The sequence below is a fragment of the Magnolia sinica genome, chromosome 12 (assembly GCF_029962835.1).
Source record: "Magnolia sinica isolate HGM2019 chromosome 12, MsV1, whole genome shotgun sequence".
NCBI lineage: Eukaryota > Viridiplantae > Streptophyta > Magnoliopsida > Magnoliales > Magnoliaceae > Magnolia > Magnolia sinica.
This window is the reverse complement of record NC_080584.1, coordinates 79,091,298-79,235,476: the sequence shown is the minus strand read 5'-3', so window position 1 is coordinate 79,235,476 and position 144,179 is coordinate 79,091,298. Positions and strand designations below refer to the sequence as shown.

Sequence of the window (144,179 nt, the reverse complement as noted above, 5' to 3'; positions counted from 1 at the left end):
GAGTACAAGCTGCCTAAGATTGCTCAACTTGGAGAGCGAGGATGGTAGAGATTTCAGATTAGAATCACCACTCAAGTCGAGAACTCGTAGCCACTGCATACACTCGAAGCTTTCATCTGGGATTTCCGTCAAAGAGCCGCATTTTATTAACATGAGTTGGTGGAGCTTGAACAGCTTGGAGAGTGAGGAAGGCAGTGATCTGATGTTCATTTTATCGAGGCAGAGAAATCGAAGGTTGGTCATGTGTTGAAAGCACTCCTCTGATATTGACATGAAAGCAGAAGATTCTGAAAGTTCAAGGAACTCGAGTTTGTGCAGAGATTGTAAGGAAGCAGGAAGAGATTGTACATAATTGCACGATTGTATTCGTAGAAGTCTGAGATTGTGTAAGCAGGAGATGGACGGGGGCAGATATTTGTTAACTAGGCCATAAAGCATAAGGACTCGAAGTTCCTGCATTTGCTCAAAGAAGGGGTCTGGAATGACGATTTTGAGATTATGAAGAAGTGGAGAAAACAATCCAAACTTCAAAGTAGAGAGTTTGGAGCATTTAGGAGGAGTGTAAGGAAGGAATGTGTCTTTTTTCAATAACCATACATTCATCCTATGAATTTCTTCCCACTCTCTGTTCTCTCTCGGTATTGATGCTTTAGTCCAGAATCTTCCATGAGTTGATGCGCTTTTTAGAGATTGAGATGCCATGCGAACCTGATGGGGAAGTCGCCACTTATCTCTGCCTTCGTCACTCCTTTCTACCATGAAATGGACCTCAAGTTCTTTCAATAGAGCCTCGACATTCTTCTGCTCAAGCACCAAATTCTCATATTCTTCCGTACTACCTCTACCAATGAATCCCTCGGCAATCCAATACCTTGTCAGCCATTCTACACAGCAGCCCTCTTTGCCGAATAACAAGAGGTAGAAGAAGCAGTCGAGGACCGTGTCGGGAGAAAAACATCCCTCAACACTGCGAGAATGGGCTACATCGATGGCCTCTTCGCGTAACACATCTGCCGACAATTCCTCCAGCTTAATGGTCACATTACTGATTATGGCACTGCGTTCCGAAAAGCCTATGAAAACGATCTTGGAATCATACGTCGTTGAGCTACCGAAGGGAACTCCCAAGAACTTCATCTCGGTGGACTCGACCACATATCCTATCATCAGCAAGAACCTTCGCCCTCTTAGTGATTTATAGATTTTATGTGAAACTTCTGAGAACTTGATCATATCTATTTTCCCTTCGTCGTCAGTAATACTGGCGTCTTTCAACCCTAACTGGGACGCGATTTCCATTATCATATCACGATGAATTAAATCCCTTCGCAATACCTTTACAGGTATCTGTAAATGGAAGAGATGGGATTCTTTTGCTTTTCGAGCTGCATATTCGACGATACTCCATCCACCTATGCCATAAAACCCTGAGACACCAATGACTCCGATGCTTGGATTTTCAAAGCAATCCAAGAGCCTTTCACCTGCACGTTTAACATCAGCTGGAAAGTTCTCCAGCTGTCTCTCGAATGTTGTTACATCACTTCCTCCTTGAGTAGCCATGCGTATTCTCCCCTCTGAAAAAATGCCATGGATTAATTGTAATATGTTTCTTTTAACAGAAGTTACTAACAAGTTTTCTAAATCCATCGCATGGAGGATAACCAATGAATGCGGATCGTCTGTATTTTGAAGGCACAGGAAAATGGACGCGGGTTTCCTGCGAAAGGCTTTCGCAGGAGTTAAGTGGGGCCCACCGTGATGTTTAGTAGAAATCCATCCCCTCCATCCATTTTTCGAGATCAATTTAGGACATGGGACCAAAATTGGGGTGGATCCAAAACTGAGTGTGCCAGGTTTTAGTAACCACCGTTCAAATATTCATGCGGCCATAAAAGCTTTCGTATCATGCTACCCTTTTTGTGATTTCACTTCATCTCAGTGGGAATGACCTTATAAACGGTTTTGATGGAAAATAAATATCAAGGTGGAGCCTAGAAAGGTTTCAATGGTAGGAAACTCTTTCCCCAATTTTCCATCCAGCGTGGTATACTTGAGCTTTAGATCCACCTCATTTTTTGTCACATATCCTAAAATGTTCTCACAAAATGGATAGACGGAATGGATTTCTCCACATCACGGTGGGCCCCACCTAGCATCGTAGCATATGGGAAAGGCTATGGCAGGAAACCCGCGTCCCAGGAAAATTCAGTGCCGTAGCATATGGGAAAGGCTATGGCAGGATACGCGGGATTTCTCTCTCCGAAACGTGTGTAGTTTTTTTTGGGCCATGCGATGATTGATGTTTTAAATCCACACAATCCATAGATTTGTATAGAACATTCTAAGCCATGAACTCAAAAATGAGGCGCATCCAAAGTGGAACACACCACATGAAGAGAAAATACTCGTAACGGCGGAAACTTCATTTTTGCGCTAGCAACAGGTTATGACATGGGATCCAACAATCGAGCTGAGGCACGGTGGATGATTGAGGGCCTCGCCCTCAACGTGTACGGAGATACCAAAGAATTGTGGTAGAAAGCGACTCTAAACGAATGGTCCACGTGGCAGTTAAGGGGCTCTGTTGCTCCCCACAGTTGTAATTGTGGTATGGGAGTGCTAGTCTCAAGATTCTCCTTCAGAGAGGCGAGGTAATAATCCACTATACGGCCAGAGAGGCAAATGGAGTGGCTGACTCCTTGGTAAAATTGAGAAGCGGCTGGCAGGAGACCGCCATAATCAGCTCCCTATCTAAAGTCCCTCCCCAAATCCGAGAAGAAATCTTCTTCGATAAGGTGGGGCTTGGGAATATCAGGAAATCCTAACTAGCGGGATTTAAGCGTTCAGTATTTATGTAGCATGTATATGATAGGCGTGGTAGCGTTTTGTGCCTTTCCTGCCTGAAAATTTCTCATGTTAAGTATTCATCCGACGTGAATAAATATATTTATTTAAAAAAAAAAAGAAGCTTGACTATAGCTTTTTGTGGCCCAAAGAAGTTTTCATCAGTACGACCTCCAATTCCTACTGTTTCCATATGGTATGGACTACTTGAGCCTTCCATCCGCCTAGTTTTTTTTTTTTTTTTATTCATTTTTTTGGTAAATGGTACGGAAAAAGGGATAGACTAGCGGATTTTGGTAAAATGTTTTTTGTTTCATTTTTTTTTTTTTTTTTCTGGTACGACCGTCTATCTATGTTTCCATACCATTTTTGGTAAAATATGTTTTGTTTCATTTTCTTTTTTTTGGTACGATCGTCTATGTTTCCGTACCATTTTTGGTAAAATGGTATGGAAAAAGAGATAAGACTAGCGGATTTTGGTAAAATGTTTTTTGTTTGATTTTTTTTTTTCTTTTTTCTTTAAGTATGACTGTCTATCTATGTTTCCGTACCATTTTTGGTAAAATGTGTTTTGTTTCATTTTTTTTGGTACGACCATCTATGTTTCCATACCATTTTTGGTACAATGTGTTTTGTTCATTTATTTTTTTTTTTGGTACGACCGTCTATCTATGTTTCCATACCATTTTTGGTAACATGGTAAAAATGTTTCCATATCATTTTTGGTAAAATGTTTTTTATTTATTTATTTATTTTTTTCTTTCTTTTTTGGTAAAATGATATGGAAAAATAGATAGACTTTGTGGATCTGATATATATACATCATGATGGGTCCAGGGAAGTCCCACATATAAGCATTTCCGGTTTTCTTCTATCCACCTGAAATGTGCTGCACTCTGCGAGCGGATTAGGTGAGGCTAGCGGATTAGGTGAGACCTAGCCTCACCTAAGACGGTGCAGCACTTTCCATAGGGCCCACCTTGATGTGTGTATTCCATATGGATCCTGTCCGTCCATTTTTTCCATATCATTTTAATGCATTATCCAAAAGAAAAATGAAGCAAATCTAATGACTCCATCTAACAAGATACAGTAGATTTCTACCTGGCAAATATGGATGGCTAGCTACATAACCTGATAATTTTTCCAAATAATTTATAGCATAAGCTAAAAATGAGTTACATCTAAAGCTCAAGTGGGTCACACCGCATAAAGCAGCTGGGATTGAACAAATTATCATTGAAACTTTTCTAGGCTCAACCGCGAGGCTTAGTTTCTATCGAACCTATTCATAAGATCACACATACTCGAAGTTAAAATAGAAATATAAATTTGATTGGACCTTTCAGTGACTCTAAAAAGTTTTCAACGGTAGCATCAATTCTTATTTTTCAGTAGCGTGATCCACTTTAGCTTTAGACTTATCTTATTTCTGGGCTCGTATTCTAAAATGACCTGAAAAAATGGATGGACAATATGAATTTAAGAAATACATAATCATAGGTCTCACATAAATTTCACATGTCAAGAAATTTCGTTGCTTGCCGTGTGGTGCAACACATTGCAGGCCAAGAAACCAAAAAACCTAAAGTGTTGACATGTTGAATTTCCATGGCCCCATCATGATTTATGAATCAGATCTATACCCGCACATTCATTTTTCCATACCATTTCAATGAATGAGGCAAAAAATGAGGCAGACCCAAGTCTCAAGTGAGCCACACTATAGAACCAGTGGGAATTGGACATCTATTGTTGGAAACTTCTTAGGACCATAGAAGGCTCTGATCAAGTGGATATTTGTGTTTTCCGTTCATCCAGGTATCTGTGACCTTAACAAGAGATTTGATGGCAAATAAACCTTACATTAGACCCTAGGAAGGTTTCAATGGTAGTGGTTCAATAAAAATGATGTGGACCAATGAAAAGCGATGGCACTGGAATTTCTTATGCCTTCCACCCATATGAGCTACACTCACTTTTAAAATGTAAGTCATCCATTGCATGGATTGACCTGGCCAATCACAGAAGCAGATTGCGGCCTGCCCCCGCATGGATGATAATCCATCCAGGCAAGGCTCCATGGGGCCGACAATGATGTATAGGTTTTATCTATGCCCTCTGTCCATTATTTAGATCATTTCATAATATGATCCAAAAAAATGAGACAAATCCAAGGCTCAAGTGGACTACACATAGGGGATTGAATACCCACCATTAAAAACTTCTTCTGAGTGGCAAAAGTTTTGGATCAATCTGATATTTGTGTTTGCCCTTCATCTAGGTTAATATGACCTTATGAATTAGTTGGATGGCAAATAGACATCACTGTGGCCCCTAACAAGGTTTCAACGGTGAGTTTCATTATCACTGTTGCTTCTTATGGTGCGGTTGAGCATTGGACCTACCTAATTTCTAGACTTGTAATCTAAAATGATCATTAAAAAATGGGTGAATGGCGTGGATAAAATCCACATATCATGATGGGCCTCACATAGACCCCTTCCTAAGCGCATTAAGCAAAATTCACTTCCATACAACACCCTCCTACATAGGGTTGTACATGAGCCAAGCTAGCTCGAAAAGCTCGCTCAACTTGGCTTGATCTAACTTGGCTTGACTTGGCTTGAACAACAACTCAAGGCGAGCCAAGCTTCATATGACCCAACTCATTTTAAAAACGAGCCGAGTTCGAATATAGTGGAGCTTAATTCGACTTGACTCGACCTCAGCTCAGCTCGACTTGAATATGATATATATATATATATATATATATATATATATATATATATATATATATATATATATATATATATATATATATATATATATATAGGGAAAAGGTACTATGCGCTCGACCTCACGATAAGGTCCCGTGAGGTCGAGCTGTGTGGGCCCCACCGTGATGCGTGTCGACCATCAACACCGTGCATTTGATGGGTCCCCTCTAAATTATGGGATATGCCAAAAATTAGTCGTATATGGAACACAAGTGGAACATACCATCTAAAATCATGTGAAGACACCGTTAAAACATATAAATGCACTTGGTGGGGCCCACCTGAGTTTTGAATGCTGCTGAAACTTGGTCTGAACCCTCATCCAAGTGGAACACACATAATGGATGGGCTGGATTTGCAAACCACATCTCGGTGGGCCCAAAAAATGATTATGAATGTTTTAATGGTGCACGGCCCCTCCCCACTTCTGTATGTGGTGTGGCCCATACAAGTCACAGATTGACTTGATTTTTGAGACCTAGGCCCACGATGGAATGGTGCATCTGACTGATGGGGTAGATGTTCGAAACGCATCACGGTGGGGCCCACACAGCTCGACCTCATGGGAGCTTATTGTGAGGTCAAGCGTATAGTACCTTTTCCCATATATATATATATATATATATATATATATATATATATATATATATATATATATATATATATATATATATATATTTGATTTGGTTTTAATCACACCATCAAAGTGGGGTTTAGTTGGGTCGGGTGGCTGGGTTGAGTTAGGTGCGGGTTGGATCGGGCTATTAGGTTGAGTTAGGTGCAGGTCGGGTGTTGGGCTGGGTCGGATTGGGAGCAAGCTCGACTCGACTCAAGCTAAGCTCACCTTGACTCGATCTACTAGCTCAGTTCGAGCTCAACTCGAAAGGTTTGGCAAACAAGCAAAGCTATAATGGTACGAAAGCAAGGACGAGTCAAACCAAGCTTAGCCCACCTCGAGTACTTGACTCGGCTCGACGTACATCCCTACTTCTACGTATCCACTTGATAGATATCTCTACTATGTGGGAGAGGATTAGGTGGGGCCCCAGCTCACCCAAGACAGTGCAACCCTTATCATGTGACCCACCTTGATTTAGGTATTCTATATCTATGTAGTTTACATGTTTTTCCAAACCCTTTTAGGGCATGAGCTAAAAAATGAAGCAGATCCAAACCTTATGTGGATCATACTATATAAAATAAAATAAAATAAAGTAGTGATTGACCACTTAAAACTTATTATGCACCTCCGAAGCCTTGGATAAAGCTGATATTTTTCCCCTCATTCAGGTTTACATGACCTTATCAATGGATTGCATGACATATAAATGTTACTGAAACGTTTCAGTTGACCCTAGGAGGTTGTACATTTTTAATAGTGAGGTATTCAATCACCATTCTTTCCTATGGTATGGACCAGATATACCTGAGATCTCGATCTGCTTCATTTGGGGCTTCATGCACTAAAATGATCCAGTAAAGCGCGTGTGTGTGTGCACGCATGTATATATATATATATATATATATATATATATATATATATATATATATATGTAAGTGCCACATTGTCTAGGGTGAGGCCAGGCTGCACCCAATCTGCTTCCCTACCATATTTCAGTTCTTTTAGCCCTATGGTACCAGATGACTAAAGTGTTACAGGCGAAGTGGATTGGGTGTGGACCATGGTGGTGTATTGATGTGGCAAAGTTATGTGGGATTCACCATGATATATGTGCTGTATCTCCATATCGCATTCAAATTTTTTTTATATCATCCAGCATGAATCAAAAAAAAAAAAAAAAAAATCAAGATCAAGTGCACCGCACCATAGAAAGCAGTAGAGACAATGACGTTCACTGTTGAAAACTTACTAAGGCCCACCATGATGTTTTATTTGCCATCCAACCTGTTTAAGATAGGTTTGGGATCCATTAGAGAGTCTTAAGTGGGCCCTTGTAGCATTTGGGTTTTGGGCTTGTACATGGATATGATAGGCGGTCCCTGGGTCTGTTTCCCAGCCCAAGATCGCCTGAACTCTGTCTCCCTTTATTCTGGATATATATACAATCCTTCTCTTTATAATAATAATAATAATAATAATAATAATAAGTTACATGGACCAGGTTAAAGGTAAAACACAAATATCAGCTTGATCCAAACGTCCATGGCCCCCAAGAAGTTTTCAATAATAGGCATTCAATCCCCACTGCTTCCTGTGGTATGGTCCACTTGAGCTTTGGATTTGCCTCACCTTTGTTTTTTCGTAAGCTAAAATGATCTTACAAAATGGATGCAGTGTGGATATAACATGTACACATTGGGGGGTCCTTCACGCCTTGGTGGTAGACCTACGGGAGTTTTAACACCAGTTCATGGATTCGAGTACCCATTGGGGTGATCAAAACCCACCATGGTGTGAGTACGTGGCTGTGAGTAGGTGAGCCAAAAAAAAAACACATACACCATGGTGTGATCCATAAAAGTTTTCCTTGTCAACGTACCACAGAGGTGACAATCAACGGCCCTAGCCAAAGTTCCATATTTGTTGCCCTGTTCAGATCAGCTCCCCACACTGAGCGGATTAGGTGAGACCCTATCCTCACCCAAGACGGTGTGGCTCGTACCGTAGGTCCAACTTGATGTATGTATTCTGTATTAGGGTCATTCATCCATTTTTCTATGTCATTGTAGTATAATATCCCAAAAATGAAGTAGATCTAATTCTCAGGTGGACCATACTTTAGAAAACAGTGTTGATTGAATGCCCAACCATTAAAAACCTCTTAGATTGTACTTCAATGTTTCTGAATGGATAACGTCGCATAAGCCTAGTTGAAGAGAAGAAATAAATATCAGAAAACTTTCGCGGCCTATTAACACTCCACTGTTTCCTATAGTACGGTCCACCTGACTATTGGATCTGCTTCATTTTTAGGACAAAGCCCTAAAATGATCCGGAAAAAATGATAGATGGCGTGGATACAGAATACATACATCAAGGTGGGCCCGACGGTTAGGCCACACTATCTTGGGAGTCCAGGGTCTCACCTCATCTACTCCCACGGTTTTCATAGAACCTGGGACCAATCTAGCAACTACCATTCACGGTCTCATTCTCACTGTCATATGGCTCACGTGTGATGATCTGGGTCAAATATTATGCAGTGTACCAAAGGTTGTTACAGTAGTACACTCATGAAGTGAGCCATAAATATGCATTAGGTTTTTAAAAGATGCATTGTCAACAAAGCCAGCAATGGAAATGCTTGGGTGAGGTAATTCCTTTTGGTCGTCAACGTGCGTTATGTTATAAAATCTGGTAATGCTTTTATGCTTTTTAGGGTTGTATAGAGATGGAGGGTTAAGGTATCGTGAAGGTTCTGGTCCCATGCGAAGATTTTATACCACCATATTTCAAGTCAATTAGATAATTTGCCAAGTTCTAATAGAGAAGGCTGTAAAGTGTACAATTTTTGGTGTTTTGTTTCTATTATGATTAGTCTTTGTTTAAGCTTTGGTCATTGCGGTCCTTGTCCACCTATATATATATATATATATATATATATATATATATAAAACATGCGCCAGTTTTCCACGTTAGTGTAAGATCCAAGCTGTCCATCAGTTGGCTCCCTCTGCGTGATTGATGTGTCACAAATCCATCGACATATCATGGGGTCCAGGTATTGAAAACACCTACAGGGCTTAGAAAAATTATTTTGCAGCCACTGATTTGGCCAACCTGATAATTAGACAAGGACTTTTGGTCCAACGCATTGAAATTGTGGGAAGCCAACCCGACAATGGATCTGGGGTTCAAATCCTTGCCTCAGTCATAGACTGTCGGGAGTTTCAACACAAAGTCTTGGGTTTGAGTTCCCACAGGTGATGAAATCCCACTACAGTGTGATTGCGGGGTGTGCGTGTAACAAAAAAAGGACAACGACTCTAAAATCGTGCCCATGGGCCACTTTGGCAGATGCAGTGGCATGTCGATGGGATGCCTTAATACACAATTGTGAGCTCAGCAAGGAAAAAGCTCTAGGTTTTTAGTCCCGAGAATGTTATTTAGAAGCAGGACTGCTTTGCAACAACGAAGATCAACAGGAAGAAAATTAAGAGAAACATCAGAGGTGTCGGAAAGGGAAGAACATACCAGGAAATCAAGTCTTTTCTTGGCCCTTAGAAAAGAAGACTTAGAGTAAGCAAATGCAAAACAAAAGTTTGCAAAGATGAAAATGCAATATTATCTTATGTTTAAATGGCCAGGGGAAGCAAGCTATATATGGATAGAATGCCACCGAGCATGGCACCTAAGTTGTGAGATCCAAGCTATCCATAAGGTGGGTCCCATTTTCTTTAAATGCCCTAAGACAAGAAGCAGGCTGGTAAAAAAAAAAAAAAAGCAGGTCAAAATATTAGAAACCGAAACTGTTTAGAAAAAGAGTCCAGCTACTTTGCTTGCCTTAAGCAGAGATTTCATGCTTGTTACACTGTCATTGATACATCAGTGATGATGTAAATTACAGACACATACGTAAATGTTTATTTAGCCAGTGGAAACTCCACGTTAAACACAGTACTATATTTGACTGAACACCCAAACATCCACATGACTGTCATGTCGCACAACAATTTGTGCCCAAGGCTAAAAATTAGGCATATATATGATTCAGTTGGGCTACAACAAGGGAAACAATTTAGAAGAATTTGTTCGGTACAATATTTCCAATTATAAGGTTTCACTTAAATCACGGATGTAGGGGGTTTTGCTACCGTTTTTTGGGTAATGAGCCAAAAAAAGGAGCAGATATAAATCTCGGGTAGATCACATTAGTAGAAATAATGGGGGTGATTCCACGTCTACCATTGAAAACTTCGTGGGGCCCATAAAGTTTTGGATCACGCTGATATTGGTGTTATTTTCCCTTCATCCAACCTGTGTGACCAAATCAATAGGTTGGATTGAATATAAACATTACATTGCAACTTAGTAATTAGTTTGTAATGTTGGGTGTTCAGTCACTAATGTTTCCTATGTTGTGGTTCACTTGACATTTAGATCTGTCTCATTTTTGGGCTTATGCCCTAAAATGAGCAAGCAAAATGGATGGACAACATAGATAAAACACATACATCATGGTAGGCTAATAGGGCTTTATTAGCACTGAGGTATTCAGACGATCAGCATGCATTCCTCATCCATTACGTCACAATTTAGGTGGAGGGGTGGTGGTGTACCTTGGGTGGGCCCACCATCATATATTTGAACATCCAATCTAACCATTAGGTGAGTGGCTCAACCTTAGTAGGCATAAGCTTGAGAAACCAGGCACATCTGTCATTTAATTGGACCTCATTATTAGAAACAATGTGTACGTGCGGTGATACCAACCCTCCAAACCATATCTCTTGGTGTAACCTACCTAAATCAAGACTGGGTTTGATTTTTGGGCTCCAGGCCTAAATTATTATGTGGCGTCTAATGGTTCACGTGAATTTCAAATAATCATTATAGTAAGTCTCTTAAAAAATCAACGGTGCACATCTTTCTTCCAACTATTTCATCTAGTGTCATCAACCTAAACCATGGGTCAGCCTAATCTTTTAGCCCTAGGCCTAACATGGAACCACACATGTAACAATTTGTGGATTTCACATAAACATCATGGTGGGCCTATAAAAAATAAAGGCGGACATGTTTCATCATGTACTCTTGGCTCAAAGACTTAGATTTGAGTGTGGATAGTTCGGTTACGCTATGGCTCATAGGAGAGCATCACGGGTAGAGCTGTACACGATTTGAACCAAATCGAGCTTGTCATAGCTCTGCTGGGCTCAGGTAGTAGCTAACCGCAGCTTGAACTCGGCTCAGCTCTATCCTCGAGCTTGACTGGCCATCTCGGCTCAGTTCAGTAAGCAGCTCGGTCCAATTCAAGCCGAGTTCGAGCTTGTAAGACATTTTCTTAAACACATATAATGCATTTTTAATCTCTCACATAATACAAAATAATAGCAACACTTTACAAGTATTTCATCAAACACTCAGTGAGTAGAATAAAAAACAAGATATGAGGTCAGTCCTATAGTGTACAGTTTTTTTTTAGTAATTATTTGTTTCATATCCATTCCTTCCTCGCCACCAGCCAATTCTACGAAGAATGTATGCATCTGAAATAACACTTCGTTGAGTCATTTCATCAAACACTTGGTGAGCAACATCAAGATAAAAATAACTAAGTCACTAAGCTGATTCAATCCAAATTGACTTGAGTTGAAGTTCAAGCTGAGTCAAGTCGAGCTTGGGAAAACTAGCTCTCAACTCCGTCTGAATCCAATTTTGAGCCGACGTGAGTCAAGCTTTTCCAAGTCGAGTCGAGTGAGTTGACTAAGCTAACTCAACTCGTGTACAAGTCTAGTCATAGGGAGCACTACACTTTATGCATGTCTTTGTGTGTGAAAATCTCACATGGGAATACATTCTCATGGGACCTCGAGAAGACTTTTTGACAAGTAATATAGGCACTAAATTCAAATTAGAATGGTCGACTAGATGAATCACCTCATGAAACTCACGGGGTCCAAAAGTTAGCCCGATCTAAAATTTTAGTGGATTGTAGCAAAGTGAGAGGGAATTCCCTTCCTTGATTTGCCTCACAATTTGCTATAGCCAATGAGATTTTTGAATCGGGCTAACTTTTGGGCCCTCAAGGTTTCATGAGGTGACTTATCTAGTGGATTGTTTGGATTATATACCCACATCATGTGTCAAAAAGTGGTCATGAGGCCTCATGAGAACTGGTTCAATGTGAGCATTTCTTGCCATCCAACTAAAATGAGCTAGATGGTTTTTTTGTTAGGTCCAAAAATGGTATGCTTGGTCCCAATTTCTAAATAGATCTTAAAAATTGGATCTGGCCCATTTAAACCCAACTAGGTGCATCTGGTATAATTACAGGTTCACGTAATTGTTGACAACCCTAACTCATGATAGTACCAACATTCCCTTTATTTGTTTGGTAATTGAAGCAAGGAAGGACGTTGAGGTCGAGCACCGTCTTCCTCAGGAGGATAACTACTCTGAATCCACGGAGCTTCTCTGGACTCCTCAGAGAGATGCCTTGAATCCACGAGGAAAGATAGAAACTAGAAGTAATTCTAAAAATTTGAAATAAATTGCTTGATAATTGTCTGATCTGTATGTGTCCCTGTTACACTATTAATATAGAAAAAAATTAAAATTTTTAATTACCAAAAATAGTAAAATTATAACTCTAATAAATATCCTAATTCTAATAAAACTCTTTAAAGTCTAATTTATAAAAATAAAAATTCTAAACAAACTTTTGCTAGAAGAGTCCTAACATGATTACAAGATATTTCCAAAAAAGAAGAAAATCTAAAACTCTAAAAATAAGAAAATATTAAAAAATTAGAATGACTAAAAATAATGATGTTTCCTTAAGTTTTCATTTTTGAGCTGAAAGTGCATGTTTTCTAATGAAATGGAAAGACGCTCGGTTCACCTCAAATGACATGTTTCAGTAAAGATTGATAGCTTATGAACCTCATAATAATACCCGGATCAAAAGTTATGGCTAATTCACATTTCACTCCAACCATGATAGGAATGGATCTGTGTCATGTCCTATATCAGACCCCTCCACTTGAAAAAAAAAAATAAAAATTGTCTTCAAGTTTCCCAAATGATTTCACTCATGATACTCAAATAATTTATGACGCTGTTGTTTATTAGCATTTTCCTTATACTTTATATTAGGCTCTTAAGTTGACATGATACATGTACTCATGCCCTCATTGACTTGACTAGTATAGATCAGTTCCTTCATTTATGCTTGTAAGATCTCATATTCTTTTTAATAATGTGGAAAATTAAACAGACTAATTATCCTTGAGACAAGATCAATGCGATTTTGTATATCTCATATGGAGAAAAATCATTAGGGAGTTCATGGAACCCAATCACCTTGAACTCCTGTAATACTAGTTTTAAATCTACTGAGATGTTCGCAAGTTCTATATATTTTTCTTTTTCAATTAATGCATCTACATCTCCCATCTCCTTAGATTATTTAACAAAATCTTGTTTGTTTATAAGAGATCGTCCTTTCATTTTAAAAGTCTTGGGTTGGTTCTCTATATCCATAAGGCTCACATGTCCGCCACTGACAAATCAAGCAGCCTATCGCGATTCCGTTTCGATAAGGTCGTCTCTCACCGACAAATAATAAAATTTTTCTGCATAACCCCTTACTGATCAGTTATCCTGCTTAGAATTTTGATTTTGTTAGAATAGTACTTGATTGTAATCTCTTTAGAGGAATCGGATGCAAGCAACCGCTTCATCCGCGACCACATGTGGATTGACGCCTTCATCTATCTTGTTTGCTCGAGTTGAAGTTGTTTCCACCAAACCAAAGCTCCGTCCTTTAACTTGTAGTCACAAGTTTAACTTTCTTCTCTTCAACAATGTCTATATAGTCGAAGAAACGTTTGACTTCATCAGGTCAATGTGGACAGTTATTGTATCTCTTCTTAACCGTCAATATATCAGCCATAAATTGAAAGGTTAGATTCTCTGATTGAGGAGCATTTCCTGGGCATCCAACTCCCCCAACTGGCTCTTAAATCCACCCCGAAGAATATATAATGCAAAAACAAGGCAGGTAGAAACAGAATATGTCTACACTGAGGAAAAACATGAACAGCAATCGATCTGATCCAAAGCACAAATTCTACCGAACGAGAGCGGTTGATCTGATTTTACTTAGATACCATACGAACGGACACACCGCCAACTATACATTGGTCAGACTGTAAATTGGCAGTCCTGCTGGATGGATGGAGGGAAAAACAAATAAAAATAAAATGCAACAAATAAAGAAAAAGAGAAAGGTAAAAAGAAAAGAAAAAGAGATCCGTCATTTGCTTTCTCTTTATAAGAGGAAGGACATTACGTTGGCTGAAAAAGAAAGGAAATCGGATGCCTTACTTTGCAAAGGGCCATCTGCTGGCTGCTGTAGAGGGCTTCCATAAGATAGGTACGGTGCCCGAATGTCGGTCCCGTCCATGTATAGTTCTCTTCTTTTGAATGAATGATATGATTTTGAAGAGAAAAAAAAAAGATGCCGTACTTTGCATGAGCTGAAGAAAGAACGTAAAACGTTGTAGGAGAAGATTATTCTTATCTTAGGAATGTAACAATCCAGATGGATGCCCAAAGCCACAGTACACATTGCACGAATGTTTCTAAGCCAAGATATTCACATCGTGTCCCAGCTTTTTAGTCAGGGGTCTGGACTCTAAATATATTAATCTACAATCCTAACCACATGTTAATATTGAATTTTGAATATATATTTTTTCCAATGGGAGCGCATCATCTAAATTTGATAGATGAAATACTAATATATCCACACAATGAAATTCGCATGAACAAAAAGACAAATATATATATATATATATATATATATATATATATATATATATATATGGGAAAAGGTACTATGCGCTTGACCTCACGAGTCTGTCCCATGATGATGTAGAGCGGGCCATGGACAGTTACATGGCCAAGATGGATCAGAAAAGGCCCGGTCGTCGAAAGAAGTGATCCAGACCATCGAACCTTAAATCGGGCGTATCTTGCAATCCGGAATGAGTTATCTGACGTAAAATATATGATTTGGGGGTAGAACGAGCTACTAAAGCCAACCAACCCTGCTATGCCGGGTTGTGCAGCCCGAAATTGTAAAAAACCACTGGATCGACGGTCGTTTCCCCGTTTTAATTTCGTTTTTACTATAAATAGTAAGTTTTAGTTTGATTATAACTCTTAATCCGTCGGGCTTTAGGGGTTGAACCCAACATGAAAAGAGCTTAGAATAATTAGGAGAATAGTTTGGTGAAGCCAAATAGGACACTTACTATTTTTGGCCGAAAACCTTGCGCACTAGTAGACATCACGACTGTCTATAAATAGTAAGTTTACTATTTATAGTAAGTCGCGGATTCTAGGAGTTTGAGTTGTAGTTTAATTCTAATTTCTTTCCCATTGCTTGGTACCCCTATTTAAAGGGTTGTGAACTTGTTTTTATTCATCAATTAATCAATTTCGAATTTCGTAGAATTTATTTCTATTTTCTTCTTTCTTTCCTCGTGAATTCGAGAAGTCTCTGTGAGGAGTCCAGAGAAGCTCCGTGGATTCGGATTAGTTATCCTCATCACGTTCATCCCTGCGTCACATGAGATCGAGCTGTGTGGGCCCCACCGTGATGCGTTTCGAACATCTACGCCATCAATCAGATGTACCATTCCATCGTGGGCCTAGGCCTCAAAAATCAAGTCAATCGGTGACTTGTGTGGGCCACACCACATACAGAAGTGGGGAGGGGCCGTGCGCCATTAAAACATTCATAATCATTTTTTGGGCCCACCAAGATGTGGTTTGCAAATCCAGCCCATCCATTATGTGTGTCCCACTTGGATGAGGGTTCAGACCAAGTTTCAGTAGCATTCAAAACTCAGGTGGGCCCCACCAAGTGATTTTATATGTTTTAACGGTGTTTTCACATGATTTTAGATGGTATAGCCCACTTGAGTTCCGTATACGGCTGATTTTTGGGATATCCCATAATTTAGAGGGGACCCATCAAATGCACGGTGTTGATGGTGGACACGCATCACGGTGGGGCCCACACAGCTCGACCTCACGGTAACTTATTGTGAGGTTGAGCGCATAGTACCTTTTCCCTATATATATATATATATATATATATATATATATATATATATATATATAAACGATGCGGATTTCCTGTGAAAGCCTTTCATGTGCTAGAAACCTTGGTGGGTCCCACCATAATATTTTTGAGAAATCTACCCCGTCCATTTGTTTTTCCTTATCATTTCAGGGCATTATCCCAAAACTGAGATAGATCCAAATCTCAAGTGGACCACACCACAGGAAGCAGCTGTGATAATGATTCTCACTGTTAAATATTTTTTAGGGCCCACCGTGATATTTATTTGACATCCAACCTATAAATTAGGTTATACGGACTTGGATGATGGGGAAAAAAAAAGACAAATATCAGCTTGATCTAAAAATTTGGTAGCACTTAGAAGTTTTTAATGGTGAGAGTTCAATCAACACTGTGTGGCCCACTTGAGATTTTGATCTACCTTAGGTTTGGGTTCATACCATAATATTATTTTTAAAAATGTATGGACAACATGGATTTATCATTAACATCTTGGTGGGACCCACCTAGTATCACAACGGAAGAATTTTATGTGAAAAATCTTCGGCCGCATGGATAAAGAGGTGTGCGAGAGAAGGAAACTTACTCTTGCAAGCTCGTGCTAAAAGCATCTTCATCCAGACCATTTGCCTTATCCGACGGTTGATAGGAAGGTTTGTACATAATGACGTGCGAACCGGTACGTAGCTGAGCGTTCTCTCTCTCTCTCTCTCTCTCTCTCTCTCTCTCTCTCTCTCTCTCTCTCTCTCTCTCTATATATATATATATATATATATATATATATATATATATATATATATATATATAGATGATCCTAATGCTCATCCGAGGTCACAATCCAACACATGCTGGGCAAGGAGGGTGTGGCTTCAATAGATCCCTAACTGTAGGACCAATGGAGATATTCCTTACATCTACAGTCGATCTATTTTGACAGCTCATTTTAGGGCATGATCCAAAAACTGAAGCATGTCCATATCTGATGTACAGAGGGTCACGGACAGTTACATGGCCAAGATGGATCAGAAAAGGCCCGATTGACTACAGAAGTGATCCGGACCGTCAGACCTTAAATCAGGCATACCTTGCAATCTAGAATGAGTTATCAGATGTAAAATATAAGATTTTGGGGTAGAACGAGCTACTTTAGCCAACCAACCCTGTTATGCCGGGTTGCCCAAGCCGGATTTGCAAAATACCACTAGATCGACGGTCATTTTCCTCTTTTAATTTCATTTTTACTATAAATAATAAGTTTTAGTTTGATTATAACTCCTCATCCGTTGGGCTTTAGGAGTTGCATCCAACATGAAAAGACTTAGAAAAAATAGGAGAACGGCTTGGTGAAGCCAAATAGGACACTTACTATTTTTGCCTGAAAACCTTGCGCACTAGTAGACATCACGACCGTCTATAAATAGTAAGTTTACTATTTATAGTAAGTCGCAAATTCTAGGAGTTTTAGTTGTAGTTTGATTCTGATTTCCTTTCCATTGCTTGGTACCCCTATTTAAAGGGTTGTGAACTCATTTTTATTCATTCATCAATCAATTTCAAATTTATTAGAATTTATTTCTATTTTCCCGCTTTCTTTCCTCGTGGATTCGAGAAGTCTCTGTAAGGAGTCCGGAGAAGTTCCATGGATTCAGAATAGTTATATTCTTGAGGAAGATAGTGCTTGACCTCACGTCCTTCCCTGCGTCAGTTTGGTATCAAAGCGAGGTTTTTCCTTGGATCGATGGCTTCTAACGACAGGTCGGGCAACAATCTCATGAGAGGTGCTCCAGGGAATTTACCTTTAACGGCGGCAGCTTTCAAAGCAGCGCATCGAGAGAATCGAAAAGTTATGCAAGGGCTGTAAGCTTCCATTGACCGCATGGCTGATCTCGGCGAAAACCCTTGGGCAACTCCGTGTTTCTGGTGGTAATCCTCCACCCCCAATTGCTAAAACTCGTAATCACCCTGATTGCACGATAGTACTGGCAGTGCATCCAAAGGTCATTCCTAATGAAGGGGATCCAACAAGGAAGAGATCGACGACATAATCTTCAAACATCCCACATAAGGCAACGATCGAGTAGATCGAACGGATCGGGAATTCAAGATGCGGGTTGATATTCCTAGCTTCAATGACCAACTACACATTGAGGATTTTCTCGATTGGCTTTCTAAAGTTGAGTGATTCTTCGATTATATGTACATCCTTGAAGCAAATAAGGTCAAGTTTGTGGCTTACAAGTTGAAAGGCAGAGCTTTAACTTAGTGGGAACAACTGCAACTCGCACGAACTAGGCAGATGAAAGCACCAATCCGCACATGACAGCGGATGAAGCAACTACTACGTACTCGATTCCTCCCTAGCAATTACGATTAGGTATTATTCCAACAATACTAAAATTGTTGACAAGGTAGTTAGTCAGTGAAAGAATACATAGAAGAATTTTACCGCCTAGCGACGCTTAACGATTTGGTCGAGACTGAATTGCGGCAAGTCACCCGATTCAAAGGTAGATTGTGTATGGCAATCCAGGATTGGGTCCAAATGCAGTCCATTTGGATGATGAATGATGTAATCAAGTTGGCTACCCGAGCGGAAGCACAACTTGAATTTCCTAACTTACGGACCTAACCACCACAAGGGTCGTTACGGTAGGTCCACCCCACAGAGTTCCACAGTCCAAGGGGAAGGAGCCCGTAGGATCACGCACTTAACCTTCTACGTCTAAGAGCCGAGATCAGAGAAGTGGGCAAGCTGGACCCCAAAAGGGCGTATTGACTGCTATTGGTCTAAGTAGAATTTCGAACCTCTATGCTCGGCAAATGCCTGACAACTACTATCGTTGTGGCCAATTGGGTCACCTATCAAATACTTGCCCCCAGCGAAAAGTGGCAAACTCGCCATCAATGATGGTAGTGCTGATAATGCCTATGAAGATCCAGATGTTGAAGAACAAGAGCATACCACCGACGATGAGGCAAATGAGTCAGGTTGGGTTCTGCAAAATCGCGGCGAGTCGCTCATTGTGAGGGGGTTATTATATGTGTTAAGAAAAGAAGTGCATCCACAATGGTATAACATCTTCCAAACTATGCGTATGATGAATCGAAAGGTTTGCGATATGATCATTGACAGTGGGAGCAACGAAAACATCGTCTCTAAGGTCATGATGGAAAAATTACAATTGAAAACAGAGCATTATACCTTCCCATATATAATCAGTTGGATCAAGAAGGTCAACGAAACAAAGGTAACTGAACGGTGCACCATATCCTTTTCAATTAACAAACATTATAAGGATGAAGTAGTATGCGATATGGTTGACATGGAAGCATATCACATACTAAGTTGACCCTGACAATCTGACTATGACACAACTCATAAAGAGCGAGATAATATATATATCTTCGTCAAGGATGACCGGAAGACCATATTAGCCCCTATGGATCTAGAGGGACCACTTGAAACTTCTAAAGTGGAGGGTCGTTTTCTCTTAACCATATGGGACTTCGTGGAAGAATCCAAAGAAACAGGACAGGCTTATACATTAATTGTAAAAGAGGAGGAACTCGAGCTTAGCATCATCCCTAAAAGATTAAGGCACTTGTTACATGAATTCAAAGAAATTTGGCCTAATAATCTTCCCAATTGGTTACCCTTCATGTGAGATATTCACCACCATATCAACTTTGTCCCTCGGTCCAGTTTACCCAATCGTTCTTACTATCGGATGAGTTCGAATGAGTGCTAGATTTCGCAGAAACTGATCCGTTAGGGTCTTATTCGAGAAAGCATGAGTCCATGTGCCGTATGAGCTCTATTAATTCCAAAGAAAGATGGGAGTTGGCGTATATGTGTCGACAGTTGGGCCATCAACAAAATCACCATAAAATACAAATTTTTCATACCACAGATGGACGATATGTTAGACATGCTTGAAAGCGTGAAATTATTCTCTAAGTTGGATCTGAGGAGCAACTACCATTAAATTCGAATATGGCCGGGTGATGAGTGGCAGACGGCCTTTAAGACTAAAGAAGGATTGTACGAATTTATGGTCATGCCCTTCGATCTTTCGAATATGCTTAGCACATTCATGAGATTGATGAACCAAGTTCTAAAACCTTTCATTGGGCGGTTCATTGTGGTTTATTTTGATAATATTTTGATAAATAGTCAAGACAAAACCACCTATATGGAACGCCTCAAGAAGGTCGTTCAAGTGCTCATTGAAAATAGACTATATCTCAATTTTAAAAAGTGAAACTTCATGACTGATAGCTTGTTGTTTATGTCAACATCCACAGGCATTTGAGTGGATGAGGAGAAGGTGAAGGTAATCAGAGAGTGGTTGATTATTACAAATATTCACGAAGTATGAAGTTTTCATGAACTAGCGACATTCTATTGTCGGTTTATGAAAATTTTCAGTACCATTGTGTCACAAATCACAGATTGCATGAAGAAATGGCAGTTTTAGTGGACTGAAGAAGCCGACAGGAGCTTTGCCGAAATGAAGCGTAGGTTATTCATGACCCCGATTCTTGTACTTTCCAACTTTGACAAACTGTTTGAAGTTGAATGTGATGCCTCATATGCCGAGATTAGGGGAGTTTTGTCTCAAGAAGGTAGGCCAGTAGCCTTCTACAGTGAGAAACTTAGAGATGCACACAAGAAAAGGTCTATATACGAGATCAAGTTGTACACAGTGGTCCATGCACTGTGACATTGGCGACATTATTTGATTCAAAGGGAATTCATACTTTACACAGACCATCAAGCTCTCAAATTCATTAATAGCCAAGCTAACATTAACCATGTGCATGCTAGATAGATCTCGTTTTTATAAGAATTTATGTTCGTCTTAAAACATAAGTCTGGGCAATAGAACAAAGTAGTAGATGCAATGAGTCACCGTGCAACTTTGTTACTCACTATGAGCAATGAGGTTGTCGAGTTCGAGCACCTCAAGGACATATATGCCGACAACGATGACTTCAAAGACGCATGGGTTATATGCCAAGAAGGTCACCTCGATGACTTACATATGCTAGATGGGTTCCTTTTCAAGGGGAACCGACTGTGCATCCCCAAAAGTTTGTTAAGGGAATAGATAATCCAAGAGCTACATGGAGGTAACCTTAGTGGACACATTGGGCAAGACAAGACGCAAACTCTTATGTAAAAGCGGTATTACTGGCCGCAATTGGTACGTGATGTGGGAAAAGCAGTCCAACATTGTTATATTTGTCAGATCTCCAACGGGTAATCTCATAATACGGACCTCTACACTCCGTTACCTGTGCCTAACGACCCTTTGGAGGATTTATCTATGGATTTCGTGCTTGGTCTCCCACGAACATAACGCGACATGGATTCAGTGTTCGTAGATCATTTGTCCAAGATGATGCACTTTATTACATGCAAGAAGACTCTTAATGCAACACACGTGGCGAATCTATTCTTCAGAGAAGTTGTGCGGCTACACGGGGTTCCCAAGACTACTACTTCTGATCGTGACACGAAGTTCATTAGCTACTTTTGGCGAACTTTGTGGACTTGATTCGATATACGACTTCAGTTCAGCAGCGCCTACCACCCATAGATTGACGAGAAGACCAAGGTTGTGAATCGCACGTTGGGAAACCTCTTTCGATGTATTTCAGAAGAAAAACCGAAGCAGTGGGATTTAGCCTTGTCTCAAGCGGAGTTTGCATTCAACAACATGGTAAACAGCTTAACAAGAAAATCCTCATTCTAGGTTATTTATAGACGAGTACCTCGCCAGGCACTTAACTTAGTCCCTCTGCCCAAGCTCCCTATAATGAGCATTGCAGCAGAACATATGACAGATAGGATCATGGGCATTCATACGGAGGTACAGACCAAGCTACATGCCTCGAACGAAAAGTACAATGAGCAAGCGGACAAGCATCGGCGATAAAAAGTATTCAAGGTGGGTGACAAAGTAATAGTTCATCATCGCAAAGAAAGATTTTCGACCGGAACGTACAACAAGTTGAAAAATAAGAAGATTGGACGGGTACCAATCATCCGAAAGATCAATGACAACGCTTACGTTGTTGATCTTTCGGATGATATGGTGATCTCAGGGACTTTCAACGTCGCAAACCTGACCGAGTATCACGAACCAGAGCAAGACGAGAACTCGAGGATGAGTTCTTTTGAAGTCGAGGAGACTGATGTAGAGAGGATCGCGGATAGTTACATAGCCAAGATGGATTAGAAAAGGCCGGGTCGACGAAAAAAGTGATTCGAACCGTTGGACTTTAAATCGGGCGTATCTCGCAATCTGAACTGATTTATCAGACGTAAAATATATGATTTTGGGGTAAAACGAGCTACTTTAGCCAACCAACCCCACTAAGCCGAGTTACCCAAGCCAGATTTATGAAATACCACCAGATCAACGGTCGTTTTCCTATTTTAATTCCATTTTTACTATAAATAGTAAGTTTTAGTTTAATTATAACTCTTCATCAGTTGGGCTTTAGGAGTTGCGTCCAACGTGAAAAGAGCTTAGAAAAATTAGGAGAACGAGTTGGTGAAGCCAAATGGGACACTTACTATTTTTGGCCAAAAACCTTTCGCACTAGTAGACATCTCGACGGTCTATAAATAGTAAGTTTACTATTTATAGTAAGTCGTGAATTCTAGGAATTTTAGTTGTACTTTGATTCTGATTTCTTTCTCATTGCTTGGTACCCCTATTTAAAGGGTTGTGAACTCGTTTTTATTCATTTATCAATCAATTTTGAATTTATTACAATTTATTTCTATTTTCCTGCTATCTTTCCTCGTAGATTTGAGAAGTCTTTGTGAGGAGTCTAGTGAAGTTCGATGGATTCGGAATAGTTATCATTCTTGAAGAAGACAGTGCTCGACCTCACGTCCTTCCCTGCATCAATATCTAAAGTGGACCACACCACAACAAGTGGTGATTGAATACCCAACAATAAAAAATTGTTGGGTGCCACCAGAATGTTTATTTGCCACATCCAATCTGTTGATAAGGCCACAAAGACCCGGATCAAGGGAAAATAAGAATATCAGCTTGATCCAAAACTTTTGTGGCCCATAAGAAGTTTCTAATGGTCCAATCACCAACGTTTCATGTGGTGTGGTGCACCTTAGATTTGGATCTGCTTCATTTTTGGGATAATACCCTAAAATGAGCCATTAAAATGGATGGACAAGGTGAATGTAAGGCACAAACATCAAGGTCGGCCAAAAACACAGGGATCCACCGACCTCGGTGAAGCCGTGCCCCAGCTAGCAAAACCACTCATCTGGTGATGAACATTCACAGAAATGCCAGATCCCAAGCACATGCCAAACCATGCTACGGATGCCTCTACAAGAGGAGAGGCGTACTGATGAAAAATCTTGCTACTTAGAATCAGCTCATGTTCCTGAAAATTACAGGCCATTCACAGGAAAAGGACAAAAATAAATAAATAAATAAAGAGTCTAATAGACGAACGTTGGGGCCCATGAGAAAATCTTCTTCTAGGACCATAACCCATCTAAGGGTGGAGCCCATAATTTGACCGTCTTAGGTTAGGAACATGCATGTAACTTGTATTATTGCTGGTTGGAAGAAAAGTATCAAAGAGACTATTTTCTTAAAGAAAGTTAGGCCCGGTCACTAATCATGTGGCCCACGAAGAGTCTTGAACAAGTTTTTCCAAACCCTTTCCCTTTTCTAAACATTCGTCTTGCCCCCTTGTTGTCTCAGGACAACCGAATGGAGCCCACCTGATTAGCAGCTTGGATCTAATGCTCATGTACCAGCTATCTATAACTAGCTTCCGGCTCTCGCTACCTGAATCACGCAAGGGTCCAAGGCCTTTTGCCAACAACTTTTAACGTGTAACTTGTTTAGCCCCATTATGATATATGTCTTAGATCCACACTGTCCTTCTGGTCTGGATTTGACATATAGATCATGATGGGGCCAACAAAAGTTTCACACATCAATACTTTCATTTTCTTCTCTCCATAGAATGTGTTGTACGGCACACCAAGCAAGAAAATTCCTTGAAGTTTGAAATTTTTATGGCCCCACAATGATGCATTTCTTAGATCTACATTGCCCATTCATTTTTTTCAGATTAGTATGAGATATGAGCCTAAAAATATGGCAGATCTAAATCTCAAGTGGACCACATCAGAGGAAACATAGGAATTGATGCCTATCATTGAAAATTGCTTGGGGCCACAAAATACTCCAATCAATCTGATATTTGTATTTTCCCTTCATTCAGGTCTATACGACCTTATGAACAGTTGCCGGCAGTCTCAAATTTAGAGTTTCCACTTTGACGGGCCTTCTACCATGTTTTGTCTTATGGGAAATCTAGATCAGCAAAAATTTGTCGCGGTTTGAAGGTCGCTTGATGTCGTCGCCGTCCATCATATCCAAAGTCTCCAACTGGCTGAGAAAGATTGGGCGGTCTGTTATGAATGAAGAAAGGCCATCATTCGCAGCCACTCTCCTCAATCAATCCCTGCACATTAAGGGCCCATCCCTTGTCCCAAGAGCTGCCCCCCTGTTTGTGAGGTGGAGTAAGCCACCTGTGGGTTGGCTTAAATTAAACATAGATAGTTCGGCTAGAAATAATCCAGGTGAAGGAGGTGGAGGTGGGGTCTGTAGGGACCACATTGGTAAAATGGTTTTTGCTTTTTGCAGGAATTATGGCACAGTTTCAAACACGGTGGCAGAAGCGCAGGCAATGAATGATGGCATTAACGTTTGTTTTAGATTGGGATTGGCCAATGTCATAGTCGAGTCAGACTCCAAAGTTGTCATCCAAGCGGCAGAGAATCAGCTCCCAGCCTGTCCTTGGAAAATCTGGTACCTGATGGGAAAAATTCTTGCCAAAAGGTATTCCCTAAATCTTCTTTTCATGCACATCTTTCGGGAAGGTAATGCCGTGGCGGATGCCTTAGCCAGTCTGGCAAGTGAGGGATGCCTAGACAGAACCTTCATGAATTCTTTAGATCTCCCTAAATACATCAGAGGCGCTCTTGTTCTGGATAACTCTAGCCTTGGATCTCTGAGAAGGCCTTAGTTCGGCCTCTTTCGAAGACGAACTCAGTGTGTTTTGTGTAGAGCTGGGCAAGATCCAACCCAAACTGACGGATCTGACTTTTTAGAACTAATTGAATCCGATCCGACCTAAACCGAAAGCCAAGATCGGGTCGGATCGAGTAAACCCACTCAGATCCGATTGCATATTGAGTTGAGTTCCAGTTAGTAGCCAATCCAATCTTATATATATATATATATATATATATATATATATATATATATATATATATATATATATCCTAACGCTCACCTGACGGCTTTGAGTTTACTCTATTTTTCTTTTTCTTTTTTCTTTTTTTGTCTTTCTTTCTTTCTTTCTTTTCTTTTCTTCTTCTTCTTCATCTTTTTTTTTTTTTTTTTTTTTTAAATATTCTAGTTGCAGCTTTAGTAGATCCCTAACTTTAGGACCAATGGTAATATATTTGCATATTATCTATAGTTGATTTATTTTGACAGCTCATTTTAAGGCATGATCCCAAAAATGATGCATGTCCATATCTAAAGTGGACCACACCACAACAAGTGGTGATTGAATACCCAACAATAAAAAAAATTTAGGTGCCACCAAAATATTTATTTGCCATCCAACCTGTTGATAAGGCCACAAAGACCTAGATCAAGGGAAAATACAAATATCAGCTTGATCCAAAACTTTTGTGGCCCACAAGAAATTTCTAATGGTCAATCACCAATGTTTCATGTGGTGTGGTGGGCCTTAGATTTAGATCTTCTTCATTTTGGGATAATGCCCTAGAATGAGCTATTAAAATGGATGGATGATGTGGATGTAAGGCAAATACATCAGGGTCGGCCGAAAACCTTGGCGAAGCCGTGCCCCAGCTAGCGAAATCGGCACTCATCTGGTGATGAACATTCACAGAAATGCCAGATCCTAAGCGCATGCCAAACCATGATGCTACAGATGCCTCTACAAGAGGAGGTGATGAAAAATCTTGCTAGAATCAGCTCCTGTTCCTGAAAATTCCGGGCCATTCACATGAAAAGGTCAAAAAAAAAAAAAGAAAAAAAAAAAAGAGTCCACTAGACGAATCATTGGGCCTATGAGAAATTCTTGTTCTAGGACAATAACCCATCTAAGGGTGGGGCCCATAATTTGAACGTCTTGAATTAGGAACATGCATGTAACCTGTATTATTGCTGGTAGGAAGAAAAGTATCAAAGAGACTCTTTTCTTAAAGAAAGTCAGGCCCGGTCACTTATCATGTGGCCCACATGTTATTAAAGAAGAGTCTTGGACAAGTTTTAACCCTTCCCCTTTTCTTAACATTCGTCTTGTCCCCTTGTTGTCTCAGGGCACAACTGAGTGGAGCCCACCTGATTAGCAGCTTGGATCTAATGCTAATGTACCAGCTATCTATAACTAGCTTCCGTCTCTCTCGCTACCTGAATCACTTAAGAGTCCAAGCCTTTTGCCAACAACTTTTACCGTGTAACTTATGTAGCCCCATTATGATATATGTCTTAGATCCACACTGTCCTTGTGGACTGGATTTTACACATAGATCATGATGGGGCCAACAAAAGTTTCACACATCAATACTTTCATTTTCTTATCTCCACATAATGTGTTGTACGGCACACCAAGCAAGAAAAATTCCTTGAAGTGTGAAATTTTTATGGCCCCACGATGATGCATTTCTTAGATCCACATTGGCCGTTCATTTTATTTTTTTTTTTCAGATTAGCCTAAGATATGAGCCTAAAAATATGGCAGATCTAAATCTCAAGTGGACCACATCAGAGGAAACATAGGAATTGATGCCTACCATTGAAAACTGCTTGGGCCACAAAATACTCCAATCAAGCTGATATTTGTATTTTACCTTCATTCAGGTCTATGCGACCTTATGAACAGTTTAGATGGCAAATAAATCTCACGGTTGGCCTTAGGAAGGTTTCACTAGTAGTTTGTTCAATCCCCATGCTTTCAGTGGTGTAGTCCACTTGACATTTGGATGTGCCTCTTTTTTGGGTTCATGATCTACAATGATCTCAAAAAATTGATGAACAGTGTGGATCTAACACATTAATCATAATGAGGCCTAACACAAATCATAGTGACACCAAGATAAGATCCACAAGTCAAAAGTTGTGTTTTTCAACATGCAATCTCTTTGGAAGACGAACTCAGTGTGTTTTATGTATTTTATGTAGAGCTGGGCAAGATCCGACCTGATCCGACGGATCTAACACGTTTGAACTGATCGGATCCGACCCGCCTTGACATGGCGAAACTGATGGATGGAATGAATCATCCACATGTAGACCCCACCAATCCATATATATATATATATATATATATATATATAAATATATATATATATATATATATATATATATATATATATATCAGATGGGCCACACCAACGGCCACAATTACATTAATATGGGTATAGCTTCAGTAGATCCCTAACTGCAGGACCAGGGGTGATATATTTGCCTTACATCTACGGTCGATCTGTTTTGACAGCTCATTTTAGGGCATGATCCCAAAAATGAAGCATGTCCATATCTAAAGTGGACCACACCACAGCAAGTGGTGATTATATACCCAGCAATAAAAAATTGTTAGGCGCCACCCAAATATTTATTTGCCATCCAACCTGTTGATAAGGCCACAAAGACCTGGATCAAGGGAAAATACAAATATCAGCTTGATCCAAAAGTTTTTTGGCCCACAAGAAATTTCTAATGGTTAATCACCAATGTTTCATGTGGTGTGGTGCGCCTTAGATTTAGATCTTCTTCATTTTGGGGATAATGCCCTAAAATGAGCTATTAAAATGGATGGACGATGTGGATGTAAGGCACATACATCAAGGTTGGCCGAAAAGACAGGGATCCACCGACCTCGGCGAAGCCTAGCCCCAGCTAGCAAAACCGGCACTCATCTGGTGATGAACATTCACAGAAATGCCAGATCCTAAGTGCATGCCAAACCATGATGCTACAGATGCCTCTACAAGAGGAGAGGCGTAGTGATGATAGAATCAGCTCCTATTCCTGAAATTTCCGGGCCATTCACAGGAAAAGGTCAAAAGAAGAAAAAGAAAAAGAAAAAGAGTCCACTAGACGAATCGTTGGGGCCCATGAGAAATTAGTGTTCTAGGACCATAACCCATCTAAGGATGGAGCCCATAATTTGAACGTCTTGGATTAGGAGCATGCATGTAACTTGTATTATTGCCGGTAGGAAGAAAAGTATCAAAGTGAATCTTTTCTTAAAGAAAGTCAGGCCCGGTCACTTATCATGTGGTCCACATGTTGTTAAAGAAGAGTCTTGGGCAAGTTCTCCTAAACACTTTCCCTTTTCTTAACATTAGGCCTGTCCCCTTGTTCTCTCAGGACACAACTGAGTGGAGCCCACCTGATTAACAGCTTGGATCTAACGCTCATGTACCAGACTTATAACTAGCTTCCGTCTCTCACTACCTGAATCACTAAGAGTCCAAGGCCTTTTGCCAACAACATTAATCTCTAGGTACGCTCTTCCCTTTCCAGAGCTTCTCATTTCTGGCTTCTTTTTTTTCTTCTTGTTCGTATTTGCTTAATTTCTTAGGACTAATAACCTAAATCTGTTTTTGATAAGTTCAAAAGCGTGTGCAAGGCAAACCAACATGCATGACGATTGCAGGAACCTCCCGTTAGTCGTTTCCCACTGTGTGGAATGTGGATGCCTGGATTAGGCTACTTATCAGGTGGGACACGATTAATGAATGGTTAGTTGGATTTATATGGTAGATCAGTTCAATGGTGGCACCCACCTGATGGATGGCTTGGATGCTGGACCCATGTAACGCATTGCACGCGTGCTTTCAACATATTCAAATAAAAACGGTTGCGGTTTGCGCTGTAGATATCCAGCCGCCAGCCATCATATACCGTTGATGCTATAAATGGTTAATGAATCATATTTTTCAAAATGACAAAACTGGTCTCATTGTCTCTATTCGATCAAGCCATTTCCTCATTCGTTCTCAATCCTCATCCTCATTTCCTCTGAATCTGTAAAAACATCAACCTAGTTCTCCTCTTCTCTGGTGTGTGTGTGTGTGTGTATACACACACTCTATCCTGTTCTCTCAGTTCCCTCGAGTAAGAAAGATTCATAGGCCGTAGGTGGACCGCACCAAACGAAAATGAGATAATGACACGCACCGTTAGATAACTCCTAGAGTCTACCCCAAGATTCACACATGTCGATAAGGCCATAGAGACCAGGACAGAGAAGACACAATATCAACGCTAGTAAAGAGATTGTCTGTCAGCAAGGCACAGGAAAATTCTGTATCATGGCTTCTCATCAGTTCATGTCATCGCCATGGCACCAGCTCACAAAATAAACCGGTTTTTCCTCAGCTTTTAACGTGTAACTTATGTGGCCCCACCATGATTTATTTCTTAGATCCACATTGTCCATTGGTTCTGGATCTGACACATAAATCATGATGTGGCCCACAAAAGTTTCACACATGAACACTTTCATTTTCTTCTCTCCATAGAATGTGTTGTACCGGACACTAAGAAACCAAATTTATTGAAGTGTGAAATTTCCATTGCCCCACAATGATGCATTTCTTAGATCCACATTGCCCATCCATTTTTTCAGATCAGTCTAAGATATGAACCTAAAAATATGGTAGATCCAAATATCAAGTGGACCACATCAAGGGACCACATCAGAGGAAACAATAGGAATTGATACCTACCATTGAAAACTGCATGGGGCCACAAAAGAGTCCAGTCAAGCTGATATTTGTGTTTTCTCTTCATTTAGCTCTATGTGACCTTACGAACAGTTTAGATGGCAAATAAATCTTACGGTTGGCCCCAGGAAGATTTCACCAGTAGTTTGTTCAATCCCCATGCTTTCTGTGGTGTGGTCCACTTGACATTTGGATGTGCCTCGTTTTTAGGCCCATGATCTACAATGATCTGGAAAATTTGATGAACACCGTGGATCCAGCACGTTAATCATTATGAGGTCCAACACAAATCATAGTGAGACCATGACAATATCCATACGTCAAAAGTTGTGTTTTGCTTCAGGCAATCTCTTTAAAAGAGAGACTCCAGTGTGTAGTGTGTTGTGTGAGCTGGTGTGACGGGCAATGACATCGACGAATGAAAAGCCACGACGCAAGAAATCCTGTAACGCAAACGATCCGCGAGCGCGACTTGATTGGGACCGAACAAGCAATTTGCGAACGACCTTGAACTTGATGGTAGGGCCACCTCAATATATGAAATGTATATCCGTGCGGTCCATCTATTTTTTCAGCTTATTTTAGAGTTTAATCTAAAAAGTGAAGAATATAGAAATAGCAGGTGGACCACATCATAGGAAACAGTAGTTGTTGGTAGCTGACCATTAAAAATTTGCTAAGGTCTACCGTAATTACTTTTTACCATTGAAATCTTCCTAGGGCTCACCGTGATGTCCATTTTCCATCCAACCTGATCATAAGGTCACATGGACCTATGTGAAGGGGAAACATAAATATCAGCTTAATCAATGGCTGTCGTATTTTCAGAGATAAGAGAGACTCATAGGCATGGCTGGAAGAGATGTTTCTGTTGTCCGAAAAGGAGAAGAGGCTATCACAGGGCCAGAGAACTTCCCCGCTGAAGTAGAGCGTGCCGGGGAAGAGCTCTTGCAATGCTTGAGGAATCCGAAGATCAGAGTCATTTGTGTCAGGGGGTTTAAAGGTATTGGAAGATGGAGGATCGTGGAGTATGCAGCTCGAAAGTTGAAGGGATCTGATCTCTTCGACGTGCAGATAATGGTGAAGCTACCGAAAGAGGATTGGAGTCCTCGGAACGTGCAGAGGGAAATTGCAAAGCACTTGGTGATAAAGGAAGGTGACGATGAAGACGATGATCTTAAAAAGGATGTACAGATGGAAGTCTCGTTTGAAATCGATAAATCGCTCAAGGGACAGAGGTTCTTCTTAATACTAGGAGATGCGACCCGACGCATTTATTTAGACGATGTGGGGGTTCCAAATATTAGAAATACAAAGACGGTTTCATATGACTCAAAGGTTGTATACGTTAGCTCCGACAGGTTGGAATCGGAGGAGACCATTGAATTTCAAGACTTGTCCATAGATGTGTTACTGGAGGAGGCTGTCGCTGTCGCTTCTTCTCCCACCATCGCTGCCTGTTTCACTCCCCATCTTGTCCTTGAATGCTTCTTCTACCTCCTATTATTCCCAAGGAAGGTTCGAATAATATCATCCTTTGCCAGGGTTGAAGTGGGACTGCTGACAAGGCATTTGACGCAGGGATGAACATGACGAGGATAACTACTCCGAATCATGAACGTGACGAGGATAACTACTCCGAATCCACGGAGCTTCTCTGGACTCCTCACAGAGACTTCTCGAATCCACGAGGAAAGAAAGCAGAAAATAGAAATAAATTCTAATAAATTCGAAATTGATTAACTGATAAATAAAAACGAGTTCACAACCTTTTAAATAAGGGTACCAAGCAATGGGAAAGAAATTAGAATCAAACTACAACTCAAACTCCTAGAATCTGCGACTTACTATAAATAGTAAACTTACTATTTATAGACGGTCGTGACGTCTAATAGTGCGCAAGGTTTTCGGCCAAAAATAGTAAGTGTCCTATTTGGCTTCACCAAACCGTTCTCCTAATTATTCTAAGCTCTTTTCACATTGGGCGCAACTCCTAAAGCCTAATGGATGGAGGGTTATAATCAAACTAAAACTTACTATTTATAGTAAAAACAAAATTAAAACAGGGAAACGACCGTCGATCCAGGGGTTTTTCACAATTCTGGACTGCATAACCCGACATCGCGGGGTTGGTTGGCTTCAGTAGCTCATTCTACCCCAAAATCATATATTTTACGTCAGATAACTCATTCCGGATTGCAAGATACGCCCGATTTAAGGTTCGATGGTCTGGATCACTTCTGTCGTCGACCGGGCCTTTTCTGATCCATCTTGGCCATGTAACTGTCCGCGACCCGCTCTATATCAATCTCCTCCACTTCAAAAGAACTCGTCCTTGAGTTCTCGTCATGTTCTGATTCATGATACTCGGTTAGGTCCGCGACATTGAAAGTCCGTGAGATTGCCATGTCATTTGGGAGATCAACAACATAAGCGTTGTCATTGATCTTTTGGATAATTGGTACCGGTCCAATCTTCTTATTTTTTAACTTGTTGTACGTCCCGGTCTGAAATCTCTCTTTGCGCAGATGGACCATAACGTGGTCGCCCACCTCGAACACTTTTTGTCGCCGATGCTTGTCCGCTTGTTCCTTGTACTTCTCGTTCGAGGTATGTAGCTTGGTCTGCACTTCTGCATGGATGCCCATGATCTTGTCTGTCATATGTTCTGCTGCAATGCTCGTGCCTAGGTGTTTGGGCAGAGGGACCAAGTCAAGTGTGTGGCGAGGCACTTGTCCATAGATAATCTGGAACGGTGATCTCCCTGTCGACCGGTTCACCATATAGTTGAATGCAAACTCTGCTTGAGATAAGGCCAAATCCCACTGCTTCGGTTTTTCTTCTGAAATACAGCGAAGGAGGTTTCCCAACGTGCGATTCACAAATTCGGTCTACCCATCAGTCTGTGGGTGGTAAACACTGCTGAATTGAAGTCGTGTATCGAATCGATTCCATAAAGTCTGCCAAAAGTGGCTAATGAACTTCGTGTCACGATAGGAAGTAATGGTCTTGGGGACCCCGTGTAGCCGTACGACCTCCCTGAAAAATAGATTCGCCACGTGTGTTGTATCGAGGGTCTTCTTGCATGGGATAAAGTGCGCCATCTTAGAGAAACGATCTACCACCACGAACACCGAATCCATGCCGCATTGTGTTCATGGGAGACCAAGCACGAAGTCCATTGATAAATCCTCCCAAGGACCGTTAGGCATAGGTAACGGGGTGTAGAGGCCCGTATTCTGAGATTGCCCCTTGGAGGTCTGACAAACATGGCAACGTTGTACGGATTTTCCTACATCGCCTACTAATTGCGGCCAGTAATACCGCTCTTCCACAAGAGCTCGCGTCTTGTCTCGCCCTAGGTGTCCACCGAGGCCACCTCCATATAGCTCCTAAATAATCTGCTCCCTCAGAGAACTTTGGGGGATGCACAATCGATTCCCTTTGAAGAGAAAATCGTCTTGTATATGAAGGTCACTGGGGTGACCTTTTTGGCACTTCATCCAAGAATCTTTGAAGTCCTCATCCTCGGCATACAGCTCCTTGAGACAGTTGAAGCCGACCATCTCGTTGTTCATCGTAACAAGTAGTGATGCACGACGGCTAAGTGCATCAGCCACCTTGTTCTGCTACCCTGACTTGTGCTTCAGAACAAACGTGAATTCCTGTAAAAATGCAACCCATCTAGCATGCACACGATTCACGTTAGTCTGACTATTAATAAACTTTAATGCTTTATGGTCAGTGTACAAAACAAACTCTCTTTGAATCAGATAATGCCGCCAATGTCGCAGTGCTTGAATAACTGCGTACAACTCAAGCTTATAAGTCGACCACTTCTTTCAGGCTTCGCTGAGCTTCTCGCTGTAGAAGGCTACCAGCCTGCCTTCCTGTAACAATACTCCTCCCATTCCAACGTATGAAGCATCACACTTAACCTCAAACAATTTGTCGAAATTAGGAAGTACCAAAACCGGTGTTGTAAACAAACGATGCTTGATCTCATGAAAGCTCTTGTCATCTTTATCGGTCCACTGGAACAGTCCTTTTTTCATGCAATCTGTTATAGGCGTGGCTATGGTACTAAAAGCTTGCACAAATCGACGATGGAAAGTCGCCAACCCATGAAAACTTCTCACCTCATGAATGTTTGTCGAGATCGGCCATTCCTTAATAGCTCGCACCTTTTCATCGTCAACACAAATGCATGTAGACGTTATAACAAATCCTAGAAACAACAGGCTGTCAATTAAAAAACTACACTTCTTCAAGTTGATGTACAACTTGTTAATTTGTAGGACCTGCAGCACCTGTTTAAGATGCTGTCTATGTTCTGCCTCATCCTGGCTATATATCAATATGTCATCAAAATATACTACCACAAATCGGCCAGTGAACGGTTTTAGAACTTGATTCATCAAACGCATAAAAGTACTTGGTGCGTTCGATAGGCCGAAGGGCATGACCAGCCACTCATATAGCCCTTCCTTGGTCTTGAATGCCGTTTTCCACTCATCGCCGGGTCGAATACGAATCTGATGGTACCCGCTCCTTAGATCTAGTTTAGAGAACACCTTGGCCCCTTCTAACATATCGAGCATGTCGTCCAACCGTGGTATTGGGAACTGATATTTGATGGTAATTTTGTTGATTATCTCGCTGTCGACACACATGCGCCAGCTTCCATCTCTTTTTGGCATTAATAAGCTGGTACGGCACATGGGCTAATGCTCTCTCTCAAGAGACACTTACGGATCAATTCCTCCACTTGCCCCTCAAGTATCTCACTCCTTCGGATTCATCCGATAATGAGGGCGGTTGGGCAGGCTAGCTCCAGGGACAAGGTCTATGTGATGTTGGATGTCCCTCATGGGGGGTAATCCATCAGGTAAATCCTCGGGGCAGACTTCTTTGAATTCATTTAGCAACAGTCTTAAACTTAAAGGGATGTTTGAGGGTTTCTCTTCCTTGTCCTTCACCACTACAGCGTATACCTCGCCGGTTTCCTTGGATTCCTCCATAAAATCCTGAATGGTTAAGAGGGAACTCTCCTCCACTTTAGAGGCTTCAGGGTGATTCTCTGGTGCCATAAGGGCAATGATTATTTTTCGACTATCCTTGACGAATACGTAAACATTATCTCGTCCCCTATGGGTCGCATCACGGTCCGACTGCCAAGGTCGACCGTGTAACATATGACAAGCTTCCTATCAACCACGTCACAAAGTATTTAATCCTTATAATTTTTGCCAATTGAAAACGAGATAGTGCATTGTTCAGATACATTGGTCTCATTCACCGTTTTTATCCAGCCGATTGAGTACGGGGAAAGATGTTTCATCGTTGGTAGCCGCAACTTGTCCACCATCACTCTTGAGACGATGTTCTCACTACTACCACTGTCTATGATCACATTACAGACCTTTCCATTGACGGTGCACCGAGTACGAAATATATTGTGTCTTGTGGATGTAATTCCTTTCGTGGGGCATATAGTAATCGCCTCACAACTAGAAATTTTCCACGATCCTCGCCTATCATTTCATCGCCACCAGCTATTTCTTCAGTGATTTGTTCATGTTCATCAAAGCGATGGTCTTCTTCTACGGCCTCATCTTCAGTGCCCCCTCCGTTTATAGTCAAGTGTGTTGCGGGACGTTGAGGACAAGTGTTTGATAAGTGGCTTGGTTGACCACAGCGGTAACAATTGTTCGACCTTTGCCGAGCATAATAATTTAGAATCCTACTCGGATCCGCTGTTGTGGGTGCTGCACGTTAAGGTCTGGATGAGCCACTCCCCATATCACGGTTTGCGGTTGTAGGAAGTTGAGGTACTAGGTCTTTTCCTCGTGGCAGCACTGAATCCTGCGTGGGACCCGTCATGGGGGATCGAGTTGAAGGATATGGACGAGCAGGAGCTCTTGCAAGTTGTGTTTCTGCCCTACCCGCCAATTGAACTGCTTCATCCACGGTCCTGACTGGCTACATCTGAACTCGGTCCTAAATTGTCTGTTGCAAACCACCTATAAATCGTGCCACCTTCTGTACTCAGATTCTGACAGATCGTTTCGTGTAGTCAGCCATTGGAATTCTTCAGTGTAATCTGTGACTGTTCGATTTCTTTGTCTACAATTTTGATATTGCTGGAATAATATCTGCTCATAATCACTGGGGAGAAATTGAGATCGAAGAAGACGTCTCATCCGTGGCCATGATGAGATGGGCGCCTTGTTCTGGCAGGCTCGTGAGAGTTGTAATTGTTCCTACCATGCAGAAGCACTAGATTTTAATTTAAACGCTACCAATTTTACCCTTTTATGATCTGACACGTCCATGTAATCAAAATATCTCTGTACTTCGGCTAGCTAATCGAGAAAATCTTCTATACGCAATAAACCGTTAAAACTAGGAAATTCAGCCTTACCTCAATAGTCTCTTTCAGCATGATCTAGATGATCACCTTCATGGATTGGTCGTCAAGCAAAACCCTCATTAAGGTCCTCGTCGCTAGAACTTGAATCATCTGGTGTAGCCCTACGGTTTGCCACTGGTAGCGCTCTTCGAAAATCAGTGTTGCGTCGTACAGCAACCATAGGTGGTGGAGCCACCATGGGAGGAGGATCAACCAAAGGTGGTGGAGCACCGCCTAGGGCCTGGGGCGAGAGTAGCGCATCCGCAAGACGGTCGAGAGTTGCCTGCAACCCTTGCATGGTCAACTGACTCTCCCGGTGAAAAGCTTCCATTCTTTCCGAAAGATAACAGATCCCTGGATCACCGTCCACAAGATTTTGATTTATACCTTCATTGTTTTCCATCAGCCCGAAGGGAATCCTCACTTTGATACCAATTGACGCAAGGATGAACGTGATGAGGATAACTACTTCAAATCCACGGAGCTTCTCTGGACTCCTCATAGAGACTTCTCGAATCCACGAGGAAAGAAAGCAGAAAATAGAAATAAACTCTAATAAATTCGAAATTGGTTAATTGATGAATAAAAATGAGTTCACAACCCTTTAAATAGGGGTACCAAGCAATGGGAAAGAAATTAGAATCAAACTACAACTCAAACTCCTAGAATCCGCGACTTACTATAAATAGTAAACTTACTATTTATAGACGGTCGTGACGTCTACTAGTGCGCAAGGTTTTCGGCCAAAAATAGTAAGTGTCCTATTTGGCTTCACCAAACCGTTCTCCTAATTATTCTAAGCTCTTTTCACGTTGGGCACAACTCCTGAAGCCTGACGGATGGAGAGTTATAATCAAACTAAAACTTACTATTCATAGTAAAAATAAAATTAAAATAGGGAAACGACCGTCGATCCAAGGGTTTTTCGCAATTCCGGGCTGCGCAACCTGGCGTAGCAGGGTTGGTTGGCTTCAGTAGCTCGTTCTACCCCAAAATCATATATTTTACGTCAGATAACTCATTCCGGATTGCAAGATATGCCCGATTTAAGGTTCGATAGTCTGGATCACTTCTGTCGTCGACCGGGCCTTTTCTGATCCATCTTGGCCATATAACTGTCCGCGACCCGCTCTACATCAGCATTTCATTGCAGAGGGAATTATGGTTATCAGAGAGGTATTTGAAGAAGAAGAGGATTTGACGACATTAGAGAAAAAGGTGGATACTCTGCTTATAGAGCTCATGGCTCGTTCCATGGTACAGCAAGTGGATGCTGATATGGTCATGTCGAGTAACAGAATAGCTTCAACTCATGGCAAATTCTGGATCCATGATTATTCCCTACCGACAGAGAACATTGGCGAGTGGGAAGAAATTCAGAGGATGGCGATATGGTATCTAGGACGGAGTGATCACCTACCTCTTACTCTTAAATTCCCCAAACTCTCCACTCTACTGCTCGAAGGAACCAATAGTCGTCCTACCCTTCCAAACAACTTCGTCTTCGAGCAAATGCAAGGCCTTCGGGTCCTCGTCCTCTCTAGGTTAGAAATCAGATTTCTGCCCCTCTCCATCTCCTCCTTGCACAATTTCAGATTCTTGTCTATTTATAGATGTGAAGTTTTAGAGCCTGAGTCTCTCCTCTCTTCCTTGCAAGCTTTGGACAAACTCGAGTTCCTTCAATTTGAACGTACTCCTCTGAAATCGATACCAGATGAGTGCCTTCAGCACAAGAACAACCTTCGATCTCTCCATCTCTCTAACACAGAGACCAGATCTCTTCCTTCCTCTTTTCCACAGCTGCACAACCTCCAACAACTCTCAATAACAAGTTCCTCATCTCTAACGGAAATTGCAGACGCTTTGTTTGAGCGTTTGTCACGGCTTCGGGTTCTCAACTTAGCTGGTGATAACAATCTAAAATCTCTACCATCTTCTCTCTCCAAACTGGTCAATCTTTGGTAACTCATATTAACAGGATGTTTTTCCTTGAAGATTGAGTTGCTGCCTCATCTACGAAATTTCTCCAAACTTGAGGTGCTTGACATTGGCTTTTGTGACTCCATCGAAGACATAGAAGAGGTTTCTTCTTCTATTGGGGCGGTCTTGCCAAACCTCCGAAGGCTTGACATATCTGAAATTTATGTCATTAAGCAAGTCATCCTAAAAGGTTGCAGAAGCTTAGAATCCTTACGCTGTTGGAAGTCCAAGCCAAAACCAGTGCATCTTCCCTGTCCGTTAGATTCTCAAAGCGTTGGAGGAAGCTTCCAGCAACCTGTTGCTTTCCTCCATGCGACTGTTCGGTTGATGATGCAAGATATTTTAATATTTTATTTTGGTTTTTTTTACTGTAGTAAAGACCATGCCCCTGTAATTTAAAAGGGCATTTGTGTCTTTTCACATTGGCGGGAAAAGTCTATGTTAGGAAGCTCTTAGAGTCCGTTCGTAACCAAGTTAGAGAGCTTGTAAGCTACAGTAAAAAAAAAAAAAAAAAGAATAAAAAAAAGAAGAAAGTTTCTTCTTCTTTCACGTGTCCAGTGAGTTAGATTCTTAGGCTTTTGTAAAGCCGGTAAAGTTCTGGCTAATACTGCCATCAAACCGGTATCAGAGCTAGTTCTTCTCGGATTCAAGGCTAGCGGTTTCAGCATTCACAATCTCTAGCTCTCTAGATAGCAACAAGGTGTTCTTGTTCATTTTATCAAGTGATTTCGTAGCAAGACTGTTTCAAGGTTCGTTCGGGCTTCTTTCTCTGTTGCAATCTGTTTCTTTGATGCATGCAGGCCTTTCTTCGAAGAAGTGACTGCCTTTCTTTCTCCGAAATCATGAGCGGCAATCTCGGTTTTTTTTTAGATCTCCAACAGCTCCCTTATAGGTATCAGTGATTGGAGGAAGTCTGTAGGAAGTCTGTTGTCTCATCTCAGTCAGAATCAGGATGAGCTTTTTCTATCCCAGTTAAGAGTCCTGTTAGGTGCATTCTTCTTGTGTTTTTTTTAAAAGAAAAATCTGTTCGAAACAAAAATCGGATTTCAGCATTTTTGTCAGCAAAAATCAGATTTCAAAAAAAAAAAAAAAATTAAAAAAAAAAAAAAATCAGATTTCAAAAGTTTTTCTAGCTAAAAAATCTTTTTTCTATTTCATCTCTCTCTCCCTTCATTTAAAAAATAATAATAATACTAATAATAAATTAAAAAAAATTTTAAAAAAAATCAGTCATTCCTTCTTAAAAAATAGAAAAGATGGCCAACACAATCCAGCCGCAAGTTCCTAAGTTGTTAAAGGACAACTATGAAATATGGTGCATCCAAATGAAGGCGTTGTTCGAGTCGCAAAAACTATGTGAGATCGTCACTGATGGGAATGTAGAACCCACTATGGAGGAAGAAGCTACCTTCACCAATGAAGAAAAGACTGCTCTCAAAAATCAAAGGAAGAAAGACAACAAAGCTTTGTTCCTCCTCTATCAAGGGTTGGATGAATCAACCTATAAAAAGATTGCCGAAGCAACATCAAGCAAGCAAGCTTGAGATACTCTTGGCACCATCTTCAAGGGTGTTGATCGAGTGAAGCGGGTTCGCCTTCAAATACTAAGAGTCGAGTTCGAAGCGGCGCACATGAAAGAAGGTGAAAGTATCTCTGATTACTTCTTACACCTAATTATTATTATTAACAATTTAAAAAGAAATGGTGAAAAAGTTGAAGACATACGTGTCATTGAAAAGACACTGCGATCTCTCACAACCAAGTTTGAGCACATGGTTGTGGCGATTGAAGAATCAAAGGAGCTTGAAAAACTGTCCATTGAAGAACTAATAGGATTGTTGCAAGTCCATGAGCAACGAATGCAAAAGAATGCTGGTTCAACGCTTGAACATGCCTTAGAGTTTAAGTTGACTCTAAAAGAATAAAAGAATGGCCATACACAACAAGGCGGCCATGATACTAGCAATCATGCAAGAGGCAGAGGGCATAGATATCATTTAAGCCATCAACAAAATCAACAAAAGTTTACCAGTTTCTGTGGAAAAGGAAATGGTAAAGACTGATTCATACGTGGTCGTGGAAACACAAAGAACGTTCAATGCCACAATTGCAAGAAATTTGGCCATTATGCCTCTGAGTGTTGGAGTAAAGTGGATTAAGATGATCCAACTATGCTGAAGCATCACATCATGAACAAGAAGACTCTACACTTCTCCTCGCACAAGAAAAAGCATCCGAACGGCCAGATGTGTAGTATCTCGACATGGGTGCAAGCAACACATGAGTAGCAACAAAGAACTGTTCGTGGAACTCAAAGAAGGAGTTCGTGGCGATGTGAGTTTTGGCGACTCATCAAAGGTACCCGTAATAGGCAAAGGAAAAGTTAAAATCTATCAGAAGAATGGTGAGCCAAATTACATATCTAATGTGTATTACGTACCAAACATGAAAAATAATATCCTCAGTATTGGCCAACTCCTTGAGAAGGGGTATGTCATACACATGGATAACTATTCTCTCTCTATAAGAGATGCTCATAGGAGACTTATGGCTTAAAGTCTAAATGGCGAAGAATCGCTTGTTTCCGCTCCATATTAACACAAAGGCTGAGAAGTGTTTCTATGGACTTGTGAAGAATGCTTCACGGAGATGGCATTTTCGCTTTAGGCATCTCCATTTCAGTGGTCTCAAACTCTTATCCGCATCAAGCATGGTGCATGACTTGCCGGCTATTGAAGCTTCAAAACATGTGTATGAGGCGTGCACACTCAGCAAGCAACAAAAGAACTCCTTCCTAAGTGGAGTGTCCAGAAGAGCAAAAGAACCACTTTAGTTGGTTCACACTGATAGTTGCAGACCACTTGAAACACCTTTTCTTGGAGGTAATAAATGCTTTATTACCTTCATTGATGATTTCAGCAGAAAACTTTGGGTGTATTACATTAAAAAAAAATCTTCAGCTTTCACTATCCTTAAAATGTTCAAAGCTCGTGTCGAAGTTAAAAGTGATCACAAAATTAAAGTACTCAGATTTGACAGAGGTGGAGAGTACACCTCAGATGTATTTCGAGATTTTTATAGGAAATAAAGCATCAAGTAACAATACATTACAGCCTACACGCCACAACAAAATGAAATTTCGGAATAGAAGAACTGCACCATCCTCGACATGATGTGGACCATGCTGAAGGTGAAAGGCATGCTAAAAAGCTTCTAGGCAGAGGCAGTTGCATGTATTGCCTACCTGCTCAATCGGTGTCCAACCAAGAGCATCAGAAACATGACACCACATGAGGCATGGAGTGGCTACAAACCGAGCATGGCGCACCCAAGGATCTTTGGGTGTGTCGCCTACACTCAAGTTCCAGAAGTAAGAAGAAGGAAGCTTGATGATCGTAGCGAAAAATGGATCTTTATCGGCTACAGTGAAGCATCTAAAGCCTACAAGCTCTACAATCCACTAACCAATAAAGTAGCGGTGAGTAGAGATGTGGTTTTTAGTGAAGAAGAAGCTTGGAAATGGAACGATGAAGAATCGACCAAAGATATTCTAGTCTAAACAAAAGAACGTGAAGAAAGGCATGACCGTCAAGAATGAATGCCCACAACACCTTCTTCGGCCACATCATCAGTTCACAGAAATCCAGGAGTACATTCCATCACTCCTGAAAGCATTCCATCAAGTCAAAATTCGGTCAGCTCGTGCTCACCCATGACACCTATAAAAATGAAAAGCTTAAGCGACATCTATGAGCAAACTGAAGAGGTTAATCTTTTCTGTCTGTATGCAGATCATGAGTCTCTGACGTTTCAGGAAGCCATAAAAGAAGAATGTTGGAGAATCGCCATGAAAGAAGAAATTTATGCCAATGAGAAAAATAACACATGGGAGCTGACTAAGCTTCCTAATGACCAGAAAACTATTGGCATCAAATGGGTGTACAAGATCAAGCGAAATGCTGATGGTGAGATCAATCGCTACAAGGCAAGGCTCGTAGCAAAGGGCTACAAACAGAAGTACAGGGTGGACTATGAAGAAGTCTTCACTCCTGTTGTTCGCCTTGACACTGTGAGGATGATTATATCCCTTGCAGCCCATCACAGGTGGATGATCTACCAACTGAAGTGAAATCTGCATTCCTGAATAAAATTCTGAAAGAAGAGATCTATGTTGACCAATTTAAAGGCTTTGTTATGCAAAGCGAGGAACACGAGGTGTATCGACTAAAGAAAGTCCTTTATAGGTTGAAGCAAGCTCTACGTGCTTGGAATGCACACATCGACAACTATCTTTAAAAGAACGGCTTCGCCTAATGTCCATATGAGCATGCAATTTACATTAAGAAGAATGCTCATGGTGATATGCTTATAGCATGCCTATATGTAGATGATTTGTTGTTTACAGGAAACAGCCGACCGATGTTTGATGAATTCAAGAATGCCATGTTTAAGGAGTTCGAGATGATCGACGGAGGTCTAATGTCCTTTTTTCTGGGCATTGAAGTAAAGCAACAATATGGTGACATCTATATATCTCAGAAGAAGTATGTCAAGGAATTGCTTGAAAAGTTCAAGATGGCTAATTGTAATGCCGTAAGCACGCCTGTAGCAACGGGCTTAAAATTAACAAAGGACGGAGAAGGAAGAAGCGTTAACTTAACTATGTTCAAGAGTCTGATTGGAAGCCTAAGGTACCTCACAATCACAAGGCCGGATATCGTCTATAGTGTTGGGCTTCTAAGTAGGTACATGGAAGCACCAAAAGAATCACACTGGCTATCCGCAAAAAAGAATCCTTAGATACGTCAAAGGAACAATGGAATTCGGTATATTTTATCCATACAATGATGAAGCAATACTGTATGGATACTCAGACAGTGATTGGGGAGATGACCAAGATGAAAGAAAAGACACCACTAGCTATGTATTCTATCTCGGAACGACTGCTTTCACATGGAATTCGAAGAAGCAGAGTGTAGTCGCCTTATCCACATGTGAAGCAGAGTACGTGGCAGCATCATCCACTGTCTGTGAGGAAATTTGGCCGAGAAACCTACTAAAGGAGCTGAAGCATCCGCAAGAAGGATCCACAGTTATATATGTGGATAACAAGTCGGCAATCGAACTAGCCAAAAATCCAGTGCAGCATGGAAGAAGCAAATACATTGCTACCCGATATTATTTTCTAAGAGATCACATGAAGCAGAAAATGATAAAATTAGAGTATTGTCATACTACAGAATAGGTAGCAGATATTTTCACAAAGGTATTACTGACAGATACATTTAAACGACTAAGAACGATGCTCAGAATGAAGCCGGTTTTGGTTTGAAAGGGAGTGTTGGAAGTCCTAACCAAAACCAGTGCATCTTCCCTGTCCATTAGATTCTCAAAGCGTTGGAGGAAGCTTCTAGCAACCTGTTGCTTTCCTCCATGCGACTGTTCAGTTCTTGTTGCAAGATATTTTAATATTTTATTTTGATTTTTGTTACTGTAGTAAATACCATGCCCCTATAGTGTAATTTAAAAGGGCATTTGTGTCTTTTCACATCGGTGGGAAAAGTCTATATAAGGAAGCTCTTAGAGTCCGTTTGTAACCAAATCAGAGAGCTTGTAAGCTACAGTAAAAGAAAAAAAAAAAAGAAAAAGAAGAAGAAGAAGAAAAGTTTCTTCTTCTTTCACGTGTCCAGTGAGTTAGGGCCTGTTTGTTAACACTGAATTTTTGCATTTAACGCGGAATTTTGAAATATTCCGTGTTTAGTGGTGTTTGTTAATGCGTCGTTAACGCGGAAGAAGGAAAGCGCCAAGTGGTATTTCACTGAATTCTTTCCGTGATAGGAGTATGGCTTAATGGTGAATGTGGAATGCGCTCCGTGAATTTTTTATTAAAGAAATTTTTTTATTTATAAAATTATCCCCTTTTAAGCTAATACGGCAATGGTTTCTCTTTAAATTGTTCGCGCATTACAAAACCAACTTTCAACCTCTGAAATTTCTTTATACCCAACCATGATTTATATGTTTAATCCACACTGTCTATCAACTTTTTCATATCATTTAAAGTGTGAGCCAAAAAAAGAGACAGGTCCAAGGATTAACTGGACCACAAGGTGGGGATTGAACGTCCACCATTAAAAACTTCTTAGGAGTTGGAGAAGTTTCGGATCAAGTTGATATTTGTGATTTCACTTCATCCACATCTACATGACCTAATGAATAGGTTGATTGGTAAAAATAAAAAATAAAAAATCATAGTGGCCCTTAAAGGTTTCAATGATGGATGTCATTATCACTGTAGCATCCTTTGGGGTGGTTCACTGGAGTTGTGGACCTGCTTAATCTTTAGTATTATATATTAAAATAATATGAGAAAAATGAAGAACGGCTTAGATAAAATACTTACATCATGGTGGGCCCCACAGAGCCTGCCCCGACGGTCATCCGACCGGGCACGGTAGGACGCAGTCTGCGTTGGAAGTGGATGGGTGAGGATGGGATTGCCATTGAAGTGACGTCACCAAGTTCTGTGGGCCCCACCATAATGTATGCTTTGTATCCATGCCATCCGTCCATTTAGAGAGATCATTTTAGTATAAGATCTAAAGAATGAATTACATCCAAAGATCCAGTGGACCCCACTATACAAAACAGTGGAGAGAGTGACGCCACCATTAAAAACTTCTAAAGGCCACAAAAGTTTTCGATCAAGCTGATGTTTGTGTTTTCCCTTCTTTAATGCTTTTTAAACTTTTGAATAGGTTGGATTTCGAAAAAACATTATGGTGGACCTTAAGAAGGTTTCAACGGTGGACATCAATCTTCCCATTGTTTTCTGTGGTGGGGTCCACTAAAGCTTTGGATCTCCCTCATTCTCAGGGTCATGAATTAAAATAATATCTCCAAATGAATGGACGTTGTGGATACAACACATACATCATAGTGGGGTCCACAAAACTTGGTGACGCAGCTTCAGTAGCGAGTCTCGTCGGTATCTAATCCGTGCCCATCTACACCAGCTATATAGCTGGATACGGAAACGGATTTGCTACTCCCCTGCCACCATCCCGGTTGGTGGTGGTCGGTGCTATGTGGCACCCATGATGCATGTGTTTCATCCATTCCATTCATCTATTTTTACGTTTCTCATTTTATGTCTTTATCTCAAAAATAAGAGGGATATAAATCTCAGGTGGACCACACCACAGGAAAACAATAGTGATTGGATATCCACCATTAAAATCCTCCTAGGCCCCACTGTACTGTTTATTTAACATCCAATATGTTGATTAGGTCATACATTCCCAGATGACGTAAAATAAAAATAAAAATCAGCTTGATCCAAAACTTTTATGGCCCCCAGAAGGTTTTCAATGGGCAAAGCTTATTCAACATTGTTTCCTATAATGTGGTCCACTTGAGATTGGGATATACCTCATTTTTTGTCTCATATATAACATGATCTGGAAAAATATATGGACAGCATGGATGAAACACATACATCATGGTGAGGCCCATAGAGCACTGACCATCAGCCATTAGCATGGATGAAACACTTACATCATGGTGGGGCCCATAGAGCACTGACCATCAGCCATTGGCGGGTGGCAGCGAGACTAGCCAAGAGGTTTTCCGTGTGGTACACCGGGCGCGGATTGGATGGACGCGGATTTCCTGGGAAAGCGAAGTTCCTGCGCAATGATGCTGGGTGGGGCCCACCACCATGTTTTTAGGAAATATATTCCATTCATTTGTTTTGCAAGCTAATTTTAGTACAAGCGACAAAAAATGAGGTGGATCCAAGACTCGAGTGGGCCACACGAGAGGAAACAGTAGCTATATAACGTTGATGATCATTGAGCTCTAAGTTGCACGAACGGTTTAAAGGAGATCAAAGTTGGCGGGAAATCTGCATCAAGTGTAAAACATTTCCAAACAGGAGATGGGGGCAAATGTGTCAAATTAACATATTTCAGACATTTCATATGTTTGTTAACAAATAGATTATTTCAAATTCAGTACTTAATTTTCAAACTTCAGCTATAATTATCAAACAAGTTTTTTGACTTCGGATTTCAGATTCACGCTTCAGATTTCAGATTCAGCTTCAGATTTCAGATTTAGGCTTTAGACTTCAGATTTAACAAACGGGGCCTTAGATTGGTAGGCTTTGTAAAGCCAAGTTCTGGCTAATACTGCCATCATACGCTTGTCTAATCTTACAAGACTTGATGTGCTTGATCTTTCAGGCACTCAACTCCAACAGTTGCCTGAAGGTATCAGCACAGCATCTCATTTAAGGCGTCTGGACATGCTCCACATGAATCGCATTAGTAAGATCGACTGGGATGACTTGAGTACTGAGCTGAAAGAGTTCAACTTGAATCACTGTGGAACCTCTATTTTACCAAAGGATGATGAAAATCCTAGAGACAAAGGTGGGCCTCAAATGAGGATAAGTAATTACAAGCTTTTACAGTCCTTAAAACCATCTTCACAATTTTTGAGAGCAAAATGCTTCTCTCGATTCCCTATCCGCATCTCTCCTTACCTAGAAGAAGAGGAAAAGGTATCCATCTCCATGGGAGGAAGTCCATATACAAGGACATCAATTTGAAGGCCCAAAAATGTAATTTACCTCTTCCTTCAGGCCATTTCGACAGGCATCTGGATATACAAGGAGGTGAGAGATGCACAAATGATATTCAGGGGGTTCTCAGTCGTACAGAATTACTCACATTGTGGGACAATGCCTTCATCCGTGATCATGGCGATGTTGAAATGCATGAACTGAGAGAATGTCAACTGAAGAGCTGCGAGCAGATGGAGATATTCTTTGGTGGTAAGAATCAATGTTTTGAATGCTTGGAGAAAATATGGATATCTGATCTTGCAAGCATGAGGAGAGTATGTGATGGCATGGGTTGGATCATAAGCCTCCCACTCCTGAAGCACATATATCTGGAGCACTGTCTGAGACTCGTCAATTTCGCATCCTCAGGTGTAAGCTTGTTGAGCTTGGAAAAGCTGGAGATCAGATTTTGCAATAGAATAGAGTCACTGTTTCAAGGGGATGTAGTTGTGGGCCGCTCTCTCCAACGGCTGCACACAGTGCATCTGTGGGAGCTACCGAAGCTGGAGAGAATTTGCAGCAGCAGGTATTTGCCGGCATTGAAGAAGCTAACAGTGAGGGGATATGGGAAGCTGAAGGAGCTTCCGCTTCGAGCCGGCCCCAACAATGATATAAGGGGTGGTGGTGGTGTTCAGGTGGGAGGTGAAATGGCATGGTGGGAGAATCTCAGGTGGGAAGATGAGAGTATCAAACACGACATCCACTTCATAGAGTGGCGTCCTCTTACAAGGCGCTGAAGTTTCTCAATCTTTATTTGGTGGTGTAATGGACGGTCTCGATTGTCCCTGTATTTGGAATTTTTCTTTTCTTTTTTCTTTTTTTGTGTGCGCGTGCCTGCTTGGTTTTCCTTCTTTTTGTGTGTGAATGTGTGTATTTAGTTGGCCCACAGAGATGATGGATTGGATGATTTGATTGCTGGTGACGGTATTAATATGTACCTTCTACTAATCTTGGTAGTTCACAATATGATTGTCTTCGTTTACGAATAAAAACATCATGGGCTTACTAGATAAGTGGGCTAACCTGATTTCTTTTGCCTGAGCATGTGATGAATGGCCATGATATTAGATAGATGCCATTGTAGCTCGTGTTGCTTCTTTGGCTCTCTCCTCTTTCAATGTCTTTACCTAGCCTTCAGTTAAACAACTAAATTAGTGTTTGATACCAATCAGACTTAAATTAGCCAAATTTCATGGCCCCAGTCTAAACATGGGAAAGAAGAGTATCTCATCATGCATGTGAAGCGGTTCCATCGGCATCATTGAAAGACACGCCCAAGTTTAACTAAGCAAGTCACGCAAGTGCTTTCCTTAAGACACCGTACACAGAGAAATAAATGAGGAAAAATCTACATAGACTGTCATAACATAAACGGCCTGATTTTTAAAATGAGGTTCTTCAGGGAACACGGGCTTGTTTTATGCATTTTATATCGGAAACTGATTGGCAACTCCCCTGCCACCAGCCAATGGCTGATGGTCGGTGCTCTGTGGGCCCCACCATGATGTATGTGTTTCATCCATGCCGTCCATCAATTTTTTTGATCACTTTATGGTAAAGGACAAAATATGAGCTATATCCCAATCTCAAGTGGACCACATTACAGGAAACAGTGTTGAATGAGCATCAACCATTAAGAACCTTTTGCCGGGCGCAAAAGTTTTGGATCAACTTGATATTTGTTTCTTCCCTTCATTTGAGCCTATATGACCTAATCAATAGATTGGATATCTAATTACTATTGTTTTCGTATAGTGTGATTCATCGGAGCTATATATCGCTCTCATTTTTAGGTCGAGCCCTAAAATGATATTTAAAAATAGATAAACGGAATGGATGAAACACATACATATATGGGGCCACAAAGCACCGACCATCAGCCAACGGGCTGGTGGCGGGGGAGTAGCCAGTCCGTTTCCAGTCAATTGGAAGAAAATCGAAAAAGCAAAAAGAAACAGAAACAAAAACAAAACCCAAAAAACAAAAAGCAAAAATGAGGTGCCCCCGGTCACTGTTTGTAACACATCATCTCTCCATGATTTGGGCAGTTTGGATTGAATTACCTACATGCCACGTGTACAGTGGCCATCGGAAGGGATTAGCTGTGCCACTGTTGTCGGAAGCTGTGTGGGGCCACAGAGATGCCCATGGCAAATCCACTCCGTCCATCAATTTTGCAATACCAAAATAGTACAGGATTCTAATAATCAAGAAGATCCAAAACTCAGGTATGCCACACAAAACAAGACACTGGGAATGGAAACTTCCACCGTTGAAACCTTCCTAGAGCTGACCATAATGTTTATATGCCATCCTGATAGAAAACTTCTGTCGCTCCCCACAAAGCTTCCAATGACAGAGGTTCAATCCATGTCATTTGGTTTGGTATGGCCCACATGAGCTTTGGATCCGTCTGATTTTTAGACTGTCTTCTTAGTATTGCAAAACTGATGAATGGAATGGAAGCACGCTGTGACCCTGTAGATCTTCCAACGAGAGTGGCATAGAGATATTCCCGTGCCCCTGGTAATCTGTTTCCGTGATAAGCGTATCATTCTCTATCCTAAGCACCAACTCTCAAAAAGCGGAAGAAGATACGCAGAGCACTCTGCTTTCGCTTTTTTACTACCGGGGACCACAGTTCCACAATCTAGACCGTTGATTTTATATGACACCCTGTAAATGAGCTTTGACCTAAAGCAATGACACATTGCTTTCCTTTTGCTATAAAAATCATGGAGAGAAGATTACGGCTGTGAGTATGTATATAGATTATTATACATGCGTAGGGATTATTATACTCTTTCAGAGTATCCATCTTCTAAAGTGACGTTCTTTTGCCTTATCTCACACAAACGCCGTGTCTGTTTTTCTGTCGGTCAGTGAAAAGAAAAGAGAGCCACTTTTGACCGATAATCAGGTACGCAGATTTGATAGGCCATCAACGGGCTGGACTTGAAGTTGGCTTCGGTTCAAATTTAACTGTTTGGGCTAGGCCTGATGGGCTGAGCCTATTCAAAATTTTAATTTCGCTTGGCCCCAGCTTTGCTCATGGACAGTTCGAGGATTAGTCCCTGAATTTCATGTAAACATTATAGTGGGCGTATAAAAAAAATAAAGGTGGACATGATTCGTCATGCACCCTTGACTCAAAGACTTTAGATTCGAGTGTGGGTAGTTTCCTTACCCTACAGTTCATAGGAGCATCTCAGAGAGCTAGCACTACTCTTTATGCATGTGTGAGTGTGTGAAAAGCTCACATGGGAGCACATTCTTATAGGACCTCGTGAGTACTTTTTGACAAGTGATATAGGCACACAATCAGAATGGTCCATGTGATGAATCACATCATGAAAGTCACAGGTTCAAAAGTTTAGTGGACCATAGCAAAGTGAGACGAAATTCCCTTCCCTGATTTACCTCTCACTTTGCTATGGCCCATGAGATTTTTAGATTGAGCTAACTTTTGGGCCCCAAAGGTTTATCGAGGTGACTTATCTAATGGAAATATGGACTAATATATACCCATATCATGTGTCAAAAAGTGTTCATGAGGTCCTATGAGAATGGGTTCAATGTTAGCATTTCTTGCACTCCAACTGAAACCAGCTAGATGGTTTTTTTTAGCTAGGTCCAAAATTGATACGCTTGATCCCATCCGAATTTCTCAACGGGTCTTAAAATTTTGGATCTTGCCTGTTTTAACCCAACTAGGTCCATCTGGTATATTTGCAGGTCCAAGTAACGGTTGACAGCCCTAACTCATGATAGCACCAACATTCCCTTTATTTTTTCTGGTAGTGTAGATTCAGTACATAACATTTTACATGGTTTTTAAATAACAACTGTAACCATGTAAAGGATAAAATAATTATATATTTAAGCCCTTAACTCTCTTTCTAGTCGGATTAGATGATTTGTGTATCCATGGATCTGGGTCCAATTGAAAACCTCAATTGGAACGAAAGTGGAAAGGAGCTACAAGATCATGGACTCGAGTAACATGCATGGATGCCTAGGATGTCATGTCTCTATTGCACCCTGGCACAAATAGTAAGGTGTACAGCGGATTGCGTCTTACCCTGCCAGGAGGTCCTGGTTGGGTCTCTCTGGGCCACCGTGATGTATATGTATTTTATCTACACCTTCCGTCCATTTTAACATAATCGTTTTAAGGCATGAATCGGAAATGGAGGCAGATCCAAGCATCATGTGTGCCACACCACAGCAGCAGTGGTGATAATGATGCCATTGTTGAAACCTTTTCAGGATCCATTGTTATGTTTATTTGCCATTAAACCTGATGATTCGGGCTCAAAGACATAGATGAAGGGAAAACACAAATGATCATCTTGATCCAGAACTCTTGCAGCCCTTTAAAAGTTTTTAATGGTGTGCATTCAATCGCCACTGTTTCCTGTGGTGAACGTGAGATTTGGATTTGCCTCTTTTTTAGGTTCATGTTTTAAAAAAAAAAGTTGAAAAATGGATAGACGGTGTAGATAAGTGACCCCACAGATGTCAGTGTACATTGCTGCGTTATTCTCTGGCGTGAGTGATGTCTAGCTTTCTTTGATACAATTAGATGGACCACCACTTACCATTCAATTAGTGCATAAGTACAATTGTAACACCTTGTACTTTTAATCCTCAGGTATTACTGACCGTCGATGTTCAAATTTAGAATAAATTTGATCATTTGACCAATTAAAATCTATGAAATAGACAAAATTTATTGGTGTGGCCTACCTAAACTTTAGAGTTCAGTCTGATCCCTGGTCAGATGTCTTAATTGCATTTTAGAAACAAGTGGTCGGAATGGATTTCACAAGGGATAATCGTGGGCCCTACTTTTATATGACCAGTACACCAATAACTTTGCACTCACTATGCACCGGATCATAATTCCAGTCAAATTGGGCCAAATGACGAAGGTTTCTTCATTCTTTTTTTCTTTTTTTTTTCGTTCTCTTGAGCGTCAGTCCCAATAGGTTAAATCCACCGTGAAGAATATATAATGCAAAAACAAGGCATAAAGAAACAGAACGCATCTCCACCATAGAAAAACATGAATAACAATCCATTTGATCCAAAGCAATATTTCCACCAAATGAATGGTTCATCGGATTTTTCTAAGATATCATAAAAACGGATACAGAGCTAACAATGCGTTGGTCGGACTGTAAATTATCAGGCCATCTAAACTCCTGGAAAAAAAAGTGCAAAAAGAATAAAGAATAAAGAAGAAGAATAATAAGCTCCCGTCCCTTGCTTTCCTTTGCTTTCCCTTTATCAGATAGGAAGGACGCTGCTTTAGCAGAGAAAGAAAAGAAATCAGATGCCTTACTTGGGATGAGATGAAGAGAGAATAATATGTTGCATGAGATTATAACCATCCAAATGAATGGACAAAGTTCCTAGGCCAAAACATTCACATCATGGCCCAGCTTTTTAGTCAGTTGCTAGAACTCTAAATATATTAATCTACAATCCTAACCTGAAGGTAGTAGATATTTTAGATAGAGATATTTGTATGAACAAAAGGATAGATATATACAGATTTTTAGAAATTGCATGTCACTTACTCACGTGATCCCTTTATAAGGATAGAAATTGCATGTCACTATGCAGTGTTTAAAAAAAAAAATTTAAAAAAAAAAAAAAAATGACTGAAAGGAGGGAGCACATAGCCTATATCAATATATGATAAAATAATCAAATACACCCTCCAAAGGGGATGGTGACTTGACCCGTCCATCCACTTAATTTGCTAGATCATTTTAGAGCATGAGCCCGAAAATGAAGCATATCCATATCTGAAGTGGATCATTTCATATGGAGTAGTGATGATTGACCTTTAAAAGCTCTTATGGGCAACATAAGTTTTGGATCAGGCTAATATTTCTTTTTGCCCATTCATCTAGGTTTGTGTGACCTCATCAGACAATTTGGATGGAAAATAAACATTATGGTGGGCCTAGGAAGTTTTTAATGGTAGAGAATTCAATCACAACTATTTCCTATAGTATGCTCCACGTGAGATTTGGATTTACTTTATCTTTTGGCCATGCCCTAAAATGATAGGGAAAAACAGATAAATGTAATGGATATAGAATAGATATATTAAGGTGAGCCCCATAGTAAAGGCCCCACCTTGTTCCGAGAGGTGGGGGCCACGTTTACTTGACTGAAAACTTCTGGCCATTTACAGGAAAAAATAAAAGGTACTCAAATGGGCCATAAGGTACACAAGAAAATCTTGCTATGGAACTAGTACCCATCTAAAAGTGGGGCCCATTATTTGGACGTCTTGAATTGCAAACATGTATGCAACGTACCCTATGGCTGGTAGCAATAAAAACATCAAAGAGACTCTTTTCTTAAAGAAAGGGGCGGTGCTCATCAGGTGGACCCCATGTTATTAAAGAAGAGTCCTGGACAAGTTTTTTTTTTTTTTTTTTGCTTTTGCTTTTTCTTTTTCTTTTTTCTTTTTAAACCTTTCCCATTCTACATGCCCGGTTTTCATCTTTGGACAGTTCTGAGTGGGGCCACCTGATGGACAGCTTGGATCTCAAGCTCATGTGCTAGCCAGCTATATATAACTAGCTTCCGTCTTGCTATCTGAATCACTAGACTCCAAGGCCCTTTGCCAACAAGCCTAAGCTCTGGGTAAGCTCTTTCCCTTTCTTAGGTTTCCCATTTTTCTCAATTTTTTCATTCTTATTCGTCTTTGCTTCCAACTAACATTGTCAGGATCAATAATCTCAAACTGTTTTTGCTATGGTCAAAAGCATGTTTACGGCAAACCCATGTGCATGACGATTGCTGGAGCTTCACATTAATTGTTTTCCCACTGTGTAGAATGTGGATGCCCTGGCCAGGCTAATTATCAGGTGAGCCAAGATTAATGAAACAAATGAACAGTGAGAAAATCAGTTTCTAGTATATCTTGGCAACATAATCTGCTGACCAGCTGGATTTCTATGGTGGCAGCAACCTGATGGATGGTTTGGATCCTGCACCCATGTGACACAATGAGACATGAAGTGGTGTATAAAAGTGCTGCTTTTATACTAGCATGGCTTAGAAAATCATCATAGGCTGTTTGAAAATTTCATTCCCAGTACACACACACACACGGAAACGCTCACCTGCCAACCAGTTCGTACCTACTACATACGAACTTTTTTGAGAACCCATCATACGTGATGTGGATCCAAAATCTGAACCGTTCATGTGAAGCAGAACCTCGTGAAACCCCCTGGGACTAAGTTTTACTTTGATCTAAAACTTTGATCGGCCATGAAAAATTAAAATAATTTCCTCCCTTGATTTGTATTTCTCTTTGCTATGGCCCACTAGAATTTTAGAGCAGGGTGAAAATTTGTCACAGGACGTTTCATGGGATTCCGCATCACATGGACCGTTCAGATTAGACACCCATGACACGTGTGCAAAGGTGGGCACATGCGTAGGTGCGCAGGGGAGCACGACTCTATATATATATATATATATATATATATATATATATATATATATATATATATATATATATATATATATATATATATATATAAAAGCTCTCATAGGACAAAATTAAAGGAACCAACTTCCTCCAAGGTGACTGACTAGCTGTGATATGGACCAGCATCACCCTGAAGGAAATGGTTGCATCCCATATGTTAGCCAGAAACAGCCTGATAAGGGGCTATAAAATGACATATAGGTGTTGAATGATACAATACCCAGTACAGCCACTTTAATCCTTGTTTATATCATCTGTGAACATTTTTGTATAGCGCTAAATATTATAATGTGATATAAAGATATTTTCGTATAGCTCTAATTAAATATTATAATGTGATATATAGAAATGATGAGGTGGCTAAGAGTACGGGTTCTTTACCATGCATATATTCACATTTGAGCTCACAGACAGTAACATGTATGAGTATCCCCGATACTAGTGACCATACTCAGAAAAATATTGCCATCAAAATAAAATTTGGAAAAAATGTTCAATTTTCAATGAGAAGTTAGGATATGTTAGAAGGCACATGTTTACATACATAAAAATCAAAATATTGCAAAAATAATTATACATGATAAGTTCTGATTTTATATAAGTGTAACCACATTTTGTAAAAAACAAAATTGGTATAAAATAAATATTTAAAATTTGCGGTCAATTAATAGATTGGCTAACACCCATTAATATATAAAATTTCCATATTAATTAAGAGTAAGAATATATATTTTTCATTATAAAATTAAAAAAAGGTTTTTCATTTTTGGCTTAAGTGTTAATTTTTCACCAGAAATACATATGATCAATGCATGAAAATCATAAGTAGGTATGATTTTTTCTTGTTAAAAATTGGCAAAAAAAATAATTGTTTTTTATGATTTTTCATTAGGTTTGAGTTCCAGCCTGTCTTCCTTTCAAATCAAGTTTTCTCTCAAATTCAAACTTCGATTCATTAGAAATTGAAAGTAAATGAAATCACTAAATAAATAATTTAAAAAGAAAAGAAAAGGACAATGGACTATTTTAGCTTTTGAAATTTTTTATTCTTTTTGTCAATTTTCACCTATTTACAAATGTTTTCCTAGCATCTTGAATATTAACGCTAGCATCGGAGATATTATTGATGGCATCATTGATATCAGAAAACTTTCATAACACATTCTTTTCTAAATATTGTTGATATCCACATTATCATGAAGTATCACTAATATTATAAAAATATTGGTAATATTTGAAAATTTATACGCGTGAAATGGCTTCAGCATTGCTGACTTAGTGATATTGATAATGTCAATTATAATATTAATAGTAGCATCCGCATTCCTGCATATATGAACCGTCCATTTAGTCAGTTCACCTTTCTTTCCTTATTATCCAAAATTAAAGTAATTGAATTGTCTTAAACATCCAGCACCTATCTTCTACAAATGATCTTGTCCATCTATTTTGGATGCAACCAAGCATTGATGGGGACGGTGGAGTGGACCTAACAAATTGTTCAGATAGGTGATGTGGATGCTTACGAGTCCGAATGCAACAATGCCAATGGCAATGATTCAATACCTCGTAGGCCCTAACCCACTAGATCATTCTATAATATTCTACAGAACTGAGAAGGTTTTTGGCCCAATTGGTTGGACTGCAAGTTATGGTCCAACTTGCTAAGTGCATGTGTCTAATCCTTCTGATGGGTTGATCATACCACCACGGTTACCCCGGTGAAAATATCAACATATTCTACTCATCGAATGGGCCACACCATAGAAAACAATATCTAACCAATTGAAAAATATAAGTATGATGCTCATGGTGTGGCCAACTTTTCTTTTTTTAGGTTAGCTTGTCAGCACACACCCACTGTCATTACACACTGCACTGAGCCACCCCCACTGGGGATTGCTACCAAGACCTCAGGAGGTGGTAAAATGAGGTATCTCCACTCAGTCTACCAAATGAGCTATGGGTGTTGGTGTGGCCAACTTTTAGATGGGTTATATGTTGTACACGCTTAATAAGTTGGAAGTTGTCTTTAGGGTAGACCGCGACTCAAAACATTCTGTAATTAGGAAATGATTTGTTGAACTATTCTCAATCCTTTTAAGGACTTGTTTACAACAAAAATTTTTGTTCCACGAAGCATGTAAAATACCCAACTTTGTGAGTCCACCTTGCTGGTAAATCGTCCTCTGCTATCGATTGAAAACCCTTTTTTGATATGTAAATAAAAAGATCAACTAGATTAAAAAAAAAAAAAAAAAAAATTTAAATTCTAATGGACTGCAATAATGGAAAGAATATAAAATTAGATATTGGGGAGCTGGGGAAGCACACAAAGACGAATAAAGCAAAGCACTACCAAGCGCAAAACCAAGTCAAAATACAAACAATCCAAATTTTAAGTAGACAAATCCTTTTGAGAAAAAATTACGGCACAAAACGACGAGTAATGCACTGTGAAAGCAAAAATAAGATAGAGTATTACTGATTCAAAGAAACCTCAAATCTACCTCATAAGCCCAAGCTATGCCCTTAGAACCCTTTGTAATGAAGTAGAAAGCCTAGGACTACTCTTCTACTTCCCAAATTCCGATTACACCCGATATGTATAGTATCGCATAGTATCACAATCGGAATAGGAAACAAATCCCGCACTTACGCAATTTTGCATTGGCGCTCGATAGCATTGATAATCTGTTGATGGCATCGAACACTTTTAATGTCATCGAGTAAAACACCAAAATGTTTCATTGATAAAACATAAATTTTCTAAATTTTTCATATGGCATCAAGTGGTCTGTCGATGGCATTGACAGACCCTGTTGTTTATAAATTTAAGACATCAACAATAAATTACTCTTCAAACCTCTAAAATTATGTGGTGTGGCCTGCCTAAGTTTTGGTCCAGGCTAATTTTTATATCTTCATGTCATCCCTATGTGAGTTACACTAGATTAACAGTTTTGAAGAGAGATAACACCATGGTGACCCTATACAAACATCTATGAGTAGCATCCCAATGGAATTGTTCCCTGTGCTGTTGCCTGCATATGTTGTGGATATGGCTAATTATTTTGCCTATAAAGTGCTTGGGTGTTTTATGTCTATTGCAAAATAAGTGTTGTTGAGGGTTCCTGTTCCAATTTTCACACAAGTTACTGTTCCTGAGCTCCCATGGCATCGGTTATGCGATGAAGTTTCGAATCTCTCAATTGAAACTCTAGGGCATGCCTGTGCATAACACGGTGGGCCAACATTATGTTTAAGGAATCCATCCGTCCATTAGGCAAGGTACCCACTATTTGCTTTGATCCCAATAATCAGCCAATTCAAAACTCGGGTTGGCCACACCATAGGGACAGTGGAAAATCATGCGAAGACCCATTAATTCCATATGGGCTGACCACCTGAATTTTATAAATAACATGATTTTTGGAAGTCTCTTCATACTTATGACATGCATTAGATGGATGGAATAGATGACATATAAATACTATAGTAGGTCTCACACAAAACTAATGGTGAGTATTCCAATTCCAACTGTTACCACAAATAGCCTACCTGAGCTTTGGAACGGCCTATTTTTGGATTCCCTGGAGACCGTTAGGTAGCTCACTTGATGGACGGGATGGATCCCATCCATGTTCCACCCATTTAGAGCTCTTAGGCAGGCTCCATTATACTCATATGAATTATGCTGGCAGGGTTCCTGGATTCCCTATTGTCTTTTATTCAATGGAATTTTATTTAAGAAAAAAAAAAAAAACTACTTAAGTAATATAGAATTTATATTCTTTTACCCTTTTCAAAAACTTTTTTCGATGAGCTACTCATTAATGTAACTATTTATATTACCAACAGCTTTTACTCTATTTTCTTTAGATTTCTCAACGACTGGCATGCAAGCAAATGAGATGAAGCTTAGATAGGCCACAATGTTTATGTACAATCCACTCCGGCCACCAGGTACTTTACCCTATGTTAGGCTTTTGACCAAAAGTCAGCCAAGGGTAATGTTCACCCTCCAAATTATTTTCCTTAGTGTAATGGACCCGAATCATAGATGGGCCTGATTATTGGGTCTCAAGCCTAAATTTTAATATGGCATATAGTGGTTGGAGTGGATTTCAAATAATCAATACAGTGGGCTTTATAAAAGTTAGGGGTAGACATTTCTCTCCCACCTATTTCCTTTGGTGTAGGTCAACTTGACAGTTGAGAGAAGGATCAACCAAATAGTTGAAGTGGATTTCAAATAAACATCATGATAGAGATTACCTGAGCCCCCAAACCAGCTGGTTGCACTGCAGGTGTTAAAGGTGTTAAGAAAGTAATGGAACGTAGTGGGATGATAATTACGTGCATGGTTTTGCAATAGGTACCCGATGCAAATTCTATAATAATGCTGTCGATCGGGATTGTTCCTTTCATTTGTCTTTTGCGAGGGATGCTATAAAAAAAAAATAAAAAAAAATAATCTATATTAACTAGGTACTTTTTGTTAAAATTCCTTTTATTGAAAGAGGCTTGTTCGACTACATCCGAGGCATTTTGCAATATGATATGTTGGACTCCGTCCATTGGAATTTGGTTCTTTTTTATGATCCAAATAGTTCATGTGGTAAGGATTCTCTTGGACAGCGAATTTCTAGAAAATCTATAAGAGTGACTGTTTTAGCCATTAGATTATATAAAGATTAGTAACTGTTCATTCTCAATTCAAAAGAGCCACATTTTAAGTTGTTGAAGTGATCCAATTTCAGCAATGTTATTTGATTTTTTATACCCCCAAAACAGGTGAGAATAATTATATAAACGGTTTGGATCATCCAAAGATCATTCAGATTCAAAGGCTAACCCCGACATATCATTCAATGTATTGAATAGAGCTAGGCAGAATCTGATCCGATTCGATGGATCTGACCTGATTCGATCCGAACCGAACTGATGGCCAGGATTGGTCGGACCGAGTAGGCCCACTCAGATCCGACCGTACATCGAGTCGCGTTCGGATCAATGGCCAATCCAGTCCGAGATCCGATCCGTACACTATTCATTTAACACTGTTTCCTCTAATGTTAGCCACTTGAGATTGGGATATAGCTCATTTTTGGTTTAATACCATAAATGATCTAAACAAATAGATGGACGACATGGATGAAATAAATACATCATGGTAAGGTCTACAGAGCACCGACCACCAGCCATTGGCTGGCGGCAGGGGGAGTCACCGATCCGTCCTCTCAACTCATGGCTCAAGGTGCATCGAGCACTGAGCTCTGACACAAGAAAAGAAAGAAGATAAAGGAAGTAGATTGGTAGGTATACCACGCACCAGGCCAGCTGTTGTATTGACATCAGTAAGTTCTGTGGGTCCCATCATGAGGTATGTGTTATATCCAAACCGTCCATCCATATGGGTGGGAGGCTGATTGCGAATTGCGTAATGAATAACTCAATACGCTTACTGAGTAAACTGTGTGAGGTCCACCATGATTTATGTATTTTATCTGCACTGTTCATCCATTTTACCAGATAGTTTTAGGGATTTAGCCTAAAAATGAGGCATATCTAATGTTCAAACGAACCACACCACAGTAAACAATTGAATTGAACGTCTACCATTGAAAAATTCTTAGGGCCCACATAAGTTTTAGATCAAGCTTATATTTGTGTTTGCTTTCTTCCATTTATGTATGATTGTATGAACATGTTGGGTGACAAATAAACATCACTATGGGGCTTAGAAAGCTTTCAACGGTGGAAATCATTATCCGCACTGTTTTTAGTTGTATGATCCACTTGATATTTGGATATGCTTCAATTTTGGGCTCAACCCCTTAAATTAGATGAAAAAAATGGATGGACAGCGTGGATAGACCACATACATTCAAGGTGGGCCCAACTTGGTTTACTCAAGGGTACCGAGTAACTCAGTACACAATCCGATTTTGATTACGTGCAGCCTGCCTCACCCACTTTAATTTATGTAAGTATATATCCACTACTTATCCACTCTGCCCATCCGTTTTCAGAATTGTTTTACAACATGAGAGCAAAAATGATAGATATCCAAAATCTTAGGTGGACTGCACTAGAGGAAACAATGGAGATGAAACACCTATCATTAAAATATTCTTAGGGCTCAACATAATCTTTATTTGCCATCTCAACATAATCTTTATTTGCCATCGAATCTTTTTATACGGTCACATGACCCTGGATGAAGGGTGAAAGACAAATATGGGGTGGATCCAAAACTTTTGTGGCCAAGAGGAAGTTTTTAGTGGTCAATCGTCACGGATTCCTTTGTGTGGTCCACATGAGTTTAATTTGGATCGACTACATTTTTAATCTTATGTCCTAAATGATAGGTCAAAACAGATCAGATGAACAGGTGGGACGACGAATAAATATCATTGTGGGGCTTAGCAGGGTTTCAACAGTGGAAATCATTATCCCCTCTATTTACTGTGGTATGATCCACTTGATCTTTGGATATGCTTCAATTTTGGCAGAAAAACCCTTTAAATTGGATGGAAAAAAGGGCGGACAGTGTGGACTCAGCACGATAAGAGGAATTGAGTAACTCAGTACCCAATCCGATTTATCCTGGTAAGAGAAATCAGATTATTACTGAGTTACTCTCTCACCGTACTGAGTAAACTTGGTTGGGCCCACCTGGAATGCATGCAGTTTATCCACACCGTCCATCCATTTTTCCAGATCATTTTATGAGTTGATCTCAAAATTCAAGCATACCCAAAGCTTAATTTACCGTACCACAGGAAGCAGTGAAAGTATTGATTATTTCCATCATTGAAACTTTTCTGAGGCTCCCAATAATGTTTATTTGTCATCCTAACCTGTTTATAAGATCACAAAGACGTGATGAAGGGAAAACACAAATATCAACTTGATCTAAAACATTTAATTCATACCATTTTTGGTGATGTGGTCCACTTGAGCTTTTGATACGCTTCATTTTCAGTTTAAAGCCTTAAAATTATCTGATAAAATGATGGTCCAGTCGATAAAATGCATGAACGATGGTGGCCCCATAGAGTTTGCTCGAGTTACTCAGTACGCAATCCGCCTCAATCATTTTTAATCCGTTAGTTAATGCACGGGCGCCGAATGGGTAATGTCCTAACTAGGACCTGCCTATAGATGGACGGCCATGTCAGCGGCTCTATGGGTCCACCTTGATTTATATATTTTATCAATTCTTTCTATCTATTTTGAAAAAATCATTTTTAAGGCATTAGCCCAAAAATGAGGCAGATCAAAGGCCTACGTCTACGACAGCATAGGAAGCCGTGGGGATTAAAAGCCTACCATTCAAATCTAGAACATATACATTACCTTGAATGGCCGTCCGTTCGGTATGAAGCCGGAGCTGCAACTGATCAGCTCCCGTTGGGTGAAGTAAATCCGTTGGGTAATGCGGTAGACCGGTGATGGGTTGCATCCGCTTTATACGTTTTCTTTTAAAACAATCCCATTACATCTCTAATCAATGGCTGTCGTATTTTCAGAGATAAAGACACACCCACGCATGGCTGAAATAGATGTCTCTGCTGTCCGAAAAGGAGGAGACGGGGCGACATTCGAGGGATGGCTAGACAACTTCTCCCCCGACGTAGAACGTGCCGGGAAAAGGCTCTTGCAATGCTTGAGGAATCCACAGATCAGAGCCATTTGTGTCAGGGGGTATGAGGGTTTAGGAAGTTGGAGGATCGTGGAGTATGCAGCTCGAAAGTTGAAGGGATCTGATCTCTTCGATGTGCAGATAATTGTAAAGCTACCAAAAGAGGATTGGAGTCCTCGAAATGTGCAGAGGAAAATTGCAAACAGCTTGGGGATAAAGGAAGGTGACGATGAAGACGATGATCTTAAAAAGGATGTACAGATGGAAGTGTCGTTTGAAATCTATGAATCGCTCAAGGGACAGAGGTTCTTGTTAATACTAGGAGATGCGACGCAACGCATTTATTTAGACGATGTGGGTGTTCCAAATATTAGAAATACAAAGGTTGTATACGTTAGCTCCGAAAGGTTGGAATCAGAGGAGATCATTGAATTTCAAGACTTTTCCATAGATGTGTTACGAGAGGAGGCTGTTACTGTCGCTTCTTCTCCCACCGTTGCTGCCTGTTTCACTCCCCATGCTGTCCTTGAATGCTTCTTCTACATTCTGTTATTTTCAGTAAGTTTCCCAAGGGGTTTTAGAATGGTATTGCCGACAAGGTATTGGATTGCAGAGGGAATTATGGTTATGAGAGAGGGAATTGAAGAAGAAGAGGATTTGACGACATTGGAGAAGAAGGTGGATGCTCTGCTTATAGAGCTCAAGGCTCGTTCCATGGTAGAGCAAGGGGATGCTGATGTGAGGGTGCCCAAACGTTTAGCTGAAAAAGCTAAAGATATGGTCATGTCGAGTGACAGAAGAGCTTCGACTCATGGCAAATGCTGGATCCATGAATATTCACTACCGACAGAGAACATTGGCGAGTGGGAAGACATTCAGAGGATAGCGATATGGAATCTACGACTTAGTGATCACCTCCCTCTAACTCTTAAATTCCCCAAACTCTCCACTCTACTGCTCGAAGGACCCAGTAGTTTTACTACCCTTCCAAACAACTTCGTCTTCGAGCAAATGCAAGGTCTTCGGGTCCTCATCCTCTCTTACTTTGAAATCAGATTTCTGCCCCTCTCCATCTCCTCCTTGCACAATTTAAGATTCTTATCTATATATTATTGTCGTCTTTTAGAGCCTGAGTCTCTCCTCTCTTCCTTGCAAGCTTTGGACAAACTCGAGTTCCTTCAATTTGAAGATACTCCTCTGGAAAAGATACCAGATGAGTGCCTTCAGTGCAAGAACAACCTTCGATCTCTCCATCTCATTGACACACAGACCAGATCTCTTCCTTCCTCTTTTCCCCAGCTGCACAACCTCCAGCAACTCTCAGTAACAGGATGCTCATCTCTAACGGAAATTCCGGAGGCTTTCTTTGAGCGTTTGCCCCGGCTTAGGCAACTCATATTAACAAAATGTTCTTCCTTGAAGATTGAGTTGCTGCCTCACTTACAAAAGCTCTCTGCAGCACTTGAGGTGCTTGACATCCACTCTTGTAACTCCATCGAAGACATAGAAGTGGTTTCTTCTTCTCTTGGAGCTGTCTTGCCAAACCTCCGAAGGCTTGACATATCTGGAATTGATGTCATTAAGCAAGTCATCCTAAAAGGTTGCGGAAGCTTAGAATCCTTATCCTTGTATAATCTTATAAGACTTGATGTGCTTTATATTTCAGGCACTCAACTCCAACAGTTGCCTGATGGTATCAGCACAGCATCTCATCTAAGGCGGCTGGACATGCTCCACATGAACCACATTCACAAGATCAACTGGGATGACTTGCCTACTGAGCTGGAAGAGCTCAACTTTGACCAGTGTGGAACCTTTAATTCACCAAAGGATGATGAAAATCCTAGTGATGAAGGTGGGGCACGCATAAGGATAAGTAATTACAAGCTTTTACAGTCCTTAAAACCATCCTCAAAAGTATTGAGAGAAAAATGCTTCTCTCGATTCCATATCCACATCTCTCCTGACCAAGAAGAAGAAGAAAGAAGAAGAGGAAACGGTATCCATCTCCAGGGAAGGAAGTCCATATACAAGGACATCAATTTGAAGGCCCAAAAATGTAATTTACCTCTTCCTTCAGGCCATTTCGACAGGCATCTGGAGATACAAGGAGATAAGAGATGCACAAACGCTATTCAGGGGGTTCTCAGTCGTACAGAATTACTCACATTGTGGGACAATGCATTCATCCAAGATCTTGGCGATGTTGAAATGCATGAACTGAGAGAATGTCTGGTCAAGAGCTGCGAGAAGATGGAGATATTCTTTGGTGGAAAGAATCAATGTTTTGAATGCTTGGAGAAAATGTGGATGTCTGATCTTGCAAGCATGAGGAGAGTGTGTGATGGCTTGGGTAGGATCATAAGCTTCCCACTCCTGAAGCACATATATCTGGAGCACTGTCCGAGACTCGTCAATTTCGTCTCCTCAGGTGTAAGCTTGTTGAGCTTGGAAAAGCTCGAGATCAGATTTTGCAATAGACTAGAGTCACTGTTTCAAGGTGATGTGGTAGTGGACGGCTCTCTCCAACGGCTGCACACGGTGCATCTGTGGGAGCTACCGAAGCTGGATAGAATTTGCAGCGGCAGATATTTGCCGGCATTGAAGAAGCTAACAGTGAGAGGATGTAGGAAGCTGAAGGATCTTCCACTTCGAGCCGGCCCCAACAATGCTATAAGGGGTGGTGGTGGTGTTCAGGTGAGAGGTGAAATGGCATGGTGGGAGAATCTCAGGTGGGAAGATGAGAGTACCAAACACGACATCCACTTCATAGAGTGGCGCCCTCTTACAAGGCGCTGAAGATTCTCATTCTCTTTGGTGGTGTAATGGACGGTCTCGATATTTGTCCTTGGATTTTGATTTTTTCTTTTCTTTTTTCATTTTTGTATGCGCGTGCCTGTTTGGTTTTCGTTTGTTTTGTGTGTGAATGTGTGTAATTAGGTGGCCCACAGAGATGATGGTATGGATGATTTGATTACTTGTGACTAGAGATGATGGTTTGGATGATTTGATTGCTTGTGACTAGAGTGATTTAATTACTTGTTGATTCACCCTATTTAGATTGATATAAATTAAATAAATCACAAACTATATCCTTGATTGGGCACACAAAATGTATAACCTCTTAAAGCATATGGATCACATCTTTTCATCCATGGTCAGGCATGAAGAGATGTAGATTCCTATTTCTTCCTCTATAGGTAACCTGTTCATGGTCAGACACAAGTACCTAGAATAATATTCCAAACAACATCCATAACTAGACTTTGGTTAAGCTCATAGCATGGAGAAGTACGAAGATTTCGGTTAAGCACACTAGAAACAAATTAATCAAATCAGATGAAATCAACACATAACAAGAGTTATTCAAATTAGGGGCTTCATCTCAGCCCTAGCTAACAAATTAAAAATCCATGGAATGTAGCATAGATTCAGAGAAGAAAAATATAAGTGATGAAGAGCACATCCACATCTAGCTCTGCTCTTTCTCTTTTCTTCTTTTTTTTTCTTCCATGTCCCCTGTCTCCTTGAATCTGATGTCTTCGCTCTCCTTCTTCCCTCTCTCTCTCTCTCTCTCTCTCTCTCTCTCTCTCTCTCTCTCTCTCTTCTCTTCTCTTCTTTTATAGGCAAGGAGAGAGTCGGTCGGCTGGAAGAGAGTCGGTTGCTGGAGAACCGACGCCATGTTATGCTGCAGCTTGCGGAGCCTGTTGTTACATAGCGAAACCACAAGGCAACTTGCGTTTGGCTCAAATTTTTGAGATAACGAATGTCCTTGGCTTCAAAATTTCTTCATGGCTGGGGTCATGGTTAGCCTGGGCTCCATATGAATGGTTCAGATCATCCAACCGATTAAGGATGGTGGGCCACAGCCGTCCAGAATTTTCGGGCTGGTCTGGACATGCGAAAACAGGGGCCCTGCGAATTCTCTTACGCTGTTCTGATGGTGGGGCCCACTTCGATGTTATTTTGATAAATCCAATCCATCCATCGGATGTAGGACGTAATTTCGACTGAATATGGATGGTTTTGGATTTGTGTGGACGCGGCCTATTGTAGTAATCATGCTGAAATCAATTTAAATGCTGCAGGGTAGTCCACTTTTGGCCTTTGTATCGCGCACGTGTGTATGAATGGGTACAAAAAATCAGCCTACTCTTGATTTCTTCGAGGCCCTCTACACAATGGACGGATTGGATCATCCGTACGAGCCATGATACTGGCCGACTAGTATCCGCAAAACGGATGCAGTACGTCCGTTACGAAGGAAGAAGGAAATTTCCTTCTTTCCTTTTTTTTTTTGGTCAGAGATGGTCAAATCGTCCCTGCATTTGCCGTGCATGGCTAGTGCACTTGTGCACTATGCACACTCTGTTCAGGTGGGGTTCACTACGATGTTCATGAAAAATCTAATCCATCTATTTAATTGGCATCCCCATTTAAGGCATTGAATCCGAAGTTGAGGCATATCCAGATAGAATGTGGGCCCCACTTAATGAATTAAGGGACTGCTCTAGCCGTTGGGCCACTTTCCGAGATATCCAATATCTGAACTTTTATTTGTACGGTTAATTTATGGCCTCCAGTCTATGTATGAAGTTTCGAGCCAATCGGATGGCGGGAACCACGTGATCTTGCATTCTGCACCAATTTTGGGCCTCTTTAACGGGAACGACTTGATTTTCTCGGATCCCTGGCATGTAAATTCTTCAGTCTTAGTTCTCTAGAGTGCGTCCCTTGCTTTAGTGAATTTGGAGTGTCAAATCCACGCTCTTAGTACTCTTTTTCAGTCCACGCTCTGATTACATCCTGCAATAAAAACACAATTAAAATATAACATTAAGCATTATCATGTATGTAAAATCAGACAATAACTGGAGTCTGATATGCAATATTCGACCCTCATCAGCATGTTTTCTGATGAAATGGAAAGACGTTTTGTTCACCTCAGATGGCATGTTTTAGTAAAGATTGATAAGTTCTGCACCCTATAACAATACCTAGATCAAAAGTTATGGTTAATTTACAATTCACTCCAACCATGCTAAGAATGTATCTATGTCATGTCTTACATTAGACCCCTCCACTTGAAAAGAAAAAAAAAAAACTCGTCCTCAAGTTACCCAAATGATTTCGCTCATGATACTCAAATAATTTATGGCGCCGATGTTTATTATCATTTTCCTTATACTTTGCATTAGGCTCTTAATTTGACACAATACATGTACTCATGCTTTCCTTGACTTGACTAGTATAGATCGGTTCCTTCACTTATGCCTGCAAGATCTCACATTTTTTCTAATAATGTGGAAAATTAAACAGACTAATTACCCTTGAGACAAAATTAATGTGATTTTGTATATCTCGTATGGGAAGAAATTTATTAGGGAGTTCATCGAGCACAATCATCACCTTAAACTCCTGCAACACTACTTTCAAATCCATTGGGATGTTCATAGGCTCCATATATTTTTCCTTTTCAATTAATGCATCTACATCTCCCATCTCCTTAGATTATTTAACAAAATCTTGTTCGTTCATGAGAGATCTTCCTTTCATTTTAAAAGTCTTGGGTTGGTTCTCCATTTCCATAGGGGCTATATGTCCACCACTAATGAATTAAGCAGCCTGTCGCGTTTCCGTTTTGATAAGGTCGTCTCTCGCCGACAAATAATAGGGTTTTTCTCCATAATCGCTTCACTACAAGAAATTGGCATTTTACGGACGAACTTATTTCCGACGAGGTCCTTGCTTTTTAGCTATGATCCTCTCCTCGCCTCTATTCTACACCGATCTGGCAACTCTCCCAGCAACGATCAACAGCCCTCCACCCACCCCCAACCTTATCATCCTCAGCGGCAGGGCCAATCCTCTAACCCAATGTAGATCTCCCCCCCCCCCGGCTGAAGCTGAATGTAGATGGTTCATCCCGTGGGAACCCGGGGGCTAGTGGAGGAGGGGGAGTTTGTCGTGATTGCAAAGGGAATCTCATTTTTGCCTTTCACTCCAGCTACGGCATTCTCTCCAACATGCTAGCGGAAGCCCGCGCAATGGCTAACGGGCTGAATTACTGCAGAGAAATGGGCCTGTCGACCACAGTAGTGGAAACCGACTCCAAGGTTCTTTTTGAAGCGGTCTCAACCTAGGTTTCTTTTGTGGCTGGAAGCTTTGGTACATCCTCCAATCCATCTAGCATCTAGCCGAGCCTCTCAAAGTCCGGTTCAGACACACCTTCAGGGAAGGAAATTCTGTAGTAGATGGGCTCGGTAACGTGGCCAGCGGCGCGGTGCGCCTGACAAGTTCTTCACCACTTCAGCTGGCCTTCCTATCAAAGTGCGAGGATCCTTGGTCCTAGACAAAGCGGGAGTGGGCCCTCTGAGACGCTGCAACAACAAAACAGGAATTGGTTGGCAACGTCCCCCCCCCCCCCCCCCCCCCATGGGGTTCCCCCGGCCTTCCAGTTGCTTTTCTTGTTTAACCCTATAAATGTTGCATATGATAGGCAGGTCCGGCTCCTTTTTGTAGGATCCGCCCTAATGACCGTACATCATCTCATTATGATATATATTATTGGTGGCTCAGCTCCACTTTCCTATAAAGATAAAATAAAATAAAATAAATTGCATCTCTTCTTAACCATCAATATATCAACAATAAATTGAAAGGTTGGATTCTCTGATTGAGGAGCATTTCCTGGGCATCCAACTCTCCCAACTGCTTAAATCCACCCCGAAGAATATATAATGCCAAAACAAGGCAGGTAGAAACAGAACATGTCTACACTGAGGAAAAACATGAACAGCAATCGATCTGATCCAAAGCACAGATTCTACCAAACGAGAGTGGTTGATCTGATTTTACTTAGATACCGTAGAAACGAACACACCGCCAACTATACATTGGTCGGACTGTAAATTAGCAGTCCTGCTGGATGCATGGAGGGAAAAAAATAAAAATGCAACAGGAATAAAGAAAAAGTGTAAGGTAAAAAGAAAAGAAAAAGAGATCCTTCATTTGCTTTCCCTTTATCAGAGGAAGGACATTACTTTGGCTGAAAAAGAAAGGAAATCAGATGCCTTACTTTGCAAAGGGCCTGCTGGCTGCCGTAGAGGGCTTCCATGAGATAGGCGCCTCTGCTTGTCTTTTTATTGGTAGGGTGCCCGAATGTCGGTCTGATCCATGTATAGCTCTCTTGTTTTTTGAATAAATGATATGATTTTGAAAAAAAAAATGCCTTACTTTGCATGAGCTGAAGAAAAAACATAATACGTTGTAGGAGAAGAATATTCTCATCTTAGGAATGTAACTATCCAGATGGATGCCCAAAGCCAAAGTACACAATGCATGAATGTTTCTAAGCCAAGATATTCACATCGTGTCCCAGCTTTTTAGTCAGGGGTTTGGGCTCTAAATATATTAATCTACAATCCTAACCACATGTTAATATTGAATTTTTAATATATATTTTTTCCAATGGGAGCGCATCATCTAAATTTGATAGATGAAATACTAATATATCCACAAAATGAAATTCGCATGAACAAAAAGACAGAGATATACACAGATTATATATATATATATATATATATATATATATATATATATATATATATATATATATATATATATATATATATATATATATATATATCTTAAAGCTCATCTGATGGCTTTGAGTTTTTACTCTTTGTTTTTATTTTTTCCCTAGTTAGGTGCAGCTTCAGTAGATCCCTAACTGTAGGACCAATGGTGATATATTTGCCTTGCGTCTATAGTCGATCTGTTTTGACAGCTCATTTTAGGGCATGATTCCAAAAATGAAACATGTCCATATCTAAAGTGGACCACACCACAGCAAGTGGTGATTGTATACCCATCAATAAAAAATTGTTAGGCACCACCAAAATATTTATTTGCCATCCAACCTGTTGATAAGGCTAGAAAGACCTGGATCAAGGGAAAATACAAAAATCAGCTTGATCCAAAAGTTTTGTGGTCCACTAGAAATTTCTAATGGTCAATCACCAATGTTCATGTGGTGTGGTGCGCCTTAGATTTAGATCTTCTTCATTTTGGGGATAATGGCCTAAAATGAGCTATTAAAATGGATGAACGATGTGGATGTAAGGCACATACATCAAGGTTGGCCGAAATGACAAGGATCCACTGACCTCGGTGAAGCTGTGCCCCAGCTAGCAAAACAGGCACTCATCTAGTGATGAACATTCACAGAATTGCACTACAAGAAAATGGCCCTTAGCCGACTGATGGGCCAACACTTTGCCAGCGGCTAGTTTAAATGGCTGCTGGCAGGGTCCCTATGTATAAAAGAAAAAAAGCCCTAACCTAATTCCCTCTCTCAAGTGGCGCCGCACAACCCTCTCTCTCTTACTCTCCCTCCCTCTCTCTGCCTCTCCTCTCCCTCTCGTGCGCTCTCCCTCTCTCTGCTGCTCCCTCTCCCTCTCTCTAACCCTCTCTCTCTTACTCTCCCTCCCTCTCTTTGCCACTCCTCTCCCTCTTGTGCGCTCTCCCTCTCTCTGTCGCTCCCTCTCCGACACTCTCCCTCTTGCACGGTCTTCCTCTCCCTCACCCTCTCCGCTCTCTCTCTCTCTCTCTCTCTCTCTCTCTCTCTCTCTCTCTCTCTCTCTCTCTCCTCGGCCCTCCACTGCAACATCAGGTATCTCTCTCCGCTTGATCTACCGCACATCAAGGAGCATTCTGTTGCAACATCAGGTATCTCTCTCCGCTTGATCTACCGCACATCAAGGAGCATTCTGTTGCAACATCAGGTATCTCCTTCTCTCTCTCTCTCTCTCTCTCTCTCTCTCTCTCTCTCTCTCTCTCTCTCTCTCTCTCTCTCTCTCTCTCTCTCTCTCGCTATCTATTCATATTAATTTGGGCATTTTTTGGCATTTTTTAATCCTTCAAGTAACATTGTACAATGATTTGTGTATTGAGAATTTTGAGTTTCAAACCCCTAATTAGGGATATGTAGTGTCGATTCCTTAACTAGGGATTTTCTGATATTACAAATTAGGGATTTGGGGATTTTAAAATTTTGGGGATCTTGAGGATTTTTGAAATTGGGAATTTTAGGTGGTTTTGATAGTTGATTTTGTAGATTTGATGTTTATTTGTTCATATTTTATTTATTTATAGGGTTTTGATGGCTGATTGGAAGGATTTGATGGTTCTTTATTCATGTTTTCTTGATTTTTAGGGTTTTGACAACCGATTTGGAGGTTTTGGTGTTAACTACAATATTCCCTGGTAGCCCTTTGTTGATGGACTAGCCAGTGTATCTAGTAGAGATAGGTTTTGGCATATACTTTCCTTTTCATTGAGTATTAGGTCCTTTATCTTATTCTTTAATGGACGTTCCTCTCTTTTCACCAACAGTAATTTGGTGGCTAGCTTTCCATATACAGAAAGAGATCGGTGAGCTTACACATCCTTCTAATTTGCATTTTGTATTTTTGGGAATGCCAATTACTTTGCTAAGAAATGATATAAATACATGAATCTAAAATTTCATGCCTTTTTTTTTTTGTAGGGTTGTAGAATGCTTTAGAGCGAACTACCCCTATTCTGGGAAAGCAAAGAGTAAGTATAAAGATCAAGAACTGTGGCTTTTGTCTGTCGAAATTATATAGCCATGTAATTTTTACTCATGGTATCTGAGGAAATTTCTTTATGTTTTGACTCTACATGAAAATAAATTTGAATTCCATGCATTTGCAGACTATGAATAATTCATAAATTGTGGTAGTGACACTACATTGATCAGATCAAACAATGCTAACAATCTGACCACATATACAACTCATGTTTAAAAGTGAATGATAAAAAAATAGAGAAAAGTGAATGATAAAAAAATAGAGAAACAGTAAGTTTTTCTACAATTTGATTTTCATTTATTGAAGCGTGACACAGAGTCTTACAATTTTTTTTATGCATGTAAGTGGGTTTAATCATGCATCAATTGCTTTTTCATCTCTTCTAGAACACCCATTGTTAGAAACCTTAATAGGAACAGCTATCAATGGTACAATTCATTTCCTTACAGGATCTTGAGATGGTTGAGTAATGAAGACGAGAAACTGAAAGCAACCAATAAGCAAAATACACATCTTTTAACATTTCCTTATTGAAGCTGAAAGGAGATTACCTTTCTGGCAGTTGCGATGTGACCTTGGTAATTTTTTCTAGAGAAATTGCCCCCCCTTTTTTTCTTCTTATGCAGATCTAGTTTGATTTGGGAATGGATTGAGAAAATACCATCATAGAAGAAGGGAAAAAAAAAAATGACGGGTTCTGTTATCTGCACACTCAATTTAGCATTTCAAACTCTTTCTATTTGATTTGGAACTTGCTGTCAAAGGAGAGATCCATTTAACTTTTGTCACGTTTTGTTGTTTCAGTTGGATTTAGAAATTGTTTGGGAGGAAAATGGCATTTGTAAGTATTGGGCATTAAAGCTGTTGCTGTTTGATTTGGGTAATGGTTTCTGGAGAAGAAAATAGCACTACATCCGCCATTGATATGTAATGATTTGGGCATTACAGCTGATTTCCTATTAAATGTTGGCCATTGGTTGGGACTTTTTTAACCATCTGTTTGTAATTATTGAAAGTCTTCTAGTGGCTAGGATCACCTAACGTTGTGGTTTTCTGAGGGTACGGCTAGAAGAATGGTCCAGATCTCATGCATGGCTTCACATGCCTGGAGAAGTATTGCTGGACAACTAACTATGATGCAAGTGTCGAAACTGGTTCCTTTCTCAACTTGTTCAATGCGAACTCAGAATGGGTTTGATTTATAAAAATTGCTACAACTCAGAAGCCTTTAGACTGCTCATTCTCAGTGGCGAGGAGTTTTTATTGCTTACTCCAAGTTTTTGCTGTTTTGGCAGTTTCAGGGGATTTTTATTTTTTCATTTGTTTTTGAAGAACAGATACTCCTGCTTCTATTAATTTTCAGTGGAGTCTTTGAAACTTGGGTTGTAATTTTATGGACTATCATTGTTATTTCCATATTTCCATGATGCTTCTATTTCCCCTGCTGTGATGCTTTTGTTATCGTCATGAATTTGTGCATTGTGGATCATGTAATTTTGGACTGTATTTTTCAGGCAGCTGGCATTCCAAAGAAACTTGCCTCAACCATTGGCATTGTAGTTGACCATTGTCGCAAGAACCGTTCTCTGGAGGGTCTTCAAGCTAATGTTCAAAGGCTGAAAACTTACAAGGCTAATTTAGTTGTCTTCCCAAGACATCTGGGCAAATTCAAGGTAACCCAACTTATTCTATGGAAGGCATCTATTCACAATGATCACTCTCGTTTGTTTAGCATACATTCCTAACCTGAGGCCTGCTATAGGCATTGTCAGTGCAGTATTTTGAATCCTACTCTCTGCACTTGCTAATGTGACGCATGCTTGTGTGATTTTGGCTGTTCATCAGCTAAGCTGTGTTCACACCCCAAGTGCAGGGTTGTGATGTAGTAATAAACTCGGTAAGACCGAGGTCGAATCCACAGGGACTGATACCTGTACGTTATCTGAAACCAAGTAGAACTAGAACTAGGCTGAGATGCGATCTAAACAAAATAGAATTTAAGAAATAATTGTGGAATAATTATCTAAAACTTTAAGGAATTTAGGGGAAGGAAACTAGGGATTCAGAGGATCCACTTGTAGAGATCAGGGAGATCTTATGCCACTATCACAAATTATGAAAATTTACTGAACTGCCATTGATATAGGTTTCAAGAGATGAAAGGTGTATGAATTAGAATGGATTCCATCACCAAACCATGCCCAGGAGATAAAGCTAACAACAGAATTAAACTAATTACCAACCACATCAACATGCTATGAAAATCAAGAAAAAATGGTACTGTCATCGACCATGCCCAGGAGACGATGGTGAACAACAGGGCTTCCTGACGTCATACACATAAAAAGAGTAGGAACATGCTCAAAGTCATCGCAGACCCATTGTAATTTCAGTCACAACAGACCATTAAAAACTAAAAACATTCCCCTTAATCAAACTATAATCAAGGTCGTTCATAAATTAAAATCAATTCAATGGCACAAAGTAAAACCTCCCCTCGCACCACAAGCTTCACCCCTTAGCCCTAGCTAAGGGGTTTAGCCCAACATGGGTAGGCTAAATAAACAACAAAATAAAAAATAAAAAGGGGAAGAAAAGAACATGAAGGAAGAAGAGAAAAAAATCACTCCTTAACCTTGCCAAACCCAACCGATGCTTTCAGCGAGCACAAACCAAACACCCTTGCTCCCTTCTGACGTGCAGCCAACCAACCAAACACCCTTGCTCCCTGCTTCTCTTCCCAACCGTGCACAGCAGCCGCCCCCTTTGTTTCTTCCAGCCGTTCTCTCCCTCTCCAAGACCCCTTCGTTTGATGTTTATAGCACTGTCCTCGGAGAGTCCTACCGGAAATAGGATGCGGAGACTCTCCTTACGCAACAAGGACCGGTGGAGAGCTGGAGTCCGCAGACGAGCCAGCTGCGAAAAAAAAAAAATCCCTCCGCTGCGCAGTCCGGGATTCCGGTCTGGATTCTTATTCCTCTTTGCCTTCTTTTCAAAAGGACAGTGTCCTTTAGGAGATTTTTGGCCCACCTACCTGATGAACGGTTCGGATCAGCCGTCCGATCGCCCCTAAGGGCGCACAACTCGCCGCGAAAACCGGACAGCGTCCGGTTGCGAAACAGAGTGCGCTATGCACTTTCGCTGTCTGATGGTGGGGCCCACATCGCTTTTGTTTTGGGAAATCCACGCCGTGCACTGCATTCTCCTCGAAAAACCGTTCAGGTATGACGCGTTATGGCTCGAATTTGGTGTGGCCCATGGACTCTTCATATCACCGTCTGTCATATGTTTGAACGGCTAGAATCTGTGTATGGTTGCAGGAGACAAAAATAGACACCTAGGCGAGGGTCACGCACCATATCTGGAGTTAATGGACGGTTTGGATCATGGAGATACATGATAGATGGGGCCCACAAGCGGAACCGACGGTCGGCAGCGTTGCGTTGCTGCGTAATGAGAAAAAAAATAAGTTTGAGTCGGTCAGCGCCTGCTGACCGACGGCCCTTTTTTTTACGTTCGTCCGGTGTACATATGCACCTTGCACGTGCACTGCATGTGTGGGTCCAATGGTGATGTTTGTAAGAAATCTTCTCCATCCATCTGTTTTGGCACATAAGTTAAGGCGTTGAGACCAAAATTGGAGTATATCTAGATATCAGGCGGGGCCCACATAATGATTAAAGGGGCTGATCTATCCGTTGGGCCACTTCCACAGTGATCCAGGAGCTGAAATTTTACGTGTACGGTTCATTTATGGTCCTCAGGCCATGTATAGAGTTTTGAACTGATCGGATGGTGAAAACCCTATGATCTTGCATTCTGGACACTTTTCAGGCCGCTTGAGCTTCAATTTCTCGATTTCCGCGGACCCCTAGTGTATAATTCCGTCGCTCTTGGTCTTCTAGAGTCCGTTCCTTGCCTTGGTGCTCCTGGAGCGTCAAATTCATGCATTTACCACCCTTTTTCAGTCCATGCTTGTAAATACACTCTGCATTACAAACACAATTAAATCAGGCTATTAAACGGTATCATGCTTGTAAATTCATGCAATAAATGGGTCTGATATGCAATATTTGACCCTCAACAAGCTGCCCCGTTTATTTTGAATCCTACTCTGTACTCATTGTCAACCTTCATTCGATTCTTAGAAATAAGTAAGTTTTCGATTGCTTTATTATGTATTTTGATGCAATATTGAGTTGAATTCCAAAACTTAAACTCTGATACTAATTAATTTCTTTTCACTATTTTGTTTTGCAGGTTTTAGGCATGGATGAATGGGAGCTATGGATCGATTGATTTTATTTATTTATTTATTTATTTGAAACTATTCGATTTATTATTGTAAATATTATTCGCGGCAGTTCGATGCATGTGAAAGGGCCACATAGGCATGTATTTTTTTAATAGGAAAACAATCACTAGGCATAATCAACTTCCTAAGAGGAATGTGAAATCAAGTGGGCCTTGACCAAAGTCAGGTGGGCTTTGACCAAAAGGGTCAATGATAAGGTCCATCATTTTATGAGTTGGAGAGGCAGAACTCATAAAATGGGACTCACTGTGAGTCGGGCACCTATTTTCTGTCATTTCCTTTTCTTTTCTTTTTTCTTTTTATAATAATTATTATAAACTGAATGTTTGCAATCTAATGAGCCTGTACATCCGAAACTACAGGCAACATGAAGCTGCCCGACTCACTGTGAGTCGGGCTTCTATTTTCTGTCATTTCCTTTTTTTTATATAATTATTATTATAAACTGAATGTTTGCAATCTAATGAGCCTGTACATCCGAAACTGCAGGCAACATGAAGTTGCCATAGGCAATGGAAAAGATAGCTTAACCAGTAAGGCATAGGGAAAAGTAAAAACCAAATCACAATTATAGATAGGTTTACAAATGCATATGCATTATGGAATTAGGAGCCTAAATGCTAATTGACGTATTAGTAAAGTTAAATCAGTCCCACATGGATTAAGAGCCAAAAATTCAAATACCACAACCTACTGTGCAAACCGTCGGTAAATCCCACATGCAGTGGCGGCTAGGACAACTGCCAGTAAATCTCACATGCAGTGGCAGCTTGCACAACTGCCAAGCCTTCACTGGCAGTTAGCAAACCGCGGGCAAAGGATTTACCAACGGTTTTCTGGGTCTTTGCCGGCGGTTTTGACCGCCGGTAAAGTGCTGTTTTCTCGTAGTGTTGCCGGATCCCAAGCGCATGCCAAACCATGATGCTACAGATGCCTCTACAAGAGGAGAGGTGTACTGATGAAAAATCTTTGTTACTTAGAATCAGCTCCTGTTCCTGAAAATTACAGGCCATTCACAGGAAAAGGTCAAAAAAAAAAAAAAAAGTCCACTAGACGAACGTTGGGGCCCATGAGAAAATCTTGGTCTAGGACCATAACCCATTTAAGGGTGGGGCCCATAATTTGAACGTCTTGGATTGGGAACATGCATGTAACTTGTATTATTGCTGGTAGGAAGAAAAGTATCAAAGAGACTCTTTTCTTAAAGAAAGTCAGGCCCGGTCACTTATCATGTGGCCCACATGTTATTAAAGAAGAGTCTTGAACAAGTTTTTCTAAACCCTTTCCCTTTTCTAAACATTCGTCTTGCCCCCTTGTTGTCTCAGGACACAACTGAGTGGGGCCCACCTGATGAGCAGCTTGGATCTAACGCTCATGTGCCAGCTATCTATAACTAGCTTCCGTCTCTCGCTACCTGAATCACTCAAGAGTCCAAGGCCTTTTGCCAACAACATTAATCTCCAGGTGCGCTCTTCCCTTTCTCGACCTTCTCATTTCTCGCTTCTTCTTTTTCTTCTTGTTCGTATTTGCTTAATTTCTTAGGACTAATAACCTAAAGCTGTTTTTGATAAGTTCAAAAGCGTGTGCAAAGCAAACCCACATGCATGACGATTGCAGGAACCTCCCGTTAGTCGTTTCCCACTGAGTGGAATGTGGATGCTTGGATTAGGCTACTTATCAGGTGGGCCACGATTAATAAATGGTTAGTTGGATTTATATGGTAGATCAGTTCAATGGTGGCACCCACCTGGATGCTGCACCCATGTAACACAATACACACTACAAGAAAATAGGCCTTTAGCCATAAATTTTTTGCCTCAGTTGAAAAAATGGAGGCTAAATGTGTCTTTTAGCCTCGGTTGCTAAGGATCTGAGGCTGAAAGTTCATTTTTTGCCTCAGTTGCATAGGAACTGAGGCGAAAAGTCTACCTTTTAGCCTTAGTTGCATAGGAACCAAGGCGAAAAGTCTACCTTTTAGCCTCAGTTACATAGGAACCGAGGTGAAAAGTCTTCTTTTTAGCCTCAGTTGCAGAGGAATCGAGGCGAAAAGTCTACTTTTTAGCCTTAGTTGCATAGGAACCGAGGCGAAAGGTCTACTTTTTAGCCTCAGTTGCACAGGAACTGAGGCAAAAGGTTTACTTTTAGCCTCACTTGCAGAGAAACTGAGGCGAAAGGTCTACTTTTTAGCCTCAGTTGCATAGGAACCAAGGGGAAAGGTCTACTTTTTAGCCTCAGTTGCATAGGAACGAAAGCGAAAGGTCCACATTTTAGCCTCAGTTGCATAGGAACCAAGGCGAAAGGTCTACTTTTCAGCCTCAGTTGCATAGGAACCAAGGCGAAAGGTCTACTTTTTAGCCTCAGTTACATAGGAACCGAGGCAAAATGTTTACATTTTAGCCTCAGTTGCATAGGAACCGAGGCGAAAGGTCTACTTTTTAGCCTCAGTTGCATAGGAACTGAGGCAAAATGTCTACATTTTAGCCTCAGTTGCATAGGAACCGAGGTAAAAGGTCTACTTTTTAGCGTCATTTGCATAGGAACCGAGGGGAAAGGTCTACTTTTTAACCTCAGTTGCATAGGAACCGAGGCGAAAGGTCTACTTTTTAACCTCGGTTGCATAGGAACCGAGGTGAAAGGACTACTTTTTAGCCTCAGTTGCATAGGAACCGAGGCGAAAGGTCTACATTCTAGCCTCCATTGCATAGGAACCGAGACAAAAGGTCTACATTCTAGCCTCCATTGCATAGGAACCGCGACGAAAGGTCTACTTTTTAGCCTCAGTTGCATAAGAACCGAAGCGAAAGGTCTACTTTTTAGCCTCAATTCCAGCGAACCGAGGTGAAAGGTATAATTTTTAGCCTTAGTTACATAGGAACTGAGGCCAAAAGTTTACATTTTAACCTTAGTTGCATAGGAACTGAGGCGAAAGGTCTAATTTTTGATGAATGGGCCAAGTTCCGTCTGGACATTGCTCCGTCTGATCAAATTGAAACCACCCATTTCATGATCAAATAATGAATGGGCCATGTTCCAAAAATCACAATGTTCTGGACCGTTCTAGCTCTTTTCTTGGTTCCAATTAAATTAGGCAAATTCAATATGTGGTCCACCTGAGATTTTTATCTTCTTCATTTTTTGGATATCTAACTAAAATGATCTTTAAAAACGGATGGACGGCATGGATTTAAGGAATATACATCACAGTGGGATCCACAGTCAGGATCCACCCACCTTGGTGGATCCCCGCAGCGCCTACATTGGCCTTGCTGGTGAATCTTATGTTGCGCCTCTCGCAGCGTAGTACAATTCTTCATCGAGAAACACTTTAATACTCTGGCAGAGTGCAATGGATAAAACGCAGGTACTTAGAAATCACGACGTGGCGTATAATTAATTCAAAGTAAACCATCCAAATCAAGGATCCCTATTTATATATATCATGAATATAAAAAAAAAGCTTTTTGGTAACCTGACCATAAGATTGGTGGACATTTAATGGACGGTTAAAAATGAAAATATCCAATAATCCTATTTTAACGAACAAGTTTCCACGAATCATAGTTTATGATTTCTCGGTGGGATCCACAATCCATTTGCTTTAGTTTGAGTTAATGTACGCGACCCGTACTGCATGTGTATCAAGTGCCATACTCTGCCAAAGTATCAAATAACTCCCCTCCATGACAAAATTACCCTTGTAGAAGAAGTGGTGCAACCAACCATTTGGGAGGGTGTAAATATCAAATCCCAGAAACTCATATCCCTCCCTCTTTCTCACATAAACAAAGGATATTATTATATCAGGGCCTACTCCGGCGTGCAGGCTCTGCAATCCTCTCTTTAGAAATTACAGAGAGCGAAGGAGAGAAAGAAAGAGGATCGAAAACCCTTTGCATTTCATTGAAATTAGGGTTTCTTTTCCCTTTTCCTCGCATTTCTCTCCGATCTGCTTCAGATTCTTGAAGATTCACAGATCTCTGAAAATACTTCGATCGATCACGAGAATCTGGTAACATTTTTCTTTGGAACGGTTCCGATCCTTTTTCTTTTGTGTGCATTTTTGTTTGTTTCTGGATTAGGACTAGATTCGAGTCGAATCTCTTACATTTCCGTCTCCTGGATCGGATTCGCAGATGTGGCGGGTTTAAATCTCGAGGTTTTGGAGAGAAATTGTTGTTCTGCTCGATCTCTTATTTCTCACCTCCTTTGTGAGTATCGCATCGCGATTTTGCTGTATCTGAGATTTTTTCGTCCTTTTCATTTCGAATATTTTTTAATTTTTGAATTTTTGCAGTGGTTTCATTTGATTTCTGAAAATTGGCGTCGCATCGCTGGGCACAGGAGCGCCACATGGGTGGCCAGATGCATCAGAGCAATGCTGCAGCGGCGGCCACTCTGTACGATGCGGGGTCTACGAGCAGTGACACAGGTGATTCGGTCATGGCACGGTGGCTCCAATCCGCAGGGTTGCAGCATCTGGCTTCTCCATTGGCCTCGACTGGGATCGACCATCGCCTCCTTCCCAATCTCCTCATGCAAGTATAACACTTCCCCTCATTTTTCTCTTCCTTCCCCCCCTAGATTTATGGAATTATTGAATTTATTTAGTTTTTAATTTAATTTTCATTGATGGGTTGGTTATGGTTTTGCTGTCATGTTGCATCATTTATTGGATCTGTCTCTTTTTATTTAATTATTTTCTGGAATTATTTGCGTGCTTGATGTTGATGTTGCTATCCTTACTGTTGCATTGCACATTCTTCTGCAATTTGGATTACTATGCTTGCAGATATTCACCTTTCATGATTATAGGACCATTTGAGTGCTCTGCTGGTTTTACATGAACTTCAAAATAGGAATTTTGGCTCAATTAGGAATTTGGTAGCAGAATACTAGCTTTAATTGAATCAGAATGTTTATGTTTGCTGCACATGTCAAAACATTTTGTAACCAATGTGTATTGGCATGTACAGGTTGATACACTGTGTGTACTTGGTATCAGTTTGAATTTCATATTTATTGTACCGTTTTGACAATGTCGATATGTGTGATATGGGATGGTATTGTAAGCCATGTTGTTATCCTTGCCGCTTCTAGTTGACAGCATCTGCTAGCATTTCTAGCATTGACACAGGTGTTCTACAATTTGAATGATGGGTGGGCATGCCTCTGCTCTACCTGTCATAGCTATGAACCCCTTTGAATGTGATGATGGTTCTAAATTAACCCAGGAACTGGAATATCGTTTCTCCTTTTGTTTTTTTTTTTATTTATCTTAAATTTGAACATAATTGCTAGGGTTATGGAGCACAATCTGCCGAGGAAAAGCAGAAGCTTTTTAAATTGCTGAGGAACCTGAATTTCAATGGTGAATCGTATTGCTACAGAAACCCCTGAAACTGAACCTGGGTGTGAGCAACTGTATCTCTAGTCTTTTGGTTGGCTTTGTGGTGGAATTATAGAGGTAATCTCCTCTTCTTACTTTAGCATGCTCAAATTGTATGAAGATTTACCTTCAATTCTTTTACAATTTTATAACGTCAATTCTTCAAATTAGAAAGGATTTCTAATTAGGCCCAATTTTGGTTTGCAAACATGAAGGGAAATGGCATGTACACCCTTTTTTTTTTTTTTATATATGTACAGACATCCTTTCTTCCCGCTTTTGGTGTTGCAATAGTTCTGAAGTGTACTATTCTATTAACAGTGAAGAAAGTATTACTATGGGATCAAAAGGATTGTACATACCTGCTTCTATATGACAATGCTTATGGTTTCTTAGAAGAAAGTTGAAAAGCTCCTGAACTTCAGAAAATCACAATGGAAGTATTACTATGGGAGTATTTACAATGGTTAGGATCTTTTTTTTTTTTTTTTTTTTTTAAGTCTCCCATGTCATTGATTTGAGATATTCTAGTAATTTCTTTTCTTGGTGTCTTTTCCCATCCTCGGCTCTCAGTTTGGCTAGTTAGTTAATTCAAGTTACTTTTGTATGTGTGTGTTTGTGTTTTTATGATTTCAAGAGGTTTCAAGAGGTCCTAGAAGAAGCAATCATTCACCCACTCAACATCGAAGGTGAGCTATATGTTGGCATTCCTCCCGGTACAACTAAAACTCTTTATTTTCTCTTTGTTCATGTGCCCTTGATTTGTACCCATCATGCACCATCCATGCATACCTGTACAAGTATCATGTATGCATATAAGCACCATCCACTAATTGCATACATGTGTTCGTAGCAAGGTTTTAGGACTCAGCTGAGTCCCGTGCAGCCAAGGTTACAAGTATCATCCGAAATGGGTACATATCGCTTGATATGTGATGGTATTGCCCATTAATTATACGGCTATATCAGTGATGTACAATACGGTACCTGATACATGGTAAGACCTGATCCGGTTTTACATGATGCATCACCCTCAACACAGGGCGAGTTGCGACTTGACCTGAGACTGAACAATTCGGTCTATTGTAGTGGGTGCTAGAGTCAACATTTAAAAGGGGACAACCAAATCCTGTTGGGGGAATGGTAACTGTGTTTTTAAACTTAACGCTGCTTTCCCAAAAGATTCTTTTTGATGCTGCTTCCTTCATTTACTTTTAAGTTTGTTTCACATGCCATGGTTCTTGTATGTAGAACTGTTCTAATTTGAAGTTTTAACTGCTCATGTAATTTTATTTTTTTTGAATTTACTTTGAAAACATTACACATTCTCATGTAATATCTACACTGTATTAAATGATTCACCTCAGGAGACCATTTCAAAGGAAAGAGACCTGCTTGTTTGCTGCATTTGCCGTCACAAACACGGTGTCTGCATAAAGGTTTGGCTTGCTTAATCATTTGTTTTCTTCTTTAAAATTCTGTAGGTTTGACTCCAAAAATGAGAGGTAGACTTTATGCTGTTTGCTTTGCTTCACCCTACCTTCAACTGTCTTGCAGTGTAATCATGATGACTGTCAAACTGCATTTCATCCTACTTGTGCTAAATGTGTTGGCCTGCACATGGATGTGAAGACTGGTGGAGGCAAGTTTTTTCAGCACAAGGCTTATTGTGAAAAGCATAGCTTGGATCAGAAAAAGAAGGTCATATCAATTGCTTTTGAAGAATGAATATTTTATGATGCATTGTCTTTCATAGGATAAAAGTCTTATGTTACAATGCATAAGTTTATTTTTCCTGCCTCATCTTGGTTTTTATCAATTTCTACAGGCTGAGAGTCTGCAACATGGACCTGATGAGGTCCGCTGCATTAAGCAAATCCGGGTCAGTGAGAATGTACTATAATCCACATCTTGTCTGTTTTCTCATTCATTATCGGTCCTCCTTTTGGGTTTCCTTTCCAGCACTTCCAACTCTCAATTCTACTCTTTCCTTTCCCTACACGCATCCATCTGCATTTCATTTCTTGTTTGAGAGTTTTCATTTCATGTCTTGCAGCCAGTAGGCCTGAGCTACCTGTTGAGGTTGCAGGGCCTACTACGCACAATTCGAATGAAGAATATTGGTGGAGGCAATGATGACGCTGGCCTAGAAGCCGCAGAAGATGGACAGGCAGTGTTATCTCAGGGTCCGCCAAGCACGACGGCACCGGTGATGACAGGCGCGACCATGACTTTGTATTATTTGTGGAACCTAATGTTGTGTAACAGTTTGATTGAGTTAAACTTTAAATAGACTGTTGTTAACTATTTTGTTGGTATTGTGGCTTTCATGATTGATTGTTTCATGAGTGGATTGAATGAATGGATTAGTAGTTTAAATAAATATTTTAAAAAACAAAAAAACATTTTTAGCCTCAATTTGTAACTGAGGCTTGAATTTAGCCTCGGTTGTTGATAACCAAGGCTGAAATTCCCGTGGCTAAAGGCTTTAGCCTCGGTTGTTGAGAACCGAGGTTAAAAATAGATTTAGCTTCAGTTGGAGGCGATTGAGGCTAAAATTTGGATTTAGTCTCAGTTGAAAACAATGGAGGCTAAAATTTTGATTTAGCCTCATTTCGAGAAAATTGAAGCTAAAAAGGTTTTTAGCCTCACTTGAAGAACCGAGGCTATAAAAGTCATTTTAGCCTCGGTTGCTAAAGCTGAGGCTAAAGCCTTTAGCTACCGGGGTTTCAACCCCGGTTTGGATAATTGAGGCAAAACTGAGGCTAAAGGCTTTTGCCTCAATTTTTAACCTTTTTAGCTACAGTTTTGAACCGAGGCTAAAACCCCCTTTTCTTGTAGTGACACCCGTGCTTTCAAAATATTCAAAGCAAAACGCTCGCAGTTTGCACTGTAGATATCCAGCCACCAGCCATCATATACCGTTGATGTTATAAATGGTTAATGAATCATATTTTTCAAAATGACAAAACTGGTCTCATTGTCTCTATTCGATCAAGCCATTTCCTCATTCGTTCTCAATCCTCATCCTCATTTCCTCTGAATCTGTAAAAACATCTACCTAGCCCTCCTCTTCTCTGGTGTGTGTGTGTATAACTATCCTGTTCTCTCAGTTCCCTCTAATAAGAAAGATTCACAGGCCGTAGGTGGACCGCACCCAAGGAAAATGAGATAATGACACGCACCGTTAGATACTTTCCTAGAGTCTACCCCATTAATATTCACACATGTTGTTAAGGCCATAGAGACCTGGAGACAATATCAGCGCTAGTGAAGAGATCGTCTGTCTCGAAGGCATAGGAAAATTCTGTGTCATGGCTTCTCATTAGTTCATGTCATGGCACCAGCTCACAAAATAAACCGGTTTTCCCTCAGCAAAATAGATTAATTGGTACTGCACAACATAACTTTGAACTTGTAACTTATGTAGCCCCACCATGATTTATGTCTTAGATCTACATCGTCCATCTGGTCTAGATCTGACACATAAATCATGATGTGGCCCACAAAAGTTTCACACATCAACACTTTCATTTTCTTTTCTCCATAGAATGTGTTGTACTGGATAAGAAACCAAATTTCTTGAAGTGTGAAATTTGCATTGCCTCACGATGATGCATTTCTTGGATCCACATTGCCCATTCATTTTTTCAGATCAGTGTAAGAAATGAGCCTAAAAATATGGCAGATCCAAATATCAAGTGGACCACATCGAGGGATCACATCAGAGGAAACAATAGGAATTGATGCCTACCATTGAAAACTGCTTGGGGCCATAAAAGACTCCAATCAAGCTGATATTTGTGTTTTCTCTTCATTCAGGTCTATGTGACCTCATGAACAGTTTAGATGGCAAATAAATCTTACGGTTGGCCTAGGAAGGTTTCACCAGTAGTTTGTTCAATAGCCATGCTTTCTGTGGTGTGGTCCACTTAAAGTTTGGATGTGCCTCGTTTTTGGGCTCATGATCTACAATGATCTGGAAAAATTGATGAACAGTGTGGATCTAACACGTTAATCATAATGAGGTCCAACACAAATCATAGTGAGATCACCAAGACAATATCCACACGTCAACAGTTGTGTTTTGCATCAGGCAATCTCTTTAAAAAGAGAAACTCCAGCGTGTGGTGTGTTAGGTGAGCTGCTGTCAAGGGCAATGACATCGACGAATGAAAAGCCACGACGTAATATATCCTTTAACGCAAACGATCCGCGAGCGCGACTTGATTGGGACCGAACAGGCAATTTGCAGAACGACCTTGAAGTTGTTGGTAGGGCCACCTCATTATGTGAAATGCATATCCGTGCAGTCCATCCATTTTTTTCAGCTTATTTTAGAGTTTAATCTAAAAAATGAAGAACATAGAAATATCAGGTGGACCACATCATAGGAAACAGTAGTTGTTGGTTTCTGACCATTAAAAATTTGCTAAGGTCTACCGTAATTACTTTTTACCATCCAACCTCTTGATATTGTCCCACGGACTGGGATGAAAGTATATATATATATATATATATGTGTGTATATATATATATATGTATATATATATATATATATAATATCAGGTGGACCACATCATAGGAAACAGTAGTTGTTGGTTTCTGACCATTAAAAATTTGCTAAGGTCTACCGTAATTACTTTTTACCATCCAACCTCTTGATATTGTCCCACGGACTGGGATGAAAGTGTATATATCTATATATATATATATATATATATATATATATATATATATATATATATATATATATATATATAAAAGCTTGACCCAAAACTTACGTGACTCACGAAAGGTTTTTCTATGCTTCAATTTTTTTAGGTTAAGGTGCATAAATAAGTTAGAAAACGAGATGAAGAGTGTGGATATATATTCCATACATAGAGGTGGGTCCCGCTGTCAGTGTCGTACCCACATTGCTGGTTCCAAGGTCGCAGCCAAGTCGTCCCCAAAAAACATCAGTCTGACCTAACTCCTGCCGCTCCAGCATGTTTTACACAGGAGGGAATTGGCTACTCCCCCTGCCACTAGCCAATGGCTGGTGCTATGTGGGATCCACCATGATGTATGTGTTTTATCCATTCCGTCCATCTATTTTCCAGGTAATTTTAACCTATGGACCCAAAAATGAGATATATCCCAATCTCAAATATGCCAAATTACAGGAAACAATGTTCATTGAGCATCGACCATTAAAAACTTTTTGGGGGCCATAAAAGTTTTGGATCGAGCTGGTATTTGTTTTTTCCCTTCATCTAGGTCTGTATGACCTAATCAACCGATTGGATGTCAAACAAACAGTACAGTGGGCCTTACGAGAATTTTAATGGTATCCAATTACTATTGTTTTCCTGTGGTGTGGTCAACCTTATCTGTATATCAATCTCGTTTTTGGTATCAAGCACTAAAATGATCTTTAAAAATGAATGAACAGCATGGATAAAAGACATACTTCATAGTGGGGCCCGTAGTGCACCGACCACAGGCCACAGGCGAGTGATAGGGGAGTAGCCAATCCGTTACCGTTTTACACCTACTCCTTGATGGAAACTTCTTAGGTCCACCTCGATGTTTATCTGGGACGTCCAACCTGTTGATAAAGCCACACGGACATGGATGAAGGGAAGGCACAAAATAAGCTTGATCTGAACTTCTATTGCTCCAACCTGTTTTTAATGGTAGGCATGTCGTCACCAGCATTTCGTGTGGTGGGATCCATCTGCACTTCAAATCTAGCTCATCTAGCTCATGATGTAAAATGAATAGAGGGCATTGATCACACACACATACATAAAGGCAGGTCCGATAGAATTCCGTATGCATGCACCCTTGCAATGGGGTATGATGGTAGGGGAAAAAAAAATAAAAAAATGCAGGCAGGAATCTTTAACTCAGACACATTAACTATACGAGCCTGTTTTTCAGCGTTAGCCAAGGTGTGAGAGGCAGTTTTTTCTCGACCGGAGAAATCCCTTAACTATTAGAAGAATAGTACGGAAGATGATTAAGTGAGATAAGAGCATAGTTACCTTCCCCTGCAGTAAATCTGGGCTCATTGGCATTTACCTATATCTACCGCCCATTTTGTCAGTCTACTCTTCTTTTCCTACTGTCAAAAATTAAAGAAATTCAATGGCCTTAAACATCCACAGCAGAAAATATCTTCTAAGAACATTAATCTTGTCCATCCATTTTGGATGCAACCAACCGGAAGGCTTGGATCATCTGATGAGTGTTTTTCAACTGCGTCGATGGGACAGTGAGGTGGACCTAGAAATGGTTTAGATAAGTGACGTGGATGCTCAAGTGTTAGAAATTCAATCGACAATGAGGATAGAAGAAAATGATCAGATCTATTGAGTTCAAGGCTCGACTTGAATAGTCGATTTCTCAAGACAGATTTGTTGCCCTTTTTCTGGAAATTCCAGTAAGTGCAAATGAAAGAAATCTGCAAATTGTCTTCAAGATACAATGAAATCTCAATCTAATTTTCAACACGAAAATTTATATATTTAAGTATTGAACAGATATCTAGTTTTGACACCGATATGCCTTAAAACGTTCAGAAAAAACTCAGCAAAAGATTAGATCGAGAGTAATTGCATAGAAGATGATATAATGTTAAGAATAAGAGTATCTTCTTCTGGATTATAGTATACAGGATTTATATCAACTGAAAGGTTATGGATTTCTTCCTAAAGAGGTGCTAAAGAGCATCTTCAAGAAATCCATACCCATTCACAGTAAATAATTGTCTTTCCATGAAAGGACATGACTTTATGTCCTATGGTAGTTATTTCTATACCCATTCAAACATGAGTAATTATCCAACAGGAAAAACTAAATCCACATAAGCGACACATTGCATAGGTGCCATATGTACAATCATGTCACAATTACTCTTAATCAACAAAGGTCATAAATCATCAGGATAAACCCTCATTCAATTCCAGTTGTACTATGGCCAAAAAAGTTTGAACCATGTGCTAAAAAGACTAAAGCTCTTTTTGCTCCTTGCGACGATACGAACGTGTGAAGTGCTAAGTGCGCCTAATAAAGTGCCCAAGCAGCCCATGTCACGCGTGCGCGTGCGCGGACGGTGCGAATGCATAAGCAAAAACTCTTTCTCTTACCGACTGGCTATACACATTATTTATGAAAAGTTTAAATAATTAATATATTTATTTACTTTCTAAAAATAACTTTTATTTTTGAAATTTATTTTTATTCTAAAAACCCAACAATCCCCCACAATTTCAAAAATAAAATCAGATTTTAGAACGAATGACATATCAGTATAAATAGGTGCATAAGTAAAGGTATCTTTTAGATTTGAACCTTTAATTTAGTATATATGTATCAAAGTTATGTCAGGTACTTAGTGACCCATTAGTCTTGAACTAAGGACCTTATATGACTCATCGGACACATAACACACATCTATTCATATATAACTGAAGATCTAAAAGTTCGCACATTTCTGGCCTTGTGCATATCCTTATTTCATGAGTATTCTAGAGACGATCTCAATCTCTTCAAAAGCGGCCTCACTTCTCTACTCATATAGGTATATCTATTAAAGATGATTCTGCTTCATCTCAGCAAAGTCTTCTTATAGATCTATTAAGAGTTAGTACTCAGCCTCTTATTAAATGCAGAAACCAAACACTAGACTTTTTAGGAATGAGACTTAAATTTTCTTTTTCTAGTGTATATTTCAGTCACGTACTTGATTTGTTTGTCCCTTTGAACTTAGCTTATATTTCAAAACATAGGTAGGGTTGCCATCAAGAGTGAAAGTTATATCTTTATGGATCTTAGTCCCATTCCTTTAGTGGTTCTCCTTATCTGATTTCTTGATAAACCTTTTGCCAAGGGATCTGCTAAGTTCAGGATGGATTTAACATATTCCATTATGATTACTTCATCTCTGAGCAATCCTTTAACAAAATTATGCCTTAGACATACATTTCTAGACTTACCATTATAAGTCTTACTCATAACATGACAAAGACTAGCCTGACAATCACAAAAGATAGATATGGCAGGAGTAGGTTTTGGCCACTATGGGATTTTCATCAGTAGGTATCTTAGTCATTCACCTTCTTTACAAGTAGCGCCAAGTACAATAAACTCACTTTCCATTGTAGAGTGAGATATGCACGTTTGTTTCTTAGATGCCCATGATATTGCTCCTCCAAAAGTGAATATCCAGCCACTTATAGATTTAGATTCTATGCTATCTGTATTCCAGCTTGCATCGCTATACCCTTCAAGTATAGAAAGATATAATTTATAATGCAGTCCATAGTCTATGGTTCCTCTTAAATACTTTAAAACTCTGAAAATCGCATTCTAGTATACTTATCCTGGATTACTGGTATACCTGCTTAGCATTCCTACTGTGAATGCTATATCGGGTCTAGTGCAATTCATTGCATACATTAAACTCCCAATAGCACTCGCATATTCTTGTTGTGCTTTACATCTACTAATATTTTTAACCAATTTAATACTTAGATCAAATGGGGTTGAAATCGGTTTACTGTCATAATGATTAAACTTTTTTAATACTTTCTCTAGGTAATGAGATTGTGTTAAGGCTATTCCATCATTAAGATTATAAATCTTAATACCTATTATTACATCGGCTTTACCCATATCCTTCATGTCGAAGCTGATACTTAGAAATTTTTTAGTTTCTTTCACACAGTCTTCATTTGGTCTAAATATTAGCATATCATCTATGTATCGACAGATAATGATTTGACCTTTAATATATATGTACTTATCTGCATGGTTTACTCTAAAACCATTAGATTATACTACTTGATCAAACTTCTCATGCCATTATTTAGGAGCTTGCTTGAGCCCATAGAGAGATTTTGCCAGTTTACACACTTTCTTCTCTTCCCCGGATTGAACAAACCCTTCAGGTTGCTCCATATAGACTTCCTCATCTAGATCACTATTTAAGAATGCCGTTTTAACATCCATTTGATGGATTACAAGGTGGTGAATTGCTACAAGAGCAATAAAAATCCTAATAGTAAATATTTGAGCAACATAAGCATATGTATCAAAAAAATCGATACATTCCTTTTCTCTTAATCCTTTGGCTACCAATCGAGTTTTAAACTTATTTATTGTTCCATCAGGATTGAACTTTCTTTTACAAATTCACTTACATCCTATAGGCTTTGAACCTGGTAGAAGATCGACCAAACACCATGTGTTATTGGAGACTATGGAATCCATTTCATCATCGATGGTTTCCCTCCAAAACTGTACAATAGGAGATGATAGAGCTTCACTAAGTGTTGATGGATCACTTTCAATACTTAGTGGTAAAGTAATCTCCTTTCTTAAATCATTTCTATCCCCTTCTATAAAGAACATATAGAAATCTAGGCCAAAAGATATTTCTTTTCTCGCCCTTTTCGATCTCCTTGGTTCATTTCCTTCTGAATGAGTATTAGATTTATAATGAAAGTTATTAAGCTCTTCGTTTATTGGTTCTATTATATTTTCATCAACCTGCCTTTTTGTATGATTATTTATATAGTCTTTGTATACTGTATTTTTAAAAAATATAGCATCCCTAGACTCTATAATCATGTTTTTGTCAGCAAAAGAAGTTTGTTCTAGAACTAGGAATCTATATACGGGACTATTAATCCCATATCCCACAAAGGCACACCTGATTCCTCTAGGACCTAATTTTACTCTCTTAGAATCAATAATCCTGACTTCTGTTATACTTCCTCATACTTTGTAGTAATGAATATATGGTTTCTTCTTTCTTCACAATTTATATGGGGAGATCCAATTTTTTATGTGGGATAACATTTAAAATACGGTTTGCTGTTAATAATGTTTTTCCCCACAAATTCAGTAGTAATCTAAAATTTGATATCATATAGTTGATCATTTCAACTAATGTCCTATTTTTGTATTCCGCTAAGCCATTTTGTTGAGGTGTGTAAGGTGCCGTAAATTCATGGATTATACTATTTGATTCATATAATTCATTGAATTCATTAGAAAAGTACTCACCACCTCTATCACTTCTGAGGACTTTAATCTTTACATTTAACTAATTTTTCACTTCTGCCTTATTAAGCTTAAACTTTTTAAAGGATTTATCTTTAGATTTTATCAAGTATATATAGAAAAATCTAGTGAAGTCATTGATAAATGTGATAAAATACCTTTTTCCTACGAGTTAATGTATTATTTAAATCACAAATATCTGAATGAATTAACTCCAAGGGTTGTGTTTTTCTCATGCCAATCCCAAATGGTTTTCTGATTATTTTAGAATGGGCACACACATCACATTTCCCTTCTTGTTGTATTTCATATTTTGGTATAAGTCTCAGGATCATCATTCTTTTCATTGAATGATAATTAACATGACCTAGTCTAGCATATCATAAAGATACAGAATCCACTATATAAATAGAAACATCATTATTATTATTAATATTTACTTTAATCATACCATTACATGAATATCCTATGCCTACAAATATACCATTCTTGGTGATAATCAACTTATTAGACTCAATCACTATTTTGAATCCTCTCTTATTGAGAAGATCGCATGACACTAGATTTTTAGACATATCAGGTACATACAATACATTTGTTAGTATCACTCTTTTGCCTGATGTAAACTGAAGCTCGATTGTTCCTTTTGCAACAACGTTCGCACGAACATTATTACCCATCTTCACTTCTTGTCCAGTTATAATACCTTCATAGGTTTTGAAGATGTTTCGGCCTTTCGATATGTGAATGATTGCACCAGTATCTAGCCACCATCCGCCATCGAATATAGCTTCAGTAATCATTCCTACAAGTTGGTCTTCTGTCATGTTAGCCTAAGCTTTCAGTTGCTTTTTCTTATGTCAATATTCCTTTATGTAGTGTCCTGGCTTATTGCAGAAGTGACACTTGCCCTTTTTCTTTCCATTTTTTCTTAAATTTCGTATCTTTGTTTGGGTTAATAGATTTAGAGTTCTAAATTTTTGGCTTGTCATCTTCTACTATATTTTTTTTGGAATGATTTTCCGAAGCATTTTCTTTCTTCTCTCAGTTTCTAGACTCTTCTTCTATACGAAGATGTCGTTGAAGCCCTTCAAGATTGTACTTCCTCTCATCATGTTTCAGTTTCTTTTTATAATCAAACCATGATGAGGATAATTTTGAAATTACTACATCGACTAAGAATTCTTCAGGAAGATCTATACCACCAATCTTCAATTCATCAACCAAGTTCTATAGTTCGGTTACTTGGGAGAGAATTGGCTGATCATTTTTAAACTTGAAGTGGACATAATTGCCGATCAGAAATTTCTGAGTACTGGTCTCTTCAGTTTTATATTTTTAATCTAATTTTGCCCACAAATCTTTAGCAGATGATATTTTATGGTATAAGTTATAGATAGAATTAGAGAGAGCGTTTAAGATATGACCTTTGCATAGAAAATCGTCCTCCTTCGGTTTCTTCCGTTCTGCCTTCACTTGTTCTGAGTCATCGTCCTTTAGTTCAGTCAGAGAAGGCAGATCATCATCTAGGATGTAAGATAACTTTAGAGTTGTCAAAAAGAAAAACATCTTCTGCTGCCATCTTGAGAAGAATTGATCGTTGAAACGATCCAGTCGTATAAAGTCTTGGTTCATAACTTGAATGGAATAATTGCCTCTATTGTGACTAAAGTTAAATCTATCTTGAATGTTAGAAATTCAATAGACAACGAAGGATAGAAGAAAATGATCAGATCTAGCGGGTTCAAGGCTCGACTTGAATAGTCGATTTCTCAAGACAGATTTGCTGCCCTTTTTCTGGAAATTCCAGCAAGTGCAAATGAAGGAAATCTACAAATTGTCTTCAGGATACAATGAACTCTCAATCCAATTTTCAACACGAAAATTTGCACATTTAAGTGTTGAACAGATCTCTTGTTTTGAAACCGATATGCCTTAAAACGTTCAGAAAAAACTCAGCAAGAGATTAGATCGAGAGTAATTGTACAGAAGATGATATAATGTTAAGGATTAAGAGTATCTTCTTCTAGATTATAGTAACCAGGATTTATATCAACTGAAAGGTTATGGATTTCTTCCTGAAGAGGTGCTAAAGAGTCTCTTCAAGAAATCCATACCCATTCACATCAAATAATTGCCTTTCCATGAAAGGACATGACTCTATGTCCTATGGCAGTTATTTTTATACCCATTTAGACAGGAGTAGTTATCCAACTGGAAAAACTGAATCCACATAAGCGACACATGGCATAGGTGCCACATGTACAATCATGGCACAATTACTCTTAATCAACAAAGGTCATAAATCATCAGGATAAACCCTTATTCAATTCCAGTTGTACCATGGCCAAAAAAGTTTGAACCATATGCTAAAAAGACTAAGGCTCTTTTTGCTCCTTGTGACGATGCAAACGTTCGAAGTGCTAAGTGCGTCTAATAAAGCGCCCAAGCAGCCCTATAGCCCACGCCACGCGTGCGCGTGTGCGGACGGTGCTTCGTACCGTCCTCGAGGAGATTTGAACCCTGGTTGCATAAGCAAAAACCCCTTCTCTTACCAACTGGCTATACACACTATTTATGGAAAGTTTAAATAATTAATATATTTATTTACTTTCTAAAAATAACTTTTATTTTTAAAATTTATTTTTATTCTAAAAACACAACATCAAGAGTCTAAATGCAACAATGAGAATAGCAATGTTCTGGTATGCCTTACCCACTAGATCATTCAGTAATATTCTGTATAGAAATGAGCAGGTCTCGAGTGCAAGTTGGTTAGACCACAAGTTACAGTCCGCCCATCAGGTGGGTCACAACATAGAAAACAATACCGAGCCATTAATAAATTGAAAAATACAAGTGCTATGTACTCAACGAGTGGATATGGCTTATTTTTGTACAAGGTAATCATCATGGCAGGGCCAACTTATTGGATGGGTTGAATGTAATAACCTCGTGATGTTGAAAGTTATCCACTGGGTGCATCATAACTTATAATTCAATTGGTGGAACTTAAAACCTTCTCTATATAATCATTCGTAATTCAATATAGCTGAATAGAGAAATAAACATCTGAGCAAATTCATAGAATACACAAATTTTAATGTGAAAATTCTTTACAGGAAAAAAACTACGGCACAATGGGACGATCAATCCATCATAAACAAATAGTTATAAGAGATGGAACATCTCACAAATAAAAATCCAAACTTTTTCCTTCAAAAACCTTGATTTATCGTTTTAACTCTCTAAGTCTTAACCCTAATCGCAATTAGGAGAACCCTTAAATAACTTAGTACAAGATTAGAAAATAAAACCCACACTTACGCAGCAGTTATATGTTATGTTGGTCAGATCGATTGGAATCCTTGATCAGATTAACCCAAATCGAACCATCTCTCCGATCAAACTGAAAACACACAAAACATCACAACTTGTAATTGAGTATTCACCCATCAATTCGATCAGACCAAATCTGGCACCAGTCGAACTGATTGGAACTTTCCTGGCATAGGATTAAAGGCACTCGATCAACAATCTCCACCGTGTCTTTAATCCACCAACTCCAATGCTCCAAGTTACTATCACCATCTTTAAATTTCTTCAATATAATGCCATCATCGCTTATGCATACTCCGTCTTCATTTCTTCTTTGCCTAACCAAGAGAAGTTAAGCAAAATTTAAACTTCTTTATAGGAACAACCTTTGTAACCATGTTTACCTAATTCTTGCTAGTGTGAATCTTCTCTAAAGTGACGCCACCTTCCTTTAATATCTTCCAAATAAACTGATGATGAACATTAATGTGTTTAGTCCAAGAGTAATACACCGAATTATTTGCCAAATTGATAATTCTCTACTATCACAATGCACATACATGACTTCTTGCCGAAGCCCCAACACATCCATCATCCCTTTCAACCAAATAACTTCCTTGAATTCTTCCGTCACTACAATATATTCATCTTCATTTGTGCAAAGTGCAACCACAGACTGAAGCTTGGGCATTCAACTGATGGTTCCACCCTTTAACACAAATGAATAACTGGAAGTCAATCTTTTGTTATCCACAGTCCCTATATAATCTGCATCCAAATATCCTACAACTTTTTGCTTAGAATTATCAAAAGAAAATGCATAATCCGTTGTATCTCGTATGTATTGAAGTGGTCATTTCATTATTTCTCAATATCTCTTGTCGAAGTTTGACATATATCTCATTACAACACCAGCTGCATATGAAATATATGGTCCAGTATAGACCATGATGTACATAAAACCACTAACTGCGCTCGAGTAGAGCACAAGAGACATACTCTTTTTCTTCACTAACATAAAACATAACTCTAAAGAAAGCCAACAACGAGCAGCGTTGGGAGTGCTATCTGGTTTTGCATTTTTCAGTCCAAATTTGTCTAAGACCTTCTCAAGATATTCATCCTAAGACAACCATACCCTACTCCATTTCCTGTCTCTGTGTATATCGATGTCAAGATTTTTCTTTGTAGCCCATCTCAAATGTCCTAGATAATTGAACCTTAAATATGTTGATTTCAGACATCCAATGGCCGACGATAAACATATCATCAACATACAAAACCAGAATGATAATTTTCTATCACTCAATGCTCTAAAATAAACACAATGATCAAATTAATTTATGATAAACAGTTGGCTCAACATGAAAGAATAAAAATTCATGTACCATTGCCTAGACGACTGTTTTAAGCTATACAACAACCTCTTTAACCTGTAGACCAAATTCTCTTTTTCTTGCACTTCGAACCCTTCGTGTTGCTTCATGTAGATCTTCTCTTGTAATTCTCCATGTAGAAACTTAGTATTTACATTTAACTATTCCAATTTCATATTGTAATAGGCAACTAAAGTTAATACAAATCTTATAGATACTTGCTTTACCACTAGCTCGAATATCTCATCGAAGTCGACACCCTCATTCTGAGCATAACCTTTCGCTACCAATCTAGCATTGTATTTATCCTGTTTCTTTAAAAAAATGCACTTGTAAACGATAGCTTTTCACCTAACTAGCAGCTTTACCAATTCTCATGTTTCATTCTTATATAGATAATCCATCTCATCATACATCGCTGCCATCCGCTCCTCCACATATCTATCTTTTAATGCTACTTAAAAAGTAAACAGATCCCCTCATCTGTAATGAGAGAAAATGTAATACTTGAGTCATCTCTGTGTCTCAACAGCAACCTATGATTTTTTTTATGAAATTATCTTAACAAGTAGCTACTCCGCCTATTCATGTACCTTTTCCTATAGCTCAGGTTTTTCAAGTGTTTCAACCTTGTCTGTTTCGATATCAATCATTGACTTTTTCGTTTTCTTGTTCTCATCCTTCCGAAACAAGGAATTTCATCAAACTTGACGTCCCGACTAAATATGATTTTTCATGAAACTCGTTCATACAATCTGTAGTATTTCACCTCATCACCATAGTTGAAAAAGGTATACATTTTAGCCCTTTAGTCTAGCTTATATCTTTCAACTGGCGGTACACGAGAGCAAACACTACAACCAAATATCCGCACCTCGAGTAATTAGCCACATGACCACTCTGTACATCTTGTGGAATTTTGCAATCGATAGCTATAAAGGGAGATCGATTTACTAAATAGAAGTTGTATACATGGCTTCATCCCATAGCTCATTACCCAATTTAGAATTACTCAACATACTCTACACCTTTTCCAAAAGTGTTTAGTTCATATATTCAACCACACCATTTTGTTCTAATGTATGCCTCACTATCCCCTCATTTTCACAATATTGATTAAATTCTCTTAAAGTATATTCATCGCCATTATCTTTCCTTATAATTTTCACTTTTCACCTAATTTGATTTTCTACTATTGTCTTCCATATTTTAAAGGTGGTGAAAATATTGGAGTTATACTTTATAAAATAAACCCAAAAACTTTTTAGAGAAATCGTCAATAAATATAACAAAATATGCTGACCCTCCTCCAGAAATAATAGGCGATGGTCCCCACACATTAGAATGCACATAATCCATTTGACCTTTAGTAATATGTTTTGTAGTTCTAAAGCTTAGCCTCAATTATTTACCATATATGCAATACTCACATATATCTAAACCGAAACTTTTAAAAATAAGAAATAAATAATGATCGAGTAGTATTTTCATACATAGCTCTCTCATGTAGCCTAGGCACGCATGTCATAAATGTATTGATGTAGATTCAAGTACAAACATTGGAACTCTCCGGATATAGTATTCCCGATCAACTTGTAAAGATTTTCTCTCAATTGTGCTTTCATAATTGTGAGTGCCAAATATGAAACCTTTAAAACACTTTCATTACCTGTGAATTTGCATCTAAGTGCAACCGAAACTGCGACAGAGATTAAATTCATCTTCAAATCCGGAACATGACTCACATCGGTCAAAGTATACTTCACCCCATCAAATATATTAATGCAAATTGAACCAATTCTAACTATCTTACGGGCATGACCATTGCCCATAAGAACCAGACCACCATCATACTTGTTATATGTGGTGAATTAACTTCAATAAGGACACATATGGTATGATACCCCTATATCCAAAATTCACTCATGATAAAAGTGATCGACTTTAGACATTGACAAACGTCACAACCGTCCAATCATTTACCAGATTCAGCTAAATTAGCTTCCTTCGATGAATCATCTAATATCTCCTCCTTCCTGATTTTGGGATATTAACAATCCTTCTTCATATATCTCATCTTCTGACCAACAATTTAACTTGCCTTTGCCTTTCAACTTGGATATAACTCACAATTTTTCCTTCTCTCACACAAACATTCTTCCCCGAGGAAACAATGCATATATAGAAGTACCTTCGCCTCCACTATTCTTTCTCAACTGCTTCGACTAAAAGGTCGAGATAACGGTCTCATCAATCTCTTTACCTCCATACTTATTAACTTTCAAACCAACTTGTTAAAGAAATTAATGTGTTTAGAGAAATTTTCTCATTCCACCATCTTCATAATTTAAAATTGTCTCTTTAAATATAGTCTATAGGTGAGTGACTTTGTCATGTACATGCTCTCCATCTTTGACCATAAACCCATGGTAGTCATCTCATTGATAACATTATAAAAGACTGCATCAGCCAAGAACAATTAGATTGTGTTAATTGTACTTTGATTAAGTTCATCTCAATCATCTTCCTTCATAGATTCCAAACGATGTGCTTTCCTAATGAATGCATGTTTTATCCCATACTAAATTAAGAGGGCATTCATCTTCAACCTCCAAAGTTTTAAATTATTTTTACCTGCGAACTTTTCTATCTTAAATTTCACATTTGATCCATTTGATGCCACATTTATAAATTCAATTTAATACCCCTAATAACCTACACTCTAATATCACTTGTCGTGCGCGGACACCACTAATTAAGCACGGAAGCAACCTTATATATGAATTAAGCAAGCAATAGAGAAAAAGAAGAGTACACATGAATTTTAACGTAGAAAACCCTTGCAGGAAAAGACCATGGTATAAAGCAACGATCAATCCACTATAAACAGAAGGCTACAAGAGATGAAATAAATTATTGTTGAAAACCCTAGCTTTTCCTTCAAAAGCTTGTGTAACGCCCCGAATTTTCAGGACCCGAGTATATGACTCGTTTCCCAAAAACCCGAGTGTTAACTTTAAAGGATGGTCAAATTCGAGTGTGTGTATATATATATATATATATATATATATATATATATATATATATATATATATATATATATATATATATATATATATATATATATATATACACACTTTATCAGAGTAAGCAGATGAGCGCAGAATAGACAAGTAAGTATAAAGGAAAATTTTCAATTTCATTTAGAATATACAAAAGAGTGCCCATAATGACTTATACAAACTAATGTCTCCATTCTTACGAATACAAAATGAAATAACATTACATGTGAAACAAGGTAAATTTGCAACAATCTTGAGCTGTGAAATCCTGAAGTAGCCCTTAGCAAATATAATCATACACTCTTGTCATCTATAGTCTGCTCCTCACCAATATGAATATGAACATCATCAGGGCCACCTGTGCTACTTGTATGGTTGTATATTTGATGGATGAGTAGCCAAGTCAGTGTGAATTTCTCTCAAGATTACACACTGCCGCATTAGGTAAACATAGTTATAAAGCAAAGCATACAAAACAATACATGATGCAGGTCTTATTAGATGCATAGATGCGTGGATGCAATCATCGCCCCGGGGATGTTCATCCATGCGGATAGTGGGCTTGTCACCCATGCAATCATCGAACCTGAGTACATCATCCAATTGGAACAATACGTACATCACGTACGATAGCAATAGATGCTGGTTTATACCACGTATGCATGATTAGCCAATTCGTTATTAATCCAATTATAACCAGCCATTTTAAGTAAGCTCGAAGGTCACTACAGGGAGCTCAAAGCCCAGCGTAGGCTGACAACTCGGGTATAATGTCCCATGACCACCATTCCCGGCCCATGTGGCTACCATCTTGGGATGTTTAATGGAAACCCGTCGACCAGTGGTCAATCATATTATTGTATATGGGGCTTGCCATCGCATGATTTTACGAAATAAAACATCGATCCCATATAGGGAAAATACCCAACAAAGCCACATAGGGCGAATATCAATAACTATGCCACATAGGGCAATATCAAATATACGATAAAGACCATCCTTAAAAACTACTCAAACACAGTAACCCCTGAATGGCAGGCCCACATCGATAATCAATTTAAACCACCGTTCAATAACCACTAGGTCGAAGGGCCATTACAATCACAATTAGTCAGGTTACATCCCAAGTATGGGTGTACACTTATAAGTGGGTGTTTTTCACTAATTTACCAGTTTAAGTCCCACAACAATCCACAAGTAATCCACAAGCATGAGATAGATATGCAGGATAAATAAAAAGTATGTAATCCAATTCAACAATTAACACATGTGATTTATAAAAGAAAGATATCAATTATCAATCGAGTTTAAAATAAAAACTATAACTTAAGCTAATGAGAAAATGGAAAGCTCAAGGGAAAAGTCATCACCTTATAATTTGAACCACCTACCCGCATTGCTAAAGAATGCCCATTCCCTTACAATCAAATTCTACCATAAATCAGGATGCACAATTAGATTCAAGTTCTACATACTACTTAGGGTTCAAGATCATAACCTGGGGTTCGGATTACTTTTAGGGTTTTAGTACAGAATTAGAGCTTCATGCTAGAATTTAGTTATAGGCTTTAGATTCTAGGACTTGAATTCAAGATTAGTATTCCTATTATTATTATTATTATTATTATTATTATTATTATTATTATTGTGCAATGGGTCAAATAATTTTCCTAATGGGAGTATTAATCCATTGATATGAATACTAATGGTTTATAAGTTCACGTTTGAATGTATCAACATTATCTAACATCTTTATAATGACTAATAATGCAAGTAATGATAATAAGATTTCTTTACTAACAATAATATAATAAAGATTTACACTTACAATCATATTAATAAGGATCATACTAATTCATAAGGAAAATGATAATATTTTCTAATGATAATAACCATAACCTTCAATAATGAATCTAGCCATGATAATATGTACTATGACCAACCATGAGTTATGAATTTTTACAATTAGATTCATACTTTAACTTACCATTTATGTCTTAAGTATAGGCCTAGGGTTTAAATTACTTAGGTTTAAAATTTTATCTTAGAGTCTAGGTCTAGGCTAGATTTTGTGTAGTTAATTTTAGTGCTAACTTAATAATTATAGAATATTTATTAACAGTAGTATTATTGTTAATATTAGTTTTTCTTTTTTCAAAACTGAATTGCTTTTCATTTCAATTGTATCAGCACCTGTACATTCGGGCACCCCTTTACATAAAATAGGGGGCCTATCGTAGAAAAGAAGAATGAATACTGCACAATTAACCAAAGGAGCTCACATCATCTTAATCGCACCTATACCAACCTTATCAAGAAAGACAGAACCTCTTACCTAGTAAGGAAGCTCTGATTGGTTGTCCAACCAAGAGTCAGACTACAAACCGCTTCCTTGCCAGGCCATTAGATCTGCTGGTGAGTTCCCTTCCTTAAGAATATGCACAAAATTCACTATTAATAACGAAATTCACAATCAATAACAAATAGTTAATATTAGTTAATAATGATTATTATGACACCAATTGGCACAATCCACTATCCATAACAAATATTTAAGAATGGTAAATAAACTACTATTATTTAATAATTAGAACTTGTGTATAATAATTAGTCCTAGCATAAATGTTTCACTAACGTCTGATAATATTTAATGTTAACAATCCCAATCTATAAGAGTGGTAACAATTATATTAATACGATGAGACATGTCTAGTTTAGAAAGAGATCATTGACTCATCGAGTCGACTCAGTCGATTTGGACTCGGTTGGAAAGGTTACCTGACGACGATGCCTAGCACTATGCTCGGGTTTGGGAGCCCCAACGTAGTTGATCCACTGACCGAGCACGGTCCCCGAATGACATGAGATTCGGTCAGCCCCGACTTAGTGAGTTGACTCGGTTTGAAACCGAGTTGACTCAATCTCCCTCGTTTCTCCTTCTCCTCTCTTTTCTCCTCAACTTCTTTCTTCTTCCATTTCTTTTTTTTTATTTCAAAATCAGTCATCCAGCAAGCTGCTGGACGCAGCAAAACCTGACCCGACTCAACACCCCAACTCACCGAGCTGAGTTGCATGACACAACTCACCCATCTCTCTCTCTCTCTCTCTCTCTCTCTCTCTCTCTCTCTCCTCCTTCTTCTTCCTCTTCTCTTTTCTCCCCACTAGGGCTCACACGTCTAGCGGCGTTGCTGGATAGAACCAGCCCAACTTGCTGGACAGCAGTGGCGGCCCAACCTAGTGCAGTCGCACCACTCAAGCTCGCCCCCTCTCTCTGTCCTATCTTTCTTTCTCTCTCTTCTCTTTCTTCCCATTCTTTCTTCTTTCTCTCTTTCTTTCTTCCTCTGTTTCCTTCTCTATTTCCCTGTCAACCATGGCAGCTGGAGCGAGTCTGGACTCAGCTCCGACTCGCCAGATTCAGCCTAGGCCTGAGAACAGCCCGGTGTGGTAACAGACAGGAAGAAGAGCGAGGACAGCGTGCTCATTCTCATTCTCTCTCTCGTTTTCTTTCTTCCTTTATTTCTCAGCTTTCACCAAGCTCTGAAACCGGTCCTGACTATCCGCCTCAGACCGAACTCGGTCGAAATTTGACATAGAGCAGCTTGCTCCATTGAGGAAGAAGGCTTGGGCGATCATGGCAGATTTCCACTGAAGGGGTTTTCTTCAAATCCGATCCTAGTGGAAGCTCTGGATTGGCGTTAGGGAGTTTCTGGAATGCGGGTTTTGAAACGGGAAGGAGGTTTGTGCGGTGGTTTGGAATGAAGAAGGGAAAACGGCCGGGTATTATATCGCTTTGCTTCTTATTGCAAAGCCCTAACGACGGACGACTGAGATTGCTTAAGAGTGGAGGGCTGATATGGTAAGGGAGAGGTTTCACATGAATTGCCCTTGTGGCAAGGAGGACAGTTTCCATTTTTGGAAACATTGGTTTTGTAGGGTTTGTTTGCACAGCGGATTGTGCGCCTGCGTGCGGATCCCAAGCGTAGGATTTGGGGGGGGGGGGGGGTTTGGTAAATCCCACCACCCAAGTCAGATGGAAGGTTCAGATCGTCCAGAGGGACGATCGTGGTGGACCGTAGAACGTCCCAAACGGACATTGTCCGTTGGACGGCAAAATAGAGAGAGAGAGAGAGAGAGAGAGAGAGAGATCTTTTTATGGAAACTTCGATCAGTGGAGCTTTGACTGCTCCTCATAGTTTGGTGTATGTCCTGCACATTGGCTGAGGTGCACCTGCACCTCAGTGTGGGGTCCATTGCAATGTTTATGAGAGATCCACTCCGTCCATGGTCCTCTATGGGCCCATTTGGGCCATCTGACTGGAGTTGAGGTTAATGCAAAGCTTAGGTGGGCCATGCCAACCAGATCTTGGCCTTTAACGGACGATTATAATTGTTCTGGTGGTCAGGTTTAGCCCAAATCGAACGTCAACAGTTAAAGTGGCCCTATGGGTCGTCTACATCTTCAAGACTTGTTACTACCCATATAATAATAATAATTTTATTTTATTTCATTTATTTTGTTATGTGTAGATATTTATTTATATCATTTTGTATTATTATTATTATTGTATGCACACACACACACACACACACACACACACACACACACACATATATATAAAATTCATGTTGTGGGCCACTGTAGGTCATTAGGAGTTAGGACCATTATGACATGGTTTAAACGATTCAACGATTGGATTGCCTAGTATATAATTGTCAATAACTCTAGGGGTCCTAATGAATGTTTAGGTGTAATTTGGGAGTTGGATAGGATGGATCTTCCTACGGGACGTTGTAGACCGATGAATGGTGGATCTTGTGATTTTGATCCCTAAATTTGTTTCATATGGCTCGATTGTACTAAATAAGCATATGATGAGATGTCATCACGCTCAAGATTATAAAAATAAGATTTTCATTAAATATGGGGTCAACTTGTGACAGTCAAACGGATAGATTGATCTCAAATCTTATTATGATGTTGTGAGTTGTCATAGTCTAAAATCTAAGGGTTAAGATGGATAGATTGAGAGTCGTTGGATAGTGACGTGTAATGTAAATTATATGGGTCACTACATATACGTAAGCTAATTTAGATCTACATGGTGACACCTGAGTACTGAAAGTACGGGGTGTTACAATCTACCCCCCTTAACAGAAATCTCGTCCCGAGATTTGTTATGTGTATCCCTAAGTGTTAACATTACAAGCAGTAATTTCATTTTAATAGTGCATTCTATTTCTCACTTGTGCAATCACGTCCAACACGGTTAACAAGCCATATTTAAACATACCACACCCTTAAGCATCTAGTCTTAGCATATTAATTCCTACTAAACATTTGGAACCATCCTAGCATTAACCAATACTAAGGACTTGTTTAAAGGTTTACCTACATCAAATGTCCTATCGCCTCCACTAAGAGTTAGGCAACCACTAATGATAATATTTTACCTTTCTCTTTATTTTCTTTTACTTCTAATGATAGTCCCTAGCTCTCCAAGGCGTATTACCAATTTCTAATTTTCAGCGTTCAGGGTAACATGAAAAGATGGTCATAGTAGGTTTGAGCCCGATATATCAATCCTTTGCCAACGTAAAACAGAGGATTTTCTGTATCAATCCCTAATCCTGGTAAATCTCGATCTTATGCCTGATCAGGGCATTGAGATCATTAGAATCTGCTGGGATATGGGGTTTGGATCAAACAACGCAACTTCGCTTAAATATAATTCCATCAACCCGTGATTTTGATTATTCTAAACTCCTAGGAGATATCAATTACTCTTCTACCTCCATAACGGATAAGACCATGTGGCCCATTATGCTTCCAATGCGCACTTTGAGTACCTAAGTACGTAGCACAGATTTCGAGACCAGAGTTTCTACATAAAAATTTAGTTTGAAAGTTGTCAAACTTATCCCCATTTCTCAAATCTAGGCTCAATATGTTCAGTCTAGGGCTGAAAACTTACTTAAAATCCCATAACTGCACCTCAAATAAATTTCATGTGCTAGAACTTATAGGGAATATTAATTCTAAGTAAAGAAATGTGTTAAGGAATTCAACTAGATTTCTCGTTGCGATTCTTAAGCTTAGAAAGCACCTATGTTCGATCAAGTCTACAACTTAGTGATCACGGAAATTCCTACGAAGCGTAAGTTCTTTTTATTCACTAAGTGTTGTGACCATGTTATCTTTGACTAAGGGAAATTACAGAAATGGTTTGGATCCTAAATTTCTAAAACGTTCGTTGGGTATTCGTTCTTCCACAATACATGAGTTTAGTTTCTAAGTTCAAACAACGATGCTGGTAGTTTTCATGGAAATCAAGGCATGACTAAACCTGAGATGTTCAAATGACATAAAGTTTTAAGTTTCTAAGTTGTCAATCCTCCTTAACACAAGGGAATCTCACATAAGTTTGAATGGTACGATCTAACAATTTCAAAAGAAACCTAAGTCCATTTCTAAGTTCCATGGTTATCCGAACAACTGTCCAGGGGGCCTAACATTTTGATTTCCTATATTCTCAATTCCTCCTAACTACAGAGGAAATTCTCGTAAGTTCAAATAGTTGTTGTAATAATTCTAAGGGAACCTAAGTTTAGGTCTCTACATTCCTAATCATTCTTCTAAGTCTAAAGGAAATACTCCTAAGTTCAAATTTCTAGTTTCAAATATCCTAACTTGAGACATTTTAAAGCTTGTATAAGATCATTTTCCAAGGCCAAGTTTGTCCAAACTATGCTCTGATACTAACTGTAACGCCCTGACTTTTCAGGACCCGAGTATATGACTCATTTCCCAAAAACTTGAGGGTGAACCTTAAAGGATGGTCAAATTTGAGTGTGTGTGTGTGTATGTGTGTGTGTGTGTGTGTGTGTATATATATATATATCTTTATCAGAGTAAGCAGATGAGCATAGAATGGACAAGTAAGCATAAAGAAAAAATTTTCAATTTCATTTAGAATATATAAGAGAGTGCCCATAATGACTTATACAAACTAATGTCTCCATTCTTACAAATACAAAATTAAATAACATTACATGTGAAACAAGTAAATTTGCAACAATCTTGAGCTGTGAAATCCTGTAGCAGTCCTTAGCAAATATAATCATGCACCCTTGTCATCCATAGCCTACTCCTCACCAATATGAATGTGAACATCATCAAGGCTACCTGTGCTACCTGTAAGGTTGTATATTAGATGGATGAGTAGCCAACTCAGTGTGAATTCCCCTCAAGATTACACACCACCGCATTAGGTAAGCATAGTTATAAAGTAAAGCATACAAAACAATACATGATGCGGGTCTTATTAGATGTATGGATGTGTGAATGCCATCATCACCCCGGGGATGCTCATTCGTGCGAACAATAGGCTCGTCACCCATGCAATCATTGAACATGGGTATATTATCCAATTGGAACAATATGTACATCACGTACGATAGCAATAGATGCCGGTCTGTGCCATGTATGCATGATTAGCCAATCTGTTATTAATCCAATTACAACCAGCCATTTTAAGTAAGCTCGAAGGTCATTATGGGGAGCTCAGAGCCCAGCGTAGGCTGACAACTCTGGCATAGTGTCCCATGACCACCATCCCCGACTCATGAGACTACCATCTTGGGATATTTAATGGAAACCCGTTGACTAGTGGCCAATCATATTACTATATATGGGGCTTGCCATCGCATGATTTCACAAAATAAAACATCGATCCCATATAAGGAAAATACCCAACAAAGCCACATAGGGAGAATATCAATAACTATGCCACATAGGACAATATCAAATATGCGATAAAGACCATCATTAAAAACCACTCAAACACAGTAACCCCTGAATAGCAGGCCCACATCGATAATCAATTTAAACCATCATTCAATAACCACTAGGTCAAAGGTCCATTACAATCACAACCAGTCAAGTTACATCCCAAGTATGGGTGTACACTTATAAGTGGGGGTTTCCTACTGATGTACCAGTTTAAGTCCCACAACAATCCACAAGTAACCCACAAGCATGAGATAGATATGCAAGATAAATAATAAGCATGTAATCTAATTCAACAATTAACACATGTGATTTATAAAAGGAAGATATCAATTATAAATCGAGTTTAAAATAAAAACTATAACTTAAGCTAATGAGAAAATGGAAAGCTCAAGGGAAAAGTCATCACCTTTTATTTTGAACTGCCTACCCGCATTGCTAAAGAATATGCATTCCCTTACAATCAAATCCTACCATAAATCAGGATGCACAATTAGATCCAGGTTCTACATACTACATAGGGTTCAAGATCATAACCTAGGGTTCAGATTACTTTTAGGGTTTTAGTACAGAATTAGAGCTTCATGCTAGAGTTTAGTTATAGGCTTTATATTATAGGACTTGAATTCAAGATTAGTATTCCTATTAATAATAATAATAATAATAATAATAATATTATTATTATTATTATTATTATTATTATTATTATGTAATGGGTCAAATAATATTCCTAATGGGAGTATTAATCCATTGATATGAATAATAGTGGTTTATAAGTTCACGTTTGAATGTGTCGATATTATTTAACATCTTTATAATGACTAATAATGCAAGTAATAATAATAAGATTTCTTTACTAACAATAATATAATAAGGATTTACACTTATAATCATATTAACAAGGATCATACTAATTCATAAGGTAAATGATAATATTTTCTAATGATAATAACCATAACCTTCAATAATGAATCTAGCCATGATAATATGTACCATGACCAACCATGAGTTATGAATTTTTATAATTAGATTCATACTTTAACTTACCATTTATGTCTTAAGTATAGGCCTAGGGTTTAAGTTACTTAGGTTTAAAATTTTATCTTAGAGTCTAGGTCTAGGCTAGATTTTGTGTTGTTAATTTTAGTGCTAACTTAATAATTATAGAATATTTATTAACATTAGTATTATAGTTAATATTAGTTAATAATCATTATTATGACACCAATTAGCACAATCCACTATCCATAACAAATATTTAAGAATGGTAAATAAAATACTATTGTTTAATAATTGGAACTTATGTATAATAATTAGTCCTAGCATAAATGTTTCACTAACGTCTGATCATATTTAATGTTAACAATCCCAATCTATAAGAGTGGTAATAATTATATTAATACGATGAGACATGTCTAGTTTAGAAAGAGAGCATTGACTCATCGAGTCAACTCAGTCGATTTGGACTCGGTTGGAAAGGTTACCTGACGACGATGCCTAGCACTATGCTCGGGTTTGGGAGCCCCAACGTAGTTGATTCGCTAACTGAGCATGGTCACCAATTGGCATGAGATTCGGTCAGCCCCGACTTAGTGAGTTGACTCGGTTTGAAACCGAGTTGACTCGATCTCCCTCGTTTCTCCTTCTCCTCTCTTTTCTCCTCAACTTCCTTTCCTTCTTCTTCCATTTCTTTTTTTTTTTCAAAATGAGTCATCCAGCAAGTTGCTGGATTCAGCAAAACCTGACCTGACTCAACACCCCAACTCGCCGAGCTGAGTTGCGTGACACAACTCACCCATATCTCTCTCTCTCTCTCTCTCTCTCTCTCTCTCTCTCTCTCTTCTCCTTCTTCTTCTTCCCCTTCTCTTTTCTCCCCACTAGGGCTCACACATCCAGCAGCGTTGCTGGACAGAACTAGCCTAACTCGCTCGACAACAGCGGCAGCCCAACTTGGTGCAGTCGCACCACTCAAACTCACCCCCTCTCTTTGTCCTATCTTTCTTTCTTTCTCTCTTCTCTTTCTTCCTATTCTTTCTTCTTTCTCTTTTTCTTTCTTCCTCCGTTTCCTTCTCTATTTCCCTGCCAACCATGGCAGCTAGAGCGAGCCTAGACTTAGCTCTGACTCGTCAGACTCAACTCAGGCATGAGAACAGCCTGGTGTGGTAACAGGCAGGGAGAAGAGCGAGGACAACGTCCTCATTCTCATTCTCTCTCTTGTTTTCCTTCTTCCCTTCTTTCTCAGCTTTCACCGAGCTCTAAAACCAGTCCTAACCATCCCACTCATACCGAACTCGGTATTGCTCCATTGAGGAAGAACACTTGGATGATCATGACACATTTCCACTGAAGGGGTTTTCTTCAAATCCGATCATAGTGGAAGCTCCGGATTGGTATTAGGGAGTTTCTGGAATGCGGGTTTTGAAACGTGAAGGAGGTTCGTGTGGTGGTTTGGAATGAAGAAGGGAAACGGCCGGGTATTGGATCCCTTTGCTTTCTTATTGCAAAGCCCTAACGACGGACAGCTAAGATTGCTTGATATTGGAGGGCTGAGATGGTAAAGGAGAGGTTTCACGCGGATTGCCCTTGTGGCAAGGAGGACAGTTTCCATTTTTGGAAACATTGGTTTTGTAAGGTCTGTTTGCACCACGGATTGTGCGCATGCGTGCGGATCCTAGGCATAGGATTTGGTGGGGTTTGGTCAAGCCCACTGCCCAAGTCAGATGGATGGTTCAGATCGTCTAGAGGGACGATCGTGGTGGACTGTAAAACGTCCTAAACGAACGCTGTCCGTCGGACGGCAAAACAGAGAGAGAGAGAGAGAGAGAGAGAGAGAGAGAGAGAGAGAGAGAAATCTCTCTTTTTATGGAAACTTCAGTCAGTGGAGCTTTGACCACTCCTGGTAGTTCTGTGCATGTCCTGCACATTGGCTGAGGTGCACATGCACCTCAGTGTGGGGTCTATTGCGACGTTTATGAGAGATCCACTCCGTCCATGGTCCTCTATGGGCCCATTTGGGCCATCTGACCGGAGTTGAGGTTAATGCAAAGCTTAGGTGGGCCATGTTATCTAGATCTTGACCTTTAATGGACGATTATAATTGTTTTGTCAGTCAGATTTACCCCAAATCGAACGTCAACAGTTAAAGTGGCCCTATGGGTCGTCTACATCTTCAAGACTTGTTACTACCCATATAAAAATAATAATTTCATTTTATTTCATTTATTTTGTTATGTGTGTATATGTATTTATATCATTTTGTATTATTATTATTATTGTATGCACACACACACACACACACACACACACACACACACACACATATAAAATTCATGTTGTGGGCCACACTATAGGTCATTAGGAGTTAGGACCATTATCACATGGTTTAAACGATCCAACGATTGGATTGCCTAGTATTTAATTGTCGATAACTCTAGGGGTCCTAATGAATGTTTAGGTGTAATTTGGGAGTTGGATAGGATGGTCTTCCTACGGGACGTTGTAGACTGATGAATGGTGGATTTTGTGATTTTGATCCCTAAATTTGTTTCATATGGTTCGATTGTACCAAATAGGCGTATGATGAGATGTCATCACGCTTAAGATTATAAAAATAAGATTTTCATTAAATACGGGGTCAACTTGTGACTGTTAAACGGTTAGATTGATCTCAAATCTTATTATGATGATGTGAGTTGTCATAGTCTAAAATATAAGGGTTAAGATGGATAGATTGAGAGCCGTTGGATAGTGACGTGTAAGGTAAATTATGTGGGTCACTGCATATACGTAATTTAGATCTACGTGGTGACGCCCTAGTACTGAAAGTACGGGGTGTTACACCTTGATTTCTTGTTTAAGCTCTCTAAGTCTTAACCCTAATCACAATTAAGAGAACCCTTAAATACCCTAATATAAGATTTGCAAATAAAACCTACACTTAGACAACACTTACTTGTTCTGTTGGTCGGACCAATTGGAACCTTGGTCGAACCAACCTAAACCGAACAATCCATCTGGTCGAATTGAAAACACTCAAAACATCATAATGTGCAATCACATATTCACCCACTATTTCAGTCAAATTGACTAGGACTTTTCTAGCACTGGATTAAAGGCACTCGATCAACAATTACTTCAACTGATTTGTTAAACTGTTGTCTACAAGTGGAACCCATATTTTTTAGTAGTACATATCAAAGGTTATTATGATAAAAACAAAAAACTCTGGTAGGTTATGCTAATAGGAAGAACATAAATTTGTAGGCCGCCTACATTTTGGGTTATACTGATTTTTGTATCTTCACTTCATTCCAATGAATTACACAATTAATCCCGATTAACGGTTTTAAAGATAGATATTGACTATCCATTTCATTATTAGCAGTTAAAGATAGATTCACACCATGGTTGCCACACACAAAGACTTATGATGGGCATCCCATTCCCATTATTTCCTATGGTGTTGCCCATTTTTGTTGTAGATATGACTTATTTTTTTCCCTAAGGCCTATAATGGAGGGTAGAATATGACAGATTAAGTAGATTTAAATATTCAACTTGATGGGCCTTGCAGTGCTTGGTTGTTTATGTTATGCATGAAATAGATGTTTTATGTCCTTAGCCGAGTTGCCTTTACTCCGCTTAGCTTTCCGTGAGCTGAAAAACTCTTCTATGTTAAAGTACTTTTGGGCTCTGTAAAGGATGTCAGCCAAAGTAGTTGGGGTGTTTTTGCCAATTGAGAAGAGAAATTTCCCTTCCCATAAACCCTCTATCATAGCAACCTAGGCTATTTGGTCTAAATATCCCTCCACCTGTACCGCCTCCTCATTAAAGCAAACAATATAATATTTTAACAGCTCCTCCTCCCTCTAGGTGATGGTGAGGAGGTGGGTTGTAGACTTCCTTATATCCTCCCCTCTGATGAACCGCATGACAAAGGTCTTGTTGAGTTGGGCAGATGAGCTAATGAACTTCGGTTTTAGCTGTCCATAACACTTTCGTACTGCTCCTGACAAGGCCAAGGAGAATTGTCGACACAGTCCCAAGCTTGAAATGCGATGTAGCTCCATCCATGCCCTAAAACACTTAAGATGCTCGATCAGATCTCTAGCTCCAAAGTAAGGGGTGATTTGAAACATATGAAATATAAGTGAAAGTTAGGATCTCATGATGTTATCGATGAATGGGGGTTTTGTTTCCTCCAATATGGCTTCGACGGAGGTCGAAACCCGAGTACGGTACGCTTGCTATAGGTCATCGAGTTGTCCCCGAATCTCCTTGAGCTCGTCCTCCCATGGGACTTTATTTTCTCCTATCACCTCGGGGGTCATCCCACGCCTCCTTTTCTCAAGGGTATGGCGTTGGTTGGAGTTAGCGAGCGTTGTAGTTCCTCTGGTATATGTGTGTGCATGGCTATGTTCCCCTGGCTTCTGCTTGGCTACATATGAGTCAATAGGTATCTTGGGGGGACGGGATAGCTCGGTCTTTGCACCTGTTCTACTCCAAGGTTAGGAAGTGGGTCTTACCTTTCGAGTATTTGCATTATCCGGTCAATATTGTTGGTTAAGGCCTTGACTCAATTCTGCAATGAAACGAGCCGACCTCCTAGTTACGAGACCTCTTCAGGGTTGTCACAGGGGTGAAGTCGGTTTAATGTTGTGAGGATGGGTCCCGGGGTTCATAGGTTGCTCTAATGGTGGTAGAGCTGATGCAGCGATAACAGCCAAGGCCATCTTCCTTCCTTTTGTCATTGATAGGTGTTTGAGATGCGTCCCTTGATGGCTCTAATATCATTTCCACAGACAACACCAAACTGTTCATACTGGAATTTGGTCGTCCCTAATAGACTGTCGTGTACCTGTAAAACCAAGTGACAATGGGAGCCCTAGTTGTAGCCAGGGACCCTCCAATGCCTAAGTCATGATAAGCATGCTCTGGGTCTATTGAAGTTAGGGTGATAGTGCATACCTCTTCTCATAGGTAAGGTTCTTATTTATAACCTTCCAAGGCCTCTTCCGTGTATGGTAGTGAGTCCTCCATGCAGATACGTATTGTGCAAGAGATCTTCCCCCGAAGATATGACACTTATCTCGGCGTTATTCTCGATGAAGATCTCAAGGAGGTATCCCATCCCATATATGGATCGGATCTCCCAGTGGTCAGCATCTGATGAAGTTGTGGTCGGTCTCCGAGGCCGACCTCTAAGTTTCTTTAGTCAGGCTTGAGTTTGTGATTAGGTCGGTGCGCTTGGTTTTCCCTCGGTCGTGATAGCGAAAGGCCGAACAGGTGACCAAGGTTCCTGTTCATTGCGCCTGTTTACGAGGGTTGCAGTTGATATCAGGGGCGAACTTCTATTTAGCTGAGCTCTCGTTTGGCCGAGCTCTTACTTGATCTCTCATCCGAGCCGTTTGCCTTTCATTGATCTAAGTCCAATTTTACCCATAACAGGAGACTAGAGATAGGCCTTTGTATAAGAGGGAGAGATTAAATACAAAATCTCTCTCAATTTTAAATTTAAAATAATAATAATAAAAATATATATATATATATATATATATATATATATATATATATATATATATATATATATTACAAAAAAACCAAGGGACACTAACTGTGTGGCCCACTGTGATGTATTTGACTACATCCACACAGTACATCCATATTGCAAGCTCATTTTAGGGAATGATCCAAAAATTGAAGCAGTTCTAAATAGGAGATGGAACATAATACAGGAAATAGTGGTGATTGACCGTTAAGAACTTGTACGCCATAAAAGCTCTGGATCAAAATGATATTTGCATGGTCTCTTCATCCAGGTGTTTGTTACCTTATCACTAGGTTGGATGGGAAAAAAACATTCCGGTGGAAGTTTTTAATGGTGGGGATTCAACCAAGATTGTGTTTGTGGCGTGGTCCACCTAAGATTTGAGTAAGCATCGTTGTTAGAATTACGCTCTAAAATTAACTTTTAAAATGATTGAACAGTGTGGATTTACATCACTGTGAGCCCCATAATCAAGGGTCCCACCCACGTGGGTGGATCCCGGCTGTCACCTAATCCGCTCCTGGGCGTTGGGTGAGTAAGCAGATTAGGCGCGCCCCAGCCTCATCAGAGTTGGTGCAGCACTTACTGTGAGGCATATATTGATCTATGTAACCTATATCTACCCTATCTACCTATTTTTTATGTCATTTTAAGGCACGCAACTAAAAATGAGGCAGTTCTAATTTCCCAAGTGAACCATACTATGGGAAATAATGGTGATTGACCATTAATGAGTTGCAAAATTTTTGTATCAATCTTGTATTTGTTTGTTTGTTTTCTTTTTCTTTTTAACCTCGGTTTATGTGCCCTCGTGAAAAGGTAGGATGGCATATATAAACATTACTAAAACATTAACCTAGGCCCTAGAAATGTTTTAATGGTCGATGGGTGAATCACGCCCCTGTTTCTTATTAATATGGTCCACCTGAGATTTGGATATTCTTCTTAATTTTTGAAATGATATTCTAAAAAATACGAAAAACTGATGTATGGTGTGGATGTAGAATAAATAGTTCAACGTGATCAGCCCCACTGTAAGGACCGTACCATCTTGGATGAGGCTGGGGCCACCTAATCGGCTCCGGAGGAAGCGGATTGGCTGGTGTACCGCACACCACCGATCCGATCGATGCGTACCAGCGCTGATGGTACTCGAGCTCTGGGTTAAACGAACGGTTTAAAGGAGATCAAAGTTACACTGGTGTCACAATGATTTATTTATTATATCCACACCGTTCATCCATTTGGCAAGATCGTTTTAAAGCATGAATCAGAAAAATGAGCCATAATCAAATCTCAAGTGGACCACACCACAAATAGCAGTGGGGCAATGATACTCACTTTAAAAACATTTATAGGGCCTATCATCAAGTTAGTTTATTTTCCATACAGTATAATATGTTGATAAGGTCACACGTGGATGAAGACTAAAAACAAATATCATATTGATTCAAAACTGATGTGACCCAAAAGGGTTTAAAATGGCAGACGTTCAATCTCTCACTGCTTTTTGCAGCGTAGTCCCTTAATCTTCAAATCTGTCTTAGTTTTTAGCTCAAGAATTACAACAGGCTCAAATGGATAGACGGTTGAGATATAACACATACTCCATGGTAAGACCCACAAAACTTGGTGATGTCAACGCACTAGTCAGGTGGGTGGTGTGTAATACACCAACCAATTTGCTTCCGTTGGGTGAGGCCAATCCGTTGCCGTAGAAGTCATTTCTAATGCGTTAGTTAATGCAGGGGCGCGGATTGGGTGCTACCACCAGCACGAGAAGTGGATTGGCTGATGCACCATACAGCACCCACCTATCTGATATGGGTAGTGCTTAGACGAGTGCTGACGCTACTCATCTCGAAGTTGAACGAACGGTTCAAAGGAGATTTTACATGGCCCGTCAATGATGTATTTATTATACTCAGACCGTTTATCCATTTGGCTGGAGATCATCTTAGAGGACAAGACCAGAAATAAACGTTATCCAAAGCTCAACTGGACCTAGGGCTGAAAGTCGGGTGGATTGGGCCGGGTTGGTGCTCAACCCTAGCCCAACCCAAGGTTCTTATACCTCAACCCTAACCCAACCCAATCCAACCTCGGGCTGAGAATTCTCGACCCAAGCCTAACCCAAGCGGGCTCGGTCGTGTTGGTCGGGTTGATCGGGTGGATACATGATAATATTTTCCTTATTAAATTAGTTTATTGTATTTCAATATATATCTTATTTTTTGTATCTATAATTTTATTAATTATATAGGTAATTATTTATAGTACAGGACTTTATTTTTTTCTAAACAAACAAGTTAAAATATAAGACAACTATTTCTTTAAAAGTCATGTTGTGTAGCACACGATCTATTTGGGAGAGAAAAATCTGGCATATCTTATTTGCTTAAGTCATTAGAAATGATGTGGACCAATGAGACCCAACAACACTGGAATTTTTCTATGCCTTCTTCAACACAAACGATCCCCACTATTATAATTTATTAGTAACTTATATATTAATCGGGTTCGGGTTGGGCCAGGCAACCCAAGACCTCAACCCAAGCCTGACCCAAGTTTTATCGGGTTGGTGTTTGTATAGCCCAGGCCTAAGATCGGACTCAATACAACCTGCCCGAGCCCAACCCAATGTTGGGTCGATCACTAGTAGGTCAGGTTGAACCACCCAACTTTCAGCCCCAATTGGACCACACCAGATATAGTTGGGACAATGATTCTCACCGTTAGAACATTTCGTAAGACTCATCAAAACGTTTATTTTCCATCTAATATTGTATTGATTTAAAACTTAAGTGACCCTCAAAAGGATTTTACTGGTAGGAGGCTTTTTTGCAGTGTGGACCAATTGATCTTTAGATTTCATTTTATTTTTGTTTCCAGCATTAAAACAAGATCATAAAATAGATGGATGGTTGGGATATAACTTATACTTCATGTTGGGACCCACAAAAGTTGTCCGTGGTGTGTGATACACCACTTAATCTCTTCCTCTCCTGTTTGTGTGTGAGTCTCATCATGATTTATATATTGCATCCACTCCGTTTGTCCATTTTATAAGATAATTTTAGGGGTTAAAACCAAAAATTAAGCTTATCCAAAGATCAAATGGACCACACTACATGAAACAGTGTGAATTAAACTTCTAGCATTGAAATTTTTTTAGGGCCCGTAGAAGTTTTGGATCAAGTTTATATATATATATATATATATATATATATATATATATATATATTTTCCCTTCATCCATGGCTGTATGATCTTGTGAACAGGTTGGATGACAATAAACATTAATGTGGATCCTAGAAAGGTTTCAGCAGTGGAAATCATTATTATCACTGTTTCTTGTTGTGCAAACCACTTGCGATTTGAATTTACTTCAATTAAAACCCCTTAAATGAGCTGAAAAAACTGATGGAAGGCATGGATATACCACATACACTCACGGTGGGCACAATTGAGTTTACTCAATACCATAAGGGCGTACTGGTACCTCAATATGCAATCTGATTTTGTTACCGTAGGAGTCATATCTGAAATCTAATTGCTTAAAGAGTAAACTCGGTTGGGCCCACCTTGAATTCATGTGATTTATCAACACTGTTCATCCATTTTTTCATGTCATTCTAGGAGTTAATCTCAAAATTGAAGCATATACAAAGCTTAAGTGTACTATACCACATGAAACATTGGAAGTATTGATTTCCACCATTGAAACTTTTCTAAGGCCTCCAAGAATGTTTATTTGCCATCCTGACCGGTGTATAAGATGACAAAGACATGGATGAAGGGTGAACACAAATATCAGCTTGATCTAAAACTTGATCACACCCAGATCCATGGCTCAAGTGGTAGACTGAGTGAAAGATACCTCGTTTCAACACTGAGGTTTTGGTATCGATTCCTAGTGGGGGTGGCTAACCGTGAAGTGTGAACTGACAGTGGGTGTACTAACAAGCTAAATAAAAATAATAAATTAAATTAAATTTTTAAAAAATTATCAGCTTGATCTAAAACTTTTGTGGCCCTAAGAACTTTTCAGATGTAGGCGTTCAATTCATACCATTTTAGGTGACATGGTCCACTTGAGCTTTTGATATGCTTCACTTTCAGTTTAAAGCCTTAAATTATAGGATAAAATGGATGGCCGAGTGGATAAAATGGATGGAAGATGGTGGGCCCCACAGAGTTTACTCAATAATCCCCTTCCGTCATTTCCAATCTGTTAGTTAACGCCCGAGCGTGGACGGGGTACTACCCGCTATTTGGACCTGCCTATAGATGGAAGGCCATGTCAAGGGCTCCATGGGGTTCACCTTAATTTATATATTTTATCAATGCTTTTCATCTATTTTGAAAGATCATTTTAAGTCATTAGCTAAAAAATGAGGCAGATTAAGGCTCAAGTCTACCACAACACAGGAAGCCGTTGGGATTAAAAGCCTACCATAGAAATCTTCCTAGGGCTCACCGTGATTTTCATTTTCCATCCAACCTGCTCACAAGGTTACACATACACATGTGTGAATGGGAAATGTAAATATCAGCTTAATCCAAAACTTCCGTGACTTCCAAGAAGTTTTTAACGGTAGGCTTTTAATCCCCACGGCAGCGTCTTGTGGTGTGGTCCACTTAGACCTTCGATTGCCTAATTTTTTGTCTTATTCTTTAAAACGATCTTTCCAAATAAATGAATGGCGTTGATAAAACATATACATGAGGGTGGACCCACAGAGCCCATGACATGACCGTCCGTTCGGTGATACGTTTTCTTTTAAAACAATCCCACTACATCTCTTATCAATGGCTGTCGTATTTTCAGATATAAAGACACAACCACGCATGGCTGAAATAGATGTCTCTGCTGTCCGAAAAGGAGGAGACGAGGCGACATTCGAGGGATGGCTAGACAACTTCTCCCCCGACGTAGAACGTGCCGGGAAAGAGCTCTTGCAATGCTTGAGGAATCCGAAGATCAGAGCCATTTGTGTCAGGGGGTATGAAGGTTATGGAAGTTGGAGGATCGTGGAGTATGCAGCTCGAAAGTTGAAGGGATCTGATATCTTCGATGTGCAGATAATTGTAAAGCTACCAAAAGAGGATTGGAGTCCTCGAAATGTGCAGAGGGAAATTGCAAACCGATTGGGGATAAAGGAGGGTGACGATGAAGACGGTGATCTTAAAAAGGATGTACAGAGGGAAGTCTCGTTTGAAATCGATGAATCGCTCAAGGGAAAGAGGTTCTTGTTAATACTAGGAGATGCGACTCGACGCATTTATTTAGATGATGTGGGTGTTGCAAATATTAGAAATACAAAGGTTGTATACGTTAGCAGCCGAAGGTTGGAATCGGAGGAGACAATTGAATTTCAAGACTTGTCCATAGATATGTTACGTCAGGAGGCTGTTGCTGTCGCTTCTTCTCCCACCATCGCTGCCTGTTTCACTCCCCATGCTGTCCTTGAATGCTTCTTCTACCTCCTGTTATTTTCAGTAAGTTTTCGTGGGCGTTTTAAAATGGGATTGCCGACAAGGTATTGGATTGCAGAGGGAATTATGGTTATGAGAGAGGGAATTGAAGAAGAAGAGGATTTGACGACATTGGAGAAGAAGGTGGATGCTCTGCTTATAGAGCTCAAGGCTCGTTCCATCGTAGAGCAACTGGATGATGAGGTGAGGGTGCCCCAACGTTTAGCTGAAAAAGCTATAGATATGGTCATGTCGAGTAACAGAATAGCTTCAACTCATGGCAAATTCTGGATCCACGATTATTCCCTACCGACAGAGAACATTGGCGATTGGGAAGACATTCAGAGGATGGCGATATGGAATCTACGACTTAGTGATGACCTCCCTCTTACTCTTAAATTCCCCAAACTCTCCACTACTGCTCGAAGGACCCGGTGGTCTTCCTACCCTTCCAAACAACTTCGTCTTCGAGCAAATGCAAGGCCTTCGCGTCTTCCTCCTCTCTCGCTTAACAATCAGATTTCTGCCCCTCTCCATCTCCTCCTTGCACAATTTCAGATTCTTGTCTATTTATAGTTGTCAACTTTTAGAGCCTGAGTCTCTCCTCTCTTCCTTGCAAGCTTTGGACAAACTCGAGTTCCTTCAATTTGAAGATACTCATCTGGAATCGATACCAGACGAGTGCCTTCAGCACAAGAACAACCTTCGATCTCTCCATCTCTCTGACACAAAGACCAGATCTCTTCCTTCCTCTTTTCCCCAGCTGCACAACCTCCAACAACTCTCAATAACAAGTTCCTCATCTCTAACGGAAATTCCAGACGCTTTCATTGAGCGTTTGCCACAGCTTCGGGTTCTCAGCTTAGCTCATGATTACATTCTGAAATCTATACCATCTTCTCTCTCCAAACTGGTCAAACTTAGGCAACTCATATTAACAAAATGTTCTTCCTTGAAGATTGAGTTGCTGCCTCATCTGCGTAACTTCTCTGTTCTTGAGGTGCTTGACATTCGCTCTTGTTACTCCATCGAAGACATAGAAGAGGTTTCTTCTTCTCTTGGGGCTGTCTTGCCAAACCTCCGAAAGCTTGACCTGTCTAGAATTGATGTCATTAAGCAAGTCATCCTAAAAGGTTGCAGATGCTTAGAATCCTTGAACTTGAAATATCTTACAAGACTTGATGCGCTGGATCTTTCAGGCACTCAACTCCAACAGTTGCCTGAAGGTATCAGCACAGCATCTCATTTAAGGCGGCTGGACATGCTCCACATGAATCGCATTAGTAAGATCGACTGGGATGACTTGAATACTGAGCTGGAAGAGTTCAACTTGAATCACTGTGGAACCTCTATTTTACCAAAGGATGATGAAAATCCTAGAGATGAAGGTGGGCCTCAAATGAGGATAAGTAATTACAAGCTTTTGCAGTCCTTAAAACCATCTTCACATTTTTTGAGAGCAAAATGCTTCTCTCGATTCCATATCCGCATCTCTCCTTACCAAGAAGAAGAAGGAAGAAGAAGAGGAAAAGGTATCCTTCTCCAAGGAAGGAAGTCCACATACAAGGACATCAATTTGAAGACCCAAAAATGTAATTTACCTCTTCCTTCATGCCATTTCCACAGGCATCTGGAGATACAAGGAGATAAGAGATGCACAAACGCTATTCAGGGGGTTCTCAGTCGTACAGAATTACTCACTTTGTGGGACAATGCCTTCATCCGAGATCTTGGCGATGTTCAAATGCATGAACTGAGAGAATGTCAGGTCAAGAGCTGCGAGCAGATGGAGATATTCTTTGGTGGTAAGAATCAATGTTTTGAATGCTTGGAGAAAATATGGATATCTGATCTTGCAAGCATGAGGAGAGTATGTGATGGCATGGGTAGGATCATAAGCTTCCCACTCTTGAAGCACATATATCTGGAGCACTGTCCGAGACTCGTCAATTTCGTCTCCTCAGGTGTAAGCTTGTTGAGCTTGGAAAAGCTGGAGCTCAGATTTTGCAATAGACTAGAGTCACTGTTTCAAGGGGATGTGGTTGTGGACGGCTCTCTTCAACGGCTGCACACGGTGCATCTGTGGGAGCTACCGAAGCTGGAGAGAATTTGCAGCGGCAGGTATTTGCCGGCATTGAAGAAGCTAACAGTGAGGGGATGTAGGAAGCTGAAGGAGCTTCCGCTTCGAGCCAGCCCCAACAATGCTATAAGGGGTGGTGGTGGTGTTCAAGTGGGAGGTGAAATGGCATGGTGGGAGAATCTCAGTGGGGAAGATGAGAGCATCAAACACGACATTCACTTCATAGAGTGGCGTCCTCTTACAAGGCGCTGAAGTTTCTCATTCTTTCTTTGGTGGTGTAATGGACGGTCTTGATTGTCCCTGGATTTCGAATTTTTATTTTCTTTTTTCATTTTTGTGTGCGCGTGCGTGCTTGGTTTTCCTTCCTTTGTGTGTGAATGTGTGTATTTAGCTGGCCCACAGAGATGATGGTTTGGATGATTTGATTGCTGGTGACTGTATCCATGTATATGTAGCTTCTACTAATCTTTGTAGTTCACGATGGTTGTCTTCGTTTACGAATAAAAACATTTTGAGTGTACTTGATGAGTGGGCTAAAATGAATTTATTTGCCATAGGCATGTGATGAATGGCCAGGATACTAGATAGATGCTATGTTAGCTCCTGTTTTGCTTCTTTGGTCTCTTCTCTATTCTTTGCAATGTCATCACGTCCCTGAACGTTGATGGATCTTCGAGGGGGAATCCTGGCGTGAGTGGTGGTGGAGGCATCCGTAGGGACCACTCTGGTTGGCTTGTTTTTGCTTTCCATAGGCATTATGGGTCCTCAACAAACATGAATGCGGAGGTGCAGGCCATGCTAGATGGCATTACCATCTACTCTAAGCTGAGTCTTTCCAACATCTTAGTTAAGACTGATTCCCAGGTTCTAGCAAATGCACTGACGGAGTCCTGCTTTCTCACCTCCTGGAGGAACTGGTACCAGCTCGGAGCAATTCAGAGGTACCAACATTCTCTAAAAATTCAATTTAAGCACATCTTCAGGGAGGGTAATTCGGTGGCGGACGCTTTGGCCAGATTGGAAAGCGATGGAAGCCCAAACAGAATCTACAGCTCCTGTTCGTCCCTTCGACGTTCGGTTCAGGGAGCCCTCGTCATGGACAGGGCCAGCTTTGGTGCCATAACATGCCCTTGATGGCCCGTGGGTGGATTGGTCTTTTTTTGGTCTTCTTTGCTAGCTTTTTTTCTTTTCCTTTCTTTTGTGCATAGCATGGGCTTATGATAGGTAGGATCAGTTGTTTTTTGCCTGATTCTGCCTGAAAGGTTGTACGGTTTTGCTGATTAATGAATCTATGTGCCCGTCCACTTTTCAAAAAAAAAAAGAAAAAGAGGCTAAAATGGTGTTTAATACACTTATTTGACTTAAATTTGCCAGATTTCATGGGCCCAGTCCAACCATACGGAGCAGTGACTCATCATTCACGTGAAGCTGGTCTATCGGCGTCGTTGAAAGACACGCCCAGCTTGACTAATCAAGTCATACAAGTGATGATACGCGGACACAGGAAAATGATGGAAAATCTACATGGACTCGGATTTTTAAATGAGTACAGCTTGGCGCGGATTTCTTAAGAAAGCCTCTTGCTTAAATTTCCTGCACTTTCGGTATAATAGGTGGGTCTTACCATGATATTTGTGATAAATCCACACCGTACATCTTTTTTGGGAAGTCATTTTAAGACATCCGACCAAAACTGAGGTGTATCTAAAATTTAATGAGCCGTATAATAGGAAATTGTAGATTCAATGACCAACGTTTGAAACATGGGCATAGTCACAAAGTTTCGTATCAGGCAAAGTTTTTGGTGTTTTCACTTCATCCGAGTGGGAATGACTTTAGAAAAGGCTTAGATGGCATGTAAATACCAAGGTAGCTCCCGGGAAGGTTTCAATGGTGGGAAACTCTTTTCCCCATTTCCCTCATGTTTGCCCCTGTCTAGTTTTGGATCCACCTCATTTTTTGCTTGGCATGTCCTAACATAAGCTCTTACAACGGATGAACATCAATGTTGACTACACCCAGCATTCTGATTTCCTCAAGCGTATTGGCACATAAAAACTTGAATTTATCATATCTACACAAAGATCATTTTAAATCTCGATCCCAAAAATAAATAATTTTCAAGGCTCAAGAGACCATACCACAAATGTCAACGGGACAATGATTTTCACTGACCTGAATGAAGAGAAAAAAGGAATATTATATTGCTCCAAAATTTCTATGACCCTCAACAGTAGGCATTCAATCCTCCATTGCTTTTTACACTGTGGTCCACTTGAATTTTGAATCTGTCTTAATTTTCGGCTCAAGCCTTACCACGAGCTCACTAAGTTTATGAATGGTTTGGATATGACTCATACGCCATTTTGGGACCCATCATGTGTACCACACACCACCCACCAGGTTAGGAGATGCGACTCGACGCATTTATTTAGACGATGTGGGTGTTGCAAATATTAGAAATACAAAGGTTGTATATGTTAGCAGCCGAAGGTTGGAATCGGAGGAGACCATTGAATTTCAAGACTCGTCCATAGATATGTTACGTGAGGAGGCTGTTGCTGTCGCTTCTTCTCCCACCATCGCTGCCTGTTTCACTCCCCATGCTGTTCTTGAATGCTTCTTCTACCTCCTGTTATTTTCAGTAAGTTTCCGTGGGCGTTTTAAAATGGGATTGCCGACAAGGTATTGGATTGCAGAGGGAATTATGGTTATTAGAGAGGGAATTGAAGAAGAAGAGGATTTGACGACATTGGAGAAGGTGGATGCTCTGCTTATAGAGCTCAAGGCTCATTCCATGGTAGAGCAAGTGGATGGTGAGGTGGATGATGAAGTGAGGGTGCCCCAACGTCTGGCTGAAAAAGCTATAGACATGGTCACGTCGAGTAACAGAATAGCTTCAACTCATGGCTAAAGGTGGATGGCGATATGGAATCTACGACTTAGTGATCACCTCCCCCTTACACTTAAATTCCCCAAACTCTCCACTCTACTGCTCGAAGGACCCGGTGGTCTTCCTACCCTTCCAAACAATTTCGTCTTCGAGCAAACGCATGGCCTTCGGGTCCTCCTCTCTCTCTCTTAACAATCAGATTTCTGCCCCTCTCCATCTCCTCCTTGCACAATTTCAGATTCTTGTCTATTTATAGTTGTCATTTTTTAGAGCCTGAGTCTCTCCTCTCTTCCTTGCAAGCTTTGGACAAACTCGAGTTCCTTCAATTTGAAGATACTCCTCTGGAATCGATACCAGATGAGTGCCTTCAGCGCAAGAACAACCTTCGATCTCTCCATCTCTCTTACACACAGACCAGATCTCTTCCTTCCTCTTTTCCCCAGCTGCACAACCTCCAACAACTCTCAATAACAAGTTCCTCATCTCTAACGGAAATTCCAGACGCTTTCATTGAGCGTTTGCCACGGCTTCGGGTTCTCAACTTAACTCATGATTCCAATCTAAAATCTCTACCATCTTCTCTCTCCAAACTGGTCAAACTTAGGCAACTCATATTAACAGGATGTTCTTCACTGAAGATTAAGTTGCTACCTCATCTACGAAACTTCTCTGTTCTTGAGGTGCTTGACATTCGCTCTTGTAACTCCATCGAAGACATAGAAGAGGTTTCTTCTTCTCTTGAGGCTGTCTTGCCAAATCTCCGAAGGCTTGACATATCTGGAATTTATGTCATTAAGCAAGTCATCCTAAAAGGTTGCAAATGCTTAGAATCCTTAAACTTGTCTGATCTTACAAGACTCGATGCGCTTGATCTTTCAGGCACTCAACTCCAACAGTTGCCTAAAGGTATCAGCACAGCATCTCATTTAAGGCGGCTGGACATGCTCCACATGAATCGCATTAGTAAGATCGACTGGGATGACTTGAATACTGAGCTGGAAGAGTTCAACTTGAATCACTGTGGAACCTCTATTTTACCAGAGGATAATGAAAATCCTAGAGATGAAGGTGGGCCTCAAATGAGGATAAGTAATTACAAGCTTTTACAGTCCTTAAAACCATCTTCACATTTTTTGAGAGCAAAATGCTTCTCTCGATTCCATATCCGCATCTCTCCTTACCAAGAAGAAGAAGAAGGAAGAAGAAGAGGAAAAGGCATCCATCTCCAGGGAAGGAAGTCCACATACAAGGACATCAATTTGAAGACCCAAAAATGTAATTTACCTCTTCCTTCATGCCATTTCCACAGGCATCTGGAGATGCAAGGAGATAAGAGATGCACAGACGCTATTCAGGGGGTTCTCAGTCGTACAGAATTACCCACTTTGTGGGACAATGCCTTCATCCGAAATCTTGGCGATGTTGAAATGCATGAACTGAGAAAATGTCTATTCAAGAGCTGCGAGAAGATGGAGATATTCTTTGGTGGAAAGAATCAATGTTTTGAATGCTTGGAGAAAATATGGATGTCTGATCTTGCAAGCATGAGGAGAGTGTGTGATGGCATGGGTAGGATCATAAGCTTCCCACTCCTGAAGCACATATATCTGGAGTACCGTCCGAGACTCGTCAATTTCGTCTCCTCAGGTGTAAGCTTGTTGAGCTTGGAAAAGCTCGAGATCACATTTTGCAATAGACTAGTGTCACTGTTTCAAGGGGATGTGGTTGTGGACAGCTCTCTCCAACGGCTGCACACGGTGCATCTGTGGGAGCTCCCAAAGCTGGAGAGAATTTGCAGCAGCAGGTATTTGCCGGCATTGAAGAAGCTAACAGCGAGGGGATGTGGGAAGCTGAATGAGCTTCCGCTTCGAGCCCGCCCCAACAATGCTACCACCCGAGTAAGAGTATGGGCCCAGCTAAACTAGTGTTTAATACACTTATTCGACTTAAATTAGCCAGATTTCATGGGCCCAGTCCAACCACATGGAGGAGTGATTCATCATTCACGTGAAGCTGTTCTATCGGCGTCATTGAAAGGCACGCCCCAGCTTGACTAATCAAGTCACGCAAGTGAAGACACGCGGACACAGAAAAATGATGGAAAATCAACATGGACTCGGATTTTTTAAATCAGTACACAACTTGGACGCGGATTTCCTGAGAAAGCCTCTTGCTTAAATTTCATGCACTTTTGGTATGATAGGTAGGTCCTACCATGATGTTTGTGACAAATCCACACCGTCCATCCTTTTTGGAAAGTCATCTTAGGACGTCCGACCAAAACTGAGGTGTATTTAAAATTTAATGAGCCGTATAATAGGAAATTGTAGATTCAATGACCAACGATTTGAAACACTGGCATAGCCACAAAGTTTCATATCAGGCAAAGTTTTTGGTGTTTTCACTTCATCCGACTGGGAATGACTTTAGAAAGGGCTTAGATGGCATGTAAATATCAAGGTAGCTCCCGGGAAGGTTTCAATGGTGGGAAACTCTTTTCCCCATTTCCCTCATGTCTGTCCCAGTTTAGTTTTGGATCCACCTCATTTTTTGTTTGGCATGTCCTAACATAAGCTCTTACAACGGATGGACATCAATGTTGACTACACCCAGCATTCTGATTTCCTCTAGCGTATTGGCACATAAAAATTTGAATTTATCATATCTACATAAAGATCATTTTAAATCTCGATCCCAAAAATAAATAATTTTCAAGGCTCAAGAGGACCATACCACAAATGTCAACGGGACTGATTTTCACTGACCTGAATGAAGAGAAAAAAGGAATATTATATTGCTCCAAAATTTCTATTATCCTCAACAGTAGGCATTCAATCCTCCATTGCTTTTTACACTGTAGTCCACTTGAATTTTGAATCCGTCTTAATTTTCGGCTCAAGCCTCACCACGAGCTCACTAAGTTTATGAATGGTTTGGATATGACTCATACCTCATTGTGGGACCCATCATGTGTACCACACACCACCCACCTGGTTAGCGGGGGTAGGTGTCGTGCAAATACCGGCGTTGATACTCCTAGATCTCTAAGTTGTTCGTAGGGTTCAAAGAAATCAAAGTTACATTAGCCTGACAATGATATATTTAGTATATCCACATGATTTTTCACTTGGAGAGATCATTCTAGAGAATGTACCTAAAAATGAGTCATATTAAAGGGACATGATTCTCACCGTTAAAACATTCACAGGCCACCATAATGTTTATTTTCCATCCAATCTGTTGGTATTGTTAAACAGACCTAAGTGAAGTGGAAAACCAAATATTAGTTAATCTAAAACTTCTGTGACCCCTGAAAAGGGTTTCAATAGTAGACGTTCGATCCCCCACTGCTTTTTGCAGTGTGGTCCACTTGATCTTTGGATCAGTCTTATTTTTCTCTCAAACCTTTAAGACGAGTTGGCCAAATGGTTAGACAATTTGGATATAAGGCACGTAATGGGACCCACAAAACTTGATGACAACAAAACACGGTGCGTGGTACACGAGCCAATCCGCTTCTTAGGTTTCGTGCCATATCCTTTGGCCGGAACTTCCTGCACTGGGATGCTAGGTGGGCTTACTGTGATGTTTGGGATAAATCCATGACATCCATCTATTTTTTGAGACCATTATAGGACATGACCAAAAATGAGGCCAATCTAAATCTCAAGTGGGGTATATGAGAGGAAATTTTGGGAAAAGAGTTTCCTACCATTGAAACCTTTACGGGCTCCAACCTGATGTTTATACGCCATCTAAACCGTTTATAAGGTCATTCCCACTAGGATGAAGTGAAATCACAAAAAACTTAACACGATACAAAGTGATTATCGACCACGTGAATTTTTCAACGGTGGTCAATGAATCCCTACTGTTTCCCTTGTATGGCCCACTGAAGTTCTAGATTTGTCTAATTTTTGGTCTCATTTCCGATAATAATTAAGCAAAACAGATGGACGGGTGAATTTATCCCAAACATCAGGGTGGGCCCCACAGAGTATCCCATCGCTGGAACTTAGTGCAAAAGGCTTTGCAGGACACCCGCGTCCACAGGCTTGTTCCATGCATTTTATATCAGCTCTTGAAGGTTTTGGAGGGTACGCAAACCTTGTACCTTGTTTGATGGGTTTCCGTGTCCCTGGTACGAATCTCATTTCAAAGAACCCGTGTCCCTGTCTTTGCACACTGGGGACGCGGATTAGGTACTGATAGGTTGAGTAGGGAGACTCGCTAATGAAGTGACGTAACCAAGTCATGTGGACCCACAATGATATATGTTTTGTATCTATACGGTTCATACATTCGTAGAAATCATTTTAGGGTACGTGTTCACACCCCAAGTGCAGGGTTGTGATGTAGTAATAAACTCGGTAAGACCGAGGTTGAATCCACAGGGACTGAAACCTGTACGTTATCTGAAAATAACTAGATCTAGAACTAGGCTAAGATGAAATTTAAACCAATTGTGATTTGAGGAATAATGGTGAAATATTAATCTAAACTTAAAAAATTCAGAGAAAGGGAACTAGGGATTCAGAGGATCCACTTGTAGAGATCAGGGAGATCTTATGCCTACTTCATGGATATTATACTGAACTTACTCGATATAGTTTTCAAGAGATGAAAGGTATAAGAATTAGGTATAATTCCATCACAAATCCATGCCTAAGAGACAAGGTAAACAACAGAACTTAGACCAATCCATAACCAACTAAAATATGTATGAGTGCTAGGAAGGATTCCATCATCCAACCATGTCTATGAGACGATGGCGAACAACAGGGTTTCCGAACATCAAAATAAAAGGAAAGGAATTATTTAAGCCATCACAGATCTACTGTAATTTAAATCACAACAAACCATTAATGACTAAAAGAATTTCTTAAATCAAAACAGAGTCAATCAGTTCAGTTTAAATCAAACCTGTAGAAGCTCCCATCACGCCACAAGCTTCACCTCTTAGCCCTAGCTAAGAGCTTTAGCCTAACGTAATCATAGGAAAAAGAAGAAAAATAAAGAAAAAATACATAAAAATTCCAAACACTTCTCTCTCCGCCTCTCTTTCTCTATCTGACATCCCCTGTTCAAGCACACCCTCTTCTCCACGTTTGGAACTCTTTTTATAGCTTTTGAAGTGGTGGAAATCGGATTTGGGAAGCTATCGCACGCGCAGCGAAAGCCTTTTCGCAGCCAAGTACGGGGCTTCATAACTCTCGCGTTCCTTGCGTTATTCCTGTAAAATCAACGTCTCTTGGAAGTATTTTGGCTGGCCTACACGATGGACGATTCAGATCTTCCATATGATCAAAGATGGTAGGCCACAACTGCCTGAAAAATCAGATTTCGCGGACGTGCGTAGCCTTTCGCACGTCCGGCGCTGACGTGATCGGTGGGGTCCACTAGCGTCCGCAAAAACGGATGCCATCCGTCCTTTTTACAACGCTAAAACGGCAACTGCCGTGTTGGGAAGAAGACGCGGGTCAGCAGCGCTGACCCGCTTTAGTTGATTCGGTGCGGCTCGCGTACGTGTACACGTGCAGTGTACACACCTCACATACGAGCCCCACTGTGATGTGTTTTAAAAATCTGATCCATCCATTCATTTTCTCATCTTATTTAAACCGTCGAGACCAAAGTTGAGACAGTTCCAGATATCAGGTGGGCCCAGAATCAACGGTTTATGGGCTGATCTGTCAGTTGGGGTACTACCATAGTGATCCGAGGGCTGAAATTTGATATGTACGGTTAATTTATGGCCCTTAGGCCATGTATGAAGTTTTGAGCCAATCAGATAGCGAGAAGTATGTGATCTTGCATTTTTCATCAATTTCGGGCCTCTTTAACGTGAATGGCTTGATTTCCTTGGATCCCTGGCATGTAAATTCTTCAGTCTTGGTTCTCTGGAGTGCGTCCCTTGCTCTGGTAACTTCAGAATGTTAAATCCACACTTCTAGCACCCTTTTTTAGTCCATGCTGGTAAATACACTCTGCATCACAAACACGATTAAATCGGGCCATTAAACGGTATCATGCTTGTAAATCCATGCAATAACTGGGTCTGATATGCAATATTTGACCCTCAACACAACCCCCAACCAGCATTTTGCTAGTAACGAGCAAAATATGCAAAAAGTAAGTTGAGAATTACAGAACAATTTCTATAAACTCGAGTGATTTTTTGTGGAATAATCCAGATATGAGAATTCCCAGATTCATGAATGTTGGATATTACTTTCTTCTAAACTCAAGCGCATGGTAAACTTCATAATTAAGTTTAAAGTATTATTCCATTAATTAGAAAATTTCTAATCATTGAGATCTATGAGCGTACAGTGTAATCTCAGCTTATCATCATTAAAATTTACTTCTCTATTTCAGGATATCACTGGTAACCAATAAGAAGATTCATGATAACCAAAACTTGCCTCACAGATCATCTTTTCATTCCTTCAGCTTTTGATTTTTCCATTAAAAGTAACGCCAAGAAGGGGAATCAAATCCTCACCTACAGGGAGCAAACCTATGATAAAGACTGTACACCCAAATTTTTTCACATATCACTCATAGGGAATTAAATCTACACCTATAGGGAGCAAACCTATGGTGTAGACCATTCGCCCAATCCTTTCAATTTCTCAGGTTGGTTCCTTTCAAGCTTAGTGAGTACCAAGTAAATCCTTCAATATCAAACTGAAACCTTACTATGAAAGCGAGATGTGACATGTGAGATCATAACTCAATCAATGTTTACAACTTCTAATTTTGGATTAACAATTCAAACTTAACTATGAAATCGAACAGATACTAAATCCAAGCGTCTTAAATTACCAACATCACATATCTTGAAATTCCAAGTGCCCTAGATGGCCGTCAAAATCCCTTCGAATTCACAAGAAAGTCCAGAAAAATTAAAAAAAATTTCACAATTTTTGCTCAAGACCAAGAAAATGCTGATTAGGAAACCTAATCTCCCACCCCCAACTTAAAATCTACATTGTCCTCAATGTAAAAGAAATAAGCATGCAATGCACATGGGACAACAAAAATATAAGAGGAGTGATGGAAAGATAGTACCTGGATGAAAGAATCAAAAGGCTTTCCAAAGATATCTACGTAAGATCGGGTCAGCACAAGAGAGAAACTAACAGAAGTAAAATAAAAATAACAAAAATAAAATCCTACCTACACCACTTTCGCAGGTACTCTCTATTGTATTTAGCGTATGCAACAAGCCTTTAAACCCCTAGGTTGCCCCTAGTGGACGAGTTGTAGTCTCGTGAGGGTTTGCAGCAATGTTACCCACAAACATTGAACTAACTAACTAGGAAAATGAAATGAATTGAAAAGCTGGGTTGCCTCCCAGGAGTGTTAAGTTTAACGTCTTCAGCCAGACCAAAGCAACTACCCTAGTCCTATGCAAACAGAAAACCTACCTATACCTCCATTAGACTAGGAGATCATTCCTAGTAAACAGGATCAGTCAGAGGCATGGACATGTCCTCTGAATCAAATTTCTCGACAAATGGCTTTAAGCGATGTCCATTTACTTTAAACTCCTTGCCATTGTCGGGGTCTCTTATCTCGACGGCCCCATGGGAGTAAGCAGTGATAACAGTAAAAGGGCCGGTCCAACGAGATCGAAACTTACCCGGAAAGAGATGTAATCGAGAGTTATAAAAGAGGACTTTCTGGCCTGGCGTGAATGATTTTCGTAAAATATGTTGGTCATGAAATGCCTTCATCCTGTCCTTGTAAATTCTCAAGTTCTCATAAGCGTCGTTCCGGATTTCTTCGAGTTCATTTAACTGAAGTTTGCGTAGCGAGCCAGCGTTGTCCAAATTGAAATTCAAACTTTTGATCGCCCAGTAGGCTCTATATTCCAACTCCACAGGCAAGTGGCAAGCTTTCCCATAGACAAGTCTAAAGGGAGACATTCCAATAGGGGTTTTTAAAGCAGTACGGTACGCCTATAAGGCATCGGTCAATCAAATTGACCAATCCTTACGGTCAGGGTTAACCATTTTTTTCAAAATGTGTTTGATCTCCCTATTGAAAATCTCAACTTGCCCGCTTGTCTGTGGGTGGTATGGGGTGCTCACTTTATGAGAGATACCGTATTTCTTCATTAAACTCTCAAATGGTCTATTACAAAAGTGTGAGCCCCCATCACTAATGATAGCTCGAGGCGTTCCAAATCGGGAAAGGATGTTTTCTTTCAAGAATTTAATGACCGTGCGATGGTCATTAGTTCGACACGGAATCGCTTCGACCCATTTAGTGACATAGTCTACGGCAAGCAAAATATATAAATTCGCAAAAGATTGGGGGAATGGCCCCATGAAATCAATGCCCTAGCAATCAAATGCCTCTATGATAAGAATGAGATTCAAGTGCATCATATTTCGATGGGACAATGCTCCCAATTTTTGACAACGCTCACAAGCTTTACAAAACTCGTGAGTGTCCCTGAACATAGTGGGCCAGTAAAAGCCACACTGCAAAATATTAGCCGTGGTCTTTTTAACAGAAAAGTGACCACCACAGGCCTGTGAGTGACAAAAGGAGATGATACTTTGATGCTCATCGTCTGGCACACATCTCCTCAGGATTTGGTCTGAGCAATATTTAAACAAATACGGATCATATCAGAAAAAGTTACGTACCTTGGTGAAAAATTTCTTCTTATATTGCGCAGTCCAATGTGTCGGTATGGAACCTGTGGCAAGATAATTAGCAATATCAGCGAACCAAGGTGAATGAGAAACTCTGAACAATTGTTCATCGGGGAACATGTCATTGATATGTGTTGTTTTAAGGGAATCAGAGGGATTCAGGCGAGAAAGATGGTCAGCCACTACGTTCTTTACTCCCTTTTTATCTTTTATCTCTAGGTCAAATTCCTGGAGTAGGAGGATCCATCGTATCAGGCGGGGCTTAGCATCATTCTTAGACAGAAGATACTTAAGCGCTGTGTGATCAGTGTAAATAATGATCTTGGATCCAATCAAGTAGGACCTAAATTTGTCCAAGGTGAACACTACGGCTAAGAGTTCCTTTTCCGTAGTCGAGTAGTTCACTTGGGCAGGATTTAAAGTCTTACTTGTGTAATGAATAACGTAGGGTTTCTTATCTTTTCTCTGGCCTAGAACTGCCCCAAGAGCATAATCAGACGCGTCGCACATAAGTTCAAAAGGAATGCTCCAGTCAGGTGGCTGTATGATGGGTGCACTAGTCAATATGCCTTTAAGCTTAGTGAAAGCTTCCTGACATGGTTCAGTCCACTCGTATGGTGCATCCTTTTGAAGTAGATTACATAGAGGACGAGAGATGAGACTAAAGTCCTTTATGAATCTTCTGTAAAATCCGGCGTGACCTAGGAAGGATCGCACGTCCCTTATGTTCTTGGGTGGAGGTAGGTTAGAGATAAGATCGATCTTTGCCTTATCCACCTCGATTCCTTTGGATGAAATAATGTGTCCAAGGACAATTCCCTTCTGAACCATGAAATGACACTTCTCCCAATTAAGTACCAAGTTCTTCTGTTCACATCTTTTCAGCACACATTTAAGACTTTCCAAGCACTCGCTGAAAGATGGACCGAAGACAGAGAAATCGTCCATAAAGACCTCTAAATATTGCCCCACCATGTCAGAAAATATACTCATCATACATCGCTGGAAGGTGGCAGGAGCATTACATAGTCCAAACGGCATCCTTCGGTAAGCAAAAGTGCCGTAGGGACATGTAAACGTAGTCTTTTCTTGATCTTCAGGGGCGATCTCTATCTGGTTGTAGCTTGAATACCCGTCAAGAAAACTGTAATAGGAATGACTAGCTAACCTTTCCAAGATCTAATCAATGAAGGGCAAAGGAAAGTGGTCTTTCCTCGTGACGGTATTTAATTTTCTGTAGTCAATGCACATCCTCCAACCGGTAGTGACTCTAGTCGGCACGAGTTCATTATTGGCATTGGCTACGATGGTGATCCTGGACTTCTTAGGAACCACCTGAGTTGGACTCACCCTTTAACTATCAGATATAGGGTATATAATACCCACATCCAATAGTTTAAGAACCTCGGCCTTAACCACTTCCTTCATGTTTGGATTTAGTCTACGTTGTGGTTGCCGAGCGGTCTTCGTATTATCCTCAAGATATATGCGGTGAGTATAAATCGAGGGGTCGATTCCCTTAAGGTCCGCGATTGTCCATCCAAGGGCTCCCTTATGCTCCAGGAGAGTAGATATGAGCATACTCTCTTGTTCTTTCTCAAGGTGGGCAGAAATCACCACCGGGTATGTCTCATCTTGACCTAAGTATGCATATTTTAAATCAGAGGGCAAAGGTTTTAGGTCAAGCTTCGGTGGCTTGAGGTTAGACGGTAGAGGCACTTCATTAGTTTGGGGTAACTCTTCAAATTGTGGCCTCCACCGGTTAACTTCAAGTACCGGTACCGCATCAAGCATGACACATGTCTCCCTAATTATGTCATCATCAAACTCATGGGAGTGGGCCAGGCACGTCTCTAGAGGATCAGAGGATAAGGTAAGGGGTGTCCTGCCATCCACGAAAGTATCGATCATGTTAATATCGTAGATATCGTCATCTTCCTTTATCCGTCTGGCCGTGTTGAAAAAGATATTCATTTCTAATGTCATATTCTCGAAAGACATACTCATGATACCATTCCTGCAATTGATAATTGCGTTTGAAGTGGCAAGGAATGGGCGACCAAGAATGACGGGAATCTGAGTGCTTGTGTTACCGATGGGTTTGGTATCCAGGGTGATGAAATCAACTGGGTAGTAAAATCGATCAACCTGGACCAACACATCCTCAATTATCCCTCTTGGTATACGAACAGAGCGATCAACAAGTTGTAGTGTGGTTAAGGTGGGTTTTAATTCACCTAAGCCCAACTGTTTATATACCGAGTAGAGGATAAGATTAACACTCGCTCTTAAGTCAAGAAGTGCGTGATCAATTTGATGGTCCCCAATTACACATGATATGGTTGGGCTACCGGGGTCTTTGAATTTTTGCGGCACATCTTGCTTTAGGATGGCACTCACTTTCTCAGTCAGGAAGATTTTCTTTTGAATATTTTGCCGTCTTTTGGTGGTACATAAGTCTTTCTGGAATTTGGCATATGAAGGTATTTGTTTCACGGCATCAAGTAGTGGAATGTTGACCTTCACTTGTTTCAACACCTCTAGAATATCCTGAGAGTTAGAGAGTGATTTTGGTGCAACCAACCGTTGGGGAAATGGAGCAACCGGCTTTCCTTAAGGTTCCAGTTCTAACTCTGGTGGGGCATGGCTAGATCCATCTTCTTTATCCACTTTCGGGTCCTTAAGCTTTTCAGCCCTAACCGGAATGGTTTTGTCAATGATCTTTCCACTCCTAATAGTGGTGATGGATTTAGCTTGCTCCATCTGATTTGAAGAGCTTGGGTCGCTAACTTCATATTGCGGTTTAGGATTGGGAGAGGTTGAGCTGGGAAGTTCCCCTTGTTCCCAATCGTATTTTCAACCTTAAGTCCTTATATTGCTTTTGTTAGGTCTTGGAAGGCCTGTAGCATACCCTGATTGAAAAGCTCTTGCTTTTGAAAATGTTTCAGAACCGAATCCTCTTGAGGTTTCTCTTGAGTTGGATTTTAATTTAGGTAACCTTGAGTTGTAGCGGTTTGTTCATTCCTCCAACTGAAGTTTGGATGATTTCTCCAGCCAGGATTGTATGTGCTAGAGGTGGGCCCACTGAAAGGTCTTTGGTAATTGCTTACAGCATTGGATTGCTCATTTAATACCTCTTAAAAGGCAGAGATAGTTGGACAGTTTTCAGTAGTATGAATGTTTCAACCACAGATGCTACAAACAATTTCTTTAGCCTTATCCTTCTTAAATTTCATGGCCTCGAGTTTCCTAGTGAGATTAGCTACCTTAGCATTAATATTATCGTCTTCTCTTAGGAGATACATTCCACCCCTTTCCTTGGAATGAGTCGGCCTAGACGTAGTACTAGGTCTAGGGGAGATGTCCCATGTTTGTGTCTTCTCAGCAAGTTTATCAAAGTAATCCCACACTTCATCGACTCCTTTGTTCATAAACTCCCCATTACACATCGTCTCGACTAATTGGCGCATGGGAGATGTCAGTCCATCATAGAAAAAGTTCGTGATGCGCTACGTTTCAAAACTATGTTGTGGGCATGAACTGATAAGATCCTTGAACCGCTCCCAACATTAGAAGAATGTTTCATCTTCCCTTTGGGCGAAGTTCATGATCGACTTTCTTAGGGTGTTCGTCTTATGTTATGGGAAAAACTTCTTAATGAACTCCCTTGTCATGTCATTCTATTTGCCAATTGATCGAGGACGTAGTGAATGTAACCACGTCTTGGCTTTCTCTTTCAAAGAAAAGGAAAAGAGTTTCAACCTGACCATGTCATCAGACACGTTAGGAAAGTATAAGGTAACTATGATCTCGTCAAATTCTTTTAAATGTAAGTAAGGATTCTCTGACTCATGCCCATGAAATTTAGGGAGGAGTTGGATCACCCCTGACTTGATATCCATGTGTCTTGCATTCTCAGGAAAAACCATGCATGAGGGCGTACTCACCCCCGCCGGTTGTAAGTAATCTCGTAAGGTACGAGGCGGGGGTGTTTGATGCACCTCATTCTCATCCTGGAGATCTTCTACCCTAGGTTGGGGTAGAAGAGGTTGATTTCCAGCCATATCCTCAATTAACTCAAGGGATTTCGAACGGTGTCTAGTCCTACGATGGATAATTAACCCCTCAACTAATCCTCCTTCAGTCAAGAGATGTCGAGTGTTGTCACGAGCCCACTTGGGCATGAAACACTCGCAGCCCTCAATCAAATTCTAAATCTAATCCTAAGAAGGGAAATAAAAATCTAAAAAGAGAAAGAGGGTTGGAAGGAAGTTACCAAATTGGAGTCCCTAAATTGAAACCTGCAAAATAGAACAAAACAAGTTAGTTTCTAAGAATAACAAGCCTATAAAATTCCTAAGAAGAGAAATATAGAAATAAAAAGAAACAAGGAAGAATTCCTAAATTAGAAAGTAGGAATTTAGAAAGAGTGTACTGAATTAGAATTTTCTAATAAGCCTACAAAACAGAAAAGTTAGTTTCTAAACAGAAAGTCTAAAAATAGAAAATTTCTAAAAATAAAATAGGAAACAAAATTAGATTCTAAAAGAGTTAGAATTAGAAACTTACTAAAAAGGAATCCTAATCTAGAAATAGTAAGGAAGAGAGAAATTACCAATTTAGAAACCTATTTCAAAATCCTACAAAATAAGAAAGTTAGGTTAGTTTCTAAAAAAAAATGGAAACTATCTAAAAATAGAAAATTTCTAAAAATTAAAGAAAAACCTGGAATTAGAAAATTCTAAAATAAATCCTAAAAATCAGAAAAGTCCTAATCTTAAACTAATCCTAAAACCAGTTATCTTCAGGAAACGTAGCCGTCAATCCCCGGCAACGGCGCCAAAAACTTGTTTACACCCCAAGTGCAGGATTGTGATGTAGTAATAAACTCAGTAAGACCGAGGTCGAATCCACAGGGACTGAAACCTGTACGTTATCTGAAAATAACCAGATCTAGAACTAGGCTAAGATGAAATCTAAACCAATTGTGATTTGAGAAATAATGGTGAAATATTAATCTAAACTTAAAGAATTCAGAGAAAGGGAACTAGGGATTCAGAGGATCCACTTGTAGAGATCAGGGATATCTTATGCCTGCTTCATGGATATTATACTGAACTTACTCGATATAGTTTTCAAGAGATGAAAGGTATAAGAATTAGGTATAATTCCATCACAAATCCATGCCTAAGAGACAAGGTAAACAACAGAACTTAGACCAATCCATAACCAACTAAAAGATGTATGAGTGTTAGGAAGGATTCCATCATCCAACCATGTCTATGAGACGATGGCGAACAACAGGGTTTCCGAACATCAAAATAAAAGGAAAGGAATTATTCAAGCCATCACAGATCTACTGTAATTTAAATCACAACAAACCATTAATGACTAAAAGAATTTCTTAAATCAAAACAGAGTCAATCAGTTCAGTTTAAATCAAACCTGTAGAAGCTCCCATCACGCCACAAGCTTCACCTCTTAGCCCTAGCTAAGAGGTTTAGCCTAACATAATCATAGGAAAAAGAAGAAAAATAAAGAAAAAATACATAAAAATTTCAAATACTTCTTTCTCCGCCTCTCTTTCTCTATCTGACGTCCCCTATTCAAGCACACCCTCTTCTCCACGTTTGGAACTCTTTTTATAGCTTTTGGAGTGGTGGAAATCGGATTTGGGAAGCTATCGCACGCGTAGCAAAAGCCTTTTCGCAGCCAAGTTCGGGGCTTCATAACTCTCGCATTCCTTGCGTTATTCCTGTAAAATCAACGTCTCTTGAAAGTATTTTGGCTAGCCTACACGATGGACAGTTCAGATCTACCATATGATCAAAGATGGTGGGCCACAACTGCCTGAAAAATCAGATTTCACGGACGTGCGTAGCCTTTCGCAAGTCCGGCGCTGACGTGATCAGTGGGGTCCACTAGCATCCGCAAAAACGGATGCCGTCCGTCCGTTTTACAACGCTAAAACAGCAATTGCCGAGTTGGGAAGAAGACACGGGTCAGCAGCGCTGACCCGCTTTAGTTGATTCGGTGCGGCTCGCGTACGTATACACGTGCAGTGTACACACCTCACATACGAGCCCCACTGTGATGTGTTTTAAAAATCTGATCCATCCATTCATTTTCTCATCTTATTTAAATCGTCGAGACCAAAGTTGAGACAGTTTCAGATATCAGGTGGGCCCAGAATCAACGGTTTATGGGCTGATCTGTCAGTTGGGGTACTTTCATAGTGATCCGAGGGCTGAAATTTGATATGTACGGTTAATTTATGGCCCTCAGGCCATGTATGAATTTTTGAGCCAATCAGATGGCAAGAAGTATGTGATCTTGCATTTTTCACCAATTTCGGGCCTCTTTAACGTGAATGGCTTGATTTCCTCGAATCCCTGGCATGTAAATTCTTCAGTCTTGGTTCTCTGAAGTGCGTCCCTTGCTCTGGTAACTTCGGAGTGTCAAATCCACACTTCTAGCACCCTTTTTCAGTCTATGCTGGTAAATACACTCTGCATCACAAACACGATTAAATCGGGCCATTAAACGGTATCATGCTTGTAAATCCATGCAATAACTGGGTCTGATATGCAATATTTGACCCTCAACAGTATGAACCAAAGAATGATGAAGATCCAAGCCTAAAGTAGACCCATCAAAAAAAAAAAAAAGGTGGGGAGAGTGCCGCCCACAGTTGAAACCTTCCAAGGGTCCACCAAGATGTTTTTCTTAGATCCAACCTGTTCATGTGTTATTGCAGACATGAAAGAAGGGAAAACACAAATATCAGCTTGATCGGAAACTTTTTGTGGCCCTTAAAACTTTTTAATGGTGGCTGTCACCTCCTCGCTGTTTTCTACAGTGGGGTCCACTCGAGATTTTGATCTGACTCATTCTTTGGATCATGCCCTAATATGATCTCTCCAAATGGATGGATGGTGTGGATACAAAACATACATCATGGTTAGGTTTATAGAACTTGTAACATCACTTCAATGGCAAAGTGGCAAATCTGGTTACTCAACCTGTCAGTAGCTAATCCGCGTCCGCACATTGGCTTTGAGTCATGTTAAAGCTGGGTTCAAGTCAGGTTGAGATCAATTACGGCATTTACATGGTTGGCTCACTTAACGAATGGATTAAATTACACACACGTCACTTTGAAACATGCATTGTGCATAAATGAGCTCTCTCACATGCAAGAGATTTTTAACTTTATTTGCTTTCTATGAGGTCGAGCTCTGCATGCAGGTCCCACCATGATGTGCGATAGACAATCATTCTATTGACCAATGTACCATTCCATGGTGAGCCATGGGTCTGAAAAACAGGCCAATCGATGACTTAGGTGAGCCACACCACAGAGCACAGTTGAAAGTGGATGCATATCAATTGAAACCTTCTTGATCGTATGTATGCCCTGTGAGATGCGTTTTAGACATCCAGCCCACCCACTTGGATGAGGATTGAGGAGACAATAAATTTTAGGCTATTTCAAAACTCAAGTTGGCACCAAGAAATACTTTTAGATGTTTTAGGCAAAATTTCTTATTGTTTCATATAGTGTAGCCCACTTGAATTTCTGATATGGCTCATTTTTGGCACATCCCTAACTTCGAGGAAACCTACCAAAAGCATGGTATAGATGTCCATCGCACATCATGGTATTGCGCATGGAGCTCAACCTCATGGGGGGCACATTAGGCCTATGGCCCAAAAATCAGCCTTAATGGTGATTCTGGTGGGCCCACACGAGTGAAATAGAAAACAATGTAAAGGGAATGACCACCATCCAAAGGTTTCCCTTTGCATGGCATACTAGAATCATGGATGGGGCTGATTTTTGAGCCCTAGGCCTAAATTTTAGTCTCTCATATTGGTCAGCTCTTGATGTAGAGCAGGTCGCGGACAGTTTCATGGCCAAGATGGATCAGAAAAGGCTCGGTCGACGAAAGAAGTGATCCGGACCATCGGACCTTAGATTGGGCGTATCTTGCAATTCGGAATGAGTTATCTGACGTAAAATATATGATTTTAGGGTAGAACGAGTACTTTAGCCAACCAACCCACTATGCCGGGTTGTGCAGCCCGGAATTGCAAAAAACCCCTTGATCGATAGTCGTTTCCCTGTTTTAATTTCGTTTTTACTATAAATAGTAAGTTTTAGTTTGATTATAACTCTTCATCCGTCGGGCTTTAGGAGTTGCGCCCAACGTGAAAAGAGCTTAGAATAATTAGGAGAACGGTTTGGTGAAGCCAAATAGGACACTTTCTATTTTTTGCTGAAAACCTTGCGCACTAGTAGACATCACGACCGTCTATAAATAGTAAGTTTACTATTTATAGTAAGTCGCGGATTCTAGGAGTTTGAGTTGTAGTTTGATTCTAATTTCTTTCTCATTGCTTGGTACCCTTATTTAAAGGGTTGTGAACTCGTTTTTAATTTTTCATCAATCAATTTCGAATTTATTAGAATTTATTTCTATTTTCTGCTTTCTTTCCTCGTGGATTCGAGAAGTCTCTGTGAGGAGTCCAGAGAAGTTCCATGGATTAGGAATAGTTATCCTCTTGAGGAAGACGGTGCTCGACCTCACATCCTCCCCTGCGTCAGTTTGATATCAAAGCAAGGTTTCTCCTCGGATTGATGGCTTCTAACGACGGGTCAGGCAACAATCCCATGGGCGGTGCTCCAGGGAATTTACCTTTAACGGCGGCAGCTTTCGAAGTAGCGCAACGAGAGAATCAGCAAGCCATGCAAGGGCTGCAGGCTTCTATCGACTGCATAGCGGATCTCTTGGCGGAAAATCTAAGATAACTCCGTGTTCCTGCTGACAATCCTCCACCCCCAATTAATCGCCCTGATCGCAGGATAATACCGGCAGTACATTCAAGGGTCATTCCTGAGGAAGGGGGCTCCAGTAAGGAGGAAATTGACGACTTAATCTTCCAACACTCCAGACATGGCGGCGATCGAGTAGATCGAACGGATTGAGAATTCAAGATGAGGGTTGATATTCCTAGCTTCAATGGCCAACTACACATTGAGGATTTCCTCGATTGGCTTTCTGAAGTTGAACAATTTTTTAACTATATGGACATCCCTAAAGAAAGAAGGTCAAGCTTGTGGCCTACAAGTTGAAAGGAGGAGCTTCAGCTTGGTGGGAACAACTGCAACTCGCGCGAACCAAGCAGACGAAAGCACCAATCCACACCTGGCAGCGGATGAAGTAGTTACTACGTGCCCGATTCCTCCCTAGCGATTACGATCAGGTATTATTCTAACAATACCAAAATTGTCGACAAGGTAGTTGGTTAGTGAGAGAATACGTAGAAGAATTTTACCGCCTAATAGTGCGTAACGATTTGGTCGAGACTGAATCGCAGTAAGTCGCCTGATTCAACGGTGGATTGCGTATGACTATCCAGGATCGGGTACAAATGCAGTCCATCTGGATGATAAATGATGCGATTAAGTTGGCTACTCGGGCAGAAGTGCAACTTGAACGTCCTAACACACGGACCTATCCTACTGCAAGGATCTCTATGGCAGGTCTGCCCTAGGGAACTGCACAGCCTAAGGGGAGGGAGCTCATAGGAGCACGCACTCAACCTCCTACGTTTGAGAACCGAGATCAGGGAAGCGGGTAAGCTAGACCCCAAAGAGGCATATCGACTGTTGTTGGTCCAAGTAGAATCCTGAACCCCTATGCTCGGCCAAGGCCCGATAACTGCTATCTTTGTGGCCAATCGGGCTACTTATCAAATACTTGTCCCCAGCGAAAAGTGGCAAATCTCGCCATCAATGATGGTAGTGCTGATAACGCTTATGAAGATCCAGATATTGAAGAACAGGAGCATACCACCGAAGACGAGACAGATGATTCAGATTGGATTCAGCAAGATCACAGCGAGTTGCTCGTCGTGAGGCGACTATTATATGCGCCAAGAAAAGAAGTGCATCCACAGCGACATAATATCTTCCGCATTAGGTGTATGGTGAATCGAAAGGTTTGTGACGTGATCATTGACAGTGAGAGTAGCGAGAACATCGTCTCCAAGGTTATGGTGGAAAAATTACAATTGAAAACAGAGCATCATCCTTCTCCATATACAATCGGTTGGATCAAGAAGGTCAGCGAAACGAAGGTAACTAAACGGTGCACCATATCCTTTTCAATTAGCAAACATTTTAAGGATGAAGTAGTATGCGATGTGGTTGACATGGAAGCATGTCACATACTACTCGTTTGGCCCTGACAATCTGACCGTGACATCACTCATAAAGGGCGAGATAATATATATATCTTCGTCAAGGACGGCAGGAAGACCATATTGGCCCCTATGGATCCAGAAGGACCACCTGAAACTTCTAAAGTGGAGGGCCCTTTTCTCTTAACCATACGAGACTTCGTGGAAGAATCAGAGGAAACAGGACAGACTTATGCATTAATTGTAAAAGGGGAAGAACTCGAGCCTACCAACATCCCTGAAAGACTAAAGCCCCTGCTACATGAATTCAAAGAAGTCTGGCCGGATGACCTTCCTGGTGGGTTACCCCCCATGCGGGATATCCAACACCATATCGACTTTGTCCCTGGGTCCAGTTTACCTAATCGTCCTCATTATCAAATGAGTCCGAATGAGTGTGAGATTCTGCAGGGACAAGTAGAGGAGTTGATCCGTAAGGGTCTTATTCGAGAGAACATGAGTCCATGTGTTGTACCAGCTCTATTAACTCCAAAGAAAGATGAGAGTTGGCGCATGTGTGTCGACAGTCGAGCCATCAACAAAATCACCATAAAATACAAGTTTCCTATACCACGGTTGGACGATATGCTGGACATGCTTCAGGGTGCAAAAATATTCTCTAAATTGGATCTAAGGAGCGGCTACCATTAGATTCGAATACGGTCGGGTGATGAGTGAAAAACGACCTTTAAGACCAAGGAAGGATTATACGAATGGATGGTCATGCCCTTCGGTCTTTCGAATGCGCCTAGCATATTTATGATATTGATGAACCAAGTTCTGAAACCTTTCATTGGGCGGTTCGTTGTGGTTTACTTCGATGATATTTTGATATACAGTCAAGATGAAACCACCCATATGTAACACCTCAAGAAGGTCCTTCAAGTGTTCACTAAAAATAAGTTA

The 144,179-nt window shown here is 40.1% G+C and overlaps 6 protein-coding genes, 3 long non-coding RNA genes and 1 other non-coding gene across 15 annotated transcripts in view; 9 read left to right on the top strand and 1 right to left on the bottom strand.

Moving 5' to 3' along the window:
* The window catches only part of LOC131220305 (putative disease resistance protein At4g19050), a 3,015-nt gene extending 1,452 nt beyond the window's left edge, over positions 1-1,563 (bottom strand). Inside the window, exon 1 of the mRNA XM_058215255.1 lies at positions 1-1,563. This exon is cut by the window's left edge and continues 1,452 nt beyond it. Coding sequence (XP_058071238.1) covers positions 1-1,563 — 1,563 coding nt within the window.
* A 27,431-nt stretch (positions 1,564-28,994) lies between these two features.
* On the top strand, positions 28,995-65,279 carry LOC131221840 (uncharacterized). 2 transcript variants are annotated; one of them, XM_058217141.1, is made up of 2 exons: positions 28,995-29,023; positions 62,335-65,279. In XM_058217141.1, the coding sequence occupies exon 2, from the start codon at positions 62,353-62,355 to the stop codon at positions 65,242-65,244; it is 2,892 nt and encodes a 963-aa protein (XP_058073124.1). In that variant the 5' UTR covers positions 28,995-29,023; positions 62,335-62,352; the 3' UTR covers positions 65,245-65,279. The 2 variants fall into 2 exon arrangements, with proteins under 2 accessions (XP_058073124.1, XP_058073123.1); XM_058217140.1 differs by lacking the exon at positions 28,995-29,023 and adding an exon at positions 53,586-53,938 and having other exon boundaries at positions 62,333-65,279.
* A 5,406-nt stretch (positions 65,280-70,685) lies between these two features.
* Positions 70,686-72,208, top strand: LOC131221845 (uncharacterized). The gene is made up of 3 exons (XR_009159618.1): positions 70,686-71,175; positions 71,663-71,880; positions 71,996-72,208. It is a non-coding gene; the product is annotated as an uncharacterized LOC131221845 (long non-coding RNA).
* A 683-nt stretch (positions 72,209-72,891) lies between these two features.
* On the top strand, positions 72,892-74,912 carry LOC131220304 (large ribosomal subunit protein eL13z-like). Its single transcript, XM_058215254.1, has 3 exons — positions 72,892-72,900; positions 73,574-73,732; positions 74,763-74,912. Exons 1-3 carry the CDS (start codon positions 72,892-72,894, stop codon positions 74,910-74,912), a joined length of 318 nt encoding a protein of 105 aa, XP_058071237.1.
* Positions 74,913-76,144: 1,232 nt separating this feature from the next.
* LOC131221844 (uncharacterized) lies at positions 76,145-76,535 on the top strand. Its single transcript, XR_009159617.1, has 2 exons — positions 76,145-76,213; positions 76,320-76,535. It is a non-coding gene; the product is annotated as an uncharacterized LOC131221844 (long non-coding RNA).
* Positions 76,536-80,139: 3,604 nt separating this feature from the next.
* LOC131221842 (uncharacterized) lies at positions 80,140-82,160 on the top strand. The gene is made up of 4 exons (XR_009159616.1): positions 80,140-80,383; positions 80,508-80,582; positions 80,669-80,913; positions 81,673-82,160. It is a non-coding gene; the product is annotated as an uncharacterized LOC131221842 (long non-coding RNA).
* A 234-nt stretch (positions 82,161-82,394) lies between these two features.
* On the top strand, positions 82,395-84,105 carry LOC131221841 (uncharacterized). 5 transcript variants are annotated; one of them, XM_058217145.1, is made up of 5 exons: positions 82,395-82,476; positions 83,128-83,199; positions 83,393-83,461; positions 83,589-83,654; positions 83,817-84,105. In XM_058217145.1, the coding sequence occupies exons 1-5, from the start codon at positions 82,459-82,461 to the stop codon at positions 84,051-84,053; spliced, it is 462 nt and encodes a 153-aa protein (XP_058073128.1). In that variant the 5' UTR covers positions 82,395-82,458; the 3' UTR covers positions 84,054-84,105. The 5 variants fall into 5 exon arrangements, with proteins under 5 accessions (XP_058073128.1, XP_058073125.1, XP_058073126.1 ...); XM_058217142.1 differs by having other exon boundaries at positions 82,404-82,476; positions 83,318-83,461; XM_058217143.1 differs by having other exon boundaries at positions 82,410-82,476; positions 83,318-83,461; positions 83,589-83,642.
* Positions 84,106-118,717: 34,612 nt separating this feature from the next.
* LOC131220303 (putative disease resistance protein At4g19050) lies at positions 118,718-121,715 on the top strand. Its single transcript, XM_058215253.1, has 2 exons — positions 118,718-119,587; positions 119,700-121,715. The coding sequence occupies exons 1-2, from the start codon at positions 118,718-118,720 to the stop codon at positions 121,713-121,715; spliced, it is 2,886 nt and encodes a 961-aa protein (XP_058071236.1).
* A 2,287-nt stretch (positions 121,716-124,002) lies between these two features.
* LOC131220302 (putative disease resistance protein At4g19050) lies at positions 124,003-126,281 on the top strand. Its single transcript, XM_058215252.1, has 2 exons — positions 124,003-124,348; positions 124,627-126,281. The coding sequence occupies exons 1-2, from the start codon at positions 124,003-124,005 to the stop codon at positions 126,279-126,281; spliced, it is 2,001 nt and encodes a 666-aa protein (XP_058071235.1).
* A 10,266-nt stretch (positions 126,282-136,547) lies between these two features.
* Positions 136,548-136,654, top strand: LOC131222076 (small nucleolar RNA R71). The gene has a single exon (XR_009159784.1). It is a non-coding gene; the product is annotated as a small nucleolar RNA R71 (small nucleolar RNA).
* The last annotated feature ends 7,525 nt before the right edge of the window (positions 136,655-144,179 follow it).

Coding starts and splice junctions, on each gene's coding strand:
- LOC131220303 (XM_058215253.1), top strand. CDS start 118,718: ATGGCTGTCGTATTTTCAGATATAAAGACACAACCACGCATGGCTGAA. Junction 119,588..119,699: donor TAGAGCAACTGGATGATGAG/GTGAGGGTGCCC, acceptor CCCTACCGACAG/AGAACATTGGCGATTGGGAA.
- LOC131221841 (XM_058217142.1), top strand. Junction 83,200..83,317: donor AACACGGTGTCTGCATAAAG/GTTTGGCTTGCT, acceptor ACTGTCTTGCAG/TGTAATCATGATGACTGTCA. Junction 83,462..83,588: donor GCTTGGATCAGAAAAAGAAG/GTCATATCAATT, acceptor CAATTTCTACAG/GCTGAGAGTCTGCAACATGG.
- LOC131220302 (XM_058215252.1), top strand. CDS start 124,003: ATGTTACGTGAGGAGGCTGTTGCTGTCGCTTCTTCTCCCACCATCGCT. Junction 124,349..124,626: donor TATAGACATGGTCACGTCGA/GTAACAGAATAG, acceptor GTCATTTTTTAG/AGCCTGAGTCTCTCCTCTCT.
- LOC131221840 (XM_058217141.1), top strand. CDS start 62,353: ATGGCTGAAATAGATGTCTCTGCTGTCCGAAAAGGAGGAGACGGGGCG.
- LOC131220304 (XM_058215254.1), top strand. Junction 73,733..74,762: donor GACATCTGGGCAAATTCAAG/GTAACCCAACTT, acceptor TCTGACGTGCAG/CCAACCAACCAAACACCCTT.